Below are 137,040 nucleotides of genomic sequence, written 5' to 3' on the forward strand. Positions count from 1 at the left end.
TGGGAGCAGGCAATGCACCAGGCAGGGCCGGCGCTGGGAGCAGGCACTGCACCCAGGCAGGGCCGGTGCGGGGAGCAGGCACCGCACCCAGGCAGGGCCGGCGCGGGGAGCAGGCAATGCACCCAGGCAGGGCCGGCGCTGGGAGCAGGCGCTGCACCAGGCAGGGCCGGCGCTGGGAGCAGGCACTGCACCCAGGCAGGGCCGGCGCTGGGAGCAGGCGCTGCACCCAGGCAGGGCCGGCGCTGGGAGCAGGCAATGCACCAGCCAGGGCCGGTGCGGGGAGCAGGCGCTGCACCCAGGCAGGGCCGGCGCTGGGAGCAGGCAATGCACCCAGGCAGGGCCGGCGCTGGGAGCAGGCAATGCACCAGCCAGGGCCGGTGCGGGGAGCAGGCGCTGCACCCAGGCAGGGCCGGCGCGGGGAGCAGGCGCTGCACCCAGGCAGGGCCGGCGCTGCCAGGCTGATGCAGACAGGCAGCAGTCCCCAGGCAGAGCTCCTGTCCTGCCCAGACGGACAGCTGGAGCCTCTCAGGCTGGGGAGAGGAGATAAGCAGGGCTCCCCAGGCTGAGGGGAAGCCCAGCCTGCCGTCTTGTTCCTCCTGTGGAGCCACTGCCGCCGTGCAGTGGGAGCAGTGCCCCTGCAGGCAGAGCAGCACAGCTCTCTGGCTGGGAGCTCACTCAGTCCAAGCAGTCCACAACCCAGCTGGGGGCTGCAGGGTCCCTGGGCTGGAAGGCCTGGGGGGGTGGATGTGGGGAGCTGAGTCCTCCTCTTCCTCCTCCTCCTCATCATCATCCCTTCACCTGCCATGGAATCAGAGAGCTGTCAGGGCTGGAAGGGAGCTCAAGGCTCAGCCAGCTCCAAGCCCCTGCCATGGGCAGGGACACCTCACACTGCAGCAGGTTGCTCACAGCCACCTCCAGCCTGCTGCAAACACCTCCAGGAATGAGGCTTCCACTGGCAACCTGTGCCAGGCTCTCACCACCCTCATGGGGAACAACTTCTTCCTCACATCCAATCTCAATTTCTAGTTTTGCTCCATCCCCCCCAGTCCTACCCCTCCCTGACACCCTCAGATGTCCCTCCCCAGCTTTCTTGGAGCCTCCTGCAGATCCTGGAAGGTCACAAGAAGGTCTCTTCGGAGCCTTCTCCTCTCCAGCCTGAGCAGCCCCAACTCCCTCAGTCTGTCCTCATGGCACAAGGATCAGCTGTGCCCAAGCCAGGCAGGGGGGAGCTCTCCAGAGCTCCCTTCCTTCAGCTTGCCCACAGCCACATCCATGCCTTAATAACCTCCAGGGGTGAGGCTTCCACCACCTCCCTGGGCAAGCTGCTTGTCCAAGCTCAGCCTGCAGCTGGCTGTGTGACCTTGGGCAAAGTCACTTCTGCCCTTGCCTCACTTCACAGCGTGCTGGAGGCTGGAAGGGGCCTCTGGAGATCACCCAGAGACTCTCTGCAGTGAGCTGGGGAGACACTGGCACAGGTTGCCCAGGGAGGCTGTGGATGTGCCCTCCCTGGAGGTGCTCAGGACCAGGCTGGATGAGGCCTTGAGCAAGCTGGGCTGGTGGGAGGTGTCCCTGCCCATGGCAGGGGGCTGGAACTGGCTGAGCTTTAAGGTCCCTTCCAAGCCAACCCATTCTGTGGGGAGAGGGCATCCTGCCCTTCTGCTCTGGTGAGACCTCCCCTGCAGTGCTGTGCCCAGCTCTGGGGCCCTCAGCACAAGAGACATGGACCTGCTGGAGCAGGAGGTCACCAGGCTGATCAGAGGGCTGGAGAACAGGCTGGGGGAGCTGGGGCTGTCAGCCTGGAGAAGAGAAGGCTCCAGGGAGACCTTAGAGCAGCATTTCAGTATCTGAAGGGGAGTTAGAGGCAGGCTGGGGAGGCTCTGTTCAGAAGGGCCCTCTGGGGACAGGCCAAGGAGCAGTGGGTTGAAACTGGAGCAGATTGAGGCTGGGCTTCAGGAGGGAGCTCTGCACAGTGAGGGTGGTGAAGGCTCCTTGAGCAGCCTGGGCTGGGGGGTTGGGAGAGGCTGAACTTTGATGTCCCTTCCCAGCCAACCCCTTCTGTGATCCCAGCTCACCCCTCCCCTGCTAGAGACCCCTCAGCAGGTTCCCCTCCCTGTGCTGGGAAGGGGCAGGCTGTGTTGCCTCTGTACAAGGGCCAGCACAGAGCTACCCTCCTGAGTGCCCTGAGGTCTCTGTGTGCTTCCTAGGCACAGCTGGAGCCATGTCGAAGCAGAAACCTCTCCACCAGGAGCACTGCTGAGCAGAGCCCCCCAGGGCAGGCAGGCTCCATCCTCTGCTGGCCAGCAGCCCTGCAGCTCCCTGCCAGCCAGCCAGGGCTTGGCCTGGGCAGCTGCTTGCTCCCAGCTCCTGCAGGAAGCTCTGCTGCTGATTCAGGAGGTGATGCTCTGCCCTCTGAGTCACTGCCAGGCAGGCTAGGAGTGGGGGGAGAGGATGATGCTGCTGGAGATGCTCTCAGCCAGGCCAGCTCAGCTCCAAACCTGATGGCTGAGGTCATTAATTGTCTTCTGGGGCTTAGGACACTTCTCACCTGAAACTGATAAGAGGAATTGCTGAGTGGCTCCTGGGCTCCAGCCAAAGGTGGATCCCTTGCAGAGGGAGAAGGGAGGGATGGGAATGTGCAGGCAGGGCAGGCAGAGGGCTGCCTCAGGACTGCTTCCTCTTGGGCATCCCCTGCAAAAGAGTCTTGATTCCTCCCTGGAGTTCCTCAGCTGGGGGAAGGAGAGGGGATTGGAAGCTCAGGAAGCCTCTCATGAGGTGGTTGGACCTCCTCAGAGGGCACTGCCTGAATGGCAGCAGGGCAGCAGCAAACAGGACTGCAGGGCTGGACACCTCTTGGTGCCCTGCACCTGCCTGGCAGTCAGCAGCAGGAGCCCCTGGGCTGCCTCTGCCTCTCCAGCCCCAAGGTCCTGGGGCAGCTGGCAGCTCTGTGGCCATGCTCACAGAGGACAGCAGCCCCCCAGCTCCTCTTCAGCTCCCTGCAATCACATTTGCTTATCCCAGCAGGGCTGGGGCTCAGCCTCCTCTGGGAGAGGCCTTCAGTCTGTTCAGAGGAGCAGAGGCTGTCAGGGGGTGGAAGGGACCTCTGGAGATCATCAAACCCAACCCCCCCTGCCAGAGCAGGAGCACAGAGCCCAGCACAGGTCAGACAGGAGCACAGCCAGAGAGGGCTGGAAAGGCTGCAGAGAAGGAGCTCCCTCCACAGCCTCTCTGGGCAGCCTGCTCCAGGGCTCTGAAGAACAGAACCACAGAACCAATAAGGCTGGAAAAGACCTCAGAGATCATCCAGTCCAGCACCTCCTGACTGCCTGAACCCTGGCTCCAAGGGCCCCATCCAAGCCTCCTGTTCCTCTGGTGGCTTCTCCTGTCCTCCTTGCTGAGGAGGCTTCTCCTGTCCTCCTTGCTGAGGAGGAGGCTGAACTCCAGGGGCTCAGCACCCTGCCTGGAGCAGCCAGCTGGGTGTTGGACCTGCCCTCCACCAGCTGTGCTCACACACCAGCAGAGAAAGAGCTGCCCTCAGCTCTGCCAGGGTCAGGTGAGGACAGGCACTGAGCAGAGCACTCCAGCTGCCTCATTTAGCCCACAGCCTGCCCTCCTCTCCTCCACAGCCTGGCAGGGAGCCTTCACACCACACTCACTGCCAGCCAAGGGAGGGAGGCAGCTGCCTCCACCCCAGGGACTCCACTGACAAACCTCACCAAGGCTCTTGCCCCTTCCCTCAGCCCCAGGCTGGGACACTCCACACCAGCAGGAGGTGTCCCAGACACCTCCATCCCATTGACAAACCTCACCAAGGCTCTTGCCCCTTCCCTCAGCCCCAGATTGGGACACTCCACACCAGCAGGAGGTGTCCCAGGCACCTCCATCCCATTGACAAACCTCACCAAGGCTCTTGCCCCTTCCCTCAGCCCCAGGCTGGGACACTCCACACCAGCAGGAGGTGTCCCAGGCAACTCCATGCCACTGATAAACCTCACCAAGGCTCTTGCCCCTTCCCTCAGCCCCAGGCTGGGACACTCCACACCAGCAGGAGGTGTCCCAGACACCTCCCTCCCATTGACAAACCTCACCAAGGCTCTTGCCCCTTCCCTCAGCTCCAGGCTGGGACACTCCACACCAGCAGGAGGTGTCCCAGGCACCTCCATCCCATTGACAAACCTCACCAAGGCTCTTGCCCCTTCCCTCAGCCCCAGGCTGGGACACTCCACACCAGGCAGAAGCTGACCCAAAGGGCTGCAGTGAGCTCCCTGCCCCCTCAGGACAGCCCAGTGTGTGCCTGGCTGCCACAGACACCTGGCAGAGCTCTGGCAGGGGCTGCTGCTGCTGCTGCCTCTGACCTGCCCCGAGGTCTCCTCCCCAGCCCCTCTGGGGGCTGAGGGCAGCTGCTGGCCACGGAGGAGCCTCCCTGGGAGGTTGAAGTCTGCCCAGCTGCACAGGAACAGGGAGGTTGGAGCCTGAGTGAGTGCTCAGCAGGAGCTCTGAACCCCAGGCCCCCTCGGCCCCTGTAATTAAGCTCTATTTTTAGGCGTCCCTTCCTTGCTCTATTTGCAGCCTGCAGCCTCCGCAGGGCAGAGCGGAGAAGGTGCTGGGAGCCCAGCCCCTGGGCTTGGGCAGGCAGGCAAAGGAGGCTTCTAAACTGGGCTCACAGGCGGAGGAGCCGCTGGGGAAGGCTGGCAAGCAGCCCCGGCCCGCTGCTGGCCACAGCTCTCCCTGCCTGAGGCTGCCTCAGCGCCGGGGCGCAGAGAGCAGGGCGAGGGGGAGCCGGGCTGGGGGGAAGGGCTCCGGGAGGCAGGGAGGGGGCTGGGCTGCAAGGGACCACAAAGAGCATCTCCTCCAGCCCCCTGCCACGGGCAGGGACACCTCCCACCAGCACAGCTGGCTCAGGGCCTCATCCAGACGGGTCCTGAACACCTCCGGGGAGGGCACAGCCACAGCCCCCCCCCCGGGCAGCCTGTGCCAGGCTCTCCCCAGCCTCCCTGGCAAGGATTGCTTCCTCATCTCCAGCCTCCATCTGCCCTCTGCAGCTCAAAGCCATTGTCCTCAGCCTGGCACTCCCAGCCCTTGGCAAAGGTCATTCCCAGCTCTCCTGGAGCTCCTTTCAGGTGCTGGAAGGCTGCTCTGAGCTCTCCCTGGAGCCTTCTCTTCTCCAGGCTCTCCCAGCCTGGCCCCACAGGGGAGGTGCTCCAGGGTGGTGCTGGTGTGGCTGGGGAGCAGCTGGGTCTGTGCTCTGGGGAGCTGCAGCTGGATGTGTGGAGCAGCAGCTGGATGTGTGCAGTGTGGAGCAGCAGCTGGATGTGTGCAGTGTAGAGCAGCAGCTGGATGTGTGCAGTGTGCAGCAGCAGCTGGATGTGTGCAGTGTGCAGCAGCAGCTGGATGTGTAGGGCAGCAGCTGGATGTGTGCAGTGTGCAGCAGCAGCTGGATGTGTGCAGTGTGCAGCAGCAGCTGGATGTGTGCAGTGTGCAGCAGCAGCTGGATGTGTGCAGTGTGGAGCAGCAGCTGGATGTGTAGGGCAGCAGCTGGATGTGTGCAGTGTGGAGCAGCAGCTGGATGTGTGGAGCTGCAGCTGGATGTGTGCAGTGTGCAGCAGCAGCTGGATGTGTGGAGCAGCAGCTGGATGTGTGGGGCAGCAGCTGGATGTGTGCAGTGTGGAGCAGCAGCTGGATGTGTAGGGCAGCAGCTGGATGTGTGCAGTGTGGAGCAGCAGCTGGATGTGTAGGGCAGCAGCTGGATGTGTGCAGTGTGGAGCAGCAGCTGGATGTGTGCAGTGTGCAGCAGCAGCTGGATGTGTGCAGTGTGCAGCAGCAGCTGGATGTGTAGGGCAGCAGCTGGATGTGTGCAGTGTGGAGCAGCAGCTGGATGTGTGGGGCAGCAGCTGGATGTGTGCAGTGTGCAGCAGCAGCTGGATGTGTGCAGTGTGCAGCAGCAGCTGGATGTGTGGAGCAGCAGCTGGATGTGTGCAGTGTGGAGCAGCAGCTGGATGTGTGGAGCAGCAGCTGGATGTGTGCAGTGTGCAGCAGCAGCTGGATGTGTAGGGCAGCAGCTGGATGTGTAGGGCAGCAGCTGGATGTGTGCAGTGTGCAGCAGCAGCTGGATGTGTGCAGTGTGCAGCAGCAGCTGGATGTGTGCAGTGTGCAGCAGCAGCTGGATGTGTGCAGTGTGCAGCAGCAGCTGGATGTGTGCAGTGTGCAGCAGCATCTTTCCTAACCTGAGGAGCCCAGAGCTGGACACAGGACTCCAGGTGTGGCCTCAGCAGTGCTGAGCACAGGGCAGGATGAGCTCCCTGCTCCTGCTGGCCACACTGTGCCTGCTGCAGGCCAGGATGCCCTTGGCCTTCTTGGCCCCCTGGGCACACTGCTGGCTCCTGTTCAGCTGCTGTCCACCAGCACCCCCAGGTCCCTCTCTGCCTGGCTGCTCTCAGCCACTCTGCCCCCAGCCTGCAGCCCTGCCTGGGGTGGCTGTGGCCAGAGTGCAGGTCCTGGCACTTGGCTGTGCTCATCTCCTGCCCCTGGGCTCTGATGCCAGGGCTGAGTTAGTCAGGAGGAGCTGGGTGCCAGGTCGGACTTGATGATCTCTGAGGTCTTTTCCAACCTCACTGATTCTCTGAGTCCCTGCTCCCCAACCCTGCTCCCATCTCTCTCAGCCTGCTGCTGGCTTCTGGAGCTGAGGGCTGGACCCCCGGGGGGTGGCAGCTCCCCCCCTGGCAGCTGGTTTCAGTTAGTGCTGAAGACACATGAAAGGCAGGCAGGGTCTATATTTAGCTGGGTGTCTGTGAGGGGAAAGCCTTTTATCCTCCTGGCTGGTCAGCCCTCAAGCCCCGGGCAGGGCGGGGTGGAGGCTGCAAATAGCTCCCAGGGCCAGGCAGCCGCTCTCAGACCACATCTCCGCCCGGGAGGGTCCTCCGGAGCCAGCCCAGCGCTGCGGCAGAGCCTCTCTGCTCGCCAGGCAGAGCCGGAGCTGGCGGCGGCGGCAGGCAGGGGCAGGGACCGCAGCCAGCCTGGGCCCTGCCCGCCCAGCGTGGGGCTCAAGCTGCCCTCCGAGCCCACGGCTCCTGCTGCCTGCGAGGGAAGCTGCAGCTGGGAGCTTTGCAGCTCGATTGGGGTTTGGGTTTCCCCACCAGGGCTCAGCGCTGGGCCCTGTGCTCTTGAGCAGCTTCGTTGGTGAGCTGGGTGAGGGCACTGAGTCCATCAGCAGGGGATGTGCAGAGGACAGCAAGCTGGGGGCAGGAGTTGAGCTGCTGGAGGGGAGAGAGGCTCTGCAGAGGGACCTGGGCAGGCTGGAGATGGGCAGAGCCCAGGGGCAGGAGATTGAACACAGCCAAGTGCCAGGGGCTGCACATTGGCCACAGCAACCCCAGGCAGTGCTGCAGGCTGGGGGCAGAGTGGCTGAGAGCAGCCAGGCAGAGAGGGACCTGGGGGTGCTGGTCGATGGTAGGCTGAACATGAGCCTGCAGTGTGCCCAGGCAGCCAGGAGGGCCAAGGGCATCCTGGCCTGCAGCAGGAAGAGTGTGGCCAGCAGGAGCAGGGAGCTCATCCTGCCCTGTGCTCAGCACTGCTGAGGCCACACTTGGAGTCCTGTGTCCAGTTCTGGGCTCCTCAGGTCAGGAAAGAGGTTGAGCTGCTGGAAGGTGTCCAGAGAAGGGCAAGAAAGCTGGGGAGGGGTCTGGGGCACAGCCCTGGGAGGAGAGGCTGAGGGAGCTGGGGTTGCTTAGCCTGCAGAAGAGGAGGCTCAGGGGAGACCTTCTTGCTCTCTGCAACTCCCTGCAGGGAGGTTGTAGCCAGGTGGGGGTTGGTCTCTTCTGCCAGGCAAGCAGCACCAGAACAAGAGGACACAGTCTCAAGCTGTGCCAGGGGAGGTTTAGGCTGGAGGTGAAGAGGAAGTTCTACACACAGAGAGAGATTGGCCATGGGAATGTCCTGCCCAGGGAGGTGGTGGAGTCCCCATCCCTGGAGGTGTTCAGGAGGAGACTTGCTGGGGTGCTGGGTGCCATGGGTTAGTTGATTAGGTGGTGTTGGATGATAGGTTGGACACAATGATCTTGAAGCTCTCTTCCAACCTGGTCTTCTCTTCTCTTCTCTTCTCTTCTCTTCTCTTCTCTTCTCTTCTCTTCTCTTCTCTTCTCTTCTCTTCTCTTCTCTTCTCTTCTCTTCTCTTCTCTTCTCTTCTCTTCTCTTCTCTTCTCTTCTCTTCTCTTCTCTTCTCTTCTCTTCTCTTCTCTTCTCTTCTCTTCTCTTCTCTTCTCTTCTCTTCTCTTCTCTTCTCTTCTCTTCTCTTCTCTTCTCGCTCCAGCAGCTCCCGGGGGGGGGGAAGGAGAGGGGAGATTCAGTGCTCTGCTGGGGGCACAAGCAGCTACCCCACTGTGAGGCAGAGATGCCCATTGCAGCTGGCAGCAGCTGAGATGCTCCTCAGGGCTGTGAGCTTTGTGCCACCTCGGTGCTCAGAGTGGGGCTGGCATCCAAAAGGACTCAGGAGGGCCCTGGGCAGTTTAGGGGAGCAGTTGCCCAGGGAGCTGGCTGGGGCTCCAGCCATGGAGGTGCTGGAGGTGAGGCTGGGCAGGGCTCTGGGCAGCCTGATCCTGTGGAGGATGTCCCTGCTGAGTGCAGGGGGTTGGACTGCAGGAGCTTTGGAGCTCCCCTCCAGCTCAAAGCATTCTGTGATCCTCTGCTGGGACCACAGCTGGAGCTCTGGGGCCAGCTCTGGAGCCTCTGTGCCAGGAAGGATCTGGAGGGGCTGGAAGGTGTCCAGAGCAGGGCCAGGAGGAGGAGCAGAGGGCTGGAGCTGCTCTGCTGTGAGCACAGACTGAGGGAGTTGGGGTTGTGCAGGCTGGAGAGGAGAAGGCTCCCAGGAGACCTCATTGTGGCCCTCCAGGATCTGCAGGGGGCTGCAGGAAAGCTGGGGAGGGATTTCTGAGGCTGTCAGGGAGGGATAGGACTGGGGGGGGATGGATCCAAGCTAGAGGAGGGAAGATTGAGATTGGCTGTGAGGAAGAAGTTGCTCCCCAGGAGGGTGGTGAGAGCCTGGCACAGGCTGCCCAGGGAGGTGGTGGAAGCCTCCTGCCTGGAGGTTTCCTCTGCCAGGGCCCTGCTGCCACTGCTGGGCCATGGCTGCAAGGAGCTCCCAGGGCTGCTGCCTGATCCACCAGAGGCAAAGCCAGGCAAGGAGAGCCTGGCTGTCAGGGGCAGGAGGAGTCCCTTGGCTGGGAGCCCCTCTGGCTCAGGCCAGGAGCCCTCTGAGTGGCTTTGCTTCAGGTTTGCTTTGGCTTTGCTCTGGGGGAGGGGGCAGGGGGCAGCTGGCCTCTGCTCCTGCTTTTCACAGCCTTTGGGAGAGCAGGAGTGCAGCTGAGCATGGCACTGCCCTTGGCTTTCCCAAGCACCCTGCACCACTGCTGCTCCTTCAGCTGCCCCAGGTGCAGCTGGGACCCCCCAGCCCAGCCCCTCCTGGGCACTGCAGCAGGGGCAGAGGAACCCTCTGAGGCTCTGAGGACGCTGCTGGCTGAGCCAGCAGAGGGGCAAAGGAGAGCTCTGGGGCAGCAGGACCCCACTGGGACTTCCACTGCTGACTCCCAAGAGCTTCCCTCCCCTGGGAGTCTCCCTGGGGAAGGGCTCTGTGTGTGCAGAGGCAGAGCCAGAGCCAGCTTGGGACTGGGACCAGGCTGAGCTCAAAGCATTTCCTTTGCTCTCTTTCCAAGAATGAACTCTCTCTTCCCCCCCCCCCCCCCCAGCTGATCTGAAACAGGGAAGGTTGAGCCTTGGGTTCTTGGAGGGGGGATTGTTGGTGTTCTTTTTCCCTCCCCTCCTCCTCCTCCTCTGCCTCTGGAAGCTCTCCCAGGAAAACACTGGAAAAGGAAACCTTTTCTCCTCTTCTTGGGTTGGTTTTTGCTTCCCAGTGAGAAAGTTTCTTCTCTTCTGGGAAAGAGGAGCAAGGGTCAGGCAAGAACTGCTCCCAGCCTGGCTGTGTGAGGAGCAGAGAGAGCCAGGAGAGGCTCAGCCTCCCTCCCCATGCTGTGTGAGGAGCAGAGAGAGCCAGGAGAGGCTCAGCCTCCCCCCCCCATGCTGTGTGAGGAGCAGAGAGAGCCAGGAGAGGCTCAGCCTCCCTCCCCATGCTGTGTGAGGAGCAGAGAGAGCCAGGAGAGGCTCAGCCTCCCCCTCCCCCATGCTGTGTGAGGAGCAGAGAGAGCCAGGAGAGGCTCAGCCTCCCCCCCCCCCATGCTGTGTGAGGAGCAGAGAGAGCCAGGAGAGGCTCAGCCTCCCCCCCCCCCCCATGCTGTGTGAGGAGCAGAGAGAGCCAGGAGAGGCTCAGCCTCCCTCCCCATGCTGTGTGAGGAGCAGAGAGCCAGGAGAGGCTCAGCCTCCCCCCCCCCCATGCTGTGTGAGGAGCAAAGAGCCAGGAGAGGCTCAGCCTCCCCCCCCATGCTGTGTGAGGAGCAGAGAGAGCCAGGAGAGGCTCAGCCTCCCCCCCCCCATGCTGTGTGAGGAGCAGAGAGAGCCAGGAGAGGCTCAGCCTCCCTCCCCATGCTGTGTGAGGAGCAGAGAGAGCCAGGAGAGGCTCAGCCTCCCCCCCCCATGCTGTGTGAGGAGCAGAGAGAGCCAGGAGAGGCTCAGCCTCCCTCCCCATGCTGTGTGAGGAGCAGAGAGAGCCAGGAGAGGCTCAGCCTCCCCCTCCCCCATGCTGTGTGAGGAGCAGAGAGAGCCAGGAGAGGCTCAGCCTCCCCCCCCCCCATGCTGTGTGAGGAGCAGAGAGAGCCAGGAGAGGCTCAGCCTCCCCCCCCCCCCCCATGCTGTGTGAGGAGCAGAGAGAGCCAGGAGAGGCTCAGCCTCCCTCCCCATGCTGTGTGAGGAGCAGAGAGCCAGGAGAGGCTCAGCCTCCCCCCCCCCATGCTGTGTGAGGAGCAAAGAGCCAGGAGAGGCTCAGCCTCCCCCCCCATGCTGTGTGAGGAGCAGAGAGAGCCAGGAGAGGCTCAGCCTCCCTCCCCATGCTGTGTGAGGAGCAGAGAGAGCCAGGAGAGGCTCAGCCTCCCCCTCCCCATGCTGTGTGAGGAACAGAGAGAGCCAGGAGAGGCTCAGCCTCCCCCTCCCCATGCTGTGTGAGGAGCAGAGAGAGCCAGGAGAGGCTCAGCCTCCCTCCCCATGCTGTGTGAGGAGCAGAGAGAGCCAGGAGAGGCTCAGCCTCCCCCTCCCCATGCTGTGTGAGGAGCAGAGAGAGCCAGGAGAGGCTCAGCCTCCCCCTCCCCATGCTGTGTGAGGAGCAGAGAGAGCCAGGAGAGGCTCAGCCTCCCTCCCCATGCTGTGTGAGGAGCAGAGAGAGCCAGGAGAGGCTCAGCCTCCCCCCCCCCCCATGCTGTGTGAGGAGCAAAGAGAGCCAGGAGAGGCTCAGCCTCCCCCCCCATGCTGTGTGGGGGGTTGGACTGGGTGGCCTTTAAAGCTCCCTTCCAACCCAACCCAATCTCTGATTCTGCAGCTCTGGGACACCTCTCAAGCCCAGCACCTGGTTTGCATCCTGCAAGCTGCAGAGGAAGGCAACAAGGAGTTAATCACCAAGGAGCACTCAGGATTGCTTTCCCACCCTGCCTGAGGAGCAACCTAGCAGGAGCTGCCCCTGCCCATGGCAGAGGGCTTGGAACTGGATGATGCTGAGGGTCCCTTCCAAGCCAAAGCAATCCATGAGCTGCCTGCCAGGGCACTTCCCCTACTGCTTTAACCCCAAACTCTTCCTCTCAGCCTGCACCTGGTGAAGGAACCACTCCAGGGGAGGCTGTTTGGGGCTCTGAGCAGCCTGCTCTGGTTGGGGCTGTCCCTGCTGGGTGCAGAGGGGTTTGGGGCTGCACTCTTCCTCTCAGCCTCCACCTGGTGAAGGGATCTGCCCTACTTCTGCACTGCCAGAGCCACCTGGAAGCCATTCCCAGCCCCAGGAGCAAGGGATCCTGGGCTGCTGGAGGTGGCAGGTGGAAGCTGCCTGCAGGTTTGCTCTTCCTGGCAGCTCTGGGATGTGCCTGCAGTGGCTCCTGCCCTCCTTCCCCAAGCTCCTGCCAGGCTCTCCCCTTTGATGCTGCTCTGCTCTGAGCTACTTCAAACAGCCTGGGAGGGTGGTTCAGCCAGGCTGGGTAATTACAGCCTTCTGCAGCCCCTCCTTGGGCCTGCAGCCCCTTTGAAGTGATTTTTTTCACCACCCCCCACCCCCCAGCCTGGGCTGCAGGAGCCACAGGCACACAGACAACAGATAGCAGAGCTCAGCCTCCCAACCAGCCCTGCCCCAGGGCCCCCATGGCAAGGTGGGAGTGGATGGGGGGCAAGGGGAGGAGGTGAATGAAGGCTTGAAGCAAAACAAACCACCCCCAAACAGCAAGCACCAACCAAGGAAGCCAACCAAGTGTGCCAGGCCAAGGCAGGTGCCAGGGGAAGCAGCAGGAGCCTGAGAAGGAGCAGGGTGCCACAGAGGGAACCAGGACCAAGCCCTCTCCCTCTCTGCCAGCTGGCTCAGGGGCATGGCTCTTGAGCCCTGGCTGGGTCCTGCAGTCACAGAGCCATGGGGGTTGGAAGGGCCCTTTCAGGCCACCCAGCCCAGCTGCCAAGGGCACCCCCAAACCGTGGCCCTCAGCACCACCTCTCTGGTGGCTTTTAAACCCCTTCAGGGGTGGGGACTCCACCACCTCCCTGGGCAGCCTGGGCCAGGCCTTGGCAACCTTCTTAAGGAAGATTTTGTTTCCCTACTGTCCAACCCTGGCACAGCTTGAGGCCACTGCCTCTCATCTCTCACTTGTTCCTTGGGAGAAGACTCTGACCCCCACCTGGCCCCAGCCTCCTTTCAGGCAGCTGCCTGTAGCTCCTCTTCAGACCCTGCAATGCTGCTCAGCCCTGCTGTGGCCCTGGGCAGCCTGCTCTAGCCCTTCTCAGCAGTCTCACAGAACCCCAGACTCCACCAGGCTGGAAAAGACCTCAGAGATCATCAAGTGCAAGCTCTGACCTCATCCCAAACACCTCCTGACAGCTAAACCATGGCTCTGAGTGCCACATCCAATCCATCCCTCCCAAGCCCTTCTGTAGTCCCTTCCAGGGCCTGGCAAGGTGCTGGAAGCTCTCCCTGGAGCTTCCTCCAGGCTGAGCAGCCCCAGATCTCTCAGCCTGTCTTTGCAGAGCAGCTGCTCCAGCCCTCTGACTGCTTCTGTGGCCTCCTCTGGCCAGGCTGCAGGCTGCTTGGCACAGCTCCCTGCTGCCCCAGGAGGAGCTGAGCCCTGTGTCCTCATGCTGCTCCCCAGCATCCAACCTAGAGCTCCCCTGCTCTACTTTCCAACCATAGCTGGGGCTTGGGGTGGGAGCTGGGTGCCCAAAGGCTCTTTGGGGCTTGGGAGCTGGGTGCCCAAAGGCTCTTTGGGACTTGGGAGCTGGGTGCCCAAAGGCTCTTTGGGGCTTGGGATGGGAGCTGGGTGCCCAAAGGCTCTTTGGGGCTTGGGATGGGAGCTGGGTGCCCAAAGGCTCTTTGGGGCTTGGGAGCTGGGTGCCCAAAGGCTCTTTGGGGCTTGGGAGCTGGGTGCCCAAAGGCTCTTTGGGGCTTGGGAGCTGGGTGCCCAAAGGCTCTTTGGGACTTGGGAGCTGGGTGCCCAAAGGCTCTTTGGGACTTGGGAGCTGGGTGCCCAAAGGCTCTTTGGGACTTGGGAGCTGGGTGCCCAAAGGCTCTTTGGGGCTTGGGGTGGGAGCTGGGTGCCCAAAGGCTCTTTGGGGCTTGGGAGCTGGGTGCCCAAAGGCTCTTTGGGACTTGGGAGCTGGGTGCCCAAAGGCTCTTTGGGGCTTGGGGTGGGAGCTGGGTGCCCAAAGGCTCTTTGGGGCTTGGGAGCTGGGTGCCCAAAGGCTCTCTGGGGCTTGGGAGCTGGGTGCCCAAAGGCTCTTTGGGGCTTGGGGTGGGAGCTGGGTGCCCAAAGGCTCTTTGGGGCTTGGGGTGGGAGCTGGGTGCCCAAAGGCTCTTTGGGGCTTGGGGTGGGAGCTGGGTGTCCAAAGGCTCTTTGGGGCTTGGGAGCTGGGTGCCCAGAGGCTCTTTGGGGCTTGGGATGGGAGCTGGGTGCCCAAAGGCTCTTTGGGGCTTGGGAGCTGGGTGCCCAGAGGCTCTTTGGGCCCTGGGCAGCCTGCTCCAGCTGGAGCTGTCCCTGCTGCCTGCAGGGGGCTTGGCCAAGATGCCCTTGGAGCCTCCCTTCCAGCCCCATGCAGCCTGGGAATCAGCTCTGAGGTCTCCCTGGAGCCTTCTCTCCTCCAGGCTGAGCAGCCCCAACTCTCCCCACGGCAGAGCTTCTCCAGATCCTCTTCATGGCCTCCTCTGCTCCCAGGTCCTCCTCCCTCTTGCCCTGAGGGCTCCGGGGCTGCACACAGCCCCGCGGGGGAGGTCTCCGCAGGGCAGAGCAGGTCCCCTCCAGCTCCTCAGCCGCAGGGGCCGGGGGGGCAGGGTCGGGGATCCATCCTGCGGCGTGTGGGGAACCTTCGGCGCCTGCCGCAGGCTGGAGCGGGGGGCGGCAGGGAGCCCCCGGCGGCCCCGCGGGGGCTCCTCCTCGGCAGGCTTTGGCTCTTTCTCACCCGCCTGTGGGCAACCCACGGGCGGCACGCCGGGGCCCCGGTGGCACCGGGAGAGAGGGTGAGGAGCATGGGCAGCCCACGGGCGGGACGCGGGAGCCCCGGTGGCACCGGGAGGGCCGAGGGGGAGCCGGGAGAGAGGGTGAGGAGCATGGACAGCCCACGGGCGGGACGCCGGAGCCCCGGTGGCACCGGGAGGGCCGAGGGGGAGCCGGGAAAGGGTGAGGCGCATCTGGGAGCCGCTCCTCCTGCAGACCTGCAGGCACCTTGCAGAAACCGCAGGACGGGAACCGAACCAACAGGCGGGGCGGGGCGGGGCGGGGCGGGGCTCCCCACGCCCCCGCGGCCCCCACGGGCAGCGCCGGCAGCCTCGGCGGTGCCAGCGCCGGGCAGGGGCGCTGGGCACCCCGCTGGCCACAGCCACGGCCGAAGGGGCTGGGAGGAGAGGGGCACGGAGGGGTCGGGCTCGGAAGGGAGCCTTTAAAGGTCGTCTAGGCTGGGGGGAGAGTGGCTGAGAGCGGCCAGGAAGAGAGGGACCTGGGGGTGCTGGTGGACAGTAGGCTGAACAGGAGCCTGCAGTGTGCCCAGGGGGCCAAGAAGGCCAAGGGCATCCTGGCCTGCAGCAGGAAGAGTGTGGCCAGCAGGAGCAGGGAGCTCATCCTGCCCTGTGCTCAGCACTGCTCAGGCCACACCTTGAGTCCTGGGTCCAGCTCTGGGCTCCTCAGGTTAGGAAAGAGGTTGAGCTGCTGGAAGGTGTCCAGAGAAGGGCAACAAAGCTGGGGAGGGGTCTGGAGCACAGCCCTGGGAGGAGAGGCTGAGGGAGCTGGGGTTGCTTAGCCTGCAGAAGAGGAGGCTCAGGGGAGACCTTCTTGCTCTCTGCAACTCCCTGAAGGGAGGTTGTAGCCAGGTGGGGGTTGGGCTCTTCTGCCAGGCAAGCAGCACCAGAACAAGAGGACACAGTCTTAAGCTGTGCCAGGGGAGGTTTAGGCTGGAGGTGAGGAAGAAATTCTTCCCAGACAGAGAGATTTGCCCTTGGGATGTGCTGCCCAGGGAGGTGGTGGAGTCCCCATCCCTGGAAGGGTTTAAGAAGAGCCTGGCTGAGGCACTTGGTGCCATGGTTGAGTTGATCAGATGGAGCTGGGTGCCCAAAGGCTCTTTGGGGCTTGGGGTGGGAGCTGGGTGCCCAAAGGCTCTTTGGGGCTTGGGGTGGGAGCTGGGTGCCCAAAGGCTCTTTGCTCAGCATTCTGTGTCCATCCTGTGCCTCTCTGCCCAGGAGCACAGAGGCTCTGCAGGAGGCAGTGATTCAAAGTGGGGTCAGAACAGCAGCATTTTTGTGCCCCCCCCCTTTGCAGGCCTCAGGGGAAGCAGCAGCTCCTTGCTCAAGGTGATGTTGGTGGGGCAGCCCAGGGGGGGCTCCCCTCCTCATCACCCTCTCTAGGTGAGAGCCAAGGAGAAGCTCCAAGGCCCAGGTGACTTGGCTGGAAGTCCCTCCAGCCAGGAGCAGCAGAGGCCAACATCCTGACTCCCAGCTCCCTTCCTCCCTCACCCCCACAGCCACAGCTGGAAATAGAAGTGAGGAGCCCTGGCCAGCAGCCCCTGCTCCAGCCCCCAGCCCCTCCTCCACTGCCTGTGGAGCATGTTCAGTGCCTGGCCCAGGCGCTTGGTGCCCTGCCAGCCACCTTAAGCTGCCTTTCTGCTCACTTCCTTAGCTCTGCCCACTCCCAGAGCAGGCTTGGTTTTCACCCTTTAATCCATTGATCCCTGGCCTTGGCAGAGCTGGGAGGGGAGGCAGGAGCTGTGCTGGGTCAGGAGCAGGAGCAGATGTTGCCGGGGAGGCCATCTGAGCCGGGCAGCGCTCTGCCTGCTGACCGAGGGGCACAGAAGGGGCAGATTGGTGGCTCCTGGAAGGCTGCAATTTTGTCCTCCCCTTGCCACAGTCCCCTGCAGTTAATAAGCAGGCTGCCTGCTCCAGGAGGCTGCTGTGGCTGGGGGATGTCAGCCCAGGGAGGCTGGAGCTTTCTAGGATTCAGAGGAAGGCGTCTGGGGGGAGCAGGGATTGGCCAGCAGCTGAGCCAAGCGTGACCCAAAGAAGAGCTTCATGGAGGCAGAGCTCTCAGGAGCCACTGCTGGGGATGCTCTGTGCTCAGCCTGGGCTTGGTTCACCTCTGAAGCCCTCTTTGAAGTGCTGCACCGTGGCAGGCTGGCTGGGGCTCGGCAAGCTCGTGTCTCTGCTTCATCCCAGGCCTTGAGGGGAGGCCTGCAGAGCTCGGTGGGAGGCTGCTTTGGGGTTTTGGAGCCCAAGAAAGCCATAGCAAAGGTCCTCAGCTCCACTGAAAGGGAAGCCAAAGCATCCCCTGACCTTGCTGGGTCTCAGGATCCTTGTCCTGTTATTTGGCTCTTTCTTGTGTTGCCAACTCTCACATCTGATGGTGGTTTGGCATTCCCTCCTGGAGCCAGGTTCTGGAGTGGTGGGGAATGGCTTGGGAAGCTCAAGCTTTCATTGCAGGCTGAGCAGTCTCTTACTAACCCTCATTACCTGGAAGCAAAAAGAAGCCAACCAAACCCAACCCCACGAACCCAACAGGCTGAAAAACCACACAGCAAAGAGAGGGAATCAAAGCAGTCATCATCATGATGAATCCATGGCTTGGGAGCACGGCTCCTGGTGTCCTGACTGCACTGGGCACTCCTGCTTCTGGCTCTGGCCTTGGTTGCAGCCTCTTACTCTGATCAGGAGGGTCTCTGGAGCAGGAGAGTCTGGAGCAGGAGAGTCTGGAGCAGGAGAGTCTGGAGCAGGATAGGATAGGATAGGATAGGATAGGATAGGATAGGATAGGATAGGATAGGATAGGATAGGATAGGATAGGATGGGATGGGATGGGATGGGATAGAATTGAATAGAATTTAATTGAATTGAATTAACCAGGTTGGAAAAGATCTCAGAGAGCATCAAGTCCAACCTCTCACCCAGCACCATCTGATCAACTCAACCATGGCACCAAGGCTCTTCCAGGCTCTTCCTAAACACCTCCAGGGATGGGGACTCCACCACCTCCCTGGGCAGCACATCCCCAGGGCCAATCTCTCTTGCTGGGAAGAATTTCTTCCTCACCTCCAGCCTAAACCTCCCCTGGCACAGCTTGAGACTGTGTCCTCTTGTTCTGCTGCTGGGTGCCTGGCAGAAGAGCCCAACCCCCACCTGGCTATAACCTCCCTGCAGGGAGTTGCAGAGAGCAAGAAGGTCTCCCCTGAGCCTCCTCTTCTGCAGGCTAAGCAACCCCAGCTCCCTCAGCCTCTCCTCCCAGGGCTGTGCTCCAGACCCCTCCCCAGCTCTGTTGCCCTTCTCTGGACACCTTCCAGCAGCTCAACCTCTTTCCTAATAGGATAGGATAGGATAGGATAGGATAGGATAGGATAGGATGGGATGGGATGGGATGGGATGGGATGGGATGGGATGGGATGGGATAGGAGAAGAGAAGAGAAGAGAAGAGAAGAGAAGAGAAGAGAAGAGAAGAGAAGAGAGGAGAGGAGAGGAGAGGAGAGGAGAGAGGAGAGAGGAGAGAGGAGAGAGGAGAGAGGAGAGAGGAGAGAGGAGAGAGGAGAGAGGAGAGAGGAGAGAGGAGAGAGGAGAGAGGAGAGAGGAGAGAGGAGAGAGGAGAGAGGAGAGAGGAGAGAAGAGAGAAGAGAGAAGAGAGAAGAGAGAAGAGAGAAGAGAGAAGAGAGAAGAGAGAAGAGAGAAGAGAGAAGAGAGAAGAGAGAAGAGAGAAGAGAGAAGAGAGAAGAGAGGAGAGGAGAGGAGAGGAGAGGAGAGGAGAGGAGAGGAGAGGAGAGGAGAGGAGAGGAGAGGAGAGGAGAGGAGAGGAGAGGAGAGGAGAGGAGAGGAGAGGAGAGGAGAGGAGAGGAGAGGAGAGGAGAGGAGAGGAGAGGAGAGGAGAGGAGAGGAGAGGAGAGGAGAGGAGAGGAGAGGAGAGGAGAATTAAGCAGCTTGGAAAAGACCTCTGAGACCTCTGTGTGCAGGAAGGGGGTGGCTGAGAGCTGCCACCTGGGTGAGCTCAGCCTAGGGCAAGTGGTTTGAGTTGTGCTTTTCTTGTGGGCATTCCCCCTCTCTAATCCACAAATAGCAATCCCCAAACTTCTGGAAGTCAACAGCAATCTCTGATGATGATGATGATGATGATGATGATGATGATGATGAAGAATCACTCCTATTTCTTTAGTTTGTTTTTTCTCTTTCTTTCTTCCATCAGAAAGTGAAGGAAACTTCCATGGGAAATTCCAGAGCCCTGGCTTTGTGGTTTTCCAATGGTGTGAGAAGAAAGCAACCATCCCTCTGGAGCAAGCTGTGACCTGTCCCCTTGCCTCTCTTGACTGCCACTCAAGGACCTTTCTTGCTCCAAGGGAGTTGCATCCTCAGCTCTCTGGGTCGAGGTTCTCACTCTGATCTCCCAGTGCCACATCCCTGCAGGGAGAGTTTGCTGTGGCTGCTGCAGCTCCCAGGCCAGGCTGGAGCTGATGGATTTGAGGTGGTTTCTCTGTGCCATGGAGTCCTGGGTCTCAGGGTTTGGGCTCAGACACCTTTTGATTTGCTTTGCTGGCCCCAGGCTCTCCAAGCTGGGCCTCCAGAGGGAGCTGCGTGAGGGACTTGGACTGCTTGGACTCTGGGCAGCTCAGCCCAAAAACTAGGGACAAAAGGAACCTGATGGACACAATCCCAGCCTGCCAGCATGGGAAGGGACCTCTGGAGCTCAGCCAGTCCAGGCCCCCTGCCCCAGCAAGGCTCCCCCAGCAGCTTGTCCAGCAGCACAATGGCCAGGGGGGGTTGGAAGCTCTGCACCAGGAGGCTCCACAACCTCTCTGGGCAGCCTGCTCCAGGGCTCAGCACCCTCACACCAAACAGCTTTCTCCTCCTGCTCAGATGGAACCTCCTGGGTTCCAGTTTGTGCCCCTGGTCCTGTCCCTGGGCACCACTGAGCAGAGTCTGGCCCCAGCCTCTTGCCCCCCCAGCCTTTAGCTCTTGCTGAGCATTGCTCAGCTGCCCTCTGGGGCTGCTCCTCTCCAGGCTCTCAGCCCCAGGGGCTCTCAGCCTTTGCTCCTCACAGAGCTGCTCCAGGCCCCTCAGCACCTCTGTAGCCTCCTCTGGACTCTCTCCAGGGGTTCCCTGGGGAGCCCAGAGCTGGGCCCAGGGCTCCAGCTGTTCCTGCAGCCCCCATAACCATAACTCTCTGGTGGGAGGTGTCCCTGCCCGTGGCAGGGGGGTTGGAACTGGCTGAGCTTTGGGCTCCCTTCCAACCCAACCTATTCTGTGACTCTCTGAGTGTGGGGCAAGCTGCAGCACCAGAGGAGCTGGACTTGAAGGGAGCAACCACACTCCAGCTGGGACACCCCACTCCAGCTGGGACTCCCCACTCCAGCTGGGACACCCCACTCCAGCTGTGACTCCACACTCCAGCTGGGACTCCCCACTCCAGCTGGGACACCCCACTCCAGCTGGGACACCAGACTCCAGCTGGGACTCCCCACTCCAGCTGTGACACCCCACTCCAGCTGGGACTCCCCACTCCAGCTGGGACACCCCACTCCAGCTGTGACTCCACATTCCAGATGTGACACCAGACTCCAGCTGGGACACCAGACTCCAGCTGGGACACCCCACCCCAGCTGGGACACCCCACTCCAGCTGGGACACCCCACCCCAGCTGGGACACCCCACTCCAGCTGGGACACCCCACCCCAGCTGCCTTAGGATCTGAGCATCTCAGCCCAAGCTTAGCCCCATGAGGAGCCTGACTCCCTGGGATCCGAGCAGCCCAGCTCACATCGGAGGTGCTGGCAGCGTCAGGGCTTCAAAGCTGTGCTCGGAGACTCCAAAGGCATTTGCCTGGGAGGCATCAGACCCTCTCCAGGAAGCAAAAAGGAGTGATGTTTGCTCAATGAGGGAAGAGAGGGCGAAGCCAAAGAGCCAGGAATCCCTGTGGAGAGGTAATTGGAGACTCTTCCCAGGTGGAGGGACTCCTCCGGAGCAGCTGCTGCTGCTGCTGCTGCTGCTGCAGCTCTGACAGGTCTGAAGCTGTAAATCCTGCAGCTGAATTCGAGTCAGGGAGGGAGGACTGGCACCTCCTGAACACGTTCCACTGCTGAAGGGGTTATTCAGATCTCTGCCACCCACGATGTGTGATGTGAAAGGCATCACCCGGGTTCCTGTGGAAGCATTCAAAGCACTCTGGGGGCTGGCTCCCCTCGGCTTGCCAATTGCTCTTGAGCCGAGTTGCATTTGCAGGTAGGTGCAGGCTCAGAGGAGAGGGAGAAAGAGAAGGCAGCAAGGGCTTGCAGTGGAAAGCTGTAGCCCCAGGGCCCCTTGGCAAATCAGGGGGTAGGGGGTGAGCCCAGGGGAGGGTGGATTGCACTGCCTGGGCTTTACCTCCCTGACCACAGAGGCTCAGAGGGTTCACACAGCTCAGTCCCCGAGGGCTGCAGTGGCTTTGCCACTGGGTTCTGCACTGCATAGGTCTCATCCAACCTTAGTGATGCTGTGAGAGTGCTGCCCCAGGGGGCTCCTGCCCCTCTGCTGTGGGGAGACCCTGCCTGGGGCACTGCATCCAGCTCTGGAGTCCCCAGCATGAGAAGGAGAACTGTAGGAGAGGGTTCAGAGGAGCCCATCAAGAGGATCAGAGGGCTGGAGCACATCTCTTATGAGGACAGGCTGAGCAAGCTGGGTCTGTTCAGGTTGGAGAAGGCAAGGAAGGCTCCTGGGAGACCTTAGAGCAGCCTTGCAGTGCTTGAAGGGGGCTGCAGGAGAGCTGGGAAGGGACTTTTGCCAAGGGCTGGGAGTGCCAGGCTGAGGGCTGAGGGTTTGAAACCAGAGCAGGGTAGGTTCAGATTGGACATCAGGAGGAAGTTCTTCACTGTGAGGGTGGTGAGACACTGGAACAGGTTGTCCAGGGAAGCTGTGGATGCTTCCTCACTGCAAGGCCAGGCTGGAGGAGGCTTTGAGCAACCTGGGGCTGGTGGGAGGTGTCCAGGCCCATGGCAGGGGGGGGTTGGAACTGGATGATCTTGAAGGTCCCTTCCAGCTCAAGCCATGCTGTGACTGTGTCTGGTGTGGGAAGTCAGGCTCAGCCCCTCCTGTGCAAGGGGATGGGCATGGGGCAGGGAGGGAGTGCTGGGGATGGGGCAGGGAGGAAGGGCTGGGGATGGGGCAGGGAGGAAGTGCTGGGCATGGGGCAGGGAGGAAGTGCTGGGGATGGGGCAGGGAGGAAGTGCTGGGGAAGGGGCAGGGAGGAAGTGCTGGGCATGGGGCAGGGAGGAAGTGCTGGGGATGGGGCAGGGAGGAAGGGCTGGGCATGGGGCAGGGAGGAAGTGCTGGGGATGGGGCAGGGAGGAAGTGCTGGGGATGGGGCAGGGAGGAAGTGCTGGGGATGGGGCAGGGAGGAAGGGCTGGGGATGGGGCAGGGAGGAAGTGCTGGGGATGGGGCAGGGAGGAAGGGCTGGGGATGGGGCAGGGAGGGAGTGATGGGCATGGGGCAGGGAGGGAGGGCTGGGGATGGGGCAGGGAGGGAGTGCTGGGCATGGGGCAGGGAGGGAGTGCTGGGAATGGGGCAGGGAGGGAGTGCTGGGGATGGGGCAGGGAGGGAGTGCTGGGCATGGGGCAGGGAGGGAGTGCTGGGGATGGGGCAGGGAGGAAGTGCTGGGCATGGGGCAGGGAGGGAGTGCTGGGCATGGGGCAGGGAGGAAGTGCTGGGCATGGGGCAGGGAGGAAGTGATGGGCATGGGGCAGGGAGGGAGTGCTGGGGATGGGGCAGGGAGGGAGTGATGGGGATGGGGCAGGGAGGGAGTGATGGGGATGGGGCAGGGAGGGAGTGATGGGCATGGGGCAGGGAGGAAGTGCTGGGGATGGGGCAGGGAGGAAGTGCTGGGGATGGGGCAGGGAGGAAGTGCTGGGGATGGGGCAGGGAGGGAGTGCTGGGGATGGGGCAGGGAGGAAGTGCTGGGGATGGGGCAGGGAGGAAGTGCTGGGGATGGGGCAGGGAGGGAGTGCTGGGGATGGGGCAGGGAGGAAGTGCTGGGGATGGGGCAGGGAGGAAGTGCTGGGCATGGGGCAGGGATGATCCCAAACCTGGGAAGCTTAAAGAGAGAAGCCAGACTGGAGAGGAGATGTGGGAACTGCTGCTCTCTCCTGGTATGCAAACCAAGCACAAAGGCAGCCAATGGATTTGCTCCAGGCTATGCAGGAAGGCTGTGATGGAGCCAGGAGGCACAGTCACATCCCCAGCCCCATTCCATCCATCACTCCTGCCCTTCCCCTCTCAGGTGTGTGGCCTTCCAGCATCCAGACTGCCCTTGTTTATGCCACAAGGTGAGAGACTTGCTCCTGCTGGTGGCTGAGGGCAGGAGCCCACGGCCTGAGGGGACAGTGGCAGGGGAAGAGGTTCCCAGGGGATCTGTGGAGCTGGGGGATGGGAGCAGCAGCGTCCTGGAGCAGCCTGGCTGTGTTCTCAGCACCCTGGAGGGGAGGGGAAGGAGCTGGGCTGTGGAGGGAGCCAAGGCTGCTGCTGCAGGGGAGATCCTTTCTGAAGGTGAGGAAGGAGCAAAAGGAGGATGGATGAGAGGGAAGGGTGGGGATAGGGCCCAGGGCCCGAGGATTCCCAAGCAGCCCTGCCTCAGGTGGGCACAGCTGTGTTTACCTAACCAGATGGGAACGGTGCTGGAGGTTGAAGGAAGGAGGGAAAGGACTCTGTGCTGGAAGTGCTGGCCCAGACTGCAGGATTCCTGCTCTTTCCCCCAGGGCTCCCAGTGCAGCCTTGAACCTTTGGCTTCCCAAACTCCTGTTTGTGCCCTTCCTCTCACCCTCCCCGTGGTGGAAGGCACTTCCCTTGTGCCTCCAAAGGCTGGAGAAGGAGGGCAACTCACCCGGGCACTCTTGCAAGCCTGGGGTGAGCTGGGAAATGGCCTTAAAACAGGGAGAAAAAAGGTCAAAGACTTGGGGGAGAGGACTGTGGAAGCTTCAGCCTCCCAGAGTGCCCATCCTAAAGCCAGTTCCTCCAGCTAAAACCTCCACTGGAGGTGGGGAAAAGAGTGAAATGAGCTGGAAGTCCTTTTGTTTGGGTTCAGTTTGGCTTTGCAAGCTTCCTGCACACAGGAGAAGGTTTCTTTGTGGCAGTTGTAGATTCTGGGGCACCAAAGGAGGTAGAGAGCTGAGGTTCAGCCTGGTCTTGGATACCTGGAAGGCAAGAAAGGCCTTGGTGGTGGTTTAAGTCGTTCAGTCACCCTGTGCAGAGACACAAGAGGGGCAGGGGAGGAAGGAGAGGTGCTCCAGGAGCAAAGCAGTCACCTCCTCCAGGTGGGAGGTTGAAAGGGCCAGGCAGAGGCAGAGCATTGACAGCTGGACAGAGGCCATCATGACTCCAGCAGATCTTAATAGCTTTGGCAATCCTCAGCTGCCCTGCTCATCCTCATGGGATCAGAGAGCTGTCAGGGCTGGAAGGGACCTCAAGGCTCAGCCAGCCCCAAGCCCCCTGCCATGGGCAGGGACACCTCACACCACAGCAGGTTGCTCACAGCCACCTCCAGCCTGGCTGCAAACACCTCCAGGCAGGAGGCTTCCACCACCTCCCTGGGCAGCCTGTGCCAGGCTCTCTCCACCCTCCTGGGGAACAACTTCTTCCTCACATCCAAGCTGAATCTCCCCACTTCTAGTTTTGCTCCCTCCCCCCCAGTCCTATCACTCCCTGACCCCCTCAAAAGTCCCTCCCCAGCTTTCTTGGAGCCCCCTGCAGGTACTGAAAGGCCACAATGAGGTCTCCTCAGAGCCTTCTCCTCTCCAGACTCCCAGGGTCTGCTCTTGTAGCCCCCTTCAGATCCTGGAAGGCCACACTTAGGTCTCCTCAGAGCCTTCTCCTCTCCAGCCTCCTAGGGTCATAGAACTGTTTAGGCTGGGCAGGACCTTTAAGATCACCAAATCCCTCTGGACCCTCCATCCCTGGGGGAGTTCCAAGGCTGTGTAGCTGTGGTGCTGAGTGCTGCCCTGGCAGTGCTGGATGTGGTGACCTCCAGGGGTCTCTTCCAAGCACAACTCAGGGTCCCTGTGCTTGAGCCCTCTCTGGCTGCCACAGTTAGGACTCCCAGCAGGCAGGCCCTGCCAAGAGTCCCCTGGCTCTGCTGTGCTCTGCTGCCTTTGCCATCACTTCCCACCCGTGGCACAGCCCTGGCTCCAGGCTCACCAACCCCCCTCCCCCTTGCAGGGAGCTTCCTCTCTGTGGCCATCTCCTCCTTGGCTTCACAGAGGGCTGCCAGGAGGTGAGCTCACTCACTCCCCGTGCCCATCGTGGCCTCAGCATGGAGCCTGCCCAGAGGGGCTCTTGCCCTGCTCCCATGAGAATCGAGCCCCTGGCGCCCAGGGAATGGCCTGCACCGATTCCCTCTCGCCCTGGCTGCCGTTCAAAGCAGGGCAGGGGAGAAACCTCTCCAGGCTCATTCCCATTCCCTGCAAGCAGCTGGGCCTCCGCTGCTGGAGCCTTCCCTGCCTCAGAAGGAGGCCCAGCTCGGCTCTTTGCGGTATCTCCTCTGCTGCCAGGCTCCGTCTCGCCTTTCATCCCCGGTGCCGTGCCCGCCCCCTCATCCCCTTTGATTCCAGGACCTGAAGAGGAGACTGGTTTAGGGAACGTCTTGTCAAGTCCACCTCTCCCCCCCCGCCCTCCTCCTCCTCCTCCTCCTCCTGCTGCTGCTCCCCAAGGGCCTTCTGCATTGTCTCCCTGTGGTGCAGACGGAGCCCGGAGATCAAAGCCCGAGCGGCTTTTTTTAGCTGGGGGAGGAATGCAGGCTGCTGCCTCCCGCGCTGGGAGCTGTCGCCAGCCCCGGCCAGCGCCGCTCCGCTGCCGGTAACCCGAGACGCGCAGCCCCGCAGGCGGCCGCGGGATTGACAGGTGACAGGGAGCCGCTGCCAGCCGGCGGCTCCCCCTCCAACAAGTCTGACTTTGCACCCAGGGCTGCTCCCGTCGAGGAGCCCGAGGACGGCTGCGGCTCGGCTCGGGGATGCGCCTCGCAACGGGCGGCGCGGAAAGGGCTCACCCGGACGGAGTTAACCCTTCCCAGCGCCGAGCCGCGCCGGATCCCAGCCTGGGGAGGGGGGGAAGGGACCTCCGGAGCTCAGCCAGTCCAAGCCCCCTGCTCCAGCAGGGCTCCCACAGCAGCTTGCCCAGCAGCACAATGGCCAGGGGGGGTTGGAAGCTCTCCACAACCTCTCTGGGCTCAGCCTGCTCCAGGCCTCCAGCAGCCTCACACCAAAGAAGTTTCTCATCAGCATCCTCAGCTGGAATCTTCTGGGTTCCAGTTTGTGCCCCTTGCCCCTGGTGCTGTCCCTGGGCACCACTGAGAAGAGTCTGTCTCCATCCTCCTCACTCTGGCCCTTCAGATCTTTATAAGCATGAATGAGGTCCCCTCAGCATCTTCTCCAGGATAAACAGCCCCAGCTCTCCTCTTTCCTGCTCACAGCAGCTCCAACCCCCTCAGCATCTTACTGTCTCCCCTCTGGCCTCCCTCCAGCAGTTCCTTGCCCTTCTTGAACTGGGCAGCTCAGAACTGGAGCAGCTCTTCCTTTCCTGCTCCAGCTGAGAGTGCTGCCTCTTTCTGCCACCTGTGACCAGGTTCTGTGCTCTCTCCCTTCCCCTTGCCCATCACTCAGCTCCCCCCAGCCCTGTTTCTCCAGAGGGTGACCCTGTGGAGCTGCTCCTGGGTGGGCTGGGGAGGGGCAGGGTCGCTGGGGTGACTCCTGCCTGCAGACCACTGCAGCTGGGCTCTCACCCACGAGAAGCAGGAACTGCCTTCATGGGTTGACAGAATGGGTTGGGTTGGGAGGGACCCCAAAGCTCAGCCATTGCCAACCCCTAGGGACACCTCCCACCAGCCCAGGCTGCTGAAGGCTTCATCCAGCCTGGCCCTGACCATGTGAGAAGAGACCAAGCCCTGCCTCTCGCCCAGAAGGAAGCCAACATCTGTCCCACCTGAGCTGCCTGCAGAGAAATGGTCCCCAGGCTGCCTCTGGCACCCAGTGGAGAGGCTGTGCTGGGATGAGCCACGCTTGGGAGTTGTCCTGTTCCATCTGGGGGGTGCTGGAAAGAGCCTCCAGCAGCTGTGCTCCTGACTTGGTCACCTCCATGAAGAACATCAAGGGGCAGTGAGTCCAGGCTGCAGGATAGCAATCCGGCTCCAGGGAAGGGCAAGCAGCACCAGAACAAGAGGACACAGTCTCAAGCTGTGCCAGGGGAGATTCAGGCTGGAGGTGAGGAAGAAGTTCTTCATAGAAAGAGAGCTTGGCCCTTGGGATGTGCTGCCCAGGGAGGTGGTGGAGTCCCCATCCCTGGAGGTGTTTAGGAAGAGCCTGGATGAGGCCCTTGGTGCCATGGTTGAGTTGATCAGATGGTGCTGGGTGAGAGGTTGGACTTGGTGATCTCTGAGGTCTTTTCCAACCTGGTTAACTCTACTCTACTCTACTCTACTCTACTCTACTCTACTCTACTCTACTCTACTCTATGCTATTCTATTCCCTGGCTCAGGGGAGGTTTCCACCTGTTCCACAGGAAGGATCTGAGCCCCCTGGGCTGGCAAGAGCCTTTGCAGAGACATCCCTGCTGTGGCATCCCAGCACTGCAGATCCATAGAATGGGTTGGCTTGGAAGGGACCCCAAAGCTCAGCCAGTCCCAACCCCCCTGCCGTGGCCAGGGACCTCTCCCCCTAGCCCAGGCTGCTCAAGGCCTCATCCAACCTGGCCTTGAACACCTCCAGGGAAGGGAGCATCCACAACCTCCCCTGGGCAACCTGTGCCAGGCTCTCCCCACCCTCCCTGGCAAGAATTTCTTCCCAATCTCCAGCCTCAATCTGCCCTCCTCAGGCTTCAATCCGTTCCCTCTCAGCCTATCACTCCAAACCCTTGCCAACGACTCCAGCGTTTGCAGCAGCAGCAGGCTCTGAGTCACCTGCTGAGCATCCTCATCACCCCCTTTGACCTCGAGGGGTCCCATCGAGCCCAGCCCCTCTCGCTGCAGGGAGCCTGGGGGCCGCGGCTCGATGCTCCCGGGCAGCCTCAGCCCTTTCCACGCGTGGGATCTCTCCCCAGCCCAGGGGCGTCGTGGGCAGGGCCTGCTGGCAGCCAGGAGGCAGCAGGGGGATGGGATTCCTCAAACCCCGCCGCCTCGGGGGGCTTCGCCGTGCCTCCCTTCCCGGCAGGGCAGGCTGCGAGCTGCCGGCGAGGACCGAGAAAAGACCTTTTGTTTTTCTTGCGCTCGGGGGGATCGCTCGGCGACGAAACGAAGAGGAAGCAGCAGGGGCTGGGTGGGGAGGAGGGGAAGCGCTCTGCCCTCGTCGCGCCCTGCCTGGCAGAGCCCTCAGCCGGGGCAGGAGCGGGGCGGGAGTGAAGCAATCAGGGTGTTTGTCGTGTTGATGCACATCGCTAGGGCGTTCTGCTGGGGCTGCCGGAGCGGAGTCAACCCTTCGGCGGCTCCGGGAGATCGTCTCTCACTCCCACCCCCACCCCCCCCACCCCCGCCCCGGACCCCATTGTTTGCCCGGCCTGGTTTGGCTGAGGAGCTCTTTAGACGGTGGGGGTCTCATTCCGAGCTTAGCATGGGGGGTGGGGGTGGGTTGGGCACCAGCAGCTTGCTTGGGGCAGGGAATCAGCCTCCGAGCTGGAGCAGTTTGCATTCTCCCCGCGGAGGACTCCCCAAGCCCTCCAGGTGCTCCAAGCAGCCTCCCCTGGCACATGCAGAGAGCCACAGAATGGGTTGGGTTGGAAGGGACCTTCAAGCTCAGCCAGTTCCAACCCTCCTGCCGTGGGCAGGGACACCTCCCACCAGCCCCAGGTTGCTCAAGGCCTCATCCAGCCTGGCCCTGAGCACCTCCAGGGAGGGGGCAGCCGCAGCCTCCCCTGGGCAACCTGCTCCAGCAGCTCCTCGCCCTCCCTGGCAAGAATTTCTCCCTAATCTCCGCTCTCAATCTGCCCTCCTCAAGCTTCAAATCCATCCCCCTGATGCCAGATCCTCAGCCTGATTTGCTCAGCAGGGAAACTGAGGCAGGGGAAGAGCACTCCAGGGCCCTATGCTGATGCTGTGGCTGAGCAGGGAATGCAGGGCAAGGTCTCTTGCCTGCTGGGCTTGTGCTTTAGCCACAAATCCATCTCCCTGCCCAAGGCCCTTTCTGTGTTCAAAGTGTTCCACAAACAATTGAGGCCTTTGAACTCCTCCTCATCCTGGTTAGGTTGAAAGTGGAGGCAGGGAAGGAAACACCTTCCTAAACTTAGCCCCCAGCCAGCCAATGCTTTTGGGAGCTGTGTTTGATTAGGCCTGGGGAGCAGTAATTTGGTCTGAGGTTTAGGAGGGGAAAGAAAGGAAGAAAGAACTGAATGAAAATCCTTTCCTCTCTGGTTAGAAAGCTGCTGCCCAGCAGTGGGAGGAGGAAGAGATTCTGCCTTCCCCACAGCAGAGCTTGCTTGCTGCTCCCTGACTTGTTCAGGGAAGGGAAGGGAAGGGAAGGGAAGGGAAGGGAAGGGAAGGGAAGGGAAGGGAAGGGAAGGGAAGGGAAGGGAAGGGAAGGGAAGGGAAGGGAAGGGAAGGGAAGGGAAGGGAAGGGAAGGGAAGGGAAGGGAAGGGAAGGGAAGGGAAGGGAAGGGAAGGGAAGGGAAGGGAAGGGAAGGGAAGGGAAGGGAAGGGAAGGGAAGGGAAGGGAAGGGAAGGGAAGGGAAGGGAAGGGAAGGGAAGGGAAGGGAAGGGAAGGGTTGGAACCCAGGTTGGAAAAGACCTCAGAGATCATCCAGTCCAACCTATCACCCAGCACCATCTGATCAACTCAACCATGGCACCAAGGGCTTCATCTAGGCTCTTCTTAAACCCTTCCAGGGATGGGGACTCCACCACCTCCCTGGGCAGCACATTCCCAGTGGCCAATCTCTCTTACTGGGAAGAATTTCTTCCTCACCTCCAGCCTAAACCTCCCCTGGCACAGCTTGAGACTGTGTCCTCTTGTTCTGGTGCTGCTTGCCTGGCAGAAGAGACCAACCCCCACCTGGCTCCAACCTCCCTGCAGGGAGTTGCAGAGAGCAAGAAGGTCTCCCCTGAGCCTCCTCTTCTGCAGGCTAAGCAACCCCAGCTCCCTCAGCCTCTCCTCCCAGGGCTGTGCACCAGACCCCTCCCCAGCTTTGTTGCCCTTCTTGCTTTGCTGTGAGTGGTTTCTCCCTACCAAACCCAAGGCTGTGACCCAAAGCCTCTGCCCTGTGTTACTTCATCCCTTCTGCTCCTCCTCCCCTACCCTCAGTGGCCTCAAGACCTCTCTGGATGCATTCCTGTGTGTCCTGCCCTGGGTGATGCTGCTCTGGCAGGGGGGGCTTGGGCTGGCTGATCTCAGGAGGTCCCTTCCAAGCCCTGCCACTCTGTCATTCCATCATCATCTGAGCCAAGGGACACCAGGGGAAGCAAGGTGGCTCTGGAGTGATTCCTGATGGCTTCCAAAGCATCCAAAGGTTGCTTGGCTGTGAGTGGTTTCTCCCTACCAAACCCAAGTCTGTGACCCAAAGTCTCTGCCCTGTGTTACTTCATCCCTTCTGCTCCTCCTCCCCTACCCTCAGTGCTCCTCAGGGCCCTACCCTGAACTGCAAAGCCAGGCTTTGAGGCTTGCTGCTTCATCTCCCCAGCAGATGGAAGCTCACCTGACCACAGAGTGATGAATTCCACCCTGGCTGCTGCTTAAGCAGCTGAAGTTCCTCTCCCTTCTCTTTAAATCACAACAACTGGGATGCTCTCAGGATGCCCTCAGGGCCCCTGCAGCTCCATTTATCTTCTCCTCTGTGTTTACCCAGCAGCTGGAACAAGGGGATCTAGCTGCTGATAAGTTTGCTCACACCAGTGATGTTTATAAGCAATGGGAGGTATTAAAGGAGATGTTTAAGGCCAGGCTGGAGGAGCCTTGAGCAACCTGGGGCTGGTGGGGGAGAGGTGTCCCTGCCCATGGCAGGGGGGCTTGGACCTGGCTGACCTTTCAGAACCCTTCCAACCCAACCCATTCTGGGCCTGGGAAGGGGGAAAGGGAGCTGGCAGGAAAATGTTTGGGATGCCTTTTCCTTTGATTCACTTCTGAGCCTCTATCATCTTCAGGTTTGGGGTTAGAAAACCAAACCAGCCCTTAAAAAGAGTCTTAGTGGGAGGGTGGAGAGCGGGTTGCCCAAGGAGGCTGTGGATGTGCCCTCCCTGGAGGATGTGCAAGGCCAGGTTGGATGAGGCCTTGAGCAACCTGGGCTGGGGGGAGGTGTCCCTGGCCTTGGCAGGGGGGGTTGGAACTGGCAGCTGTCTCCTGTGGACCACTGCAGCCTTCCCCACCACAGAGAAGAGTCTTCTCCATCTGCCAGGTCTGGGGTTTAGAATAGAGTAGAGTAGAGTAGAGTAGGGTAGAGTAGGAATGGAATGGAATGGAATGGAATGGAATGGAATGGAATGGAATGGAATGGAATAGAATAGAATAGAATTAACCAGGTTGGAAAAGACCTCAGAGATCATCAAGTCCAACCTCTCACCCAGCACCATCTGATCAACTCAACCATGGCACCAAGGGCCTCATCCAGGCTCTTCCTAAACACCTCCAGGGATGGGGACTCCACCACCTCCCTGGGCAGCACATCCCAAGGGCCAAGCTCTCTTTCTATGAAGAACTTCTTCCTCACCTCTAGCCTGAACCTCCCCTGGAACAGCTTGAGACTGTGTCCTCTTGTGCTGGTGCTGCTTGCCTGGCAGAAGAGCCCAACCCCCACCTGGCTCCAGCCTCCCTGCAGGGAGCTGTAGACAGCAAGAAGGTCTCCCCTGAGCCTCCTCTTCTCCAGGGGGCTTCTGGGGCTCAGTGGAAGAAGTTTCCTTCCCCTTCCCAGTGCTCCTCTTCACCACGAGATGTCTCTGCTCAGCTGCTGCGGGGCAGAGCACAGCCCTTTCGCACGGGGCTGGGTGGAGGAAGCTGCAGCCAGCCCAGGGAAGATCTCGGTTGGCTTAGAGGGAATTAGGGGAGCAAAATCTCCCAAGCTTCCCAAAGATCTCTTGCTTGATCTCCCTGGCGTCCCCTTTCATGTGCCTTGCTAAGCTCCTCGGTGGGCTGCACCCTCCTCCACAGGGCTCTGCATCCCTCTGGCACCGCAGCTGGAGCCTCCCACAGCTTGAAGGCTCCTGCAGAAAGGCTTTTTGAACTCTTCCCCCCCCTCCTCCCTCCCCCCCCCCGGAGGCCCTTGAGCAAGTGGCTTTGCTGGGGGAGTCACACAGCTCTGGCTGCCTTTGCATCTCCCTGCGTGGCTCAGAGACTTCAGGAGGTCCTGCATGGACTGGAAACCATTCCCCAGCAGGGAGCTGAGTGAGAGGTTAACTTGGGGCTCATCCTGCAGGAGCTCGGAGGTCCCAGCTGCTGTTGAACAAAAGGAGTGAGGCACTTAGTGGCCAGGGTCTAGGTGGCTAGGTAGGGTTGGGTGAGCAGTTGGACTTGGTGATCTTGGGGGTCTCTTCTTGGTGACCTTGGAGGCCTCTTCTTGATGATCTTGGAGGTCTCTTCTTGATGGTCTTGGAGGTCTCTTCTTGGTGATCTTGGAGGTCTCCTCTTGGTGACCTTGGAGGCCTCTTCTTGATGATCTTGGAGGTCTCTTCTTGATGGTCTTGGAGGTCTCTTCTTGGTGATCTTGGAGGTCTCCTCTTGGTGACCTTGGAGGCCTCTTCTTGATGATCTTGGAGGTCTCTTCTTGATGGTCTTGGAGGTCTCTTCTTGGTGATCTTGGAGGTCTCCTCTTGGTGATCTTGGAGGTCTCTTTTTGGTGACCTTGGAGGTCTCTTCTTGGTGACCTTGGAGGTCTCTTTTTGGTGATCTTGGAGGTCTCCTCTTGGTGATCTTGGAGGTCTCCTCTTGGTGACCTTGGAGGTCTCTTCTTCGTGACCTTGGAGGTCTCTTTTTGGTGACCTTGGAGGTCTCTTCTTGGTGACCTTGGAGGTCTCTTTTTGGTGATCTTGGAGGTCTCCTCTTGGTGACCTTGGAGGTCTCTTCTTGGTGACCTTGGAGGTCTCTTCCAAGCTGGCTGCTTCTGTGACCCTGTGGCCTGCTGCAGGCTGCTGTGGTGGCAAAGGAGCCTCGAGGCACCCCCCAGCTGCAGCTGCCTGCTGCCAGCAGGCGGAAACCAGGCTGGGAGGCAGATCATGGCCACGAGCTGAGCTTCTCCCCTGGGAAAAGCCAGGAGGGTGGCAGCTCTTGGGCACCTCCTCTGCTTTCAGCAGAGGCACCCAAGTGACCTTGGCCCTAAAGGCAGCACCTGCAGTGCCCCTGCCTGCCAGCCCAGCCAGCTGTGCTCAGAGCCCCGGAGCCGGCCGAGGGAGAGGGACCGGCTGGGTCGGGAGCACCCAGGGCACGATGTCACCAGGCTGTGTCATCCAGCTGGCTCCAGCCACAGCTCCCTGTGTGGGTGGGTGGCAGGAAGAGGAGGCCCACAGCTGACAGGGAGGTGGGGGTTGCAGACCAGCTTGGACTCAGCTAATTGGGGCCCTGGGGAAGAGGAGGAGCATGACGTGGTTTGGCAGAAGGGAGGTGGTCGGCTGGAAGGGAGCTGCAGGAGGGCTGGGGAGAGGGGGAGGGGGGGAGGAACTTGTGACAAAGGCCTGGAGTGAGGGGTGGTGGCTTCAGAGTGGAAGAAGCTGCTCTGAGATTGGGCACTTAGGAGGCAATTCTTCCCCAGGAGGGTGGGGAGGCACTGGAACAGGTTGCCCAGAGAAGCTGTGGAGGCTCCAAGCCTGGCAGTGTTGAAATCCAGGTTGGATGGGACCTTGAGCAATATGTTCCAGCAGGAGCTGTCCTTGCCCATGGCAGGGGGGGAGGGTTGGAATCAGATGATCTTGAAGGTGCCTTCCAACCCAGAGCACCCTGGCATTGTGTGGCAGCCACAGCAGTGGGCCACAGGTTGTAACTTTGTTCCTGCATCCCAAGGGCTTCTGTGGAGCATCCTTCTGCTCATCCCTGAGGGGAGCAGGGAGGTGTGGGGAGCCATGAGCTCTGGCAGAGCACCCACCCCCCCTGCCTCAGTCACTGGTGGACAGAAGATGGTGCTGTGACCCTGTGTGGCTGTCCCAGGGGCGCTCTGATCCTGCCTTGGTGGTAGCAGCAATCCCCTGGCGTGGCCACTGCTCCAGGTCCTGAACTGGTCTGAAGTGATGAAGGTCACTCTGCTGGAGCCCAGCAGCCTCCACTGCCTTCTCTTTTGCTTTCCTTAGCCATCCTGTCAGCAAGAGCCTCAGAAAACCCACAGAATCATAGAGTCAGTCAGGGTTGGAAGGGACCACAAGGATCATCTAGTTCCAACCCCCCCCTGCCATGGGCAGGGACACCTCACACTAGATCAGGCTGGCCAGAGCCAGGCTCCAGCTCTGCCTTCCAGGGCCCAGAGCCACCTCCCTGCTGGGGATAAGGAAACATGGAGAATTACCTGGATTTTGCCAGTCTTTCCCCCCCAGCAGCCAGCAGGACCAAGTCCATCTGCAGGACGTGCCCAGTTGTGAGCTGAACACCAGAGGATTTGGCTGGAGGGCAGCTGAGGCATGGGGATGGGATGTGAGCAGGGCAAGGTCCCTGACACCCAGCTCAGCTCTAGCACAGCATCACTCCTCAGCAGGTGGCAAAACAACTCTGAGAAGCCTCAGAGGCTTGCAGAGGGGCCGGTGACACACTCAGGGACAACACAAGTGGCAGTGGCAAAGCTGAAGCCTGCCCTGAGGGTTGTGCTATAAGCACTGGGCAAGAGTGGCACAGAGTGGTCTGGGTTGGATGGGACCTTCAGGATCATCTCATTCCATCACCCCTCTGCCATGGGCAAGGACACCTCCCACCAGAGCAGGCTGCCCAAGGTCCCACCCAGCCTGGCCCTGAGCACTTCCAGGCTTGGAGCCTCCACAGCTTCTCTGGGCAACCTGTCCCAGTGCCTCCCCACCCTGCTGGGGAAGAATTTCCTCCTATTGCCCAATCTCAATCTCTTCCAGTCTGAAGCCCTGGTCCTGCCACCCCAGGCCTTTGCCACCAGTCCCTCTCCAGCTCCCCTGTAGCCTCCTTCCAACGCTGGAAGGCTGCACAATATCTGTGGCTGGCTCTGTGCCTCAGTTTCCCTATCTAAGAGGCTTTGTGGCCTGCAGAGGTAGAGGAAGGTGAACTGGGTGAGGAACACAGCCCCACAGATGCTGAGGATCATGGCAGCAGAGAGCATGGCTGGTGCCTGCTCCTGCTGTGCCACTTTGCCGCTGCCCAGCTCAGATCTGGCTGGAGATGAAGGCTGCTGGATATTTGTGGCTGGCTCTGTGCCTCTGTTTCCCCACCTGGGAGCCACTGTGGCCTGCAGAGGTAGAGGAAGGTGAACTGGGTGAGGAACACAGCCCCACAGATGCTGAGGATCATGGCAGCAGAGAGCATAGCTGCTGCCTGCTCCTGCTGTGCCACTTTGCCGCTGCCCAGCTCAGACCTGGCTGGAGGTGGTGCCAAGAGAGGTGAGGTGCCAGCTGCTGGGAGGGGGGGAAGGAAGGGGAGCATCTTGGTGGGGGCCTCTTTGGGAAAAGGAGCCTCCCAGCCTCCCAGCCAAGATCAGGAGGATCCAGGCAGGAGCCGCAGCTCCGACCGCGGCCGGGGCGATGTTTTCCTCCCTGCCCGAGCGTGGTAGGGAGAACCTCGATAGGTGGCCCGGCTTGGGTGGAGAGGATGTTGCTGGAGCGAGTGTGAGGTGCTGAGAGCTGCCAGGAGCCGAGCAGAGGAGGCAGCAGCCTAAGCAAATAACTCTTCGGGGAGAGGAGCCAGGGAAAAGTCTCTGATGGCTGCAGATTGGAGCCGCGCGGTGCCGAGAGCCTCATTAGCTGCCGAGCAGCCTAATTGCGGTGTTTGCAGCTGCTCCCTGCTTGCCCTTCCAACAACAAGGGAGCTGACAGGAAAAGCGCTGGGGGGTGCCCACGGCAGTCTGCCGGGCTTGGATCAGCTGCAGAGATCTGGGCTGCTGATAGAGGTGAAGCTGTGCTGATGATTTATGCCCCCTCCACTTCCTTCCTCGTGGGGATGAAGACATCCCGCAAGGAGCCCTCTGCTTCCCAGGACATTCTTGGGTGATCTCATCTGCCTCTGCCTCTGCCTGTGCTGGCACCAGCAAAACCAGGGCTTGTGCTTTGCACAGGATCCCAGGGCTGGGGCTTTGCACAGGATCCCAGGGCTTGTGCTTTGCACAGGATCCCAGGGCTGGGGCTTTGCACAGGATCCCAGGGCTGGGGCTTTGCACAGGATCCCAGGGCTTGTGCTTTGCACAGGATCCCAGGGCTTGGGCTTTGCACAGGATCCCAGGCTGGGGCTTTGCACAGGATCCCAGGGCTGGGGCTTTGCACAGGATCCCAGGGCTGGGGCTTTGCACAGGATCCCAGGGCTGGGGCTTTGCACAGGATCCCAGGGCTGGGGCTTTGCACAGGATCCCAGGGCTGGGGCTTTGCACAGGATCCCAGGGCTGGGGCTTTGCACAGGATCCCAGGGCTGGGGCTTTGCACAGGATCCCAGGGCTTGGGCTAGCTGAGCTCCAGAGGTGCCTTGCGACTCCCAGCCAGCTGTGGTCCATGCCCGTGGGGGAACCGAGGCCCACCCCCCCCAGGAGTTAGTGCTGGGCAGGAAGGCTACCTAGGGGCTAGCAGAGACCTGATCCAGTAGGATCTAAGCCTGAGGAGGGCAGATTTAGACTGGAGGTTAGGAAGAAATTCTTTCCAGTGAACAGGTAGCCCAGGGGAGGCTCTGGCTGCCCCCTCCCTGGAGGTGCTCAAGGCCAGGCTGGATGAGGCCTTGAGCATCCTGGGCTGGTGGGAGGTGTCCCTGCCCATGGCAGGGGGTTGGAACTGGCTGAGCTTTAAGGTCCCTTCCAGCCCAACCCAGTCTAGGATTCTATGAAAGACTCTCTCAGGGACTTCAGCAGGCTTGGGGCAGAGTGCTTGGGCAAGGAGGAGCCTTTTGCTGCTCCCCTCCTCCCTGCCCCACATTGTGGAGCAGAAGACAAAGGAGCTCCTTCTGGCTCCTGGCATCCATGCAGCACAATGAAGTCCTGACAGATTTGGCCACTTGGGGATTTCAGCTCAAGGCAACAGAACAGAGGCTGGAGGTGGAAACCCTCTGTGACCCTGGGCACGTCCCTGAGCCCCTCTGGGCTGCTCCTGGAAGTGGGGGTGCTGGGGGATAAGAATATTGCCTTTGTCTGGGCAGACTGGAGGCCTTGCAGGGCTGGGCTCTCTCGGCAGCATGTCTGTGCAGTGCTCAGCACAGTGGGGCTTGGAGCTGGCTGAAGGCCCCTGGGGCACTCTCCTAATATAAATAACAATGAAGCATGGCTGGAGATAGAGCTGAAGCCAGAGCAGCAGAGTGAAAACAATGCACAGGGCTCACCAGGAGGCACTGGAGCCCCAGAGGAGATGAGAGAGAGTGTGGTGGACCTGAGGAGATGAGAGTGAGATGGTCCTGAGGAGATGAGAGTGAGATGGTCCTGAGGAGATGAGAGTGAGATGGACCTGAGGAGATGAGAGTGAGATGGTCCTGAGAAGATGAGAATGAGTGAGATGGTCCTGAGGAGATGAGAGTGAGATGGTCCTGAGATGAGAGAGAGTGTGGTGGACCTGAGGAGATGAGAGTGAGATGGTCCTGAGGAGATGAGAGTGAGATGGACCTGAGGAGATGAGAGTGAGATGGTCCTGAGGAGATGAGAATGAGTGAGATGGTCCTGAGGAGATGAGAGTGAGATGGTCCTGAGATGAGAGAGTGTGTGGTGGACCTGAGGAGATGAGAGTGAGATGGTCCTGAGAAGATGAGAGTGAAATGGTCCTGAGGAGATGAGAGTGAGATGGTCCTGAGGAGATGAGAGTGGGATGGTCCTGAGGAGATGAGAGTGAGATGGACCTGAGGAGATGAGAGTGAGATGGTCCTGAGGAGATGAGAATGAGTGAGATGGTCCTGAGGAGATGAGAGTGAGATGGTCCTGAGATGAGAGAGTGTGTGGTGGACCTGAGGAGATGAGAGTGAGATGGTCCTGAGGAGATGAGAGTGAGATGGACCTGAGGAGATGAGAGTGAGATGGTCCTGAGGAGATGAGAATGAGTGAGATGGTCCTGAGAAGATGAGAGTGAGATGGTCCTGAGGAGATGAGAGTGAGTGTGATGGACCTGAGAAGATGCCCCAGGGCTGGAGCTGGAAGCCTCATGGCATGGCTGATCACACCAGGGCTGGAGCACCAGGATGGCCCAGGGCTGGAGCTGGAAGCCTCGTGGCATGGCTGACCACCTTCTGCTTGAAACTGGAACAGGTTGCCCAAGGAGGTTGTGGATGCCCCCTCCCTGGAGATGTTCAGGACCAGTTTGGATGAGGCCTTGAGCAACCTGGGCTGGTGGGAGGTGTTAGACCTGGATGATCCTTAAGCTCCCTTCCAGCCGCAGCCATCCTCTGGACCTACGGACGCAGCAGAGGGTTGGTTGCGTCCATTTGGAGGAGGGAAGAAGCGAGGCCAAGACGTCCTTGGGAGGGCAAAGCACACCTGGAAGGCTTTGCTGGGAGTGTCTGAAGGAGGCAGCTGGGTCCAGAACCCCCAAGTGCCCCAACCAAACACCTGACTCACCTCCATCCAGCTTCCCCTGCTAACGGAAACACCCTGGCGAGCCTCCAACCGCCCTGGCTAACCGCTCAGGCCAGGAGGGAGCCAGGCTCTGGGAGGCAGCTGGCAGGGGCTCAGCTTTCCCTCGGCCTTTTGGGGTAGGGTTTTTTCCTGTGCTTTCAAAGGGCTCTCAGGGGTGTGGCGGTGGAAGGGAGGCGAAGCTGCTGCCCTGCGGCCGCCTGCCGGGGCGCTGGGAGCGATGCTGCGGCCGGCCGCAGGCTGCCGGGGAGGCTGCGGCGGTCAGGCTGCCTGCTGGGCTAATGATGTGGGGTGAGCAGGTGGGGCTGGGATGCAGGGGGCTGGGGCACCCCCCCCCCCGGGCCGCTGTGGTTGTGGGGAGGGTGGGGCTGAGCCTGCGGGAGGGAAGGAGGAGGGAGAGCTGAATGCGGCTCGGGAGGCTTGGGGAGGGAGCACTGGCGAGGAGGAGAGGCTGAGGGACTGCTCATGGGCTCAGGGGATTGCCACGGTGTGGGAAAGACCATGGGGAAGTGCTGAGGGGCACCAGCTTGGCTCAGTGAGCTGGAGGAGCCTCCTGCTCTGCTCCTGGAGGAGCAGCCCTGAGCACTGCTGCTCTGAGCTCCTGCCTTTGGCATGGCCTCACCCACACCTGGCTGCCAGAATCTTTGCTGTGAAAGGCTCCACACAAGCTGCAGAACCACACAAGGGTCAGGGCTGGAAGGGGCCTCAAGGCTCAGCCAGTTCCAGGCCCCTGCCATGGGCAGGGACACCTCACACCACAGCAGGTTGCTCACAGCCACCTCCAGCCTGGCTGCAAACACCTCCAGGCAGGAGGCTTCCACCACCTCCCTGGGCAGCCTGTGCCAGGCTCTCACCACTCTCATGAGGAAGAATTTCCTCCTCACATCCAGTCTGAATCTCCCCACTTCCAGTTCTGCTCCATCCCCCCCAGTTCTGTCCCTCCCTGACAGCCTCAGAAGCCCCTCCCCAGCTTTCTTGAAGCTCCCTTCAGATGCTGGGATTGCTTCAGTTGGAAGAGACCTCTGAGGTGTCAGGAAGAAGGTCTTTGGGTGTCTTTGGGTCCTGGTACCCAACCTACCCCCTCAAGCCTGCCTGAAGCCATTCCTGCCCAGCTCCATTCCTGCCTGGACACTTCCTCAAGGCTCCAAGCCTGCCAGGCACAAAGCCACCTGAAACCCCAAGCCAGAGAAGCTGGTCAGCATGGCACCAAGGTGGCACAAACCCACCCACAGCAGCTGGCCTGGGCTCAGCCTCAGGCTGGCATCACCACCTCTCTGCCAGCTGCTGCCCACCTGGCTGCCAGCAGGATGCCCTCTGCCCAGCTCACAACCCCTCTGCCAGCTGCTGCCCACCTGGCTGCCAGCAGGATGCCCTCTGCCCAGCTCAGAAACCCTCTGCTAAATGCTGCCCACCTGGCTGCCAGCAGGATGCCCTCTGCCCAGCTCACAACCCCTCTGCCAGCTGCTGCCCCCCTGGCACCTAGCTGTGTGCCCTCTGCCCAGCTCACAACCTCTCTGCCAGCTGCTGCCCCCCTGGCACCTAGCTGGGTACTCTCTGCCCAGCTCACAACCCCTCTGCATCACTCCTCCTCCTCCTTCCTCCTGCTCCATCCCGGCCCCTCCGGGCCAGGGGACAGTGCGGCTGGGGAGGTGACATCCCGAGGGAGGAGCTCCTCCACCCCGGGTCCCAGCGCTCCCCTTGGCCTCCTCCCTCACACCCTCTCCTCTTTCCCAACCCTCGGAGCCGACTCCTCTCTGCAACCTCTCACAACCAGCCCTGGCCCCACGCTCCCGGCCCCGACCTGTTCTCCCAACCCACACCACTCTGGCACCTTCGGGATTTAGGAGCGGTCTGGCCCGGGGCCTTCCCACTTCACAGGGCACCTCGTGCCCTGGAATGCAGCTGATCTGGCTCCTGCCTCCCAGAGCGCTGGGGCAGGCTCCTCCGCGGAGCCAGCCCGGAGCCCAGGGCTCCTGCTCCCACCGCAGCCCTCCCAGGTAGACCGCATCGGGCTGCCGGCAGAAGGTGCAGGAGGGGAGAGAGGCACCGAGCCCCAAGCGGATGGCTGGGAGGGGAGAGGGGGAGGAGGCGGGAGGGGGACACACGGACCCTGGCCACCACCCCCTCGGTGTTTGCACGGCGGTGAGGCTCAGAGGTGGAGTCTGCTGAGCCTCCTGGCGAGCCCAGGTTCGCAAGTGCTGACAGAGCGCTTCCAGCCTGCGCCGGAGCCCGGGGCCGGCTGGCTCTGCGCTAAACCCTGCCGTGCCAGGCTGCTCCTGAGCTCCTGCAGGGCTCTGTGAGGCTGCTGGAGCCCCGGAGCAGGCTGCCCAGAGAGGCTGTGGAGTCTCCTTCTCTGGAGACAATTCCAAACCCACCTGGATGTGTTCCTCTGTGACCTGCCCTGGGTGATGCTGCTCTGGCAGGGGGGGTGGGCTTGGGCTGGCTGATCTCTGGAGGCCCCTTCCAAGCCCTACCACTCTGTCATCCTATCACCATCTGAGCCAAGGGACACCAGGGGAAGCAAGGTGGCTCTGGAGTGATTCCTAGTGGCTTCCAAAGCATCCAAAGGTTGCTTGGCTGTGAGTGGTTTCTCCCTACCAAACCCAAGGCTGGGACCCAAAGCCTCTGCCCTGTGTTACTTCATCCCTTCTGCTCCTCCTCCCCTACCCTCAGTGCTCCTCAAGACCTCTCTGGATGCATTCCTGTGTGTCCTGCCCTGGGTGATGCTGCTCTGGCAGGGGGGGGCTTGGGCTGGCTGATCTCTGGAGGCCCCTTCCAAGCCCTACCACGCTGGGATTCTGTGCTGCTGGGGCTGCTCTGTGCCCAAGAGGAGGGCAGCTGCCCTGTGGCCACATCAGTGGTGCCCTCACTGGGCAAGGCTGGCCTGGGAGATGGGAATGGAATGGAACCGAGGGTCAGGTTAGCACTGGGGATTGATTTGCTGCTCCTAGCAAAGGGCCCCAGAGAAATTCCCTGGTGGTGATGCAAGGCCAGGCCATGGAAACTTGCAAGGCTCTTCCTCATCCTGCTGGAATGAAGCAGGTCAGCTCCCCCAGGCCAGGGTGGACACAGGGTGCTGGTGGACACCAGGAGCTTGCCCAGCTTGGAGTGCCTGGGGTCCACGGAGCAAGGTGGCCAGAGGCATGGCTGAGGCTGGCAGGGGACAAGGAGTGGCTGTGACAGAGCTCAGCAAAGGGTTTGGGGGGATATTAAAGCCAGTGGTAGAGGGCTGAGGGCCTCCTGGGGTTCAGGCATCCTCCTCTGAAGAGCCAGGGTGAAGAACATCAGCCTGGCCCCAGCCCTCACAGCCCAGTGCCATGCTGCAGGCAGGGAAAGCAGCCTGTGCCTTCCATCATCATCATCATCCCTTGCTAAGGGGAGCTGGCAGGAGATCCCAGAGCTCCTAAATCCTCCTCCATGGCTGCATCTTCCTGTCTGGGGGAGGGGAGGAGGTAAAAGGGGAGCGAGGGAACACGAAGAGCCCAGCAGGTGCTGCCCCACAAGCGGAGGCTGACACGGGCAGGTCTGTGCTTGGCAGCAGGCACTGGAGCAGGGAGGATGATGCACAGGGGAGGACTGGGGAGGCCAGGACTGAGTGTGAGCTGAAGGGAGAAGCCACCCCCAGGGTCTGGGCAGGGCAGCTGGAGCTGAGCTGAGCGCTGGGAAATGCTGGAGGAGACCCTGGGGGGGGGGGGGGTGGGGGGAGCATTAGCAAAGGGGCTTGCAGTGGGGGCCAGGGGTTGGGATTCCCAGGAGCAGGGATGGGGGAAAGCTGGGAGGCCAGCTTTTAAGATCACTCCTGGGGAAGCAGCAGGTTCAGCTGCAAGAGGGAGCCCTGGGTGCTCTACACCTGCTCCAGCAGGGGGGGGGTGGACTGGAGGGTCTCCAGAGGTCCCTTCCAACCCCTTCCAGGGGGGGATCCTGGGGCTCTGGCTGGGCTTTCCTGCTGCTCAGCCCCGTGTCCTGCTGCCTGTGGCTCTGCCTGTGGCTCTGGTGACACGATGTGTTGGTGGCAGTGACACATCCCAGTGCTATGCTGCTTTCCCAGTCTGGAGGAGGGGGGAACCCAGGGCTGCCTGTTCCCGGAGGCCCACAAGGAGACCACGGTGGGGGGTGAGGGCTGAGGATCCTGTGGGCTACCAAAGGCACTGGTGAGAAGGTGGCAGAGCCCCCAGCAGTGCCTCCAGGAACCAGGCTTGGGTCAGTGTCTCCTTTCAGCCACTCCTCCATGCCAGCAGCAGGAGGAACTGCCAGCCAGCCCCAGATCCTACCTGATAAAGAGCTTCCAATTACTCAGCAGCCCACAAATCCAGCCTCAGCTGAAGCCCCTGAGCAGCAGACAGCCTGGGCTGCCTCTCCTCCCTCCTTGCCTTGGTGGGCAGGCTGGCAGCTGAGGTGCCCACACTCTGGGAGGTGCAGCTGAGTTCCCAGGGTGGCTGTGGGGACTCTGCTGGCCAGAGAAGGGCAACAGAGCTGTGGGGAGGAGCAGCTGAGGAGACTTGGGGGTGTTCAGTGTGAAGAAGAGGAGGCTGAGGGGAGACCTCATTGCTGCAGCCAGGTGGGGGTTGGGCTCTTCTGCCTCCGATGGAGTGATAGGACAAGAGGAAATGGCCTCAGGTTGCAGCAGGGGAGGTTTAGGTTGGCTATCAGGGAAGAACAATGACTCCCCACCCCTGGAGGTGTTGCAGAGCTGTGTGGATGTGGTGCTTCAGCAGCAGGCTTGGTGGAGTTCGAGAAGCACAGAGTGTCAGGGGCTGGAAGGGACCTCCAGAGATCAGCCAGCCCACCCCCCACCCTCCCAGCCAGAGCAGGAGCCCATGGGGCAGGTCACACAGGAACACATCCAGGTGGGTTTGGAAGCTCTCCACAGCCTCTCTGGGCAGCCTGCTCCAGGGCTCCAGCAGCCCTCACACCTCCTCACGTTGAGGTGGAAGCTCCTGGGCTGCAGTTTGTGCCCAGCTGCTCCTCGCCCTCTCCCTGGGCACCACCACAAGGAGCCTGGCACCTTCACCTTGCCCTCCACCCCTCAGGCATCGATCAGATCCCCTCTCAGCCTTCTCCTCTCCAGCCTAAACAGCCCCAGGGCTCTCAGGCTTGAGGTCTTCCAGTCCCTTCATCATCCTCACGGCTCCCACTGGACTCTCTCCAGCAGCTCCCTGCCTCTCTGAACTGAGAATCCCCGAGCCTGCGCTGGACTCTTAAAGGTCTTTTCCACCCCCAAAACCGATTCCCTGGCTTAGCAGAGCTGCTGTTTAGGTCAGAAACTGCTCGAGGGGGCAGCTCTCCTCCCGTGGTGCCACTCCGGGCTGGCATTGCCCTGCTGGGATTCCTTCCGCGCAGGCTGAAAGGGAAAGGTAATGCGAGGGCAATTAATGGCCATTAGCCGCTGAAGGGAGCTGTTATTGCCGTGTGGGGTTAAGTACACACTGGCACTAAATCAGGATGAATCTCCTGTGCATAGAAAGCACCTTGGCAGCCGGCCCAGCCCGAAGGTGCAAAGGGATTCACCCCCGGAATCCGCTTCCCCCAGCCCTTCCTCGCTGCCAGCCGCACGGACCCCGGGCTGAGCGCCGCGCCGGGGAGCCGCGGAGGGCACGGTGGCCTCTCGGCTTCCCTCCCCGGGCCGGAGAGCGGGTTGCTCATGACTCAGATGTCGAAGCAAACCGCAGAGGAGGGCTTGCATCAGACGTGCTGCCGGGGCTCACGTGGCTCCCGGCTCGCCGGAGCCGCTGCGGATCCCGGGGGACCGGGCGGCCGCTGGCCGCGGGGAAGGGATGGGGCGCGCTGGACAAGGGGCCTCAGAAGAAGACTCTCCTGCTCTTGCAGGCCTTCAGGGCTGCCCTTTCTGAGAACTTGCAGCCAGCCTGAGGTCTGCATCTGCAGGGGAGCTCCCCGTCCATCACCCTCCGGGCTTCGCCGGCTCAGAGAGCTCCTTTCCAACCCGAACCGTTCCAGGGCTCGGGGATTCTGCGGCTGCCACGCAGCTGAGCTCCCGAGCGAGGTCAGAAGAGGAGCTCTGGGCTCCTTGGCAAAGCTTGGGGCTGGCTGCTGGTTGAGCTGGGCAGAGGCTGGCCCCGGTGGAGCCTGTGCTGAGCTGAATCATCTCCTGTAGATGGCATCGCAGCATCTCTGCTGGCCCTGCTTCCACCGCCTGGACCGGGACAGCAAACGCGATCCAAGGGCTGGAAGCCCTCTGCTGCGAGGCCAGGCTGAGAGGCTCGGGGTCGCACAGCCTGGAGAAGAGAAGGCTCCAGGGAGACCTCCTGGTGGCCTCTCGGTGCTTCAAAGGGTCAAGAAGAAAGCTGGGGACAGACTTTTGAGTGTGGCCTGTTGGGACAGGACAGGGAGTGATGGTTTGAAACTGAAAGAAGGAGATTCAGACTGGTGAGAAGGGAGAAAAGTTTGCCCCTGAGGGTGGGGAGAGCCTGGCCCAGGCTGCCCAGAGAGCTGCCCCATGGCTGGCACCAGGGCAGGTCAGGCTGTTTGGGGCTCTGAGCAACCTGCTCTGGTTGGGGATGCCCTTGGCCATTTCAGGGCAGGCTGAGCCTGGAGAGGACCCTTCCCTCCCAACCCAGGACCTGGAGAGGACCCTTCCCACCACAACCATCCTGTGACCCTCTGATCCTCATGATTCTCTGTGTGTCCTGCCCCACAACCCCCCCCAGGAGGGCACAGGCTGCAGCTCAACCCAACCACCCCAAGGCTCTCTGGCAGCCTTTGCAGCCCAGCTGAAGCCTGCAGCCTTTGGCCACCCCAGTGGCTGGGTGCCAGTGACTGGGCCACTGGATGTCACTGCTGGTGGGGACCTGGAGTGGACATCCCTGGGGGAGAGAGCCTTACAGTAAGAGCTTGATCCCAGCCCAGCTCAAACCCCTCAGCTGGTTTTGTTGGTGGATCTTTGGATAGGATCTTGGCTTCCTATGGCAGGGTTTGTCTACCTGGGGGGACACTGAGGAAGGCTAATCTGCATTGCCTTTGAAAGGGGATAAATGAAACCACATTAAACATGCCTGTTGAGGATTCAAGCAGCTTTCATGTGGCTTGGGTTCATTTTCTCCCAGAGTGTGTGGAGCTAGAGTCAATTAAACCCAAATCCCAGGCAGGGGTTTAACGGCCTCCGACTGACCAGCTCCCAGCTCCTGCTTTTCATCCAGCTCCATTCCTTTTCCAGAGTGGCTCTGTGCTGACCAGGCTGCTGAGGGAGGGAAAAAACACCACAGGGACACAGCCAGCTTCTGCCTGAATCCCTTTGCCATCTGCAGGGTGTCTGTAGTGATGGAATCAGAGAGCTGTGAGGGCTGGAAGGGAGCTCAAGGCTCAGCCAGCTCCAACCCCCCTGCCATGGGCAGGGACACCTCACACTGCAGCAGGTTGCTCACAGCCACCTCTAGCCTGGCTGCAAACACCTCCAGGGCTGAGGATGAGGCTTCCACCACCTCCCTGGGCAACCTGTGCCAGTGTCTCATGGGGAAGAACTTCTTCCTCACATCCAACCTCAATCTCCCCACTTCTAGTTCTGCTCCATCCCCCCCAGTCCTATCCCTCCCTGACACCCTCAGAAGTCCCTCCCCAGCTTTCTTGGAGCCCCCTTCAGATGCTGGGATTGCTTCAGTTGGAAGAGACCTCTGAGGTGTCAGGAGCAAGGTCTATGGGTGTCAGGAACAAGGTCTTTGGTCATTGGGTGTCAGGAAGAAGATCTATGGGTGTCAGGGACAAGGTCTTTGGTCTGTGGGTGTCAGGCACAAGGTCTTTGGGTGTCAGGCACAAGGTCTTTGGTCTTTGGGTGTCAGGCACAAGGTCTGTGGGTGTCAGGCACAAGGTCTTCACCATCAGGGTGGTGGAAGTGCAGCTGCTTGCCCAGGGAGGTGGCTGGGGCTCCATCCCTGGAGATGCTCAAGGTGAGGCTCTCCAGGGCTCTGAGCTCTTCAGGCCCCCTTAAGGAAGCTGTGCTGTAGGTGCTGCTGGGGCTGGAGAGGGACCTGCAGGAGGTTTGAGGGAGCCAGCTGGGGAGGAAGCAGCAGCCAAGCCTTGTTTCATCCCTCTGGAGCCCTGGGCCAGCTGTGGGGCAGCGAGATGCAAACAAGTGGAGCTTTGCCAGGCTGTTGGTTCGCTGGGATTTGGCTCCTGCCCAGGAGGCAGAAAGTATTTAAGGAAAAGCCATCCCTCTGCTCCTCCTGTGGGCAGAGGAGGGGCAGGAGAAGCCCTTCAGGAACTCAGCTGGCAGCAGATTGCTGGGAGCTTGCTTTGCCCCTTTTGAGGTCGTTGTGTTGGGGTTGGGTTGGGTTTTTTCCCCCTCCCTTTCTTTGTCCCTAAATCCATCCCAGCCTGGGGACACTGCTCAGCACCCCCCAGCTGCCTGCTGCATTCCTTCCATCTGAGGGCTGGCTGAGCTGCTCAGCCCAGGCAGCCAGAGCCTGAGCAGCCTGCTGGTGGCATGTGTGTGGAGGTTGGCTTCCAGTAAACAGAGCTTCCCTGGGGTTTCAACATCCCTGCTCCTGAGGTGCCTCAGAAATCCAGGTCATGGTGTGCTGGACGCAGGCAGGGACCAAAACAGGGCTACAGTGTGGGCAGAGCTCAGCTGGGAAGGCTCCAGGGATCAGTGCTGGGCCCTGTGCTCTTGAACATCTTCATTGGTGATCTGGATGAGGGCACTGAGTCCATCAGCAGGGAATGTGCAGATGACACCAAGCTGGGGGCAGGAGTTGAGCTGTTAGAGGGTAGGAGAGCCCTGCAGAGGGATCTGGACAGGCTGGAGATGGGCAGAGCCCAGGGGCAGGAGATTGAACACAGCCAAGTGCCAGGGGCTGCACATTGGCCACAGCAACCCCAGGCAGTGCTGCAGGCTGGGGGCAGAGTGGCTGAGAGCAGCCAGGCAGAGAGGGACCTGGGGGTGCTGGGTGATAGTAGGCTGAACATGAGCCTGCAGTGTGCCCAGGCAACCAGGAGGGCCAATGGCATCCTGGCCTGCAGCAGGCACAGTGTGGCCAGCAGGAGCAGGGAGCTCATCCTGCCCCTGTACACTGAGCTGGTTAGGCCACACCTTGAGTCCTGTGTCCACCTCTGGGCTCCTCAGCTTAGGAAAGAGGTTGAGGTGCTGGAAGGTGTCCAGAGAAGGGCAACAAAGCTGGGGAGGGGTCTGGGGCACAGCCCTGGGAGGAGAGGCTGAGGGAGCTGGGGTTGCTTAGCCTGCAGAAGAGGAGGCTCAGGGGAGACCTTCTTGCTCTCTGCAACTCCCTGCAGGGAGGTTGGAGTCAGGTGGGGGTTGGTCTCTTCTCCCAGGCAAGCAGCCCCAGAACAGGAGGACACAGTCTCAAGCTGTGCCAGGGGAGGTTTAGGCTGGAGGTGAGGAGAAAGTTCTACACACAGAGTGATTGCCCATTGGGATGTGCTGCCCAGGGAGGTGGTGGAGTCCCCATCCCTGGAGGTGATCAGGAGGAGACTTGCTGGGGTGCTGGGTGCCATGGGTTAGTTGGTTGGATGGTGTTGGATGATAGGTTGGACACAATGATCTTGAAGGTCTCTTCCCACCTGGTCTATTCTATTCTGTTCTGTTCTGTTCTATTCTATTCCAAGAGGAGGTCCTCAGGGCTGCCAGCCCCAAGCCTGCTCTCCTGCTGGGCTCTGCAGCCTCAGGCAAGGCACAGCTCTCAGCTTCCCCCACCTCAGGAGGGAGGATAACATTTAGATGGCCATTAGAAGGACTAATTAACGTTTGGTGAGGTCTTTGGACATTGGAGAGCAGCAGATAACCATTAAGGATGATTAGAGCCCAATTCACCTTGGTGTGGCTTCTCCCTCAGGATGACTTCTGCCTGCTGCAGGAGAGCTGGGGCAAAGGCCAGAGAATGAAAGGTGATTGTTCAGCCAGCCCTGTCCCAAATGCCCCCAGGATGGGCAAAATCAGGCTGGGGAGATCCCTCACCCTTGGCAATAATCCCTTGGTCCCTCTTTGGGTCAGATCTTCAGCACTGATCCCAGCATTTGTTTGGCTGCTGTGTCTGCTGGGCTAGCACTGAGAGCTGAAGCAAGCCCAGGTCCTGCCCTTGGCTCCCAACGACCCCAGCAACACTCCAGGCTTGGGGCAGAGTGGCTGGAAACTGCTTGATGGAAAAGGCCCTGGGGGGTGCTGGGTGACAGCAGCTGGAGGTGAGTCAGGTTGTGCCCAGGTGGCCAAGAAGGCCACCAGCAGCCTGGCCTGGAGCAGCAGTGGTGTGGCCAGCAGGAGCAGGGCAGGGATTGTCCTCCTGTGCCAGGCTCTGCTGAGGCCACAGCTTGAATCCTGGCTTCAGTTTTGAGCTCCTCACTCCAAGAAGGACATTGAGGGGATGGAGCAGGGCCAGGGAAGGGCAACAAAGCTGGGGAAGGGTCTGGGCTGGGGAGGAGCAGCTGAGGGAGCTGGGGGGGTTCAGGATGGAGAAGAGGAGGCTGAGAGGAGACCTCATTGCTCTCTGCAGCTCCCTGCCAGGAGGTTGGAGTGAGGTGGGAGTTGGTCTCCTCCCTGGGTGACAGGAGAAGAGGAAATGTCCTCAAGCTGCCCCAGGGGAGGCTTAGGTTGGCCATGAGGAACAACTTCTCTGCTGCAGGAGTGGTCAGGGACTGGCACAGGCTGCCCAGGGCGGCGGTGGAGCCCCCAGCCCTGGAGGGGTTCCAGAACCCTGTGGCCATGGCACTTGGGGGCCAGGGTCTGGTGGCCATGGTGGGGGTTGGAGTGAAGGTTGGACTGGGTGACCTGGGAGATCTTTGCCCACCTTGATGCTTCTCTGCTTCTGTGATCCCAAGCCCCAGGCGGAGCAGCAGGCAGTGCCCGGAGGAGCAGGGCTGCCATTTGGAGGTTTGAAGTTGAAACTGGAGCCCTCTGAGCTCTGCACAAGCCCCAGAGGTGAACAAGTGGAGCAAAGCAGCCCCTCTGGGGTGCTCCCTGCCTGGCCCATGTGCTGCCTTTCTGTATTTCCCCTCCCTGCCACCTCCTGCCACGCAACAGGGAGGGCAAGATCCTTGTTTGTGTCTCCTCCGCCGCCGCGGCGGCGTTGGGCAAGGACATCCCAGAGGCAAAGTGGCACCCAGGGAGTGTTCTCCAGCCTGGGCTGGCCAGGGACACACCAACCTCCCCAGCAGAAGAACTGGGTGGGCAGGGGAAGGGATGAGCCCCACCCCTGGTGGGCATTCCCGTTGCCAAACCTTGGCTGGGGTTTGAGAGCTCCCTCCGTCCTGCCCAGCGATCCCAGCAGCCGCTGGAGCCAGGCCAGGAGCAGGGCAAGGCTCTGCTGAGTGGTGTGGAGGAGAGGGGGAGGGCTGGCACCTCAGCCCAGCTCCACAGGAGCAGATGTGGCCTCCCCTGGATGTGTCTCTGCTCATGGGATCATGGAACTGTTTGGGCTGGAGAAGCTCTCTGAGAGCATCGAGTCCAACCCAGCACCACTGTGGCCACCAAACCCTGGCCCCAGGTGCCATGGCCACAGGGTTCTTGAACCCCTCCAGGGCTGGAGCCTCCACCACCTCCCTGGGCAGCCTCTGCCAGTCCCTGACCACTCTTGCAGCAGGGAAATTGTTCCTAATGTGTGGTTCTGTGGGTCTGATGGTTGTGATCCCATGGGGCTGTGGCTCTATAGGGCTATTGGTCTAGGGGTCTATGGCTCTATGGTTCCATGGGTCTATGATTCTATGGTTCCATGGTTCCATGGCTCCATGAGTCAATGGTTCTATGGCTCTATGGTTCCATGGCTCTATGATTCCATGGTTCCATGGTTCCAGGAGTCTTTGAGTCTATGGTTCCATGGCTCTGTGGTTCCATGAGTCTATGGTTCCATGGCTCCATGTCCCTGTAGTTCCATAGCTCCATGGCTCTGTGGTTCCATGGGTCAGTGATTCTATGGTTCCAGGAGTCTTTGGCTCTATGGTTCCATGAGTCAATGTTTCCATGAGTCTATGGCTCCATGGCTCTGTGGTTCCATGGCTCCATAGTTCCATGGTTCCGTGGCTCTATGGTTCCATGAGTCAATGGTTCCATGGCTCCATGGTTCCATGGCTCTATGGTTCCATGAGTCAATGGTTCCAAGGCTCCATGGCTCCATGGTTCCATGGCTCCACGGCTCCATGGTTCCACGGCTCCATGGCTGTCTGTGCTGCCCTGTGCCAGGCCCCACATCCTGCAAAGAGGCATTGCCAGGTACCAGAGCTGCCATGGGCAGCTCCTCACACCCCTGCCTCGTCCACTCCATCCTGACAGCTCCAACATCAGCCTGGGTGTCCCTGCTCTGCTCCTGCCCCTTCTTCACCCTTCAGCTCCCAGCTGTTCCCTTCTGATGGGACTCCCAGCCACCTCCATTTCTGGTGGGCTCAATCCTTCCCATCCCGGGGCCACCTCTCCCTGTGTCAATCTTCTTCCTTTGTCCTTTTGTCTCACCTGGAGGACCAACCCTTTGCAGGCAGGAGCAGCATCTCCCTTGACCTCCTCTGCACCACCAGCTGCAGTGCTTAGATAAACAGCTCATGATAATAACTCGACAGCAACAGCACTCAGCCACACTTCACACTTCCTAAGCCCTTTCAGACACACACACAGGCTAATTAATTAATGGCAAATTTGCCAGCAGGGTAATTAAAGGGATGCCTTGGCTGAGCAAGGGAGCAGGCCTGAAAGCAGCACAGGGCTCTTGGAGGGATCACCATGAGTCGTGGTGGGGAAAGGGAAGTGGCAGAGGCTGCTGCTCACTGCTCCTGGAGCCAAGCTCTGTGCAGCAGGAGGGCTGAGGATGGCTCTCAACCACTTGCTTCCCCAAACTGGATCCAGTTCAGGATCCTAACACCCCCCCCCCACCACCTCCCTGGTGTAATTGCATCACTTCTCCTCCCTCCCCTAAGGGAGAGTCAATTAAAATAGTTGGGTTTGAGGTTTATTTGTTTCCCTTCTTCTTCTTTGAAAGGCAACCTGTGGCCTTTGTTTGCTGTGAAACCTGCCAGATTTGGGCCAGCAGGAGCCAGCTCCTTGCAGCCCCTCCTGGAGCAGCACAGCAACCCCCAGAGCTCTGCCTAACACAGGGGACCCCAGCCAGGAGCCCACTGGGGCCACTTTTCTCTCTCCCAGCCCTCTGATCATCCTCATGGCCTCCTCTGGCCCCAGGGTTGTTAGAGGTTGGAGCTCCAAGGTTGGACTCAGTGCTCTGCAGATCTTTTCCAATCATAGACTCAGCAAGGCTGGAAAAGACCTCAGAGCTCAGCAAGCCCAACCTAGCACCCAGCACCTCCTGACTAACTCAGCCATGGCTCCAAGTGCCACCTCCAAGCCCTCTTTGAACCCCTCCAGGGCTGGGGACTCCACTCAGCAGCAGCCCCAAGCCCACCCCTTCCAGCCTCCAGCCCAGCTCCATGCCCTGCTGCCCACCATGAGGGCAGTGGAGCCCTGGCCCAGGCTGCCCAGGGAGGTGGCTGAGGCTCCATCCCTGAAGCTCTTCAAGGTGAGGCTCTGGGCAACCTGATCCAGCTGAGGATGTCCCTGCTGACTGCAGGGGGCTTGGATGAGATGGCTTCAGGAGGTCCCTTCCAAGCCAGACCATTCTGTGACTCTCAAGCACCCACAGCAATCAGAACCTCCCAGGATCACAGAATCACCAAGGCTGGAAAAGACCTCAGAGCTCAGCAAGCCCAACCTAGCACCCAGCACCTCCTGACTGCCTCACCCATGGCTCCAAGTGCCTCATCCAAGCCCCTCTTGAACCCCAGGTGCCCTGCTGCTGTGAAAAGCAGCTTGGGCAGCAGCTGGAGCTCAGTGGTTTGGAGGTTCCTGATCTGAGTCATTTTCCCCCATTTCCCTCCCAGCTCTTTTGGGGGTTTTGTTCACCTGGAAACAGACTCCTGGGGGAGAGGGGGGAAAAAAAAGCAACCAGGGGAAAGTGAGCTGCCCAGGGCCATGCTGAGAGTCAGTGGCAGAGCCAGGAGCATAGCTCTCACTTCCCACTCCTGCCTTTGAACCACAAGATAATCTTCATTAAGAACAACAACAGCAGCAGCAGCAACAACAATCATCATTCACCTCAAGACCAGGGCCAAATCCAGCCCAGGAGCAGCTCCAGTGCACCAACTGCTGCTGTGCCAGGAGGGACACTGCTGCTCCAGCTCTCCCTCCTCCTGCTGGAGGAGGAAGAAGAAGGAGGAGAAGGTTTTTCAGGTTGGAGGTGAGGAAGAAGTTGCTCCCCATGAGGGTGGTGAGGCACACTGGCACAGGTCGCCCCAGGGAGGTGCTGGAGACTGCCAGGTGGGGAAGGAAGGCAGAGAAGCCTTACAGCAGCCTCTCCTCTGCTGTGTGAGGATAGGTGGAGAGAGCTGGGGTTGTGCAGGCTGGAGAGGAGAAGGCTCTGAGGAGATCTCATTGTGGCCTTCCAGGATCTGCAGGGGGCTGCAAGAAAGCTGGGGAAGGACTTTGGAGGCTGTCAGGGAGGGATAGGAGTGGGGGGGATGGAGCAAAACTAGAAGTGGGGAGATTCAGGTTGGCTGTGAGGAAGAAGTTGTTCCCCATGAGGGTGGTGAGAGCCTGGCACAGGCTGCCCAGGGAGGTGGTGGCAGCATCATCCTCATCCCTGGAAGTGTTTGCAGCCAGGCTGGAGGTAGCTGTGAGCAACCTGCTGCAGTGTGAGGTGTCCCTGTCCGTGGCAGGGGGCTTGGAGCTGGCTGAGCCTTGAGCTCCCTTCCAGCCCCGACAATTCCTCTTCTCTCCTCCTCCACCTCGTCCTCCTTCGGAGGGCTGAGCGAGGCCCCTGCCAGGCTGGCCGGGGTGGGGACGGCAGCCAAGGCTCTCCCACGTCAGCCGTCCCTGAGCGCCACATAATGACAGCTTGCGCCGAGCGCGGCGGCGGCCGCGGGGAGCCTCAGCCCCGGCCGCGGGGAGCCTGAGCCCCGCAGCGGCAGGGAGCCTCAGCCCCGGCCCCGGGGAGCCTCAGCCCCGCAGCGGCAGGGAGCCTGAGCCCCGCAGCGGCAGGGAGCCTGAGCCCCGGCCGCGGGGAGCCTCAGCCCCGCAGCGGCAGGGAGCCTGAGCCCCGCAGCGGCAGGGAGCCTGAGCCCCGCAGCGGCAGGGAGCCTGAGCCCCGCAGCGGCAGGGAGCCTGAGCCCCGCAGCGGCAGGGAGCCTCAGCCCCGCAGCGGCAGGGAGCCTCAGCCCCGCAGCGGCAGGGAGCCTGAGCCCCGCAGCGGCAGGGAGCCTGAGCCCCGGCCGCGGGGAGCCTGGGCCCCGCAGCGGCAGGGAGCCTCAGCCCCGCAGCGGCAGGGAGCCTGAGCCCCGGCGGCCCCGGGGAGCCTCAGCCCCGGCGGCCCCGGGGAGCCTGAGCCCCGGCGGCCCCGGGGAGCCTCAGCCCCGGCCCCGGGGAGCCTCAGCCCCGGCCGCGGGGAGCCTCAGCCCCGGCCCCGGGGAGCCTCAGCCCCGGCCGCGGGGAGCCTCAGCCCCGCAGCGGGGTCGCGGCGCTCCCCGGCCCAGCGCCGGGCGGACAGCCTCAAAGAGCAGCCGAGGAGAGCAGGAGGCAGAGGGCAAGAGGCAGCAGCCGGAGCAGCCCCGGGCCGCGGGGGGGACGTGGCAGCAGCCACGCTGCCTGCGGGAGGCTGCCCGGGGCCAGCCCAGGCTGCCTGCCAGCGCTGGCCGCGTTGGGCTGGGGTGGAGGTGCTGCTCCTTCTCCTCCTCCTGCAGGCATCACAGGAGCAGAGAATCGTCAGCGGTGGGGACAACAAAACCCTCTCTAAAATCATCAGCTCCAACCAGCAGCCCAACCCCACCAGACCCTGGCCCCCAAGTGCCGTGGCCACAGGGTTCTGGAACCCCTCCACCACCTCCCTGGGCAGCCTGTGCCAGTCCCTGACCACTCTGGCAGCAGAGAAATCGTTCCTCATGGCCAACCTAAACCTCCCCTGGGGCAACTTGAGGCCTCTTGTTCTATCACCTGATACTAGAGAGCAGAGCCCAACCCCCAGCTGGCTGCAGCCTCCTGGCAGGGAGCTGCAGAGAGCAATGAGGTCTCCTCTCAGCCTCCTCTTCTCCATCCTGGACACCCCCAGCTCCCTCAGCTGCTCCTCCCCAGCCCAGACCCTTCCCCAGCTTTCTTGCCCTTCCCTGGCCCTGCTCCAGCCCCTCCATGTCCTTCTTGGAGTGAGGAGCCCAAACCTGAAGCCAGGATTCAAGCTGTGGCCTCCCCAGTGGCCAGGACAATCCCTGCCCAGCTCCTGCTGGCCACACCACTGCCGCTCCAGGCCAGGCTGCTGGTGGCTTTCTTGGCCACCTGGGCACACAGTGGCTCCCCTTCAGCTGGCTGCCACCCAGTCCCCTCCAGCCCTTTCCTGCCAGGCACTTTTCAAAGCCCTGAGGCCCTTTTGCAGGCAGTGTGGTCCCTGCCTCCCAGGCACCCCAGGGACTGGCTGGTGGCAGGCAGCAGCAGGCTCTGAGAGGCTGATTCACCCTTTTTTTTGGGGGGGGGTGGTGGGAGGGAACACAAAACCCAGCAGCACTGAGGTCATCTGAACCAAAACTGCCTGAGAGACAATGCTGAAGGTACCAGCAGAACCAGGTGCACAGGAAAGGCTCAGCTGGGAGCAGAACTGGTTGTACCAGAGCTGCTGTGACTTCTTGAGCTGCCCTGGCACTGCCTGGCTTGCCACAGCCAGAAGAGCTCTCCCCCTGCCCCCCTTACCCCCATGCTGCTGTGGCACCAGGAGGTCCTTCCAGAGGGGCTGGTGTGCCTGCAGTGCCCTGGGCAGGCTGTGCTTTGGGCTCTCCTCTTCCTGAGCTGCTCCAGAGCCATGGAGATTGAGCTGGCCAGCAGCAAGCCATGGCTGGGGGGGAGGTTTCTGACCCTCCAGGCACTGAGGTCTGGAGCTGCCTCCAGATCAGTGCAGGAGAAACCTGCTGGCAATCCTCCCCACTGGGAGAAGGGTTACACAGTAGAGGGCCACAATCTGGGGGGCCCAGAAGGTGGCCCCAGGTTCTTCTGTGCCCTTCTACCCTGCAAGTCTGTTCTTGGGGCACCCCCCGGCCCCTCTGCCCTACCATCTTCCCCTTGGACCCAACACAGAGCTCCTCTTAAGCAAGCTCCACCGTGGCACCAAGGTGCCCCCTCCCTCAAGCACAGCCTCGGGGGGAAGCCACCAGGGAGCCAGGAGGCTCTGGCCCAGGGGTGGGGGTTGTGCAACTCCCTTGTGAAACAGCTTCCCTGGCTCCTCCCTGCAGCCAGCCACCACCAATCCTGCTCCTCATCCTCCCTGCTGCAGCCACCATGCTTGACTCAGTCCTGGGACACCTCCAGCTTCAGGCTTTGCTGCCTCACCAGGGGCCAGGAGTAGGCAGGGGGGAGGAAAATAAGGTCTCATCAGGAATTTCCCTCTGCAGGGTGGGAATGACCATGGGGAAGTGCTGAGGGGCACCAGCTTGGCTCAGTGGGCTGGAGGAGCCTCCTGCTCTGCTCCTGGAGGAGCAGCCCTGAGCACTGCTGCTCTGAGCTCCTGCCTTTGGCATGGCCTCACCCACACCTGGCTGCCAGAATCCTTGCTGTGAAAGGCTCCACACAAGCTGCAGAACCACACAAGGGTCAGGGCTGGAAGGGGCCTCAAGGCTCAGCCAGTTCCAGGCCCCTGCCATGGGCAGGGACACCTCACACCACAGCAGGTTGCTCACAGCCACCTCCAGCCTGGCTGCAAACACCTCCAGGCAGGAGGCTTCCACCACCTCCCTGGGCAACCTGTGCCAGGCTCTCACCACCCTCCTGGGGAACAACTTCTTCCTCACATCCAAGCTGAATCTCCCCACTTCTAGTTCTGCTCCATCCCCCCCCAGTCCTATCCCTCCCTGACCCCCTCAAAAGTCCCTCCCCAGCTTTCTTGCAGCCCCCTGCAGACCCTGCAAGGCCACAATGAGGTCTCCTGGGAGCCTTCTCCTCTCCAGCCTGCACAACCCCAGCTCCCTCAGTCTGTGCTCACAGCAGAGCAGCTCCAGCCCTCTGCTCATCCTCCTGGCCCTGCTCTGGACACCTTCCAGCCCCTCCAGAGCCTTCCTGGCACAGAGGCTCCAGAGCTGGCCCCAGAGCTGCAGCTGTGGTCTCAGCAGAGTGGAGCAGAAGGGCAGAATCCCCTCCCTGGCCCTGCTGGCCACACTTCTCTTGCTGCAGCCCAGCCTCTGCTTGGCTCTCTGGGCTGCCCAACCTCTCTGTCTGTCCTCAGAGCAGAGGAGAGGCTGCTGCAAGGTTTCTCTGCCCTCCTTCCACACCTGGGAGTCTCCAGCACTGTGCACTCCTGGTAGAGGACCCAGCCTGGGGGCTTGGGGAGGCAGCTGGCAGGAGCAGCACCAGCTTGGTGACAGCAGCCTGTGAGCAAAGCTCTGCAAATCCCTTCCCCTGTGAGCAGAACCTGGCTGGGTCAGAGCTCCTGAGACCCACCCTGGCTCTCTGCTCCTTGTCCTGCTTGTGTTTCAATCCCAAGCTTTCCTTGGCCCTTCTGGATGCCTCATGGAGCAGGAGCAGGAGCAGAGGCAGATGGTGACCACCTCCCTGGGTGAAAAGCAGCCAGGGCTGGCATCTCCCCTGTCCAGCAGCAATCCTCCCAGCCCTGCTGCACTGCCCAGGACCTTCTCCAGCTGCAGAGCTGCCCAAGTGGCACTGCTCTGACCCCTCTGGCTGAAGGCAGCTCAGGACCTTGCAGGATGAGGGGCTGGGGTGACACCAGGGGCACACAGCAGGTGCCTGGCCCACGGCCTGCCAAGCCAGGGGCCCAGCTGGGGAGGGTGGCAAGTCAGGACTCAGAGCCAAGGAACCTCTCCTGGCTTGGGAGGCAGCTGGAGTGGTGCAGCTCTAGGGCCTGGGCTTTGCTCCAGGGAGCCTCTCCATGAGCCTTGGTGTGCTTGGGGCCAGGCCTTTGATCCTGGCCTCAACCTTTCCCAGGGGGTGGGGTTTTGCCTCAGCCCCACTTCCAGCCTGGCTTCACTTGGAGAGCAACTCCCTGGAGCCCTCCCTTTGCACCTCCATGCTCAGCCCCAGCTTCCCTCTGCTCCAGGGAAAGTCTGCCCTGGTGCTCCACCTGCAGCACTGCAGCCAGCCCTGGTGCCAGGGCTCAGCACAGGAAGGACCTGGAACTGCTGGAGCAGGAACAGAGGAGGCTGTGAGGACGAGCAGAGGGATGGAGAACCTCCCCTGTGGGGACAGGCTGAGGGATTGGTCAGCCTGGAGGAGAGAAGGCTCTGGGGAGACCTTCTTGTGGGCTTCCAGTAGCTGAAAGGGGCTCCAGGAGAGCTGGGGAGGGATTTTTTTCCACAGGGGGCTGTGGTGACAGGAGGAGAGGGAATGGATTGAAGCTGGAAGAGGACAGACTGAGGTCTTTCCCAACCTTGTTTGATTCTGTGATGGGAAAAGGTCTGCAGAGCATTGGGTCCAGGCAGGGAGCTCCAACCTCTCACAACACTGGGGCCAGAGGAGGCCATGAGGGTGGTCAGAGGGCTGGGGAACGTCCACTGGGGGGGCAGGCTGAGGGGGATGGGATGGGATGGGATGGGATGGGATGGGATGGGATGGGATGGGATGGGATAGAATAGCTGGGAAGGGACTTTTGCCAAGGGCTTGTGGTGATAGGAGGAGAGGCAATGGATTGCAGCTGGAAGAGGAGAGATTGAGACTGGAGATGAGGAAGAAATTCTTGCCAGTGAGGGTAGGGAGACCCTGGCACAGGTTGCCCAGGGGGGGCTGTGGATGTCCCCTGCCTGGAGGTGTTCAGGGCCAGGCTGGATGAGGCCTTGAGCAGCCTGGGCTGGGGGGAGGTGTCCCTGCCTATGGTAGGAGGGGGTTTGGAACTGGCTGAGCTTTGGGGTCCCTTCCAAGCCAACCCAACCCAGCTGGGGGACAGCCTGGCACAGCACCCTCACCACCTGAAGAGGAGCAGCAGCCACCCCTTTCCCTATCAGCCCAGCCCCTTGGCAGTGTCCAGCAGGGCAGGTTTCCCAGCCAAGGAGGGAGCCAGGGGCGTGTTGGGACAGCCAGAGCAGCTCAGCCTCCTCTCCCTCCTCGGGGGGCCGTGGGGGATGAGCATTAGTCTCGCAGGCTTGCTGCTGAACAATGAGCAAGGGCTCAGAGGAAAAGCTGAGTCACCCCAGGGCATGCTGCTACTGCTTACCAGTGAGGGAGCTGCATGGGGAGCTGGCCTGGCACTGCTTCCCAACACGTGAACTTACATCCTCATGTGACACCACACGCAGAGCCTGCTGCTGAGCCTGCTGCTGCTGCTTGCCTCCTGGATCCCCGGCCTAGACCAAAGGAAAAGGCCCTGAGAACACCTCTCTGGGCTCTGAACATCCTCAGGCAGCTGCTGGAGAAAGTCCAATGCAAGCCACAAGGATGCTGAGCAGCTCTGTGAGGAGCAAAGGCTGAGAGCCCCTGGGGCTGGGAGCCTGGAGAGGAGCAGCCCCAGAGGGGAGCTGAGCAACGCTCAGCAGGAGCTAAAGGCTGGGGGGGGGCAAGAGGCTGGGGCCCAGTGGTGCTCAGCACCAGGACAGAGGGCACAAACTGGCACCCAGGAGGTTCTATGTGAAGAATGAGGAGAAACTTCTTTGGTGTGAGGGTGCTGAGCCCTGGAGCAGGCTGCCCGGAGAGGTTGTGGAGTCTCCTGGTGCGGAGAGCTTCCAACCTCCCCCTGGCCATGGTGCCCCTGGGCAAGCTGCTGAGGATGCCCTGCTGGCACAGGGGGCTTGGACTGGCTGAGCTCCAGAGCTCCTTTCCAACCCCTACCCTGCTGGGGCTGTGTGATGGAAGCCTGGGAGGCCCTGCTCTGCAGCCAGCAGATCCCAGCTGCTGCACTTCCCCATCCCAGGGCCTCGGTTTGAGGCTCTCCCAGGTGTTTGGGGGTGGGGTGGGGGGGAACCCCAAACCCAACCAACCCAGCAGCGAACTTTTGGAGCCCTTACTGCACCCAGCTTCTGAGGCTGAGCCGGACACCTGGAGCTCCCTGCCTGCCGGCCGACCATCGGCATCCTCCCTGCTGGTGGAGCTGAGGTTCCACCACCCCGGGGCTGGCAGCTGCAGCTCCCGTAGCGTGCGGAGGTCCCCGCTGCATCCCGGCGCCGCTGCGCAGCGCAGGGGGGGAAGAGAGGAGTGGGGGGGAAGGGAAGGGAGAGGGAAGAGGGAAGGGAAGCCAACCTTTGTGCAATTACCTGCAGGAACCTTTCTGCCTCTGCACCGAGCGGAGCCGGCAGAACGCAGCCAAGGTTTCTGCAAGCTGGGCGAAGCCGCCGCGCAGCGAAGGCTTTCTCGCAGCGCCGCTCTGCCAGGCGGTGCCTTTCTTGGCTGCCGCCCCGGCAGCACCCGGCCAGAATGTCTGGAGGCTGTTCCAGGGCAGGACTGCTGCCTCCTCTCTTTTCTTATGAAATACACCCACAAAGCAACCTGCCGAGGCTCCAGCCTGCCAAATCAAAGGGATCTCGGTTGTCCCAGGGCTACACACTCAGCAGCATTCCAAGCAAAGCTGCCTCTCTGAAACCCGGGCTTGCAGAAATTAAAGGCACAGGAGGATTTTCCTTTCTCCCCCCTCCCCCCTCCTCCACTCCTTTCTTTGTCCCCACCGACTGCATCTTCTCCTCTCCTCCCTTTTGCTCCCCCCCCCGAAACCTTCCCCCCCTGCAGGACCTCAGCAGAGCAGCAGCAGCTCCTGCAGCCAGCACCGAGATCCTGGCCCCCTGCAGCCCGGGCTTGGCAGCGACCCCCGCCCCGGCGCCGAGGCCCTGGTGGTTATCTTCTCCCCACACACAAGCAGGTGGAGGTTGTCTCTCCTCCCTTTCCAGCCTTGTTGATCACAGAAGGCATCAGGCTGGAAGGGGACCCTCAAAGGTCACAGTGTCACTAAGGTTGGAAGAGACCTCGAGGATCATGGAGTCCAAGCTGCCACCACAGACCTCATGACCAGACCATGGCACCAAGTGCCACATCCAATCCCCTCTTGAACACCTCCAGGGATGGGGACTCCACCACCTCCCTGGGCAGCACATCCCAGTGGCCAACAACTCTCTCTGGGAAGAACTTCCTCCTCACCTCCAGCCTAAACCTCCCCTGGCGCAGCTTGAGACTGTGTCCTCTTGTTCTGGTGCTGCTTGCCCTTCCCTGGAGCCGGATTGCTGTCCTGCAGCCTGGACTCACTGCCCCTTGATGTTCTTCACGGAGGTGACCAAGTCAGGAGCACAGCTGCTGGAGGTTCTTTCCAGCACCCCCCAGATGGAACAGGACAGCTCCCAAGCATGGCTCATCCCAGCACAGCCTCTCCACTGGGTGCCAGAGGCAGCCTGGGGACCATTCCTCTGCAGGCAGCTCAGGTGGGACAGATGTTTGCTTCCTTCTTGGTCTCCTCTCACATGTCCAAGGCCAGGCTGGATGAAGCCTTCAGCAGCCTGGGCTGGTGGGAGTTGTCCCTGCCCATGGCAGGGAGCTTGGCAATGGCTGAGCCTTGGGGTCCCTCCCAAGCCAACCCAACCCAACCCATGGAGGCAGTTTCTGCTTCTCGTGGGTGAGGGCCCAGCTGCAGTGCATCAAGTGTCAGGACAGGAGGAAAAGGCCTCAAAGTTGCACCAGGGGAGGTCCAGGTTGGCTCTTAGGCAAAATTCTTCCCAGGGGAGGGTTCTCAGGCCCTGGAGCAGGCTGCCCAGGGAGGTGGTGGAGTCCCCACCGCTCTAAGTCCCTCAGCACCACATCCAGGTGTGTTCTAAACCCCCCCTCCAGGGATGGTGACTCCACCACCCCCCTGGGCAGCCTGTTCCAAACACCTGAGAACCTTTGCTGGGAAGAAGAGATCCCCTCCCCCCCGCCCTCCCCCCCCTTCCCCCCTCCCCCAGTTTTGCCTTTCTTCCACCTCTGCAACAATGCCACTTTTCAGCCTCTTTTGCCCAAGGCTAAGTGGCAGCTCCTGGCAGGAGGACACAGGAGATCTTTCCTCCTGGATGTGTTTGCTTAATCCCCTGCCTTGTTTGTCTTGCCTGCTCGGATTCTCCTCTGCCTTAACCTGCAGTGCCCCACCAGGAGGTTCGAGGCTTTCCCAGCTCCACACTCCAAGCATTCCCTCCAGTTCTGGGTTTGCTGAGGCCAAGCCCCAGCGCTGCAGGAAGCTAAAGAGCAGCACTGAGGGAAAGGCTTCATCTGGAGAAGCTTTTGCAGGTAAGGAGCAGTGACCAACCCTCCAGTTTCAGGCTGCTTTGCCTTTCCTCCCTGCCTGGTAACTAAGACCCTCCAGGACGTTTTGGGTTCTGTCTTTCTGTCTTCCTTTCTCCCTTCCTTCCTTCCTTCCTTCATTTCTTCTTCCTTCCTTCCTTTCTCTCTGTCTTCCTTCCTTCCTTTCTTCCTTCCTTCCTCTCTGTTTTCCTTCCTTCCTCTCTTCCTTCCTTCCTTCCTCTCTTCCTTCCTGTCTGTTTTCCTGTCTTCCTTTCTTTCTCTCTTCCTTCCTTTCTGTTTTCCTTCCTTCCTCTCTTCCTGTCTTCCTTTCTGTCTGTTTTCCTTCCTTCCTTCCTTTCTTCCTGTCTTCCTTTTTTCCTCTCTTCCTTCCTTTCTGTCCATTTTCCTTCCTTCCTTTCTTCCTGTCTTCCTTTCTTCCTCTCTTCCTTCCTTTCTGTTTTCCTTCCTTCCTTCCCTCCTTCCTGTCTTCCTTTCTGTTTCTTTCTTTCTTTCTCTTTGTCATTCTTTGCCTCTCCTCTCCCCTCCCCTCCCCTCCCCTATTCAAGGTGGAAGAAGCTCATCTGACAGCAAAGGAGACAGCAGAAGGAAGCATCACAGTGAAGGAGCCAGGCCATGGCACCTGTGCAAAAGCTTTCAAAAGAGATGGAAGGTGAAGGGGGGGAGGGATGGAAGGTGCAGGGGGGGAGGGATGGAAGGTGAAGGGGGGGAGGGATGGAAGGTGAAGGGGGGGAGGGATGGAAGGTGCAGGGGGGGAGGGATGGAAGGTGAAGGGGGGGAGGGATGGAAGGTGCAGGGGGGGAGGGATGGAAGGTGCAGGGGGGGGGAAGGGATGGAAGGTGAAGTGGCAAAGAAGAAGCCACCAGAGAAACCTTGCCCCAGAGACTGCGTGGAGCAGGGCTGAAGCCAGGCAGGGCACAGCACCCTTGGCCTTGCAGCAACTTCTGGCCCAGCCCTCAGCCTCAAACTCCATGTGGCTGGGGAAGTTCTTTACCCTGCAGCCCCTGGAGCCCTCGGGCAGGATGATGAAGCAAAGTCAGAAGCTGTGAGGCCCTGCAGGCTGGAGCCAAGCTGCAATCTCTCCATCTTGCATCCAGAAGGCATCCAGCACTGAGGGCAGCTCTGCTCTGGGTCTCATCAGCATGCAGACAAGGAGGCACCATGGCTCCTGCTTAGCTTGGAGAAGCAATCCACAGCCTCCCTCTGGGCAACCTGTGCCAGTGGCTCCCCAGCCTCACTGGCAAGAATCTCCAGTCTCAGTCTCCCCTCTTGCAGCTCAAAGCCACTGCCCTTCATCCTCTCACTGCTGGCCCTCCTCAAAAGTCCCTCCCCAGCTCTCCAGGCACTGAAGGCTGCTCTAAGGTCCCCCTGGAGCCTTCTCTTTGCCAGCCTCAGCAACCCCAACTCCCTCAGCCTGTCCCCATAGGGAGTTTCTCCATGGTTGAGTTGATTAGGTGGTGTTGGATGATGGGTTGGACATGATGATCTTGAAGGTCCATTCCATTCCATCCCATCCCAACTAAAAGGTCTTTTCCAACCTGGTTAATCCTATCCTAGCCTATCCTAGCCTAGCCTAGCCTTTCCTATCTGCCTCCTCTGGACCCTTCTCCATCAGTTCCATGTCCTTCTTGTGTTGTAGGCACCACAGATGGACACAGTGCTCCAGGTGAAGTCTCAGCGGAGCAGAGAAGCAGAGCAGCAGAGCAGAACCACCTCACTGTCCCAGGAGAGCTGGGCTCTAATTCCTGCCCCAAACCAACCAACAGTCCAAGAGAGAAAGCTTTGAGCTGCTTGGAGCAGCCAGGAGCAGAGCAGAGGCTGTCCCAGGAGAGCTGGGCTCTGTCCCAGGAGAGCTGGGCTCTGATTCTTGCCCCATGAGCTCCTTGGAGCAGCCAGGAGCAGAGCTGAGCTCTGTCCCAGGAGAACTGAGCTCTGTTTCAGGAGAGCTGGGCTCTAACTCCTGCCCCATGAGCTCCTTGGAGCAGCCAGGAGCAGAGCAGAGCCTGTCCCAGGAGAGCTGAGCTCTGTCCCAGGAGAGCTGAGCTCTGTCCCAGGAGAGCTGAGCTCTGATTCCTGCCCCATGAGCTCCTTGGAGCAGCCAGGAGCAGAGCTGAGCTCTGTCCCAGGAGAGCTGAGCTCTGTCCCAGGAGAGCTGGGCTCTGTCCCAGGAGAGCTGGACTCTGATTCCTGCCCCATGAGCTGCTTGGAGCAGCCAGGAGCAGAGCTGGGCTCTGTCCCAGGAGAGCTGAGCTCTGATTCCTGCTCAGCTTAGCATCAAAGGATGCTCAGAAACTTTACCTTCCTGGTGAGCTCTCCTCTTCCCAATGAGAGATGACCCAGGTGACCTTTGATTGAATGTCTTGATAGTCCAGAGGGCAGGCAGCACGATAATTAGAGCCATAACCTCTGATCACAGGGGAGAGGTGAAGGCAAGGTAGGGGCAGAACAATGCAGCTTTTCAGTCGCGGGTGTGAGGGCTGAGCTGGTCCCGGCAGGGTTGGGCAGGGGGTTAGGAGAGCAGGGCTTAAAGGGGGGGGTGGGGGGTTGGGGAGGGGGTTAAGTAGCTTATTTTTGTGAATAAAGGGTGCAGGAAGCTGGTTGTTATCTTCCCAGTGCCATTCAGGCTGCAGGTGTGGCTTAATCTCCTGGCTGGGTCCAGATGGATGCTCTGGGTCTCAGCCTTCTCCTGGCCGCTGGCTCTGGGCTGCTGCTGGAGTCACAGAAGCATCACGGTGGGAAGAGACCTCGAAGCTCAGCAAGGCCAACCAGGAGCTAACTCTGCCAGAGCCACTCCCAGGTGTGGAAGGAGGGCAGAGAAACCTTGCAGCAGCCTCTCCTCTGCTCTGAGGACAGACTGAGGGAGTTGGGGTTGTGCAGGCTGGAGAGGAGAAGGCTCTGAGGAGTCCTCATTGTGACCTTCCAGGATCTGCAGGGGGCTGCAAGAAAGCTGGGGAGGGACTTTTGAGGGTGTCAGGGAGGGATAGGGCTGGGGGGGATGGAACAAAACCAGAAGTGGGGAGATTCAGATGGGATGTGAGGAAGAACTTCCCCAGGAGGGTGGTGAGAGCCTGGCACAGGCTGCCCAGGGAGGTGGTGGAAGCCTCCTGCCTGGAGGTGTTTGCAGCCAGGCTGGAGGTGGCTGTGAGCAACCTGCTGTGGTGTGAGGTGTCCCTGCCCATGGCAGGGGGTTGGAGCTGGCTGAGCCTTGAGCTCCCTTCCAACCCTGCCAATTCTATGATCTCCAGAGGTCCTTTCCAACTCCCTGTGGTCCTTCCTTGGGGCTCATTCCCCTCTGTATTCCTTTCACAACATCTCCTCCACCTCAACCAGCTCCAGCTGCTGTGGACCTTTCATGAGTGGAGTCCCTCCTGTGACCAGCCAAGCAGCAGTGTGTTTCCAGTGCCAGGTCAAGGCTGCTACTGCCCATCCCCTGGACCCTCACTCTCTCACCCATTCACATCCAATCTCTTTAGATCCCTCTCTCTATTTTTCCTCTGCTTCCCCCCCCACCCCCTCTCTTTTCTTTTCTCCTCCTCAAGACAAGAAGCATTAAGTGAGAAATGATGAAAAGCCTCCAGTCCTCCAGCTGAAAGCTGCTGCTTCCTCTTGGCTCCTTCTCTTCTTTCCACCAGCCCCCACCCCCTCTCCCTCCTCCTCCTCCTCCTCACCACCTCTTTGCCTTTTGGTCACTGGAGCCCCAGGAAGCATCCCCACAAGTGCAAAATTATTTCCATGCAAGGGCTCTGCTGCTCTTAAAGGCTCTGGGGCTGCTGGTGCACAAGTCCCTGACACAGCTCCCCAACAAATTGGACCAATTTGGAGTGATTAGAGAAGAATTCACATATGGTGCCCAGCCAGCAGGGCCCAGCAATTGCCTCCTGCAGCCCATTAAGAGCCATTTACTGTGATGGCTCCATTTGTCTTTGTTGTTAGTTCTGGCAGGGCCAGTGACAGATCTTTGGCTGCCCACTGGGCCAACCTCTCCCTGACATCATCTCAGGGGGAAGAGGGCAAGGCTGAGACACACAGCGAGGCTGACACCACCTGATGGATGTCCCAAGGAGCCATGCCAGGCAGGGACTTCCCGTGGAATGGGAAGGGGAGTGCCCTGTGGAGGTTGCTTGTTGGGTACCAGTGGAGCTGAGAGCTTGGAGTTGCCCTTTGGAGGTTGTTTGTTGGGTACCAGTGGAGCTGAGAGCTTGGAGTTGCCCTTTGGAGGTTGTTTGTTGGGTACCAGTGGAGCTGAGAGCTTGGAGTTGCCCTTTGGAGGTTGCTTGTTGGGCAGCAGTGGAGCTGAGAGCTTGGAGTTGCCCTTTGGGGGTTGTTTGTTGGGTACCAGTGGAGCTGAGAGCTTGGAGTTGCCCTTTGGAGGTTGTTTGTTGGGCAGCAGTGGAGCTGAGAGCTTGGAGTTGCCCTGTGGAGGTTGTTTGTTGGGGACCAGTGGAGCTGAGAGCTTGGAGTTGCCCTTTGGGGGTTGTTTGTTGGGCAGCAGTGGAGCTGAGAGCTTGGAGTTGCCCTTTGGAGGTTGTCTGTTGGGGACCAGTGGAGCTGAGAGCTTGGAGTTGCCCTTTGGAGGTTGTTTGTTGGGCAGCAGTGGAGCTGAGAGCTTGGAGTTGCCCTTTGGAGGTTGTTTGTTGGGCACCAGTGGAGCTGAGAGCTTGGAGTTGCCCTTTGGGGGTTGTTTGTTGGGCACCAGTGGAGCTGAGAGCTTGGAGTTGCCCTTTGGGGGTTGTTTGTTGGGTACCAGTGGAGCTGAGAGCTTGGAGTTGCCCTTTGGAGGTTGCTTGTTGGGTACCAGTGGAGCTGAGAGCTTGGAGTTGCCCTTTGGGGGGTGTCTGTGGGGCACCAGTAGCAACATGCAACCATGGGGTGCAGGTGAGACCTCCTCTGCTGTGGGCACCATCCCTCTAGTGGTGGGTGGGCAGCTGGGGCCAGGCTGCTCCCCTTGTGCTGTGTGCTCTGCTGCACCTGGAGGCTCAGACAGAGCCAAAGTTGGAGCCCCTGGTCCTTGAGGGCCAGCAGTTGGTCTGCTGGGTGTCCATCACATCAGGCAAGCTTGCTCCAAGCTTTATGGAATCATAGGCTCCTGAAATGGCTCAGCTTGGAAGAGAGCTTAGAGATCACCTACTCCAACCTCCCTTCCATGGGCAGGGACTTCTCCCACCTGGTTAATTCTATCCCAATGCAACTGCTCTTAGCTGCTCAAGGCCTCAGCTTCAGCACCAAGAGAGAAGCAGCAAAGGGCAGGAGCCTCAGAAGGTCTTTTCCTGCACTAGAGGTGAAGGGTAGGACCCATTGACACCTGCAGAGGCAAGGGAGGCCTTCTGCTGCCCCAGTGACTGCTGAAGGAAGGTGAGGAGGCTGTGCTGGGTGAGGCATGCTGCCCCCAGGGTGATGATAACCAGACTGGGGGTGAAGTGCCTGTGGGGGCAGAGGGGGAAAATTCATCCCCTTCCAACTGACACAGCTCAGAACTGCCAACAGATCCAGTGCCAGCTGACATGCCAGTGCCAGCTGACATGCCAGTGCCTTTCACAGGGTTCAAGACCTGGAAGAAGGATGAACCAGGCTGGAGGAACTGGAGCAACCTACTCCAGAGTCTCACCAACCTCCTGCTGAAGAGCTTCTTCCTCAGCTCCACTCTAACCCTGCTCTCCCTCAGCTTCAAACCCTTCCCCCTGGGCCTGGCTGCAGACACCCTCAGGAAAAGTCTCTCTGCAGCCTTCCTGGAGGATGCCTTCAGCTACTGGAAGGCAGCTCTGAGGTCCCCCTGGAGTCTTCTCTTCTCCAGGCTGAACACCCCCAGCTCCCTCAGCCTGTGCTCAGCCCTTGGAGCAGCTCTGTGGCCTCCTCTGGCCTCTCTCCAGCAGCTCTGTGTCCCACTTGTGCTGGGGGACACCAGACCTGGAGGCAGGGTTGGAGGTGAGGTGTGAGCAGAGCAGAGCCAAGGGGCAGGATCCCCTCTGCTGCCCTGCTGCCCACTCTCCCCTGGCTGCAGCCCAGCACACAGCTGCCTGCAGGGCTGCATGGGGACACTGCTGGCTCCTGGGGAGCCAACACACCCCCAAGTCTCCTCCTTCAGAGCTACTCTCATCTTCATGCACAACCTGAACCCAGGCTTTAATGCCTCCTGACCTGGGATGGGAAGGCAACTCCAGGACTTTCAGATGGCAACCAAAACCCCTTCACCCTTCCAATTCATGCCCTGATGAAGCTCACCCTCCCCTCCCCCTGGCACTGCCATGGAGCTGAGGAGAGCTCCCACTTCTTCCTAACCAAGACAAATCTTTTGGCCTCCCACCAGTGCCCAGCTCGTGTTTGAAAGGCCACTTAGGAACTTTGACCTGGTTTTAACCTGGCCCCAAGCCCCAAAGCACTGCTGTGCTCTGCCCCTCCCCAGCAGTCAGCTTGCCCTGGGTGGGATTTGAACACCTTGGTCCCTTTGACAGTGCCAGCCCTGAGCTGCTGTGTGCTGACAGCCCTCATTGTGTCCAGCCCAGGGTAATTAAGAATCTGAGCCAGGGCTTTTCAGCTTCATAGCCTGACAGATCCCCTCTGAAGGGAAGCACTGTCAAGAGCTCTTTGGAAGGCAGACAGGAGGTGCTGAGAGGTTTCCAGCCCAGGCCATAGGGCACCAGGACACCTGGGGCCCCTCCAAGTGGATTTGGAGGCTGCTATTTAGCCATCTCCTCAGCAATTGGGGTGAGTGGAGGAATTGGGGTCAATTATAACCAGCCCTCACCTGCCTTGCCTCCAAAGAGGCAACCAGAGCCAGATGGCAACCTGTAGGGCTGGCCTCCTCCATTCCTCTTCCCACTGGGTGGATGAGCTTGGAGCTTGCAGGGTTACAAACCACTGCTCAAGCTTGGTTTAAACACAGCTCTGGAGGTGGAATGAGAGAAAGAAAAGGAGACATCATTCTGGCCCAACTCATCCTGGCCCCAGTCATCCTGGACCAAACCATCCTGGCCCAGGTCATCCTAGATCCAGCCATTCAGGACCAAATCATTGTGGCCCAAATCATTCTGGACCAGACCATCCTGGCCCCAGTCATCCTCCACTGGTACCCAACAAACAACCTCCAAAGGGCAACTCCAAGCTCTCAGCTCCACTGGTGCCCAACAAGCAACCTCCAAAGGGCAACTCCAAGCTCTCAGCTCCACTGGTGCCCAACAAACAACCTCCAAAGGGCAACTCCAAGCTCTCAGCTCCACTGGTACCCAACAAACAACCTCCAAAGGGCAACTCCAAGCTCTCAGCTCCACTGGTGCCCAACAAGCAATCCCCAAAGGGCAACTCCAAGCTCTCAGCTCCACTGGTACCCAACAAACAACCTCCAAAGGGCAACTCCAAGCTCTCAGCTCCACTGGTGCCCAACAAACAACCTCCAAAGGGCAACTCCAAGCTCTCAGCTCCACTGGTACCCAACAAGCAATCCCCAAAGGGCAACTCCAAGCTCTCAGCTCCACTGGTGCCCAACAAGCAATCCCCAAAGGGCAATTCCAAGCTCTCACACCGGTTTTCCTGTGCTCTCCTTGTGACATCAGCTCCTGCCATGATTCCACAGCAACAGACTGGGGGAGGGGGGAGGGAAATTCGGGCTTGGAATGTTTCCATTTTTCTTGTCATGTCCACAGTGACCTGGAATGGGACATGGGAAGGAGGAGCCTGCAGTCCTTGGGTTGCTTCCCAGCAGATGATTGAGCTGATGGACACCCAGCCAGCCTTGCTTTCCCCTTGACAGTGTCCAGGCCTTGGCAGGCCTGATGGCTCCCAGAGCTGATGGTCTCCATCTGGTACCCCTGAGGCTGCCTGTGGCCACTCCAGAGCTGCCTCCCACTGAGTAGCCCTCCTGATGCCCCTGCCAGCCCAGCCACCTTTGGCACAAGGAGGTCACAGACTCCCTCTTGAGCCTTTCCCCTGGCTGCAGCAAGGGCCACCTGCTGCTGTCCCCATTGCTGGAGCCTGGCTTGGAGCTTGGGCAAGTGCCAGGGGAGCTGCAGAGCTCTCCTTGCAGCCTCTCCTTGCAGCCTCTCCTTGCAGCCTCTCCTTGCAGGCAGCGCCAGAAACGCTTCTCCTAAGAGAAAGAGAAGCCTGATGTCATCCCCAGGCTCTGGGAGCTGAGCACAGCCCTGGAGCTGCCTCTATCTTCATCCAGCTGGGGCTGTCCCTGCTTTCCAAGCCTTCATTATCTGCCTCCTGCCGCGCTAGGATGTTGCTCAGACATCTGAGGAGGTGCAAGCCGGCAATTTCGCTGCTCTCCCAAACCCTCGCCAGCAAAACACCCTCCGGTGCCAAGCCCTCGGCTGCCGGCTCCTCGACCTGTTTCTCCCTAAGTAAGGAGATTTCCAGGGCGAGTCTGCCCTGGCCCTGCAGGAGGCATCTTTGCCCCTGCCAACCGCCGGGGCCGCGGCCAGCAGCGCCGGAGCTGTCGCTCAGGGAGCAGGAATGCAGGCGAGGCTGCCCTGTGGTTAGGAGGACTCCACCCCAGAGACAGAGGTAGGCGCCCAGGTACCAACACTGGAGACTTGGGGCTCATCCAGGGTTGCTGATGACAGGCACTGATCTGTTCCTTAACCCTTTGCCTCCCTGGGGCTGGCTGCCTGCCTGCCTGCCTGCAGCGGGACCCAGCCGGGGCTGGGCGCTGGGGCTGGGTGGGGGTTGGTGTGGGATGGTTTGGAAGGGAGCTTTAAAGGCCACCCAGTCCAACCCCCCTGCACCCAGCAGGGTCAGCCCTTGTGGTCTTCTTCAGCTTGCAGGATGCAAACCAGGTGCTGGGCTTGAGAAGTTCCCCAGAGCTATAGAATCAGAGATTGGGTTGGGTTGGAAGGCAGCTTTAAAGGCCACCCAGTCCAACCCCCCTGCACCCAGCAGGGTCAGCCCCTGTGGTCTTCCTCTGCAGGATGCAAACCAGGTGCTGGGCTTGAGAGGTGTCCCAGAGCTATAGAATCAGAGATTGGGTTGGGTTGGAAGGGAGCTTTAAAGGCCACCCAGTCCAACCCCCCTGCACCCAGCAGGGTCAGCCCTTGTGGTCTTCTTCTTCAGCTTGCAGGATGCAAACCAGGTGCTGGGCTTGAGAGGTGTCCCAGAGCTATAGAATCAGAGACTGGGTTGGGTTGGAAGGGAGCTTTAAAGGCCACCCAGTCCAACCCCCCTGCACCCAGCAGGGTCAGCCCCTGTGGTCTTCTTCAGCTTGCAGGGTGCAAACCAGGTGCTGGGCTTGAGAGGTTCCCCAGAGCTATAGAATCAGAGTCTGGGCTGGGTTGGAAGGGAGCTTTAAAGGCCACCCAGTCCAACCCCCCTGCAGCCAGCAGGGACAGCCCCAACCAGAGCAGGCTGCTCAGAGCCCCAAACAGCCTCCCCTGGAGTGCTTCCAGGCATGGGGCAGCTCTCTGGGCAGCCTGGGCCAGGCTCTCCCCACCCCCAGGGGCAAACCTTTCTCCCTTCTCTCCACTCTCCATCTCCCTCTTGCAGTTTGCATCCATCCCCTCCCCTTGTCCTGGCCCAGCAGGCCCTGCTCTGTCCCCAGCTTTCTTCTTGACCTCTTGAAACGCTGGGAAAAGGCCACCAGGAGGTCTCCCTGGAGCCTTCTCTTCCCAACCCCAACTCTCTCTGCCTGGCCTCACAGCAGAGCACTTCCAGCCCTTGGATCTTTCCTTTTTAGCTCTTGGTGGCCTTTGTTGTTCTGGAGGGGAGGGGGTTTGGGGCATCTTTAATGCAAAGCCAGGGATCAGCTGGGACCAAGCCCTCCCTGCCCTGTTTCCTGGGTCTGGGGGGATGCTTCCTAGCTGCAGGCTCACCTTTAGGACAAGATTTGTCCTGGGAGGCTGGGAAGCTGCAGTGAGCCCAAGCATGGAGCTGCTTTCATTTCCTTTACCACTTGGTGTTCGGTTTTGTCATGCTGAAAGCTCTGCTGAGCTCTCCTTGAGAGGCTTGGAGCTGACCCAGGGATGGCTAAGCAGGGAATCCTTCACCTGAAGAGCATGGGCAAACCCCCCACAGGTACCTTCCTCCTTGATGGAAGCCCTAGAGCAGGAGCTTTGGAAAGGCTGCCCAAGGAAAGGTTTCCCTGGCTCAGTCACCTGAGTCTCAGTTGCTGCTTGCTTGTGATGGCAACAACTCCCTGACCTCCCCAGGACAACCTGGGGGTGGCCAGGGCTGGGCTTGAGCAGCCCCAGGCACTGGAGGTGAATAGAACAGCACTAACCAGGTTGGAAAAGACCTCAGAGATCATCAAGGCCAACCTAGCACCCAGCACCATCTGATCAGCTCAGCCATGGCACCAAGGGCCTCAGCCAGGCTCTTCCTAAACACCTCCAGGGCTGGGGACTCCACCACCCCCCTGGGCAGCACATCCCAAGGGCCAAGCTCTCTGGCTGGGAAGAACTTCTTCCTCCCCTCCAGCCTAACCCTCCCCTGGCACAGCCTGAGACTGTGTCCTCTTGTTCTGGTGCTGCTTGCCTGGCAGAAGAGACCAACCCCCACCTGTGGCCATGGCACTTGGGGGCCAGGGTTTGGTGGCCATGGTGGGGTGGGGTTGAAGGTTGGAGCTTGGAGGCCTGTTGGAGGCTGAAAGATCCCATGGCTTTTGCAGCCTGCAGCAGCAAAGTGACCCAGAGGAGGGAGGTTGATGTTAGGAAGGGCTTTGGAGCTGTGTGTTTTGGGGCTTGCTTCTAAAGGAGAGGGGCTCCAGTGTCACCTAGCCTGGTGCTGTACCCTGAAGTTCCCTCTGCTGGCTCTTTCCATCCTCCTTGAGGCCAGCCAGCAGGCCAAGGGAGGGATCCCTGTGCCTAGCATCCCACCCCCTCCAAGTGGAGAGGTCTGTGGGGAGTCCCTGACCTTGGGCAGACCCTGGGGAAGGGGCTCCTTGCTCCAGCTTGCCATCAAAAAGCTCAAAGCCTCATGCTCACCTTGCTGACCTCTCCTGACCTCCCTTGCCCAAGGGTCAGTGTCTGCCAGCCCCCTGGAGACAAAGGAGGGTTGAAACATCTCCTGGAATGTGAGATGTTGGACTCAGCCAAGTGTGTCCTGGGTCCCCCCCCCCAGTGCAGGCAGGAATGGTCCCCATGGGGCTGCCAGGGCTGGTGGACTCTCAGCTCAGCTGTGGCAGCAGTGCTGCTCCAGCTCTCTCCTTCTGTTGCCTGGCAGGGGGTGGCCTGAGGATGCTCCCCAGATGCTTTGCTCACATCCCAAGGGAAGATCTTGGACATCCTCCTTGACTGATTGATTGATTGATTGATTGATATCAAAAGCAGCTTTCCTGAGCTCAGGGCTGAGGCTTCTTCCTTCCCTGGGGTGCTCATCCAGCCTGGCACCAGGCTGTTTATCTCCAGTGGGGGAGATGGGAATGAGAGAGAGAATCCACTTCACCCCCAGCACCACAGCTCCAGCCCAGGACACTCCAGCAGCCCTTGGGGAGAGCTCCCAGACCTTGGGTGGAAGGAGTTTACTCTCAGGGCATGGATTGGAAGCAGAGCTTTCAAAGCTCACCCAGTCCAACCTCCCTGCAGCCAGCAGGGACACAGAATCAGTCAGGGTTGGAAGGGACCACAAGGATCATCCAGCTCCAACCACGGGCAGGGACACCTCACACTAGCTCAGGCTGGCCAGAGCCTCGTCCAGCCTGGGCTTAAACACCTCCAGGGATGGGGAGGGGGGTGCTCAACCACCTCCCTGCACAACCCATTCCAGGGCTTCCCCCCAGGCAGATCAGGTTGCTCAGAGCCCCCTCGGGGCCTGCCCTTGAGGAGAATGACCTTTTGTCTTCGTCTTCCAGGCTGCCTCTGGTGCAGGCAGAGAGCTGCTGCTGGGTGAAGGAGGAGCTCCTGAGCTGGTGTGGGAGGGAAGGGTTAACTGGGAGGTGAGCCAGGGGAGTCCATTTGTCGCTCTGTGGATGTCTCAGCTGCCCAGGGGAAGCAATCTGGGAGCCCCTGGCTGCGTTTGCAGGGAAGCTTTTGAGCAGAGCTCTCCTCTGGCTGCTGCCCTCCTGCCAGTGGGCACCTCAGGGCTTGCTGTGCCACCCCTCTGGCCACTTCTGGTGCTGCTGCTGGTGGGGATGTGGCAATCCCTGGGCCTCACTGCAGGACCTGCTCCCCCATGGCCAATCTTTCTTGCTGGGAAGAATTTCTTCCTCCAGCCTGAACCTCCCCTGGCACAGCTTGAGACTGTGTCCTCTTGTTCTGGTGCTGCTTGCCTGGGAGAAGAGACCAACCCCCAGCTGGCTACAACCTCCCTGCAGGGAGTTGCAGAGAGCAAGAAGGTCTCCCCTGAGCCTCCTCTTCTGCAGGCTAAGCAACCCCAGCTCCCTCAGCCTCTCCTCCCAGGGCTGTGCTCCAGACCCCTCCCCAGCTTTGTTGCCCTTCTCTGGACACCTTCCAGCAGCTCAAACTCTTTCCTGAGCTGAGGAGCCCAGAGCTGGACACAGGACTCCAGGTGTGGCCTCAGCAGTGCTGAGCACAGGGCAGGATGAGCTCCCTGTTCCTGCTGGCCACACTGTGCCTGCTGCAGGCCAGGATGCCCTTGGCCTTCTTGCCCCCCTGGGCACACTGCAGGCTCCTCTTCAGCTGCTGTCCACCAGCACCCCCAGGTCCCTCTCTGCCTGGCAGCTCTCAGCCACTCTGCCCCCAGCCTGCAGCACTGCCTGGGGGTGGTGTGGCCAAAGTGCAGCCCCTGGCACTTGGACTTGTTGAATGCCACCCTGCCCCTCTGCCCAGCCTGTCCAGGTCCCTCTGCAGAGCCCTTCTGCCCTCTGACAGCTCCACTCCTGCCCCCAGCTTGCTGCCCTCTGCAGAGCTCTCCTCTCGCTGCTGCTGCTGCTGCCCTCCTGCCGGTGGGCACCTCAGGGCTTGCTGTGCCACCACTCTGGCCACTTCTGGTGGTGCTGCTGCTGGTGGGGATGTGGCAATCCCTGAGCCTCGCTGCAGGACCTGCTCCCTGGGCTCGGCCGGCGGAGCCCTCACCTCCCGCCGAGGCCACGGCAGGGAGGCCACGGCGGTGCCACCTCAGGCCGCAACACGCTTCTGCTGACACAGCCTGACGTCAGCTGGGCACCAGGATCTGCTGGGCACGGGGCTGGCTGAAGGCTCTGCCCTGTGCTGGAAGCGTTCTGGCAGCTCAGAGGGCTCTGCCAGAGCTACCAGGGCAGCCAAGCCTCCGGCGGCCGGCAGCGGCTTTCGCGCTCGCCGCTGACGCAAGGCTTTGAGAGCTGCCCGCCGAGGCACCTGGGCTTGAGCCTGGCTCAGCTGGAAGCTCCAGCCAAGGGCTTGAGCCTGGCTCAGCTGGAAGCTCCAGCCAAGGGCTTGGGCCTGGCTCAGCTGGAAGCTCCAGCCAAGGGCTTGGGCCTGGCCTTTGGCTGAAGGCTGGGGCAGGGGCAGCCGAGCCGGCTCGGCTCCGAAGCTCCCGGCGTCGCTCGTGGCTCCGCGGGGCAGGAGGTTCGCTCAGGTCCCCGTGCAGAGAGGTTGCTCTGCTGCCTTTCTGCTGTCACCTGCCTGCTGGAGGTCTGCCCACAGGACCATGGAGTTGGATCAGCTGGGAAAGACCTTTGGGAGCCCCGAGCCCAGCCATCCTCTTCCCTCTGGGCGAGGCTGCTGCTGAACCGTGGCCCTCAGCACCACGTCCCTGCGGCTTTGCAGCGCCTCCAGGGAGGGGGATTCAACCCTTGGACCTCCCTGGGCAGCCTGTGCCAGCCCTTCAGAGCCCTCTCAGTGAAGGAGTTTCTCCTAACATCCAACCTGAACCTGCCCAAGTGCAACCTGAGGCCATTTCCTCCCCCCCTGCCACTTGTTCCTAGGGTGAAGACCCCCAGCCCCCAGCCGGCTCCAGCCTCCTTGCAGGGAGCTTGTGCAGGAGCTGCCACTCGACTCTTGCAAGTGGCACACAGAGGCTGGCTGTAGTGGGACACATCTAGGGGGGACCCCAGGAGTGGAGTGAGGAGGTCTCCCCTGTGCCTCCTCCTCTCCCTTAGGCTGATCCCCCTGGGAGCAGCAGCTGCATGATCCATCTGCTGTTGTGTGCAGCACCAGAGCCAGTTCCTCTGCTGCTGCTCCTGGCTCCCGAGTCCAAAGCTTGCCTCAGAGCACCTTTGCTCTTCACTGAAGGTCATGCTGGAGCCAGCAGAGCCCCAGGGCTCACTGACTTGCATCAAAGAGATGCCCTGAGCCTGGGGTCCCTCTGCCTCTGCTGCCCTTGCTGGAGGTGCCCTCATGCCTGCTCCTCAGGGGTGGGCAGTACCATGGTGCTGAGCAGAGCAACCTGGCCCTGCAGCTCCTTAAGGCTTGGGCCAGGACCTCCTTGGGCACCAGCAGAGCCTTCTGGCTGAAGCAGGAGCAGATTTCCTTTCCCTCAGGTGGTGTCATGACCTGGCAGCCTTTCAAGATGATTTGGTCTCTGTGCTGCTTTTATTGTGTGTGTGATGTTACAGGTGATTACCAACCAATAATTAGGGGTGCTGGATCCTTCCAGAGAGTTTAGCTCAACAAACACCTAGGCAGCTGAGCAGGATGGATGAGCTGAGGCCCCAAGGGCTTGGGATTGCTGGGGGGGGGGGGGTATTATTTCTGGGGGGTTGCCATTGGGCTTCTCCATGGCTGTGGCACTTCAAGCAGCTGTGGCTTCTGCAGGGAGCTTTGCTTCAGAGTAATTGAATCCTTTGGGGGCTGGAAAACCCCTCCAGGGATGGGGACTCCACCACCTCCCTGGGCAGCACATCCCCATGGCCAAGCTCTCTGGCTGGGAAGAATTTCTTCCTCACCTCCAGCCTAAACCTCCCCTGGCACAGCTTGAGACTGTGTCCTCTTGTTCTGGTGCTGCTCGCCTGGCAGAAGAGACCAACCCCCAGCTGGCTCCAACCTCCCTGCAGGGAGTTGCAGAGAGCAAGAAGGTCTCCCCTGAGCCTCCTCTTCTGCAGGCTAAGCAACCCCAGCTCCCTCAGCCTCTCCTCCCAGGGCTGTGCCCCAGACCCCTCCCCAGCTTTCTTGCCCTTCTCTGGACACCTTCCAGCAGCTCAACCTCTTTCCTAAGCTGAGGAGCCCAGAGCTGGACACAGGACTCCAGGTGTGGCCTAACCAGTGCTGAGCAACCCCCTCAGCATCTTCTCTCCTCCAGGATAAACAGCCCCAGCTCTCCTCTTTCCTGCTCACAGCAGCTCCAACCCCCTCAGCATCTTACTGTCTCCTCTCTGGACTCCCTCCAGCAGTTCCTTGCCCTTCTTGAACTGGGCAGCTCAGAACTGGAGCAGCTCTTCCTTTCCTGCTCCAGCTGAGAGTGCTGCCTCTTTCTGCCACCTGTGACCAGGTTCTGTGCTCTCTCCCTTCCCCTTGCCCATCACTCAGCTCCCCCCAGCCCTGTTTCTCCAGAGGGTGACCCTGTGGAGCTGCTCCTGGGTGGGCTGGGGAGGGGCAGGGTCGCTGGGGTGATTCCTGCCTGCAGACCACTGCAGCTGGGCTCTCACCCACGAGAAGCAGGAACTGCCTCCATGGGTTGACAGAATGGGTTGGGTTGGGAGGGACCCCAAAGCTCAGCCATTGCCAGCCCCTAGGGACACCTCCCACCAGCCCAGGCTGCTGAAGGCTTCATCCAGCCTGGCCCTGACCATGTGAGAAGAGACCAAGCCCTGCCTCTCGCCCAGAAGGAAGCCAACATCTGTCCCACCTGAGCTGCCTGCAGAGGAATGGTCCCCAGGCTGCCTCTGGCACCCAGTGGAGAGGCTGTGCTGGGGTGAGCCACGCTTGGGAGTTGTCCTGTTCCATCTGGGGGGTGCTGGAAAGAGCCTCCTGCCATGGGCAGGGACACCTCCCACCAGCCCAGGCTGCTGAGGGCTCCATCCAGCCTGGCCTTAGCTGCTTCTTTGGACTCACCCAACGTGACTCAAAGTCATCTTTACTTCAAAAGCAGCTCCTTGGCTTCCCTTCCCTGACCCAGGCCCTTGAAGGAGGTCCCAAAGCAATGGTGAGCAGCCTGTGGAAACAGCTTCCTGGGGAGCTGGGGGTGTGCTTGGAGCTGGGCACAGAGCTTGGCTGGCAGTAAAGGAAAGCTAACCAAGGGAGGGTGAAGCAGAGAGCAGCAAATTCACAGGCATGCCTGGAGGTGCCTTTAACCCTCCTTTACTGTAGGGCTTGTGGGCTGAGAAGCTTTGGAGTCTCCTTCTTGCCCTGCTTGGTCCCCACTGAAGTCAGAGAGGTGGGGAGGAAGCAGCTGCTGGTCCTCACAGGCACTGCCCCAGAGGGCTTCCTTCCTGGGCTTGCTGTGCAAACTGCAATCAGGTCCAGAGCTGGAGTCTGTGCTCATTCCTGAGCTGACTGCAGTGGGCAAAGGGAAGGAATTCTCCTCTGGTGCCCCCAGAGCCCACCTTGAGCTGCCAGCCTCTGCTGGCATGGCACTGCCTTGCTGTAGCTCCACAGGGCCTGGTTGGCTCTCCTCTGGAATGAGCAGGGATAGCTCCCAGGAGGTGATGGCCCTGCAGCCTGGGAAGAGTGGAGCCAGCCTGGCTGTTGTGAGCCCTGCTGCTTGAGGAGCCCCCAAGGGTGCAGAGCACAGGCAGGAGCCCAACCTGTCCCTGCTGGTGCAGGGGGAGGTTGCACAAGGAGCTGGCAGCGACGTGCAGGTCTCCAGCTTCCCAGCTTCCCTGCAGGCAGGTTTGCTCATGTGTGGTGGAGGGAGCTTGGGCTTGCTTGACACCAACAGCCCCAGGAGCAGAAGGTGACCTGTGGGTGAGGAGCACCACCACAGGCTCACAGAATGCATCAGGTTGGCAGGGGACCCTCAGAGCTCCCTTGGTCTGCCCCCCGTGGGGTTCAGCAGGGACACCTCCAGCTTAGAGCAGGTTGCTCAGAGCCACAGCAGCTTTAGAATAGAATTAACCAGGTTGGAAAAGACCTCAGAGATCATCAAGGCCAACCTAGCACCCAGCCCCATCTGATCAACTCAACCATGGCACCAAGCACCCCATCCAGGCTCTCCCTAAACACCTCCAGGGATGGGGACTCCACCACCTCCCTGGGCAGCACATCCCCAGGGCCAATCTCTCTTGCTGGGAAGAATTTCTTCCTCACCTCCAGCCTGAACCTCCCCTGGCACAGCTTGAGACTGTGTCCTCTTGTTCTGGTGCTGCTTGCTTGGCAGAAGAGCTCAACCTGGCTCCAACCTCCCTTCAGGAAGCTGCAGAGAGCAAGAAGGTCTCCCCTGAGCCTCCTCTTCTGCAGGCTAAGCAACCCCAGCTCCCTCAGCCTCTCCTCCCAGGGCTGTGCTCCAGACCCCTCCCCAGCTTTGTTGCCCTTCTCTGGACACCTTCCAGCAGCTCAACCTCTTTCCTAAGCTGAGGAGCCCAAAGCTGGACACAGGACTCCAGGTGTGGCCTGAGCAGTGCTGAGCACAGGGCAGGATGAGCTCCCTGCTCCTGCTGGCCACCCTTGACCTTGAATGTCTCCAGGGAGGAGGCTTCAGCCACCTCTCTGCTCCAGCATCTCCCTGCTCTCACTGTCAGGAGCCATGGGGATCAGCCTTGCAGGAGACTTGGATCTGAAGACCTTGTCCCTGAGTGTCTCCCCCACCTCCAAGGGCAGGAATGACATCAGAGTGGTGGAGACAAAGACATCAGCCTGGGCTTGGGTCTTTGCTTTAAGCTTGTCCCCTTCCTGGAGGTGCCCAAGGCCAGGCTGGATGAGGCCTTGAGCAGCCTGTCCCAGTGGGAGGTGTCCCTGCCCAGGGCAGGGGGGTTGGGACTGGGATCCTCTCAAAGGTCCCTCCTGACCCCAACCCATTCCCTGCCTCTCAGGTCGGGTGAGAGCTCCACAGCCCCAGCCTCAAACACAGGACACACTGCTGTGGGCTCCCTCTCCCTGCACCCAGCCCATCTGCAACCCAAACCCTTCCCTCCCTGAGCATCCCAGAGCCCTCCTGGGGCAGCAGGCATCTCCAGGTGGCTGTTTCCCCTCTCTCTTTGGTTCTTGTTTCCTTCTTTGTGGAGGCTGGAAGGAGGTCTGGAGCAAGGCAGCTCCCCTGTGGTGGCCTCCTGGGGGGGGGACAGGCTTTAAAGGCAGGCCAAGAGGTGTTGGCTGCCCTTGGAGCCCTTGGATTTCCCTCCTAAGCTCGGGGGGGAGCTCTCTGAACAGCCCTGTTGGGCACAGGAGGGTGGGAAGATCATCACCATGCAAAGGGCTTCTCTTTCAACACCAGCCTTGCAAACCTGCTGCCTTTAGCTCTGTCTCATCACATTTGCCCTGCCTGGTGCCTGGGGTTGGGGGGCAAGGTTGTTGTCCTGCTCCTTGGAATCGAGTCAACAGCTCTGCATCTCAGCCCTGTGGTAAAGGCTGCAGAGGAAGAACCACAGCTTCTGAGGGCTGCTGCAAGGGGTGACCCCCACCCCCCCCAGGAGCCCTTCAGCTTCCCCCTGGTGCTTGTCACATCCCAGCTGAGCTCTCTGGGGAGCACACTTCTGCTGGCAGAGCTGGGTGCTGGCAGAGCTGGGTGATGGCAGAGTTGGGTGCTGGCAGAGCTGGGTGCTGGCAGAGCTGGGTGCTGGCAGAGCTGGGTGCTGGCAGAGCTGGGTGCAGGAAGAGCTGGGTGCTGGAAGAGTTGGGTGCTGGAAGAGCTGGGTGCTGGCAGAGTTAGGTGATGGCAGAGCTGGGTGCTGGCAGAGCTGGGTGCTGGCATTGTTGGGTGCTGGCAGAGCTGGGTGATGGCAGAGCTGGGTGCTGGCAGAGTTGGGTGCTGGCAGAGCTGGGTGATGGCAGAGTTGGGTGATGGCAGAGTTGGGTGCTGGCAGAGCTGGGTGATGGCAGAGCTGGGTGATGGCAGAGATGGGTGATGGCAGAGCTGGGTGATGGCAGAGTTGGGTGCTGGCAGAGCTGGGTGCTGGCAGAGTTGGGTGCTGGCAGAGCTGGGTGATGGCAGAGCTGGGTGCTGGCAGAGTTGGGTGATGGCAGAGCTGGGTGCTGGAAGAGTTGGGTGATGGCAGAGCTGGGTGATGGCAGAGTTGGGTGATGGCAGAGCTGGGTGCTGGCAGAGTTGGGTGCTGGCAGAGCTGGGTGCTGGCAGAGTTGGGTGCTGGCAGAGCTGGGTGATGGCAGAGCTGGGTGCTGGCAGAGCTGGGTGATGGCAGAGTTGGGTGATGGCAGAGCTGGGTGCTGGAAGAGTTGGGTGATGGCAGAGCTGGGTGATGGCAGAGCTGGGTGCTGGAAGAGTTGGGTGATGGCAGAGCTGGGTGATGGCAGAGTTGGGTGATGGCAGAGCTGGGTGCTGGCAGAGCTGGGTGCTGGCAGAGTTGGGTGATGGCAGAGCTGGGTGCTGGAAGAGTTGGGTGATGGCAGAGCTGGGTGATGGCAGAGTTGGGTGATGGCAGAGCTGGGTGCTGGAAGAGTTGGGTGATGGCAGAGCTGGGTGATGGCAGAGCTGGGTGCTGGCAGAGCTGGGTGATGGCAGAGCTGGGTGCTGGAAGAGTTGGGTGATGGCAGAGCTGGGTGCTGGCAGAGCTGGGTGATGGCAGAGCTGGGTGATGGCAGAGCTGGGTGCTGGCAGAGCTGGGTGATGGCAGAGCTGGGTGCTGGAAGAGTTGGGTGATGGCAGAGCTGGGTGCTGGCAGAGCTGGGTGCTGGCAGAGCTGGGTGCTGGCAGAGCTGGGTGATGGCAGAGTTGGGTGATGGCAGAGTTGGGTGATGGCAGAGTTGGGTGATGGCAGAGCTGGGTGCTGGCAGAGTTGGGTGATGGCAGAGTTGGGTGATGGCAGAGCTGGGTGCTGGCAGAGTTGGGTGATGGCAGAGCTGGGTGATGGCAGAGCTGGGTGCTGGCAGAGTTGGGTGATGGCAGAGCTGGGTGATGGCAGAGCTGGGTGCTGGCAGAGCTGGGTGCTGGAAGAGTTGGGTGATGGCAGAGCTGGGTGCTGGCAGAGCTGGGTGATGGCAGAGCTGGGTGCTGGCAGAGTTGGGTGCTGGCAGAGCTGGGTGCTGGCAGAGCTGGGTGGTGCCTGAGCTGCTTTGCTTCCCAGGTGGAAGTGGGTTGGAAGGGACCCTGCCAAGGGCATCTTGTCCAAGCCCCGCCCTGCAGTCAGCAGGGACACCCCCAACCAGAGCAGGGAGCCCAGGGAGCCCAGAATAGGTCTGATCTGAATAGAATAGGTCAGGTCTGATCTTGGATGTCTCCAGGGATGGAGCATCAACCACATCCCTCAGCTGCAGCAGGGGATGAGCATGGGTGGAGCTGGGAAGTGTGACATTTGTCACCCATCTGCTCCCTCCCTCCCTCTCCCTGCCTCTCTTGCCTGTCTCAACGAGCTTAGAATGTGGGGTCCCCTCCTGGGAGCCTGGAGAGGAGCTGGGCTGGATGGGGAATGGGAATGAGTGTGGGGAGATGGAAGGAGCTCTTCCCCATGAGGCTGGTGGGGCACTGGCACAGGTTACCCAGAGAAGCTGTGAAGACTCCAGGGCTGGAGGTGTTCAAAGCCAGGCTGGATGGAGCCTTGAGCCACTTGGCCTAGCAGGAGGTGGCTCATGGCAGGGAGGGGTTGGAGCTAGATGATCTGGAAGGTCCTTTCCAACCCATTCTGTGCCTCTCTGGATTGCTGCCTTCCTCTCTTGACTCAAGCATAGAATGAGTGGGGTTGGGAAAGACCTTCAAGACCACCCAGTTCCAGCCTGGCCTTCAACACCCTCAGGCAGGAGGCTTCCACCACCTCCCTGGGCAACCTGTGCCAGGCTCTCACCACCCTCATGGGGAAGAACTTCTTCCTAAGGTCTAACCTGAATCTCCCCTCCTCTAGCATGGATCCATTCCCCCCCAGTGCCCACCCGGACACCCTAAGAAGCCCCTCCCCAGCTCTCTTGGAGCCCCCTTCCAGCAGGGACACTTCCTGCAGCTGGACAGATGCATTGCTGGGTGTGAGGTGAGGTCCTTTGGCTGCCTTGGTTTCTCAGCTGGGTTTTGCTGGCTGCAAAGGGGAAAGGTTGGGGTGTTTGAGTGCCACTTCTCTGCTGGCACCAAGGCAGCTGGGCTGAAGGTCCTGATCCGGACCCATCCCTGGGCTCCCGCTGAGGATGCGACCCACTTCAGGTCAGGTGCTGTGTGTGGGGATTGCCAAAGCTATTCAGGTTAAGCAGCTCCCTTGGGTCTTGAGGCCATCCCAGCAATGGCCCCAAGGGGAAACAGGGCAGGTCCTGGGAGATCTGTGTCACTGTGTTGGCTTGAAACATTCCTCAGTGCAATCTGGGAGGAGATGCCAGAGGTCTGACCCAGCCACCTGCTGCTGCTGCTGCTGCTCCTCCAGACCTGTTGTGCTCTTCCCCAGCAAAACCATGCAGGAGCCTGGTGGTGTAGAGGCACAGCCATCGAGTTGTCAGGGTTGGAAGGGAGCTCAAGGATCAGCCAGTGAAGGCTCAGCCAGTTCCAAGCCCCCTGCCATGGGCAGGGACACCTCACACCGCAGCAGGTTGCTCACAGCCACCTCCAGCCTGGCTGCAAACACCTCCAGGGCTGAGGATGAGGCTTCCACCACCTCCCTGGGCAGCCTGTGCCAGGCTCTCTCCACCCTCATGGGGAAGAACTTCTTCCTAACATCCAATCTGAGTCTCCCCTCCTCTAGCTTGGATCCATTTCCCCCCAGTCCTATCCCTCCCTGACCCCCCCAAAAGTCCCTCTCCAGCTTTCCTGCAGCCCCCTGCAGAACCTGGAAGGCCACAATGAGGTCTCCTGGGAGCCTTCTCCTCTCCAGCCTGCACAACCCCAGCTCCCTCAGTCTGTGCTCACAGCAGAGCAGCTCCAGCCCTCTGCTCCTCCTCCTGGCCCTGCTCTGGACACAATAGGAGGGGAGGTGGGGGGGGAAGGCAAACCAAAACTGTGATGGTGCTTCCCTCAGAACATTCATCTGGGGTCCTGTGAAGCCTGAATCAGCTCCCAAGGAATCTGATTTCATCCTTGATGCAGCTTCTGAAGGCACAGGCAGGAGGCAGCATGAAAGCAGACCCCCTCTGAGGAGCCTTGCTGCCTTGCAGGGCATCCCCCCCACCACTCCCCAGGGAGCTGCTGCGGGGCTGCAGCCCTAAGTGACACCAAAGGTGGTTCTAAATCTCTGTGGTTGTGCTTCTGGCTGGGCTGCTGAGAGCTTGGCAGCTTCTGGTGCCCTTGCTGAGAGCTCCTCTTGGCCTTGGCATGGTGGGAATCAGAGAGGCATGGAATGGGTTGGCTTGGAAGGGACCTTAGAGAGCCTCCACTTCCAACCCCCAGGACACCTCCCCCCAGCACAGGTTGCTCCAAGCCTCATCCAGCCTGGCCTTGAGCACCTCCAGGGAGGGGACATCCACAACCCCCCCCTGGGCCAGCTGTGCCATTTGGGTGAGACTGTTCTTGCTCTTCCTCAAGGCCTTTGGTTGGCCTGATGCTCTTTGGTGCCTGCTCTTGACACCTTGCTTGCAGCCAAGAGGCTTTGGCAGCCCGGTGCAGGTGGCTGCTTTCCATTTCACACTGGGCTTGCTTTGGGTTTAAACCCCCACCCCCCAGCCCAAGCTTTGCCCTTAAACAGCTCCAAACCCTGAAGCTGGAGGTCTTGCTGCTGCTGGATGATGTCTCCTTGCTGCCCCTGCTCTACCTCCTCCCCATCTTTGCCACCATTCTGGGGCCAACACCGAAACAGAGCCCAAGGTGAGCAGTAAGAGTTTGCCATTTGTGGGCTTGAAGCAGAAACTTCAACCCCAAACCCTTCAAGGATTCTTTCCCCTCTCCCCCTCCTCTTTCAACCACAGCTTTGACACCAAAGACCCCAGCCAGCCTTGCTCAGCCCCACTGAACACACAGAGCTGCTCCTTCAGCAGGATGAGTGCAGGATGAGTCCTGTGGTTCTCCTCTCCTCCCACATGGACCTGCAAGAGCTTGTGCTGCTCCCTGTCTCCACACAGGGTCTCCCTAGCCTTGGACAAGGCAACCACTGGAGAGAGGAATCCACCTCCATGCTTTGGGCCTTGGCTCTGCCACTGGGCAGGCAGCAGATGTTTTGCTCTCAGCTCTGGGAGGAAGGGGACCATTAAGTGCTTAAGAAACCACAGGAACCCGATGGTTTTCCAGGGCCATGGGCTTGCACTGAGAGCCTTCTCCAGCCTTGCAACAGCCTCACACAAACCAGTTGCAGGGTGGCAGTGTGGGAGATGCAGTGGAGGGCTGCTGCCTGTGCTGAGGGATCAGGGAACTGCCACAGGGTTGGAAGGGAGCTCAAGGCTCAGCCAGCTCCAACCCCCCTGCCATGGGCAGGGACACCTCACACCGCAGCAGGTTGCTCACAGCCACCTCCAGCCTGGCTGCAAACACCTCCAGGGATGAGGATGAGGCTTCCACCACCTCCCTGGGCAACCTGTGCCAGGCTCTCACCACCCTCATGGGCAAGAACTTCTTCCTACCATCCAGCCTGGGCAAGAACTTCTTCCTAACATCCAGTCTGAATCTCCCCACTTCTAGTTTTGCTCCATCCCCACCAGTCCTATCCCTCCCTGACCCCCTCAAAAGTCCCTCCCCAGCTTTCTTGGAGCCCCCTTCAGGTACTGGAAGGCCACAATTAGGTCTCCTCAGAGCCTTCTCTTCTCCAGTTCAGTTTCACCTCCAAGGAGAAGCTCTCCAGGGCTCAGTTTCCCCTTTAGGAGCCTGCAGACCTGGCTCTGGAAGGTGACCCTCAGCTTCTTCCAAAGCTCTTGGGATGAAAACAGCTCTCTGGAAGCCTTGGTGGCCTTAAGGACCTCAGCTGGGGCTGAGCTACCTCAGCTAACTCCAGTCCTTGGAGGGGATGTGGCAAGGGGGATGGAGAGGTCTAGTCCTGGGAGGGGATGTGGCAAGGGGGATGGAGAGGTCCAGTCCTGGGAGGTGATGTGGCAAGGAGGATGGAGAGGTCCAGTCCTGGGAGGGGATGGGACAAGGGGGATGGAGAGGTCCAGTCCTGGGAGGGGATGGGACAAGGGGGATGGAGAGGTCCAGTCCTGGTAGGGGATGTGGCAAGGGGGATGGAGAGGTCCAGTCCTGGGAGGGGATGTGGCAAGGGGGATGGAGAGGTCCAGTCCTGGTAGGGGATGTGGCAAGGGGGATGGAGAGGTCCAGTCCTGGGAGGGGATGGGACAAGGGGGATGGGAAGGGAGGCTGAGGACAGCAGTGGTGGGAGTGTGTGAAGGAGGGGCAGGCTCCAAGGAATTCCTTCCCTGGGAGGAACAGAGGAGACCAAAGGAACTCTTCGAAGGGCTCAGCACCATGTGTACCTCTCTGGGAGCAGGACACATGTGCTTCTCATTTCTCTTGCCTGCTGTGTGCCAAGAGGATCTGTTTCCCATTGACTCCTGACCCTTCAGAAGAAAAGGGGGAAAACAAAAGCAAAATAGTTGGCCAAGGGTAGTGCTGGTCGGTGGCAAAAAGCCTCCCAGCCTCAGCCAGGACCTTGGTGCAACCTAGGGAGGGGAGGAAAAAGCCAACCACCAGCCAGGGCTACAGTAGAGAACCAGAGGGTCAACCAGGTTGGATGAGACCTCCAAGATCACCCAGTCCAACCAAAGGCCTCAGCCAGGCTCTGCCTAAACACCTCCAGGGATGGGGACTCCACCACCTCCCTGGGCAGCACATCCCAAGGGCAAATCTCTCTTGCTGGGAAGAATTTCTTCCTCACCTCCTGCCTGAATCTCCCCTGGCACAGCTTGAGACTGTGTCCTCTTGTTCTGGTGCTGCTTGCCTGGGAGAAGAGACCAACCCCCACCTGGCTCTAACCTCCCTGCAGGGAGTTGCAGAGAGCAAGAAGGTCTCCCCTGAGCCTCCTCTTCTGCAGGCTAAGCAACCCCAGCTCCCTCAGCCTCTCCTCCCAGGGCTGTGCCCCAGACCCCTCCCCAGCTTTCTTGCCCTTCTCTGGACACCTTCCAGCACCTCAACATCTTCCTTAAACTGAGGAGCCCAGAACTGGACACAGGACTCCAGGTGTGGCCTGAGCAGTGCTGAGCACAGGGCAGGATGAGCTCCCTGCTCCTGCTGGCCACTCTTGACCTTGAATGTCTCCAGGGAGGAGGCTTCAGCCACCTCTCTGTTCCAGCATCTCCCTGCTCTCACTGTCAGGAGCCATGGGGATCAGCCTTGCAGGAGACTTGGATCTGAAGACCTTGTCCCTGAGTGTCTCCCCCACCTCCAAGGGCATGAATGATGTCAGAGTGGTGGAGACAAAGACATCAGCCTGGGCTTGGGTCTTTGCTTTAAGCTTGTCCACACTCTTCCTGCTGCAGGCCAGGATGCCCTTGGCCTGCTTGGCCACCTGGGCACACTGCTGGCTGCTGTTCAGCTGCTGTCACCCAGTCCCCCCAGGTCCCTTTCTTCCTGGCTGCTCTCAGCCCCTCTGTCCCCAGCCTGCAGCACTGCCTGGGGTTGCTGTGGCCAAAGTGTAGAAGGCTGCACTTAGCCTGGTTAAATCTCATCCCATTGGCCCCTGCCCACCTGCCCAGCCTGTCCAGGTCCCTCTGCAGAGCTCTCCTACCCCCTAACAGCTCAACTCCTGCCCCCAGCTTGCTGTCAGCTGCAAATCTACTGCTGATGGACTCCATCCCCTCCTCCAGATCATCAATAAAGCTATTGATCAGGCTGGACCCCAGCACTGATCCCTGGGGGACACCACTGGTGCCTGGCTGCCAGCTGGCAGTGGCTCCATCCATCCACCACCACCTCTCTGGGCTCTGCCCTCCAGCCAGTTCTTGACCCATTTCAGCTGTCCTGGTTTGGGCCACTGGTTGGACTGGAACTCATTGCATTCCCAGCTGATCACTGAGCTGGAGCAGAGCCACCTACAAGAGGCTAAACCCCAGAAATCCTCTCTGAAGGTGGATAAATTCCCTTGAGGGCAGCAGCAAGGACAGCAGAAGAGCTTGGGGAGGAGGATCCTTAGGTGGGGGAGCAGTGGATTTGCTGCCCAGAGGATGCTCCTGGAGGGAAACAAAGGTCTGGGAGAGCACAAACAAGATGCAGAAGAGAAAATGGTTTGGTTCAGGGAGGCAGAGGAGATTTGTTGGTTGGAAAAGCTCTCCAGGATCATCAACCATTGGCCTGACACCACCATGGCCATCCAACCACCTCCCCAGGTGCCATGGGCAGTGACCTCTACTCCTGAAGCCTGAGATGAAGCAATTCTTTCCAGTGAGGGTGGGGAGAGCCCTGGGTCCTTCAGCAAGAGCAGAGAAGGCTCCAGGGGGGAAACCTTAGAGCTGCCCTCCAGGACCTGAAGAGGGCTTAGAAGAAAGCTGGGGAAGGACTTTTGAGAGTGGTTTGGAGTGAGAGGACAAAGGGCAATGGCTTGGAGCTGGGAAAGGGCAGATTGAGACTGGAGAGCAGGAGGAAGTTCTTGGCAGGGAGGGTTGGGAGGCTCTAGAACAGGTTGCCCAGGGAGGCTGGGGCTGCCTCCTCCCTGGAGGTGTTCGAGGCCAGGCTGGATGAGGCTTTGAGCAACCTGGGCTGGTGGGAGGTGTCCCTGCCCATGGCAGGGGAGTTGGAGCTGGCTGATCATTAAGGCTGCTTCCAACCCAACCCATTCTGTGATTCCTTGACCCATGAAGCAGTGTTCAAGTGGAAGAGGAGAGTGAGGAAGTGTTTTGAAAGGGGGGGGGGGGAAAGCCCCAAACCTTTTCTGACCTCCACTTGGGGCATTTCTCAGCAGCCCTCTGCATGCCTTTTGGTCTCCCATGAAAGTCTCTAGTGGAGACCTTCTCCACTCCTTTTCAGCAGCTTCCCCCACACAGAGGAGCTCCACACCCATCCCTGGCTTGATCTCCTTCCTCTTCTCCTTAAGTTCCCTAATCTCCTCTGAGCATCTCCTCTTTTGAAGCTTTGGCATGCCTTGCAACAGGAGAGATCCTCTCTCAGCTTTCATTCTCAGCCTCTTCATCCCTTGTCCTGTCCTGCTCTGGTCCTTCCTGGTCCTTCTCTGTACTTATCCTGGTCTGAGCTACCTCAGCAGCCTCTTCCCAGGACACCTCATGGTGCCACCAGCAAATTGTCTCTTACACCTCCCAGTGCCATCACTGATGGCAGCAGAGAGGTTGTGGAGGCTCCAAGCCTGGCAGTGTTCAAAGCCAGCCTGGATGGAGCCTTTAGCAGTCTGCTCTAGTGGGAGGTGTCCCTGCCCATGGCAGGGCATTGGAACTGGATGGTCTTGAAGGTCCTTCCCAACCCAAACCATTGTGTGGTTGGGACTGGATGGTCTTGAAGGTCCTTCCCAACCCAAACCATTGCATGGTTGGAATTAGATGACCTTGAAGGTCCTTCCCAACCCAAACCATTGTGTGGTTGGGACTGGATGGTCTTGAAGGTCCTTCCCAACCCAAACCATTGTGTGGTTGGGACTGGATGGTCTTGAAGGTCCTTTCCAACCCAAACCATTGCATGGTTGGAATTAGATGACCTTGAAGGTCCTTCCCAACCCAAACCATTGTGTGGTTGGGACTGGATGGTCTTGAAGGTTCTTTCCAACCCAAACCATTGTGTGGTTGGAATTAGATGATCTTGAAAGTCCCTTCCAACCAAAACCATTGCATGGCTTGGGTTTAGATGATCTTGAAGGTCCTTTCCAACCCAAACCACTGCATGGTTGGAATTAGATGGTCTTGAAGGTTCTTTCCAACCCAAACCATTGCATGGTTGGAATTAGATGGTCTTGAAGGTTCTTTCCAACCCAAACTATTGCATGGCTTGGGTTTAGATGATCTTGAAGGTCCTTTCCAACCCAAACCACTGCATGATTGGAACTGGATGGCCTTGAAGGTCCCTTCCAACCCAACCCATTCTATGGCTTGCTCTCAGGGTCTCCTCCTGCAGAGCTCCCTGGCAACCCCTCTTTGAGCTGAGGCTCCCCCCTTCATCACTGGCTCACTTTCATCTCTTCCATCCCCATCTCAGAGCCATGTGACAGCTACTGCTGTGCTCCCCACAGCCCAGGTGAGCTTCTCCCTGTGTCCTTGAGCTGCAGTTGGTGGCTTTGCCAGGAGCTTTCTGGTCAGCCCAGCTCCATCTTCCCCTGTTGCATCTTCTCCCCATTCCCAGTTCCTGTACTGCTCTGGGTTATTCTTCCCATGCAGGCTGCTGCTGGCCTCCAGCAGTGGATTTCCTTCCTTCTGAAATGAGAGTTGCAAACCAGGGGACTGAAAGGCCCTCCTCAGCCTTCTCCCAGTGTTCCTTTGGGCTGTCACAGCCAGAAGCTCAAAGAGCTTCAGCTAAAGCCCCACTCCTGAAGCAGGGAAGGCAGGGATGGGATTTGGTTCCCTGCTGCACCCTTGCACAGCCATGAGAAGCTCAGTGGCTTGTGGTGCTTCACTTGCTACACAGAAACAGGAGCAGGAGGACCCCAGAAGCCCAGTGTGGGACCTCTGGGGAACATCCAGTCCAACCCTTCCTGCTCCTGCAGGGCACCCACAGCAGCTTGCCCAGCAGCACAATGCCCAGGTGGGGTTGGAAGCTCTCCAGAGAAGGAGACTCCACAACCTCTCTGGGCAGCCTGCTCCAGGGCTCTGCACCCTCACACCAAAGAAGTTTCTCCTTCTGTTCAGATGGAACCTCCTGGGTCCCAGGTTGTGCCCACTGCCCCTGGTCCTGTCCCTGGGCACCGCTGAGACAGGAGAGAAGCCATCAGCTGGCACCCTGAGGATGCTCCTTGGAGGTTCCCCATCAGTCCCAGGTGTGTTCTGCCCCCTTTGCAACCTGTGCCTCCAATCACTTCAGCCATGAAGCCTCTTTAGTTCTTTTGGTGAAGGCCTCCATGCCCCCTTCCCCCTCTTACTTGTCCCTCCCCCTTCCATGAATCTCTCTCATTCCCTCCCCTATCCCCTCCAGCAAGGACCCTTCCCACCAGCACCACACCGAGGTGGGGACCACGAGGTGCTTTGTGCTGCTGTTGTTGTTGTTGTTGCCAGGCTCCTGCCTGCTGACAGGTGACTCAATGCCTCAAGGCTTGTAAGGAAGCCAAAGGAGCCAGCACCTGATGAAAGAGGCCAGCAGAGAGAGGAGCAAGGGGGAGAGAGAAGGGGAGAAACCTCGCGGGATGTGCTGGAAGTGACTCACCCCACAGGCAGTGCCACCAGGCCAGCCTGTAATTAGAGCTCACCCCTGCTTGGTGGCTCCACTGCCAATCATTCCCCCTCCCCCCTCCTGGCATTTTCACAGCCTTTATCTGGCAGCCTAGAAAGGAATTCTCCTTATTATCCCCTTCCCCCCCCTCTTCCAGATCAACTCTGAAGGCAGAGGAGAAGCAGGAGGAGGCCAGACAGTGTCTGCATGGCCATGGAGCAGCTTGCAAGGGGTTGCTGGCTTGGTGGGGACCAGCTTTTCCAGAGATGGGAGCTGGTTTTTCAAGGTGGGACCAGGTTCTCCCAAGGGCTTGGGTCCTGGCAGCTCCTCCCATGTGGAGGTTTGCAAAAGGCTCCTGGGGAGCTGCTCCTTGGACACCTCAGTGGGAGCCAAGCTCTCTGAAACCTTCTTGGCAGAGCTGTGGAACCCTTTTGGCTGGAAAAGGACCTCCAAGGTCAGGCAGTCCAAACCAGCCACCCAACCCCACCATGGCCCCAGGGGTGCCCTGGCCACAGGCTCCTTGCAGCACCTCCAGGGATGGGGACTCCACCACCTCCCTGGGCAGCCTGGGCCAGTGCCTGACCCCTCCTGCAGGGAAGAGCCTTTGGGGCCCCATGCAGGATGCAATGATGGCAAAGTGCCTGGCCATGGAGTCCATGCAATGGCTTCACAAGCTGGTGGTGAGTCCCCTGCCCCACCACAACCACTTCTTTAGTGTTGTCCAGGCTCTGCACACCCTCCTTCTGCAGGGGGCTTTGCAGCTGCACCAAGGACACTGCTCTGAATGAAGCTGATGAGAGAGATGAAGTTTCACTTCAGTAATAACCCCAGTGGATGGATTGGATGTGGCTCTTGGGCAGTGGTGGCTTGGCAGGCAGCTTGGAAAACCTCTGTGGGGGTGGTAGAATCAGGGAATCACAGAATGGTTGGAAGAGACCTTTCCAAGGCCACCTAGCCCACCCCTGCCACAGTCAGCAGGGACACAGAGTCATGGCTGGGTTGGAAGGGAGCTCTAGAGCTCAGCCAGTCCAACCCTGCTGCAGTCAGCAGGGACACAGAATCATGGCTGGGTTGGAAGGGAGCTCTAGAGCTCAGCCAGTCCAACCCTGCCACAGTCAGCAGGGACACAGAATCATGGCTGGGTTGAAAAGGAGCTCTAGAGCTCAGCCAGTCCAACCCTGCTGCAGTCAGCAGGGACACAGAGTCATGGCTGGGTTGGAAGGGAGCTCTAGAGCTCAGCCAGTCCAACCCTGCCACAGTCAGCAGGGACACAGAGTCATGGCTGGGTTGGAAGGGAGCTCTAGAGCTCAGCCAGTCCAACCCTGCTGCAGTCAGCAGGGACACAGAGTCATGGCTGGGTTGGAAGGGAGCTCTAGAGCTCAACCAGTCCAACCCTGCTGCAGTCAGCAGGGACACAGAGTCATGGCTGGGTTGGAAGGGAGCTCTAGAGCTCAGCCAGTCCAACCCTGCTGCAGTCAGCAGGGACACAGAGTCATGGCTGGGTTGGAAGGGAGCTCTAGAGCTCAGCCAGTCCAGAACTGCTGCAGTCAGCAGGGACACAGAGTCATGGCTGGGTTGGAAGGGAGCTCTAGAGCTCAGCCAGTCCAGAACTGCTGCAGTCAGCAGGGACTCAGAGTCATGGCTGGGTTGGAAGGGGTTGGAAGGGAGCTCTAGAGCTCAGCCAGTCCAACCCTGCTGCAGTCAGCAGGATCATGCCCAGGTAGATCAGGTTGCTCAGAGCCTCATCAAGCCTGACCTGGAATGCCTCCAGAGAGGGAGCATCTGTGACTGGAGCAGCTTGCTCAGAGCCACAACCAACCTGACCTGGACTGGTTCCAGCCCTGGGGCATCTCCCACCTCTCTGGGCAGCCTCTTCTGGGGTTATGCCTGAGTTGGGGGCAGATTCTTTCCTGCACAGGGAGCTCAGCACCAAGCGGAGGTCTCCTGAGCTTTCCAAATCTCTTGGGCTTCCATCAGTGCAATGAAAGCTTCCTGGGTCCCTGTCCTGGGCTACAGAAAGGGCTGTGGTGGAGCATGGAAGCAAGTCCCTGTCTCTGTCCCAGCAGCCTGCTGGAAGGGCCAGACTCTTCCCAGTGGTGCCCAGCAACAGGACAAGGGACAGTGGGGCACAAACTGCAACCCGGGAGGCTTCAACTGAACTTCAGGGAGAAACATCTTTGCTGTGAGGCTGCTGGAGGCCTGGGGCAGGCTGAGCCCAGAGGGGTTGTGGAGTCTCCTTGTGTGGAGAGCTCCCAAGCCCTCGTGGCCATTGTGCTGCTGGGCAAGCTGCCGTGGGTGCCCCTGCTGGGGCAGGGGGGGGTTGGAGTGGACGATCCCCGGAGGTCCCTTCCAAGCCCTGCCGCGCTGGGCTGGCACTCTGCTCTGCCCCAAGCAGAGCTGGGCCAGGTGCCCTCTTGCCCAGGCTGAGCAAAAAACCTTTCTCACCAAGCCTTTCCCTTGGGAGGGAGGCTGTTCTGAGCCCCTCTGTGGGGTGTGTGAGCTGCACAGCGGACGCCACCCCGGCGGCCCCTGGGCGTGGGGAGCCTGCTGCGGGCGCGCGAGGCTCACCCACGCCGAGCGCCCTCTTCCAGCGGCCTTGCCCAAGCCTCCCTCCTGACTGCCTTGCCCAGGAATGCTGCCCATGGCCCTCATCACCTGCTGGGGATTGCATCAGGCCCCATAAACTTGTTCCAGGCAGGATGAAGCGGCCTGGTGACAGCAGGCTGCCGTGCGAGCTGGCCCCGCTGCGGGGAGGGCTGCGCAGCGCTGGGGGATGCCCGGGGAGCAGCAGCGAGGGGCAAGGGCTGCAAGCTGAGGCAGAAGTTGTTCCATGGAAATAGGAAGGGGGAAAACAAAAATGGGTCCCTGTCAGGGTGACAGAGCCCTGGAGCAGGCTGCCCAGGGTGGGTGGTGGAGCTTCCTCCTCTGAGGGATGTTCTAAACCCACCTGGATGTGTCCCTGTCAGGGTGACAGAGCCCTGGAGCAGGCTGCCCAGGGTGGGTGGTGGAGCTTCTTCCTCTGGAGGTGTTCTAAACCCACCTGGATGTGTCCCTGGGTGCCCTGCCCTAGCTGGATGAGTGTGATGGTTTAACCCACCCACATCCCACAAAGCTCCCTTCCAGCCCCTACCATTCTGTGATGCTCTGTCAGTCCCCACAAGGGTTTAGGCCCTTGTCTAGCTCCTCCTGCAAGGGCTTGGAGGAAGCTTTCTCCAGTCTCCAAGGTGCCTACAAGTAGTTCTCCAGCTCCCCAGCCAGGAGGCTGAGATGGATCTGCTGAGCTAGCAGCAGCTCACATGCCTTAGGCTTTCCTGCCTTTCCACCTTCCTCTTGCTCCTCCAGAAGCCCCTTGGTGTTGCTGCTCAGCATCCCTGGGCTGTGCTCTCACCTGGCCCTTTCATCTATCTCAGTGATGCTTGTCCTGGGCTGAAGGTGTCTCTCCCAGGGCAAGGTCCCATCAGCCACAGAGGAGCTGCTGCTGCTGCTGCTTCCCACTTACACCTCCTGTGTGAAGCAGCATTGCCTGGAGATCTGTGTGATACCCAGCCTGGCTTCTCCTCCCTCCTTTCACACATCTGCCTGTCTCCCCCAGGCTGCTCAGCTGCCTTTGTAGTCGGCTGCGGGAGCTCGGCAGTGCCGGGCTTTGGGCTCTCCTGCAGCCCGGCGCCTGCATTAGGCTGGGGGCATTAGCAGAGCCCCGTTCCAGTTCCCTCTGTGGGCTCTAGACAGAGCCCCAGGTGCTCCCCGGGCAGGCATCTTTCCTCTGAACATCTGAAGCTGGGTGAAGCCACCACCACCCTTGACGTTTCTCACATACATTAAAGGCTAAGTGGCTGATAAGGAACCTGCCAGATTCTAGCCTAAATTTAGGGCAGCCCAGTTCAGACAAACCTGTCCTGGTGGCAACGTTGTCCTTCAAGCCCCTGCTGCTTCTCCACCCCCCTCCTGGCTACTTGGGCTGTGCCTCTCTTCAGACAGAGCAAGGCCATTCCCTTTCATCTCCCTTTGAAAGCCAAGGGCCTCTGGCACCTCCCTTGTGAGGTTCCCTTCGGTGCCCTACAGCCACTGCCAGCACTTGGGGGCAGCCTGATCTGAGGCTGTCCCTGCTCACTGCGTGGGGATTGGACCTTTCAGAGGTCCCTTCCAACCAAAAGCCTTCCCTGATTCTAAGAGCTCTCACCCAGCCCCTGGCTCCTTCATTAAGAGCAAGAAAGATCAAGAGCGGAGAAGGCTCCAGGGAGACCTTAGAGAAGCCTCCCAGGACCTGAAGAGGGCTCAGGAGAAAGCTGGGGAGGGCTCAGGGGAGACCTTCTTGCTCTCTGCAACTCCCTGAGGGGAGGTTGGAGCCAGCTGGGGGTTGGGCTCTTCTCCCAGGCAAGCAGCACCAGAACAAGAGGACACAATCTCAAGCTGTGCCAGGGGAGGTTTAGGCTGGAGGTGAGGAAGAAGTTCTTCATAGAAAGAGAGCTTGGCCACTGGGATGTGCTGCCCAGGGAGGTGGTGGAGTCCCCATCCCTGGAGGGGTTTAGGAAGAGCCTGGATGAGGCCCTTGGTGCCATGGTTGAGTTGATCAGATGGTGTTGGGTGAGAGGTTGGATTGATGATCTCTGAGGTCTTTTCCAACCTGGTCTATTCTATTCTATTCTATTCTATTCCATTCCATTCCATTCCATTCCATTCCATTCCATTCCATTCCATTCCATATAAAAGGTCTTTTCCAACCTGGTTAATTCTCTTCTCTTCTCTTCTCTTCTCTTCTCTTCTCTTCTCTTCTCTTCTCTTCTCTTCTCTTCTCTTCTCTTCCCTTCCCTTCCCTTCCCTTCCCTTCCCTTCCCTTCCCTTCCCTTCCCTTCCCTTCCCTTCCCTTCCCTTCCCTTCCCTTCCCCTCCCTTCCCCTCCCTATCCTATCCTATCCTATCCTATCCTATCCTATCCTATCCTATCCTATCCTATCCTATCCTATCCTATCCTATCCTATCCTATCCTATCCTATCCTAACTTCTCTCTGCCCCAATTCTGGATTCTCAGTCTCCTCCTGACCTAAACCTTCAGCCTGGGCAACTCCTCTCCAGGTGGAGAGCCTCCACCAACCAACAGGATTCAACCAACCCCAGGCCTTGCCTTTGCTGCAGGTGGGAAGGAAACAAAACCCCAACAGGAACCAAGTGCTGAGAGGCTGGAAAGCAAACATTCTTTTGCCAGAGCTCTCTGACCTTGGAGGAGAAACCTTTCCAGCCAAGAAAGTGCTCGAGGTGGGCATGAAACTGGCTGCATCCTTGGGCAGACCCTGCTGGAGGGGAAATGCCCTTCAGGAGCTGAGTTGCTGCTCTGGGGGCTGGGAGGTGGGCATGAAACTGGCTGCATCCTTGGGCAGACCCTGCTGGAAGGGAAATGTTCTGCCAGCCCTTCAGGAGCTGAGTTTCTTGCTCTGGGGGCTGGGAGGTGGGCATGAAGCTGGCTCCATCCTTGGGCAGACCCTGCTGGAGGGGAAATGCCCTTCAGGAGCTGAGTTGTTGCTCTGGGGGCTGGGAGGTGGGCATGAAACTGGCTGCATCCTTGGGCAGACCCTGCTGGAGGGGAAATGCCCTTCAGGAGCTGAGTTGCTGCTCTGGGGGCTGGGAGGTGGGCATGAAACTGGCTGCATCCTTGGGCAGACCCTGCTGGAGGGGAAATGCCCTTCAGGAGCTGAGTTGCTGCTCTGGGGGCTGGGAGGTGGGCATGAAGCTGGCTCCATCCTTGGGCAGACCCTGCTGGAAGGGAAATGCTCTGCCAGCCCTTCAGGAGCTGAGTTTCTTGCTCTGGGGGCTGGGAGGTGGGCATGAAACTGGCTGCATCCTTGGGCAGACTCTGCTGGAAGGGAAATGCCCTTCAGGAGCTGAGTTGCTGCTCTGGGGGCTGGGAGGGGGACATGAAGCTGGCTCCATCCTTGGGCAGACCCTGCTGGAAGGGAAATGCCCTTCAGGAGCTGAGTTTCTTGCTCTGGGGGCTGGGAGGGGGACATGAAACTGGCTGCATCCTTGGGCAGACCCTGCTGGAAGGGAAATGCTCTGCCAGCCCTTCAGGAGCTGAGTTTCTTGCTCTGGGGGCTGGGAGGTGGGCACGAAGCTGGCTCCATCCTTGGGCAGACCCTGATGGAAGGGAAATGCCCTTCAGGAGCTGAGTTGCTGCTCTGGGGGCTGGGAGGTGGGCATGAAACTGGCTCCATCCTTGGGCAGACCCTGCTGGAAGGGAAATGCTCTGCCAGCCCTTCAGGAGCTGAGTTTCTTGCTCTGGGGGCTGGGAGGTGGGCATGAAGCTGGCTCCATCCTTGGGCAGACCCTGCTGGAAGGGAAATGCCCTTCAGGAGCTGAGTTGCTGCTCTGGGGGCTGGGAGGTGGGCATGAAGCTGGCTGCATCCTTGGGCAGACCCTGCTGGAAGGGAAATGCCCTTCAGGAGCGGAGTTGCTGCTCTGGGGGCTGGGAGGTGGGCATGAAGCTGGCTCCATCCTTGGGCAGACCCTGCTGGAGGGGAAATGCCCTTCAGGAGCTGAGTTGCTGCTCTGGGGGCTGGGAGGGGGAGATTTGGGCTTGGCTCTTTGTTGAGCTTTGGGCTTGAGGAGCCATCACCAGCAGCTTGGTTGGGTTTCTTTGGTGCTGGTTGGTTGGTTTCTCCCTTTCATGTTCTCTTTTTGGGGGTTGTTTTTGCCCTTGGATTTGGTTTTTTGGGGTGGTGGTTGCTTGGGTTTCCCCTTTAATATTTTTTGGGGGGGGAGTTGGTTTTTCCCTTGCTTATTTTCTTGTATCACAGAATCAGCCAGGGGTGGAAGGGACCACGAGGATCAGCCAGGTCCAACCCCCCTGCCATGGGCAGGGACACCCCACACTGGATCAGCCTGGCCAGAGCCTCAGCCAGCCTGGGCTATAATAGTTTTTGGGTGGTTTTTATTACCTTAATTTTTTTGGGGGGTGGTTTTTTTTCTCCCTTTAATTTTTTTTTTTTGGTGTTTTTTTCCCTCCCTTTAATATTTTTGGGGTTTTTTTTCCCCTTAATTTATTTTTTGGTGATTTTTTTTTCCCTTTAATTTTTTTGGGGTGTTTTTCTTTCCCCTTTAATATTTTTAGGGGTTTATTTCCCTTTAATTTTTTTTTTGTGTTTTTTTTTCCCCTTTAAATTTTTTTTCTCCCTTTTATATTTTTGGGGTTCTTTTTCCTCTTAATTTATTTTTTTGTTTTTTTTTTCCCTTAATTATTTTTTGTTTTTTTTTTTCCCCTTTAAATTTTTTTTTGGTGTGTTTTTCTTTCCCCTTTAATATTTTTTTGAGGTTTTTTTTCCCTTTAATTTTTTTGGGTTTTTTTTTCTCCCTTTAATATTTTTTTCCCTTAATTTTTTTTTGTGTTTTTTTCCCCTTTTTTTTTTTTTTGTATTTTTTTCTCCCTTTAATATTTTTTTGGTGTTTTTTTCCCTTAATTTCTTTTGGTGTTTTTTTTCCCCTTTAATTTTTTATTGTGTTTTTCTTTCCCCTTTAACATGTTTTGGAGGTTTTTTTTCCCTTTAATATTTTTTGGTGTTTTTCTCTCCCCTTTAATTTTTTTGATGTTTTTTTCTCCCTTTAATATTTTTTTTTCCTTAATTTATTTTTTGGTTTTTTTCCCCTTAATTTTTTTTGGTGTTTTTTTTTCCCTTTAATTTTTTTGGTGTTTTTTTCCCCCTTTCATATTTTTTTGGTTTTTTTTTCCCCTTAATTTATTTTTTGGGTATTTTTTTCCCCTTAATTTTTTTGTGTGTTTTTTTCCCCCTTTAATTTTTTTTGGGGGGTGTTTTTCCCCTTAATTTATTTTTCGGGTGGTTTGTTCCCCTTAATTTTTTGGGGGGTGTTTTTTTTTCCCCTTTAATTTTTTTGGGGGGTTTGTTTTTTCCCTTTTAATATTTTTTTTTGGCATTGTTTTTTCCCATTAATATTTTTTCTTTGGTGGCTCTTGATTGATTTTTTCCCTTTTAATATTTTTTGGGGGTTGTTTTTCCCCTTTAATATTTTTTTCTGTGCTGGTTCTTGATTGATTTTTCCCCTTTAATATTTTTTTTTGGGGGGGGAAAGTTGTTTTTTCTCTTTAATATTATTTTTGGTGGGGGTTGGTTGCTTTTCCCCTTTAATATATTTCTTTGGAGGTGGTTTTTCCCTTTAAGATATTTTGGGGGGGTTGTTTTTTCCCCCTTTAATCTTTTTTTGGGGGGTTGATTTTTCCCTTTAATATTTTTCTGGGGTTGTTTTTTCCCCCTTTAATCTTTTTTTTTGGGGGGGTTATTTTTCCCTTTAATTTTTTTGGGGTGCTTTTTTCCCCTTTATTTTTTGGTGTGGTTTTTTTTTTTTCCCTTTATTTTTTGGGTTGTTTTTTTCCCCCTTTAGGTTTTTTTTGGGGTGTTTTTTCCCCCTTTATTTTTTGGGGGTTGTCTTTTTCCCCTTCAATATTTTTTGGGGGTTGTTTTTTCCCCTTTAATATTTTTTTGGGGGTTGATTTTTCCCTTTAATATATTTTCTAGGTTGTTTTTTCCCCTTTAATTTATTTTGGGGTTGATTTTTTTCCCCTTCAATATTTTTTGGGGGTTGTTTTTCCCCTTTAATATTTTTTTGGGGTTGATTTTTCCCTTTAATATATTTTTCAGGTTGTTTTTTTCCCCCTTCAGTATTTTTTCTGGGTTGATATTTCCCTTTAATATATTTCTCAGGTTGTTTTTTTCCCCTTCAATATTTTTTCTGGGTTGATTTTTCCCTTTAATATATTTTTCAGGTTGTTTTTTCCCCCTTCAATATTTTTTCTGGGTTGATTTTTCCCTTTAATATATTTTTCAGGTTGGTTTTTCCCCCTTTAATTTATTTTTGGGGTTGATTTTTCCCTTTAATATATTTTTCAGGTTGTTTTTGTCCCCTTCAATATTATTTTAGGCTGATTTTCCCCTTCAATATTCCTTGGGGGTTGATTTTCCCCTTCAATATATATTTTTTTAGGTTGTTTTTTCCCCTTCAATATTTTTTTTGGGGGTGGTGGTTTGGTTTTCCCCTTCAATACTTCTTGGAGGGGGGGAGGGGATGGTGGTTGTTGTTTCCTTTCCTTTCCCCCAAGAGTCTGAAGTTTCAAAATCCTGAAACTCTTCCCAAAATGAAAGAGCTGAGGGTTGCTCAACTCTTTCTCTCTCTCTGTGTCTTTCTCTCTCTGTTCCTACCTCCACCCTCCTCCCTGATGAGTTATCCCGAGGGTGTGACCTGCTGGGATCAGAGCTGATTCCCAGGTGCTGCAGGAGGGCCACTTCCAGCAGCTTCTCCCTAAGTAGGGCTCAGTCTCCTGCTGTCAGCTGGGAAACCTGGCCCTGCCCAGGGGAACATCCCAGTCCCTTGGCTCAGCTTCTGAAGGAGCCCTTCCCTGCCGAGCCAGCTACTCAGGCTGCTCCTGACCCCCACGGTCCTTATCTCCATGGCCTTCACACAACCAGGGAACGCTTTTGGGTTGGACCTCTGGAGCTCAGCCAGTCCAGCCACCCCCCCTGCTCCAGCAGGGGCACCCACAGCAGCTTGCCCAGGAGCACAGAGGCCAGGAGAGGGGTTTGGAAGCTCTCCAGCTCCCCAACCTCTCTGGGCAGCCTGCTCCAAGGCTCTGCAGCCTCACACCAAAGAAGTTTCTCCTTCAAGTTCGAGTGAAGCCTCCTGGGTTCCAGTTTGTGCCTTGTCCTGTCACTGGCCACCTCCTGCAGGTCAGAGCAGCCCAACAGATCCTCTCCCACCCCTTTGCTCTGCACCTGGCTGGACTCAGGGTGGGGTAGAGATGTCCCAGCCAGTTGCCCCTGGGCAAGGGGGACGTGGAAGCCTTCCAGCAGAAGTGTGAGATGTGGAAGGGCAAACACTGATGACTGCCAGGTGACAACAACAACAACAACCACCCTGTGAGTGCTCCAGGCTTGGGGCAGAGTGGCTGCAAAGTGCCCAGTGGAAAAGGACCTGGGGGTGCTTCTTGGCAGCAGCTGAAGATGAGTCAGGATGTGACCCAGTAGCCAAGAAGGCCATCAGCATCCTGGCCTGGATCAGCAGTGGTGTGGCCAGCAGGAGCAGGGCAGGGATTGTCCCCCCTGGACTCAGCGCTGCTGAGGCTGCAGCTCCAATCCTGGGTTCAGTTTTGGGTCCCTCACTCCAAGAAGGACATTGAGAGGCTGGAGCAGGGCCAGGGAAGGACAACAGAGCTGGGGAAGGGTCTGGGGGAGGAGCAGCTGAGGGAGCTGGGGGGGTTCAGGATGGAGAAGAGGAGGCTGAGAGGAGACCTCATTGCTCTCTGCAGCTCCTGAAAGGAGGCTGGAGCCAGCTGGGGCTTGGTCTCTCCTCCCTAATCTCAGGTGATAGAAGGAGAGGAAATGTCCTCAAGCTGCCCCAGGGGAGGTTTAGGTTGGAGATGAGGAACAATTTCTCTGCTGCCAGAGTGGTCAGGGACTGGCACAGGCTGCCCAGGGAGGTGGTGGAGTCCCCACCCCTGGAGGGGTTCCAGAACCCTGTGGCCATGGCACTTGGGGGCCAGGGTTTGGTGGCCATGGTGGGGTGGGGTTGATGGTTGGACTGGATTGGGGTTGATGGTTGGACTGGAAGAGCTTAGAGAGCTTTCCAAACCCAAACCATTCCATGGTTTTAAGACCAGCAGCACCCTGGCTTGGCTCAGCAGTAGTGTGCCCAGCACTGAGCAGAGCCCAGCCCCATCCTGCTGCCCTTTTAGCTCTTGCTGAGCATCCATCAGATCCCCTCTGGGGCTGCCCTCCTCCAGGCTCAGCAGCTCCAGGGCTCTCCTAAGCGACTTCAGGCTCCCCTATTTCTTCCAAGGCAGCTAAGAGCTGGATCAAGCCATTAGTGTCTCAGCCCTCAAGCATGAGGCCTTTCTCTGCCTTCCTAGGAAAGGTTGAGGTTATTAGCAAAGAGGTGAAAATGAGATAATAGCTGATGGCTCAAGGGTGCCAACCAGCCTGGGCTGGAGGATCAGCCTTCCTCCCAGCACATCATCATGCCCTGGTGACTTCTCCCTGCTGCCTTACTGCTCTTTATGGGCTGCTGGGGGATGATTACAGAAAATGCAGCAATTAAAGAAGAGCTCTGGCTGGGGAGGTTTCACCTGGGAAAGAGTCAAATGAGCCCAGGCAGAGGGAGGTGTTCCCCAGGGCTGAAGCCTGATTTAATTTCACTTTCTTTTCCTGGTCACTAATGTCCAGGAGGAAGGTGAGGAGGAGCACCCAGGAAAGCCTGGGAGTGGGGGAAGAGAGCCAAGAGGCTGAAGGCCACCTGGGGTGTTGCAGGGATGCTTGGCAGTCCCCTTCTGCAGGCTGTGAGATGAGGAGGAGACCTCCACCTTCTGGGGAGATGATTTGCCCAGAGCTGTGCAGCAGGCTGGGAGGAATCCATGGTGAGACCTTAGCTGGAGCATGTTACCTCCTCTGCCCTGCTGCCTCTTCCCTTGGCCAGCCAGCTGCTGGGCTTCCAAAGTGCCTCTTGGGGCCACCTCTGCCTGTTCCCTTGGCCAGCCAGCTGCTGGGCTTCCAAAGTGCCTCTTGGGGCCACCTGTGCCTGTTCCCTTGGCCAGCCAGCTGCTGGGCTTCCAAAGTGCCTCTTGGGGCCACCTGTGCCTGTTCCCTTCACCAGCCAGCTGCTGGGCTTCCAAAGTGCCTCTTGGGGCCACCTGTGCCTGTTCCCTTCACCAGCCAGCTGCTTGGCTTCCAAAGTGCCTCTTGGGGCCACCTCTGCCTGTTCCCTTGGCCAGCCAGCTGCTGGGCTTCCAAAGTGCCTCTTGGGGCCACCTCTGCCTGTTCCCTTCACCAGCCAGCTGCTGGGCTTCCAAAGTGCCTCTTGGGGCCACCTGTGCCTGTTCCCTTGGCCAGCCAGCTGCTGGGCTTCCAAAGTGCCTCTTGGGGCCACCTCTGCCTGTTCCCTTCACCAGCCAGCTGCTGGGCTTCCAAAGTGCCTCTTGGGGCCACCTCTGCCTGTTCCCTTCACCAGCCAGCTGCTGGGCTTCCAAAGTGCCTCTTGGGGCCACCTCTGCCTGTTCCCTTCACCAGCCAGCTGCTGGGCTTCCAAAGTGCCTCTTGGGGCCACCTCTGCCTGTTCCCTTCACCAGCCAGCTGCTGGGCTTCCAAAGTGCCTCTTGGGGCCACCTCTGCCTGTTCCCTTCACCAGCCAGCTGCTGGGCTTCCAAAGTGCCTCTTGGGGCCACCTCTGCCTGTTCCCTTCACCAGCCAGCTGCTGGGCTTCCAAAGTGCTTCCTGGGGCCACCTGTGCCTGTTCCCTTGGCCAGCCAGCTGCTTGGCTTCCAAAGTGCCTCTTGGGGCCACCTCTGCCTGTTCCCTTCACCAGCCAGCTGCTGGGGCTCAGAAGTGCCTCTTGGGGCCACCTGTGCCTGTTCCCTTCACCAGCCAGCTGCTGGGGCTCAGAAGTGCCTCTTGGGGCCACCTGTGCCTGTTCCCTTCACCAACCAGCTGCTGGGGTTCAGAAGTGCTTCTTGGGGCCACCTGTGCCTGTTCCCTTCACCAGCCAGCTGCTGGGGCTCAGAAGTGCTTCTTGGGGCCACCTCTGCCTGTTCCCTTCACCAGCCAGCTGCTTGGCTTCCAAAGTGCCTCTTGGGGCCACCTGTGCCTGTTCCCTTCACCAGCCAGCTGCTGGGGTTCAGAAGTGCTTCTTGGGGCCACCTGTGCCTGTTCCCTTCACCAGCCAGCTGCTGGGGTTCAGAAGTGCTTCTTGGGGCCACCTCTGCCTGTTCCCTTCACCAGCCAGCTGCTGGGGCTCAGAAGTGCTTCCTGGGGCCACCTCTCCACGGTGCTCCGACGGCAGCATCCCCTCGGTGGACGCCGAGGGATGCTCCCTGCTCTTTCCCTCCCCTTGCGTTTTGCAGGCACTGCTCCACTCCAGCCCAAGCCTTTCCAGCCGAGGCCGAGGCCAGGGCTTGAACAGCTTCCAAGCAGCAGGAACCTACAATTAGCCAAGCATCCCGGGGATGCCACCGGGGCAGGATTCCCTTTGATGCCGCGGCGTCTCCCGGGAACCTGGCTCCTCACGCAGGAGGCAGGCACCTGGGCCGTGCAGGACAGGCCACTGCCTGGCCCTTCCAGGAGCGTGCTGCTGGGCAGAGCAAACAGGAAGCCAAGGGATGGACCACTGGGAGCCACCCCACCTTTGCCCAGGGGTGTTGGGGCAGGTGACGAATCACTTGGAGCTGGTCCCTCTCCTGCCCCAGCCGTGACGCATTGTTTTGAACGAGGCATTCCAGGAGGCTTGATAGTCCTCCTGGCTTGGGGGCCAGCCTCCTGGCTTGAGGCTTCTGGGGGGAGCTTAAATCCACCACAAGCACTGCCCTCCCTCCCTCCTGGCAGCCCTGCAGGATTTGGGGACCTCTGAGGCTTGAGGGCTGGAGGGTGGCTAAAGGGAGGGGGGTGGTCGGCAGAGCTTGCAAGGGAGAGAGGGAGAGAGGAACCATTCCAAAAGGTGAATCATGGCAAGCTGGGCTCTGCACCCACCCTCCTTGGAGGCCACCTCCAGCTCTCCACAGCCCATAGAGGGAGCTGATGGTGCTTGGCATCACCCAGCATGAAATGTGGCCCCAGAGCTTACATAAGATGCTGAAACACCTCCTGTGTGGCTTGGGCTGCGTGGAGCCACCCATCAGACCTTTGGGCTCTCCTTGCCCTGGCAGCTCTTGCAGCACCTCCTGATGCTGGTGCAGAGGGTTAGGTAAGGTGACTGAAGGTGTTAAAGAGCTGCCATTCAACAGCTGGTGAGACTGTCCCTCTCTGGGCTTTCCTTCTCTGTTTGGGTTTCACAGAGTCGTGGAAGGGCTCAGGTTGGAAGGGACCTCAGAGAGCATCTGCTCCAACCTGCCCACCATGGGCAGGGACAGCTCTCAGCTAGGCTCAGCTGCTCAAGGCTTCATCCAACCTGGCCTTGAACACCTCCAGGCAGGAGGCAGCCACAAGCTGCCTGGGCAGCCTGTTCCAGAGCCTCACCAGCCTCAGACTGAAGAACTTCTTCCTCAGCTCCACTCTAACCCTGCTCTCCCTCAGCTTCAAACCATTCCCCCTTGGCCTGGCTCTAGCCACCCTCAGGGCAAGTCCCTCTGCAGCCTTCCTGCAGGATCCCTTCAGCTATTGGAAGGCAGCTCTGAGGTCTCCCTGGAGCCTTCTCCTCCCCAGGCTGCACAGCCCCAGCTCCCTCAGGCTGTGCTCACAGCAGAGCTGCTCCAGCCCTTGGATCATCCTTGTGGCCTCCTCTGGACTCCCTCCAGCAGCTCTGTGTCCTCCTTCTGCTGGGGACACCAGAACTGGAGGCAGGATTGGAGGTGAGGTCCCAGCAGAGCAGAGTCAAGGGGCAGAATCCCCTCTTTTGGTTTCCTGGGTCTGACCAAGAGATGAAATCTTGATGGAATCTCTTGGAGGGCTTGGGTCTAAGGTGAGGAGACACTCTAGAGCCCAGGAGTGGACAGAGTGGTGCTTGGAATGCCATCCCTGCTGGAGCATGGTGAGATGCCCTCAGCCATGCACAGCTGCTGGAAGCACTCAGGCTGGGACACACTGGAGCAATGCCAGGAGCTCTCTCAGCACACTGCCCCTTGGGTCAGCATGCAGGGGATGGAGCTGGGGCCAGCAGAGCTAGGAGCAGAGGCTGAAGCCATAAGAGCAAGCAGCAGAGGCTGAGCTGGGGCCAGCAGAGCTAGGGGCAGAGGCTGAAGCCATAAGAACAAGCAGCAGAGGCTGAGCTGGGGCCAGCAGAGCTAGCAGCAGAGGCTGAAGCCATAAGAGCAAGGAGCAGAGGCTGAGCTGGGGCCAGCAGAGCTAGGGGCAGAGGCTGAAGCCATAAGAACAAGCAGCAGAGGCTGAGCTGGGGCCAGCAGAGCTAGGGGCAGAGGCTGAGCTGGGGCCAGCAGAGCTAGGGGCAGAGGCTGAAGCCGTAAGAACAAGCAGCAGAGGCTGAGCTGGGGCCAGCAGAGCTAGGAGCAGAGGCTGAGCTGGGGCCAGCAGAGCTAGCAGCAGAGGCTGAAGCCATAAGAACAAGCAGCAGAGGCTGATCTGGGGCCAGCAGAGCTAGGAGCAGAGGCTGAAGCCGTAAGAACAAGCAGCAGAGGCTGAGCTGGGGCCAGCAGAGCTAGGGGCAGAGGCTGAGCTGGGGGCACCAGAGCTAGCAGCAGAGGCTGAAGCCGTAAGAACAAGCAGCAGAGGCTGAGCTGGGGCCAGCAGAGCTAGCAGCAGAGGCTGAAGCCAGCCAGGCAGAGCTCTTGGGGGCTCTACAGCACAGGCAGGGACCAAGGGTCTCCCCCAGCCTCCTTGGGGGATTGCTGCCCCGGAGCTGCTTCGCTGTTCTCAGCGCCTGGCGAGGAGGGAAGGGGCAGACATCAAACAGCTGGAAGGGAGCATCCAGAAGTTCAGCTGAAGCATGCAGCCCTTCAGTGCTTGTGATGGGAAGCTGGAGGGCTTTCAAGCAGCTCTCATCCCACCTCCTGGCACTTCTGTTTCTGGTTAGGGCCAGACACAACCACAAGCAGCAGCTTTCTCACGGTGTTTCTGCACATTTCCTCTCAGGCCTGGAAGGAGGTTTGCAGTGGAGAGGACATCTCCCCTTTGGAGAGCCACCAAGGCTCTGCTGTGGAAGGAGGCAGAGGCTCAGAGTGTTGCTGAGGGCTGAGGGAGATTGCTTGCTTGAGCAGCCAACTGTAGGAAGCTGTGGCCTCCCTCCAAAGGAGAAGACCACCAGGATGATCCAAGGGCTGGAGCTGCTCTGCTGCGAGGACAGGCTGAGGGAGCTGGGGTTGTGCAGGCTGGAGAGGAGAAGGCTCCCAGGAGACCTCATTGTGGCCTTCCAGGATCTGCAGGGGGCTCCAAGAAAGCTGGGGAGGGACTTTTGAGGCTGTCAGGGAGGGATAGGACTGGGGGGGATGGAGCAGAACTAGAAGTGGGGAGATTGAGATTGGATGTGAGGAAGAAGTTGTTCCCCAGGAGGGTGGTGAGAGCCTGGCACAGGCTGCCCAGGGAGGTGGTGGAAGCCTCATCCTCAGCCCTGGAGGTGTTTGCAGCCAGGCTGGAGGTGGCTGTGAGCAACCTGCTGCAGTGTGAGGTGTCCCTGCCCGTGGCAGGGGGCTGGAGCTGGCTGAGCCTTGAGGTCCCTTCCAGCCCTGACAGCTCTGTGAGTTGATTCCATCCTCTGGGGAAATGAGTCATGGTCCTGCAGTGCCTCAGTGTGAAGGGAGCAACCCTGGGGGGGGGGGCTTCAGGTGACTCAGAGCCTCCAAGCAAAGCTTTGAAGCCCTGACATTGGCACCACATCCATGATGTCAGGTGGGGTGCTCAGATCCCAAGGAGTCAGGCTCCTCATGGGGCTGAGCTTGGGCTGAGATGCTCAGGTTCTAAGGCAGCTGGAGTGTGGTGTCACAGCTGGAGTGGGGTGTCCCAGATGGATGTGGTGTCACATCTGGAGTGTGGTGGTGTCCCAGCTGGAGTGGGCTGTTGTCACATCTGGAGTGGGCTGTTGTCACATCTGGAGTGTGGTGTCCCAGCTGCAGTGTGGTGGTGTCCCAGCTGCAGTGTGGTGGTGTCCCAGCTGGAGTGGGCTGTTGTCACATCTGGAGTGGGCTGTTGTCACATCTGGAGTGGGCTGTTGTCACATCTGGAGTGTGGTGTCCCAGCTGCAGTGTGGTTGCTCCCTTCAAGTCCAGCTCCTCTGGTGCTGCAGCTTGCCCCACACTCAGAGTCACACAATGGGTTGGGTTGGAAGGGAGCCCAAAGCTCAGCCAGTTCCAACCCCCCCTGCCATGGGCAGGGACCCCTCCCACCAGCCCAGGGTTGCCCAAGGCCTCCTCCAGCCTGGCCCTCAACACCTCCAGGGAGGGAGAACCCACAGCCTCCCTGGACAGCCTGCTCCAGGCTCTCCCCAGCCTCCCTGGCAAGAGTTTCTTCCTCATCTCCAGTCTCAACCTGCCCTGAAGAAGCCTTCTGCAGTGCACTCTGCAGCCCCCAGAGGTGGACCAAAGCTGCTGGGGAGGACATGTCCTGCACTGAGCTGCCACCACAGGCTGGGGCTTCCAGCAAGGTTGGCTCAAGCTCTGCCTTGACCTGGGGCTGTTGGGTTGTGTGAAGCAGAGCTGCTTGGCAAACTCCCCCTGTGTGTGGGGGGGGTTGTGGGGAAGAGGAGAGCAGGGAGACCTTGCTCTTTGGGGAGGGAGGAGGACATCTGCACAGGGGGCTGGTGGAGCTCTTGGTGCCACAGAGCACGTGGGGCTAGGGCCCAGGACCAGCTGAAGTTGGGCTGAGCCTTCCTGGGGTTGCTGCTGCTGGGTTTGCAATCAAACCAAACCACAATGAAAGCAGCCAGCAGCAGGGGGGCAAAGCCTTGGGCTCACCCCTTGGCTCCAAGGATGCCTTTGGAGGATCCTCCTCTGCCCTTGGCCCCGCTGGGGAGCATGGGAAAGCAGCTTGGGGCTGGGAAAAGCCAAGCTGAGGACCCCACCAAGCCTTGCTGCCACCAGGAGAGGTGAGCTCTGTCCATGCAGGCATCCAGCCACAGCCTTCTTCATCCCACCAAGTGCACTCTGCACCTCTGGGTTGCCTTTGGGGCTGCTGAAGGAGCCAAGAGCCAGCTTTTGGGGGGTGCATTTAGAGGGGGGGGAGGGTGTTGAGCTGTCCTCCCAATCAACCATTTCTCCTGGAAGCCTACAGAGATCCCAGCAGAGGAGTTCAGCCCCCACCTGGAGCGAGCTGGGGCACAGGGAAGGCTGAGAAACCACAGAGCCAGGCTGGGAACAGTTTACTTTCCCTCTTCTATCTTTGCTAAGCCTTAATCATGAAGGAGTTGCTGCAATTCCTTCCAGGAGGTCAAGCCAAGGGGAAGCCCCAGGCCAGGTCACCCTTCCCCTGTGCTTGGGTCTCATCCTCTGCCTGCCCTCTGCTAAACCCAGAGGCAGGGAGTGGGCTCAGCAGCGGCAGTGGAGCTGGAGGCTTGGCTGGCAGCGTGGGGAGGGGGCCAGTGGGGAGGGGGATTTCTGCCCTGCCCCTTCCAGCAGGCCAGGCCAGGGAGGGTGGGAGGATGCCCAGGCTTGTGTTGCCTCACAGAAGGTTTCCACATCTGCCCTTTCTGCCTGCAGGAGCTGTGTTTGGAAGAGTCAGGGCCCTGAGTTTGGCTCCAGCTGGGAGCTCAGCTTCTGGGGCTCCGCTGCTGGCAGCCTGGGCAAACCCTGCCTGAGGTGGCCCTGCTCTGGGGGGGAGGGGGGCAGGGGGGGCAAGGTGACCCTCCTGCATCTCTCCTGGCCACCTCCATCCCCTTCTGCCTTTCCCACTCCTGCCTGCTCCGCGGGCTGAGGCGATGGAAGGTGCTCCCCTTGCCTGCTGCAGCCCCCAGCCCCAGGGGGCTGGAAGCTGCCCTGCTGCAGCACAGGCAGCAGAGGCCCAAGCACTCTCCCCTGTGGGCTGACACCCCTCAAGCACAGCCCTGAGGGCCAAGGGGAGGGCAGCTGAGCCAGGGCCCCCCAGGGGGGAGCAGCCCAGCAGCTGCTGGGGGAGCAGATCCCACCTCCCAAGCTGGGCTTTGCCTGGCTGCCTCCCCTGGGCAAGGGGAAGCTTCCTGGACCAACCCTCTCTTCTCAGCCACCTTTGCTCCTGCCCTAATGGCATTCAACTACATTTCTGTAGCCTCCCCCTGTTGGTTTTTCCCCCTCCCCCTCTTCATTTAGTACTCTCCTGCACCTTAGGCATTGCTCTGAGTCCGCTGGGGTGAGCTGAGCAGACAAGGTGACCATCTGCCCGCTCCTCCTCCTCCTCTTCCTCCTCCTTCTCCTCTCCTCTCCAGAGCTGCACTGCTTTGGTTTCCTCAATCCCCAAGCTGCACATCAAAGGCCACCACTGCTTAGCTGCTGGCTTCCCTGGCAAGCTTCAGGGATTAATCATGGCCCAGGCTGTGTGGAAAGCGTGGCCCTGTCCCACTTGTTTGGCCCAGGCTGGGCTGCTCTGCTGCTTATCTGGCAGCAGGGTGAGCCTGCCTGGTGGATGTGGTGGAGGTGCCACATCCATTGGTTGGCTCTTTGGGTGGCCAGCCCCAAACTGAGCCGGGCTGGAGGGGCTGAAAGCCTGCAGCTACCACCCCAGAGTCATCCAAGTAGGTTTTAGGGCTGGAGGAGACCATTAGGGGGTGATGGAATCAGAGGATGGCTTCAGTTGGAAGGGACCTTGAAGGTCATCCAGTTGTAAACCACCCCCCACCCCCTGCCATGAGCAGGGACACCTCCCACTAGGTCAGGTGGCTCCAAAGCCTCACCCAAGCTGCCCTTGAACCCCTCCAGGGATGAAGCAGCCACAGCTTCCCTGGGCAACCTGTTCCAGTGTCCCAGGAAAGAACTTCTTCCTCCTGCCCAGCCTGAATCTGCCCTGCTCTGCTCCAGCCACCAGTGTCATGAAGGCCTTTGGTCCCTCCAAGCTGCTGTTGACACTCAGAAGCCCTTAGCCACAAAGCCACTGTCCTCCCAGCAGTGATTTCTGCCCCTGGAGATCTTCAGCCTGCTGGGGGGACCCCAAAAAAAAAGGGAACAAAAATGAGTGGAAGCCTCCTGGGGAGGCTACAGAAACCATGAGCCATTGGGGGGGTGTGGGGAGGTGATCAATGTCTGTCTGCAGCCACCCCCCACCCCACCCCCCCCAGGAGAGGAGCTGTCAGCTCCAGAGCCTTGCTGGCCACCACCAGGGAGGTTGGGAGCAGCAGCTGGGGAAGAGCAAAGGCTCTGCAGAGCTGGCTGGCACCACTGGGGAGCTGCCTGAGTGCTGGTGACAGCTCTGAGCTGCCAGGGAGGCACAAGGGCTGTGCTTGTGCCCTCAGAGAAGCACAGCTGGCAGCCAGGACTGCAGCTGGATGGCAGCAAGGATTGGGCCACTGACTTCAGCTGCTGCCTGACACCCCCCCACCCCCAGGAGGCAGCCAGGGTGGGGGTCTGGTGTGCTTGGGTTGCAGCAGCTTCCCTCAGGCCCCAGTGGCCTCTGCCACAGCCACCTGTGGCAGCAGCAGCGCTGCAGGGTGGAGGAAGCTCAGCTCCCAGAGCTGAAGGTTGGAAGAGCTCTCCAAGATCAGCAGGCACAGCCCTGAGGAGCTGGCAAAAGGCTGGGAGGGGAAGGGAAGGCAGCAGAGCAGGGCTGGGATTGCAGCTGCAGCCCCCCTGGCCCCATCCAGCAGCCTGCACCCAGCACCCAGCACCCAGCCCTGCTGCTGCTGCTGTAGTGGGGGCAGCTCCAGGGGCAGCCTGCAGCAGGGAGAGGAGCAGGGGTGAGGCTGGGCAGAGGGGGTGATGCCCACTGGCTGAGCATGGAGGAGCCCCTGGCAGCTGGGGGAGCTGCCATGGGGGTGAGGCTGGGCAGAGGGGGTGATGCCCACTGGCTGAGCATGGAGGAGCCCCTGGCAGCTGGGGGAGCTGCCATGGGGGTGAGGCTGGGCAGAGGGGGTGATGCTCACTGGCTGAGCATGGAGGAGCCCCTGGCAGCTGGGGGAGCTGCCATGGGGGTGAGGCTGGGCAGAGGGGGTGATGCCCACTGGCTGAGGATGGAGGAGCCCCTGGCAGCTGGGGGAGCTGCCATGGGGGTGAGGCTGGGCAGAGGGGGTGATGCCCACTGGCTGAACATGGAGGGGCCCCTGGCAGCTGGGGGAGCTGCCATGGGGGTGAGGCTGAGCAGAGGGGGTGATGCCCACTGGCTGAGCATGGAGGAGCCCCTGGCAGCTGGGGGAGCTGCCATGGGGGTGAGGCTGGGCAGAGGGGGTGATGCTCACTGGCTGAGCATGGAGGAGCCCCTGGCAGCTGGGGGAGCTGCCATGGGGGTGAGGCTGGGCAGAGGGGGTGATGCTCACTGGCTGAGCATGGAGGAGCCCCTGGCAGCTGGGGGAGCTGCCATGGGGGTGAGGCTGGGCAGAGGGGGTGATGCTCACTGGCTGAGCATGGAGGAGCCCCTGGCAGCTGGGGCAGCTGCCTGCAGCAGTCAGCAGGGCCAGGGCAGGGTTGGTCATTCCCAGCGTGCCTGGCATGGTGTGGAGCCACAGCAACTGCCTTGCAAAGCCCTGAGGAATGTGTGACACACTCCTGGAGCCCCAGGACTTGGCTTGTGCTGGGGCACAGGAGGCCTCCAGCCCTCTCCTGGGGAGGTGGCTTTGGAGCAGCAGCGTCCAAGCCCCGGGAGGATGCTGGGGACCTGCGAGGGAGCTCCCGCAGGGTGCTGGGCAGGGAGGACCTTCAAGGTCAAGCTTGAGGAGGCTCTGAGCAGCCTGCTCCAGTGGCAGATGCAGTCTGGGCTGGGTGGCATTCAGAGGCCCCTTCCATGCTCCTGTGTCATTCTGGACGGGGAGTGACCCTCGGGCAAGGAGCCTGGGCCCTGGCCGGGCTGGCAGCGGCGCTCTGCAGTCGCCCTTCTCCCTCCTGCCTTGCATCTCACACATGCACAGGGCCTGTGCCTGCATTCCTCCCCACCTAGTCACCTTGTTTGGCTGCTGGCTGATCCATCTTGGTTTCTCTCCTGCTCTGGAGCTCACACCCACAGGAAGGCAGCCACCTCCCCTCCCCTGCCACCTCCTGCTCCCCGCGGAACCCGCTGGGGGAGGCAGCACCCCAGGCCTGCCCTGGCTCTGGCAGGGGTGGCAGCTGCAGGGTGTCCACCCAGGATCCTTATCTTGCCAAGGAAAAGAGGAAGTGCAGAGGATTTCAGCTGGGGCTTGGCTGGGATGCAAGATCTTGGAGTCCCAGAGAGGCTTGGGCTGGAAGGGACCTTCAGAGCTCCCCTAGCTCAGGTCTCCAGGGATGGAGCTTCCACCATCCTCCCTGGACAACCTGTTCCAGAGTTCCTCCACCCTTCAGAGTGAAGAGCTTCCTCCTAATGTCCAATGTAAACCTGCCCTGCTCTAATTCCAACTCATTGCCCCTTGGGCCTTGGCAGAAGTCCCTCCCCAGCTCTCCTGGAGCTCCCTTCAGCTGCTGGAAGGCTGCTCCGAGGTCTCCCTGGAGCCTTCCCTTCTCCAGGCTGAACAACTCTCCCAAGCCTGTCCCCACAGCAGAACTCCTCCAGGCCTCTGAGCATCTTTGTGACCTCCTCCTGGACTCTCTCCACCAGGTCCATGCCCTTCTTGTGCCCCCAGAGCTGGGCAGAGTGCTGCAGGTGAGGTCTCCCCAGAGCAGAGCATGGGGGAGATGGACCTCTCACGGCCATGTGAAGGTGGGGGGAAGCTCATTGCCACAAGACACCCTCAGCACTCACAAAGCTCCCTGAGAGGCATGGAGGCAGCAAGAGTTTGAGGTTGTAGAGGGGCTGGGTGCAGACAGAATCCTCCTGCTTGAGCCTGAGTGGCAGTGCAGAAGGCAAAAGGGACAGGCAGGAGCCCCTTCCAGGCCAGGTGATGCCCAAACCACTTCCCTTGGGGTTCCCAGAGGTGGAAGCAGAGGGATCTGAAGGCAACCTGGAGCAGCCCTTCTCCTCTGTGAGATTTCTGAGTGGTGGTGGTGGGTCTGCCCTCCTGGATGGAGCAAGCCCAGCATCACCACTCAGGAATCTCACAAGGAGCAGACCTCCTCCAGGCTGACCTCAGACTCTGGCTGCTGCTCTAGGGTGGCACAGGGCTGGCAGTGGCTGTGGCAAAGCTCAGCTGCCTCTGAGGGTGGCAGAGGTTGTGCTCAGGATGCCCACCCCTGGTCACCTGGGAGGGGGTGGGGGTCAGCTTGGCCAACACACCTGAGAGGGCAGGGACTGCTCCCAGGCTGTGCAGCCAGCAGGGTGAGGCTGGCAGGAGCTGCCCTTTTGCCTCCCAGAGAGAGGCTTTGGAGCTGGGGCTTCCCTCTCTGGGCTCCCAGCAAGCTCTGCTTGTCCCCCCTCGTGCTGCTGGGAGGCAGCAGCCTGCACCTCTGCTCCTGCCTGCAAAACAGGGGGAGGGAGAGGAGAGGATGGGATGGGATGGGATGGGATGGGATGGGATGGGATAGAGTAGGGTAGGATAGGATAGGATAGGATAGGATAGGATAGGATAGGATAGGATAGGAATAGGGATGGGATGGGATAGGATAGGATAGGATAGGGATAGGGATAGAATAGAATGGGATGGAATGGAATGGAATGGAATGGAATGGAATAGAATAGAATAGAATAGAATAGAATAGAATAGAATAGAATAGAATAGAATAGAATAGAATAGAATAGAATAGAATAGAATAGAATAGAATTAACCAGGCTGGAAAAGACCTCAGAGATCATCAAGTCCAACCTCTCACCCAGCACCATCTGATCAACTCAACCCTGGCACCAAGGGCCTCATCCAGGCTCTTCCTAAACCCCTCCAGGGATGGGGACTCCACCACCTCCCTGGGCAGCACATCCCCAGGGCCAGTCTCTCTGTCTGGGAAGAATTTCTTCCTCACCTCCAGCCTAAACCTCCCCTGGCACAGCTTGAGACTGTGTCCTCTTGTTCTGGTGCTGCTTGCCTGGGAGATGAGCCCAACCCCCAGCTGGCTCCAACCTCCCTGCAGGGAGTTGCAGAGAGCAAGAAGGTCTCCCCTGAGCCTCCTCTTCTGCAGGCTAAGCAACCCCAGCTCCCTCAGCCTCTCCTCCCAGGGCTGTGCCCCAGACCCCTCCCCAGCTTTGTTGCCCTTCTCTGGACACCTTCCAGCAGCTCAACCTCTTTCCTAACCTGAGAGGCCCAGAACTGGACTCAAGATGTGGCCTCAGCAGTGCTGTGCTCTGCCTCTGGCCTCCAAGCAGAGCTGAGAAGCTTGGGAGAACTTTCCTGTCCCACCTTAGGTGAGGAATCCTCTGTCCCTGCTCCCCCTGGCCAGGGCTGAGGTGTTCAAAGCACTCCAAGGTTTGGCACTGCAGGACAGGCTCCAGTGCTCATGGAGGTGCTGGGGGGGAGGGGAAGATGCTTGAGGGGACTTAGAATCACAGAATCAATAAGGTTGGAAGAGACCTCAAAGATCATCAAGGCCAACCTGGCACCCAAGCCTACTACACCATGTCACCAAGTGCCACATCCAGCCCCCAGCCCAATCCCTCTGCTGGCCCCAGAGGTCTCTGGCCAGCCTGATGATCCTGTGAGCTGCTGGGGCCATTCTGGATGGAGCTCAGCCACAGCTTGGAGGATCTCTCACCTCTGGATTTGCCTCACACCTCCTCAGCCCCATCTGCCCTTTGATCTTTAAGCCCTGCCAAGAGAGATGCCTTGGCAGGAATCTTGCCCATCAGGTACCATGCAGAAGGCAGCTGCAATGTCACAGCTGTGACCAAGCCCTGACAGCTCCAGCAGCTGAGGTGTTGCCAGGTGGAAGCCAGGCCTCCACCTTCTCCCCTCAGGCTGGAGGCTCCTTCCCGGGCTGTGCAGGAGCTCAGGGGCTGCCTGCTCCTCTGCCTGGGGGATTCAGAGGGCTTGGCCACTTCCAAGCCCTGTCACAGGCTGGAGGAGCTGCCACTGATGCCCTCAGCTCTGGCTCTGGCTGGGCAGACACTGAGCTGGGGGTCTCCCCAGTGCTCAGCAGGAGCTGAAGGGCAAAGGTGAAGAGGATGGAACCAGCCCCTGCTCGGTGGTACCCCAGGGGCAGTGGGCACAAACTGGCACCCAGGAGGTTCCACCTGACCAGGAGGAGAAACTTCTTTGGTGTGAGGCTGCAGAGCCCTGGAGCAGGCTGCCCAGAGAGGTTGTGGGGTCTCCTGGTGTGGAGAGCTTCCAACCCCCCCTGGCCACTGTGCTCCTGGGCAAGCTGCTGTGGGAGCCCTGCTGGAGCAGCAGGGTTGGACTGGCTGAGCTCCAGAGGTCCTTCCAACCCCCCCTGGCCACTGTGCTCCTGGGCAAGCTGCTGGGGGAGCCCTGCTGGAGCAGCAGGGTTGGACTGGCTGAGCTCCAGAGGTCCTTCCAACCCCCCCGACCATGCTGGGAGTCTGTGACTCGCTGCCAAGTCCCAGCTAGGGCTAGAAGCTGCTGAGGAAGAGGATGGGATGGTGCTGTCTGAGCAGGGAGGCTGAAGCTCGCCCATCACATCCTCAGATGAAGCCAGCCCCTGCTCCTCCCTGCGCCCCCGGGCGCGGGTACCACCGGGGTGCCACCAGGTCCCGCTCAGGCGCCCGAGGCTGCTTCATCCCCTCCCCCCATCCTCTTCCCCAGTTCGCTCCTTTGCCTCCGATCCGGGCGGGGAAGCCACTAGATGGCAACGTTACCTGCAGCCTGCCTGCCTCAGCCGGGGCTGGAGGGGGCTGGGGGGGCGCCAGGACCCCCCCTCCCGGGCTCCATGGACGACTCGGGTGGAGGGGAGGTCAGCTCCCAGCTGTGCCTCAGTGGAGGCTGGCAATAGAATCACACAACTGTCACAGGGTTGGAGGGGACCCCAAGGCTCAGCCAGCTCCAAGCCCCCTGCCGCGGGCAGGGACACCTCACACCGCAGCAGGTTGCTCACAGCCACCTCCAGCCTGGCTGCAAACACCTCCAGGGATGAGGATGAGGCTTCCACCAACCTCCCTGGGCAGCCTGTGCCAGGCTCTCACCACCCTCCTGGGGAAGAACTTCCTCCCCACATCCCATCTGAGGCTGCCCCTTCCCACTTTTGGCTCATTCCCCAGCCCAAGGTCAGGAAGCCTCCTTCAAACCACTTCACCCCCAGCTCTCTGCTTCCACCTTCAGCAGCAGCCAGGCTGCAGCTGCCTCCCTGGCACCAGGCAGAGGGGATGACAGCACCCAGGGACACACAGCCTCCTCTCACAGAATCATCAAGGCTGGAAAAGACCTCCAAGGGCACTCAGGTGCAGCAGTCAAGCCAGCCACCACCATGGCCACTAAACCATGGCCCCCAAAGTGCCCTGGCCACAGGTTTCTTCAACACAACCGCCCAGGGATGGGGACTCCACCACCTCCCTGTGCCAGGGCCTGGCCAGGCATGCATGGACCTGCTGCCCTGTGCACAGCTCAGCAGCCCTGGAGACTCTTTCACCTGCAGGACTCCTCAGGCCACCCCCAAACTGTCTCCTGCAAGCCTGGCTGGGCTTGACCTGGAGGAACCCTTTGGTGACCACCAGAGCCCCTGCAGTGCTGAGCTGGAGTGCAGGCTGGGGCTGGCAGCACAGATTCTGCTGCTGGGGAAGGCTTTCAGGCATGGCCAGCTCCAGCTGCCCTTGGAGCAGGCAGAGCAGGGGCACACAGCCATGAGCAGCCTGCTGAGAGGCATCTCCTGGCCTCCCTGCTCCCTTGGGGGGTTGCTGCTGCTGCTGCTGCTCCTCACCTGTCAGCAGCAGGAAGGGCTTCAGCCCTCCTCAGGTGGGCATGGAGGTGTGATCCAGGGTGAACCTGGCCTTGATCCCTTGGGAAAGGCTTCCCAGAGCCCAGCAGGACTTTGGGCTCACCTCTGCTGGCTCCTGGCCTGCTGCCCAGCAGCTTCCCAGGATCACAGCTCACAGAATGGGTTGGGTTGGGAGGGAACTCAAAGCTCAGCCAGTGCCAACCCCCTGCCATGGGCAGGGACACCTCCCCCCAGCCCAGGCTGCTCAAAGCCTCATCCAGCCTGGCCTTCAACACCTCCAGGGAGGGCACAGCCACAGCCTCCCTGGGCAGCCTGTGCCAGGCTCTCCCCACCCTCACTCTGAACAGTTTCTTCCTCCTCTCCAGTCTCAGCCTCCCCTCTCCCAGCTCAAAGCCATTGTCCTCATCCTGGCACTCCCAGCCCTTGCCAAAGGTCCCTCCCCTGCTCTCCTGGAGCCCTTTCAGGTACTGGAAGGCTGCTCTGAGGTCTCCCTGGAGCCTCCACTTCTCCAGGCTTCTCCTTCCTGCAAGCAGAGGAGTTCCTGACCTCCAACCTTCCCCCATGTGCTGATCCTGCCTTGCTTCCTCTGAAATGAGGAAGAGGATGGAGGAGCAGGGTGCCCCAGTTCTCCAAGGCAGCCAGCTGGCCTGGATGGGAATGCCAATTAATGACCCACCCCATGGAGGCCTCTGTGCCTGAGGAAATGAAGCCACAGCGTGGTGTGGAAGAGGAGTCCTGGGTGGAAAAGGGCTGTGCTGGGCACCCAGGGCAAGGCTCATGGCAGCCCTGACTCAGGGCTCAGCTTCCTGGAGCAGGGACACTGCAGGACAGAGGAGCTTGGCCCTGGCTGAGCTTTGAGTGGTGAGGAAGAGGAGTCCTGGGTGGAACAGGGCTGTGCTGGGCACCCAGGGCAAGGCTCATGGCAGCCCTGACTCAGAGCTCAGCCTCCTGGAGCAGGGATGCTGCAGGACAGAGGAGCTTGGCCCTGAGTGAGCTTGGAGTGGTGAGGAAGAGGAGTCCTGGGTGGAACAGGGCTGTGCTGGGCACCCAGGCTCATGGCAGCCCTGACTCAGGGCTCAGCCTCCTGGAGCAGGGATGCTGCAGGACAGAGGAGCTTGGCCCTGGCTGAGCTTTGAGTTCCCTTCCAACCCAACCCATTCTGTGCTCCTGCCCTGTTCCCTCCCCTCCAGGCTGGAGAGCCTGCAGGGGATGGACCCAGGGGGACCAAGGTGGGGGAGGGAGGCAGAAGCTTCGCCCTGCCCAGAGCTCTGCCCTCACTCCCGAGGTCCTCCAGCCCCTGTGTGATGCCTCCAGGTGTTCAGGGTCGGTTTTCCTCCCTTCTTTTGCTTTTGTTCTCCTTTTGTGGGGTCTTGTTTTAAGGGCTTTTGTCCCTCCTCAGTCCCCACCTGCTGCCCTTTGAGCTCTCTCCAAAGTGCAAGCCTGGCAAGCAGCCTTTGTCACAGGATCCCCTGCATTCTTCCAGCTGCACCTCCTCTGCTCTGGAGCCAGAGCTTCTGAGGCAGCCCCCGAGGGTGGCAGCCCAGGAGCTGAGCTGCTCCCAGGAGAGAGATGGCAGCAGCCCAGCCCAGCAAAGGAGGGCTCTGGGGCAAGGGGAGCCACTGGAGAGGGAGAATCATAACAATGGGCTGGGCCAGAAGGGATCTCCAAAGGTCACCCAGCCCAACCCCCCTGCACTCAGCAGGGACAGCCCCAACTACAGCAGGTTGCCCAGAGCCCTGGCCAGCCTCACCTGGAATATCTCCAGGGCAGGAGCCTCAACCACCTCCCTGGGCAGCCTGCTGCAGTGTTCCAACACCCTCAGAGTAAAGAACTTGCTCCTAACAAAGCTCAGACTAAGGAACTTGCTCCTAACATCCAATCTCAGTCTGCTCTGCCCTAGTTTGATGCTCAGAGTAAAGAACTTGCTCCTAACAAAGCTCAGAGTAAAGAACTTGCTCCTAGCATCCAATCTCAGTCTGCTCTGCCCTAGTTTGATGCTCAGAGTAAAGAACTTGCTCCTAACAAAGCTCAGAGTAAAGAACTTGCTCCTAGCATCCAATCTCAGTCTGCTCTGCCCTAGTTTGAAGCTCAGACTAAGGAACTTGCTCCTAACATCCAATCTCAGTCTGCTCTGCCCTAGTTTGAAGCTCAGACTAAGGAACTTGCTCCTAACATCCAATCTCAGTCTGCTCTGCCCTAGTTTGAAGCTCAGACTAAGGAACTTGCTCCTAACATCCAATCTCAGTCTGCTCTGCCCTAGTTTGATGCTCAGACTAAGGAACTTGCTCCTAACAAAGCTCAGACTAAGGAACTTGCTCCTAACATCCAATCTCAGTCTGCTCTGCCCTAGTTTGAAGCCATTGCCTCTTGTCCTGTCCCTGCAGGCCTCTGCAAACAGTCTCTCTCCATCCTCCCTGCAGCCCCTTTCAGGCACTGGCAGGCTGCTGTTAGGTCTCCCCAGAGCCTCCTCTTCTCCAGGCTGAGCACCCCCAGCTCCCTCTCACCCTGTCCTTGTAGCAGAGCTGCTCCATCAGTGCAGCAAAGGTGGGATCTGGGGGCACGGGCAAGGAGTGGGGACCAGGAGGTCTCAAGCCCCAGGCAGCGCCGAGAGCAGTTGCAGCCTGCCCCTGATGTCCTCTGCACCACCCAGGCAGGGGCTGCAGGTCTTTCCAGCCTCCACACCTCCCCGTGTGACTGACAGAGCTGGCCAGCTCCCAGGGATGTCGCTGCAGGACCCCAAACGCCCCCCCAGGGGCAGCCGAGAGGAACAGGAGAGCCCAGAGCCTCCTTCCTCGTCGCCTTCCTCCTCCTCCTCCTCCTCTTCGCTGCCTGCCAGCTGGCCAAGGGGTGGCCCCGGGTGGCCCCATCTCCAGTCGGGCCGGCCAGGAACGGCCACTCCCTATTACTCATGGGGATGATGCGGGGGGGATGCAGGGCTGGAAAGTTGGAGTCAGCGGAAAGTGGGCACCGGCTGCGCTGCGGCTGCCCAGCGCCGCAGCTGGGGCTGAGCTCAGCCCCCGGCACCGGGCCACGGGGGGCAGGCAGCTGCCGAGGGGGCAGGGGGCCGGGATGTGCATCTCCATCCTGCAGAGCAAGAGCAAGGGCAGCAGTGGTGTGGGCAGCAAGAGCAAGGGCAGCAGTGGTGTGGGCAGCAGGAGCAGGGCAGGGGTTGTGTCCTCACCCTGTGCTCAGCACCTCGAACCCTGGGGTCAGTCTCGGGGCCATCAGAGCAAGAAGGACATTGAGGGGGCACGGGGGGCAGGCAGCTGGCAAGGGGACAGGGGGCTGGGATGTGCATCTCCATCCTGAAGAGCAAGGGCAGCAGTGGTGTGGGCAGCAGGAGCAGGGCAGGGGTTGTCCCCCCACCAGACTCAGCACTTCGAATCCTGGGGTCAGTTTTGGGGCCCTCAGAGCAAGAAGGACATTGAGGGGGCACGGGGGGCAGGCAGCTGGCAAGGGGGCAGGGGGCTGGGATGTGCATCTCCATCCTGAAGAGCAAGGGCAGCAGTGTGTGGGCAGCAGGAGCAGGGCAGGGGTTGTGTCCCCACCCTGTGCTCAGCACCTCCAACCCTGGGGTCAGTCTCGGGGCCCTCAGTGCAAGAAGGACATTGAGGGGGCACGGGGGGCATCTGCAGCTTGGGTATCCATGGAGGACAGAAGACCCTTGGGTTGGAAGGGACCTCTGAAGCTCCATCCAGTCCAACCCTCCTGCAGTCAGCAAGGGCCATCTGCAGCTTGGGTATCCATGGAGGACAGGAGACCCTCAGAGCTCAGCTTCCCAGAATGGGTTGGGTTGGAAGGGACCTCTGAAGCTCCATCCAGTCCAACCCTCCTGCAGTCAGCAAGGGCCATCTGCAGCTTGGGTATCCATGGAGGACAGAAGAGCCTTGGGTTGGAAGGGACCTTTGAGGCTCACCCAGTCCAACCCCCCTGCAGTCAGCAAGGGCCATCTGCAGCTGGAGCAGGCTGCTCAGAGCCCCATCCAAGCTCACCTTGAGAATCACAGCATCAACAAGGCTGGAAAAGACCTCAGAGAGCATCAAGTCCAACCTCTCACCCAGCACCTCCTGACTAACTAAACCATGGCTCCAAGTGCCCCATGTCCAATGAATCAACATCTTCCTGCTACCCCCCACCCCCCATCCCACCCCAACCCTCCCTTACCCCAACCCAACCCTCCTTTAACCCAACCCAAACCTCCCCTACCCCAACCCAACCCTCCCCTACCCCAACCCACCCCCCTTCCCCCCTCCTCCAGCCACTTTTACTGCTCAGGGCTCACCTCCAGGCTCGCTGGCAGCTGACCTCCACCCCCACAGGCACCTTTTGGAGCTAGGAAGTGGCTGGAATGGGACCCCCCCCACCCCCTGCCCTGGAAAGCCCAACCACCAGCAGGTGGAATTTCCCAAACCAAGGAGGAGACAATAAAGCTGAGGCTGGCAAAGCTGGGCTGGGCTGGGGGAGCACTCAGAAAGGGGGAGCAGAGCCCTGGGTGCCTCCCAAGCCCTCCAGGAGCAGGAGGAGGTGAGAGGCAACCTCTGGGGCACCCTGGTGATGCCTTCCCAGCTTTGTGCTGAGTGGGATTGGGTTACTTGGGCTGGGGCTGGGAAAGCTCTTGGGCAGGTCACAGGTGGATTAAGGCATTCCAGTCCCCATTCAGTGCCCAGTGAACCACAACTAATGTGGGAGGTGTGAAGAGGTGGGAGCAGGGGAGCTGGGAGGTGTTGAAGGGGGGAAGGCACCTGTGAGGAGGAGGAGGAGGAGGAGGTGAGCTGGGCTTCTGGGATCTGCTGGGTGGTGAGGATTTGGTGTGATCAGACCTGGCCACAACCTGCTCCTTGGTGGTGGTGGTTTTGTTTCCTTAGCCTTTGAATGGGGGCAGGCAGGAAGGGCCTGGGGGGAAGGTGGCAGGGTGGCAGGGGGGAGGGGGGGAGGCCTGTGTCACCTCCACCAGAATGGGCATGCTCCCGGGGGGGGGGAGGAAAAATAATCCCCCAGGGCAGGAGGGTGGATGAGCTGGGTCAGAGCCAGGCTACAGGGGAGGGATGGGAGGGAGAGAATGGGATGGAGATGGGATGGAGATGGGACAGGGTGGGGTGGGGTGGGAGGGGTGGGGTGGGATGGGATGGAGTGGGATGGGATGGGAATGGGATAGGAGGATGGGATGGGATGGGATGGGATGGGATGGGATGGGATGGGATGGGATGGAGTGGGATGGAGTGGGATGGGATGGGAATGGGATAGGAGGATGGGATGGGATGGGATGGGATGGGATGGGATGGGATGGGATGGGATGGGATGGGATGGGATGGAGTGGGATGGGATGGGAATGGGATAGGAGGATGGGATGGGATGGGATGGGATGGGATGGGATGGGATGGAGTGGGATGGAGTGGGATGGGATGGGATGGGATGGGATGGGATGGGATGGGATGGGATGGGATGGGATGGGATGGGATGGGGTGGGATGGGGTGGGAATGGGATAGGAGGATGGGATGGGATGGGATGGGATGGGATGGGATGGAGTGGGATGGAGTGGGATGGGATGGGATGGGATGGGATGGGGTGGGATGGGGTGGGAATGGGATAGGAGGATGGGATGGGATGGGATGGGATGGGATGGGATGGGATGGGAATGGGATAGGAGGATGGGATGGGATGGGATGGGATGGGATGGGATGGGGTGGGATGGGATGGGATGGGATGGGATGGGATGGGATGGGATGGGATGGGATGGGATGGGGTAGGATGGGGTAGGATGGGATGGAATGGGGTGGGATGGGATGGGATGGGGTGGGATGGGATGGGATGGGATGGGATGGGGTGGGATGGGGTGGGATGGGATGGGATGGGATGGGATGGGATGGGATGGGATGGGATGGGGTAGGATGGGGTAGGATGGGATGGAATGGGGTGGGATGGGATGGGATGGGATGGGATGGGATGGGATGGGATGGGATGGGATGGGATGGGATGGGAGCAGTAGAATGGGATGGGATGGGGATGGGATGGGATGGGATGGGACAGGACAAGATGCAGCAGTCCCTCCACACCACAACCTGACCTTGGGAGAGCTGTCCTGGTGTCACACCGACCCTGCATGTGTCACACCCCCCGGGAAGGTCCCTCTGGCTCCTCCTGGCCATGCCTGGGGAGACTTCTGTCCCCAAGAGCCGCTGGGGAGGCAGTGTTCCTGCTCACCCTGCTCCCCAGGAGACTCCTTGGCGCCTCTTAATTGGCTTTTAATTACACAGCCACCATCAGCAGACCTTCCTTCCCCTCTCTCCCTCTGGGGTTCAGCTTCCCGGGAGATGAAAATCCCCAGCGCGTGCTGAGGGCTTTGTCAGCTCTGCTGATGAGGCCCTGCCAGCCTGCTGGGCAGGCAGGATGGGGACACCTGGGGTGACACCACCCCAACTGGCTTGGCAGGGCTTGGCCCAGCTCATCAAGGGTGGCCCTGGGCCCTGGGGTGGGTGCTTGTGCCTCCAGCTCTGTAGGAAAGGACATGGAGGGGAGGGGGTGGCTCTGGCCATGGGCAGGAGGCTCTCATGAGCCAGACTCAGAATGGGTTGAGATGGAAGGGAGCTCAAAGCTCAGCCAGTGCCAACCCCCTGCCGTGGGCAGGGACACCTCCCACCAGCCCAGCTTGCTCCAGGCCTCATCCAGCCTGGCCCTGAGCACCTCCAGGGAGGGGACATCCATCCACAACCTCCCTGGGCAACCCCTTCCATGGATGTGCCTCCCCTGGCTGGATGAGGAGGGCTCAGCTCCTGTGAGGAGGGCACCAGGATGGGGACTGTCCCTCTGCTTGCTCCATGCAAGCAGGGTGATGCTGCCAGGTGCCTGCTAGCACTGAGCACTACCCAACCAGCACCATGCACCTCTGAGCTCCAGATGTCACACTGCCAGCTGTGCCAGCACCCCCCCCCCGTCAGAGCCACCCTAACTGCTGCCCAGGGTGAGGTCAGGATGTTTGCCAGAGCTGCCCAGCCTGCCCTGGCAGCCTTCTGCAGAGATGGGCACCACCTGGCACAGCCCAACCCTTCCTTTGCAGAGGGCACTGAGCTGAGCAGGGCTCTGTGAGCAGGCACCACGGAGCTCAGCCTGCTTTGAAGCAGAGCAGAGGGTTGGCTCCTGCCTGTTTCTCCTCCTAGCCAAGCTCCTGGCTGCCTTATTCAGGCACAAAACTCCCCCTGGGAACTGGGCTTCAGCCAAGGTTGGGAATCTGGGCCCAGAGGCCACATGGGTCCCCACAGAGGGCAAAGCAAAACCAAGCCCCAAAAACAAGCAAACCAGAAAGAGCAGCACCAGAGGAGCAATTTCCTCACCACTAATTTTCTCTCTGTTAATTAACAAGCAAGTGGGGGCACTCTTAGAGTGCTCTTGGTGTCACTCCAAACCCACAGCTCCCAGCTGGGGACAACGAGGGACAATGGAGCACTGAGCCTCTCCAGGTCCCCTGGCAGCCCTGGCATCATGGCAGGGTGGAGGAGACCCTGCTTGGGAAGCTGATGTGGGCACCAGGGATGGGGGAGACCCTGCCTGGGAAGCTGATGTGGGCACCAGGGATGGGTAAGACCCTGCCTGGGAAGCCAGTGTGGGCACCAGGGATGGGGGAGACCCTGCCTGGGAAGCCAGTGTGGGCACCAGGGCTGGGGGAGACCCTGCCTGGGAAGGCAATGTGGGCACCAGGGATGGGGGAGACCCTGCCTGGGAAGCTAATGTGGGCACCAGGGATGGGGGAGACCCTGCCTGGGAAGGCAATGTGGGCACCAGGGATGGGGGAGACCCTGCCTGGGAAGCTGATGTGGGCACCAGGGATGGGGGAGACCCTGCCTGGGAAGGCAATGTGGGCACCAGGGATGGTTGAGACCCTGCCTGGGAAGCCAGTGTGGGCACCAGGGATGGTTGAGACCCTGCCTGGGAAGCTGATGTGGGCACCAGGGATGGGGGAGACCCTGCCTGGGAAGGCAATGTGGGCACCAGGGCTGGGTGAGACCCTGCCTGGGAAGGCAATGTGGGCACCAGGGATGGTTGAGACCCTGCCTGGGAAGGCAATGTGGGCACCAGGGCTGGGTGAGACCCTGCCTGGGAAGGCAATGTGGGCACCAGGGATGGGGGAGACCCTGCCTGGGAAGGCAATGTGGGCACCAGGGATGGGGGAGACCCTGCCTGGGAAGGCAATGTGGGCACCAGGGCTGGGTGAGACCCTGCCTGGGAAGGCAATGTGGGCACCAGGGATGGGGGAGACCCTGCCTGGGAAGCCAGTGTGGGCACCAGGGATGGGTAAGACCCTGCCTGGGAAGCCAGTGTGGGCACCAGGGCTGGGTGAGACCCTGCCTGGGAAGCCAGTGTGGGCACTGGGGCCATGCTCTGGCAGTGCCCAGCTGTTAGCTCTCCTGTGAGGAAATCAGAAGCTCAGAAGAGGACTTTTCTATTCCAAGGCTTGACCTGAGCCTGCTCCTTCTGGATCTCATCAGTGGAGGAGAAAGGAGCCAGACCTGGGGCTGCTCCCAGAGCTCTTCCCATCACCACTGCTGGCATCTGGGAGGATGTGGTGGGTGCAAGCCAGGGAGCTTCTCCCCGCTCCCCTCACGCTGTGCCGGGGCCAGGGCTTGAAGCTGGGCATCTTTGCTCCCCCAGAGGACACACACAGAGCCAGCAGCGCCCGGCAGCAGCCAAGCCACAGCAGCGAGTCACAGGGCTGGGGCAGAAAACACCCAGGAACGCCGAGGCTGGGCCAGATGGCTCTGTCCTTGTGCTCCCTGCCCGCTCCAGAGCGCCTGAAACCAGCCCTCGCGTTCGCTCACTTGGTTATTCACTTCTTCACTCGGTTATTTACTTCGAGATTCACTTAGTTATTCACTGCTGGATTGATTGATTGATTGGTTGAGTCATTTATTTACTCATTTACTTATTTATTCACTTATTGATTCACTTATTGATTTCCTTCTTTATTCACTTCTTTATTCACTTATTCACTTCTTTATCCTCTTCTTCTTTATTTCCTTCTTTATTCTCTTATTTGCTTCTTTTTTCACTTCTTTCTTTACTTCTTTAGTCACTTCTTCATTTATTTATTCACTTATCTATTTACTTCTTTAGTCACTTCTTTAGTCACTTCTTTATTCACTTATTCACTTCTTTAGTCACTTCTTTATTTACTTCTTTATTCAATTCTTTACTTCTTTAGTCACTTCTTTATTTACTTCTTCACTTCTTTAGTCACTTCTTTAGTCACTTCTTCATTTATTTATTCACTTACCTATTTACTCCTTTATTCACTTATTTACTTCTTTAGTCACTTCTTTACTTCTTTAGTCACTTCTTTACTTCTTTTTTCACTTCTTTATTCACTTATTCACTTCTTTAGTCACTTCTTTATTTACTTCTTTATTCACTTCTTTACTTCTTTATTCACTTATTTACTTCTTTATTCACTTCTTTCTTTACTTCTTTACTTCTTTATTCACTTCTTTATTCACTTCTTCATTTATTTATTCACTTACCTATTTACTTCTTTATTCACTTCTTTCTTTACTTCTTTACTTCTTTATTCCCTTCTTTACTTCTTTATTCACTTCTTCATTCCCTCATTCACTTCTTTAGTCACTTCTTTACTCACTTCTTTATTTACTTCTTTAGTCACTTCTTTATTCACTTCTTCATTTATTTATTCACTTATCTATTTACTTCTTTATTCAGTTATTTACTTCTCTATTCACTTCTTTACTTCTTTATTCACTTCTGTATTTACTTCTTTATTCACTTCTTTATTTACTTCTTTACTTCTTTATTCACTTCTTTATTCCCTCATTTACTTCTTTATTCACTTCTTTATTCACTTCATTTATTCACTTATCTATTTACTTCTTTATTCACTTCTTTATTTATCCACTTCTTTACCTCTTTATTCACTTCTTTATTCACTTATTCACTTCTTTATCCACTTTACTTCTTCATTCACTTCTTTACTTCTTTATTCACTTCTTCACATCTTTATTCACTTATCTATTTAATTCTTTATTCACTTCTTCACTTCCTTATCCACTTCTTTATTCCCTTCTTTACTTCTTTATTCACTTCTATATTCCCTCATTCACTTCTTTATTCCCTTCTTTATTTACTTCTCTATTTCCTTCTTTATTCACTTCTTTACTTATTCATTCACTTATTTATCCACTTATCCACTTATTTATTCACTTATTTGCTTGTTCACTCATTCACTCACTCATTCACTCACTCATTCACTCATTCATTCACTCATTCATTCACTCACTCATTCACTCACTCATTCACTCACTCATTCACTCACTCATTGCCCTTCCAACACCTTCACCACCAACAAAAAAGGAGAGGGAAAACCTTTTGGGGGTCCCTGCTCTTGGGTTTTGTGTGTGTGAGACAGCACTGAGGCACCTTGGTGGAAGGCTTTGGATGTCACCAGCTGTGGGAAATGTCAGCAGGAGAGAGATGATTCCCTCCTCCCCCTCCAAACCCTTCCTCTCTCCAAGCTCTTCTCTCTTCTGCTCCAGCTGCTCCTGGACTTTCTCCACAGCAGGAGAGGGTTAGATTGGACATTAGGAAGAAGCTCTTCACCCTGGGGGGGAGAGGAGGAGGAGGAGGGGGGAGACACTGCAACAGGTTGCCCAGGGAGGTGGAAACTTCAGATGTGGAGAGAGATTCTCCTCCCTCTCCACTCTACCCTGGCAGGCAGAGTGCATACAGATGTGGATGTGGAGTCCTGGGTCCCGGTCTGGGCTCCCCCAGTTCAAGAGAGACAGGGCTCATTCCCACTTCCAGGGCTCATATTCCCACTTCCAGGGCTTGTACTCAGTTCCAGGGCTCATTCCCAGTTCCAGGGCTTGTACCCAGCTTCAGGGCTTGTACCCAGTTCCAGGGCTCATTCCCAGTTCCAGGGCTTGTACCCAGCTTCAGGGCTTGTACCCAGTTTCAGGACTCATTCCCAGTTCCAGGGCTTGTACCCACTTCCAGGACTCATTCCCAGTTTCAGGACTCATTCCCAATTCCAGGACTCATTCCCAGTTTCAGTGCTCATTCATTCCTGGTTCCAGGGCTCCTTCCCAATTCCAGGACTACTTCCCAATTCCAGGACTCCTTCCCAATTCCAGGAGTCATTCATTCTCAGTTCCAGGGCTCATTCCCATTTCCAGGGCTCATTCATTCCCAGTTCCAGGACTCATTCCCAATTCCAGGGCTCATTGCAGTTCCAGGGCTCTTTCCCAGCTTCAGTGCTCATTCATTCCCAGTTCCAGGGCTCTTTCCCAGTATCAGTGCTCATTCATTCCCAGTTCCAGGGCTCATTGCAGTTCCAGGGCTCTTTCCCAGCTTCAGTGCTCATTCATTCCCAGTTCCAGGGCTCATTCCCAATATCAGTGCTCATTCATTCCCAGTTCCAGGAGTCATTGCAGTTCCAGGACTCTTTCCCAGCTTCAGTGCTTATTCATTCCCAGTTCCAGGACTCATTCCCAATATCAGTGCTCATTCATTCCCAGTTCCAGGACTCATTCCCAATATCAGGGCTCATTCATTCCCAGTTCCAGGGCTCATTCCCAGCTTCAGTGCTCATTCATTCCCAGTTCCAGGACTCATTGCAGTTCCAGGACTCTTTCCCAGCTTCAGTGCTCATTCATTCCCAGTTCCAGGACTCATAGCAGTTCCAGGACTCTTTCCCAGCTTCAGTGCTCATTCATTCCCAGTTCCAGGACTCATTCCCAATATCAGTGCTCATTCATTCCCAGTTCCAGGGCTCATTCATTCCCAGTTCCAGGACTCATTCCCAATATCAGTGCTCATTCATTCCCAGTTCCAGGGCTCATTCATTCCCAGTTCCAGGGCTCATTCCCAATATCAGTGCTCATTCATTCCCAGTTCCAGGACTCATTCCCAATATCAGTGCTCATTCATTCCCAGTTCCAGGGCTCATTCATTCCCAGTTCCAGGGCTCCTTCCCAGTATCAGTGCTCATTCATTCCCAGTTCCAGGGCTCATTCATTCCCAGTTCCAGGACTCATTCCCAATATCAGTGCTCATTCATTCCCAGTTCCAGGGCTCATTCATTCCCAGTTCCAGGGCTCATTCCCAATATCAGTGCTCATTCATTCCCAGTTGCAGGAGCCTCCAGCTCTCTGCATGGAAGGTGATGGGCAGCAAATGAGGGTGGAAAAGCCTCTTTAAGCGGCGCTCTTGTCAAATTAGCGGGACAAGGCACCGCGGCCGCGGCTAATGAATGGAACAATTGATTCAAGCTGTCAGATCTCTGCCCGGCAGCTTCACACCTTCCCCAAAGGCTTCCAGATGGGGCATAATTACCCCCTCAGCAGCACCCCCTCCCCACCCCACCCCCGAACTGGCTTCACACACCGAGGCCCAAGGGGAGGAACAGTGACAGAGGGAATTTAGAGAGCAGAAAATTGCTCCCACAATTAATTCCAGGCACTTAAAAACAACCTCAGCAAAGAACAAGAGGGATGGGGAGAGACCTTCTGGCCAGGAGGAGCTGGAGACACTTTGAGCCCCTCTGCATTTATGGGGTAGCTGATTTTTACTTCCCTCCAAAGATGCCACCAAGGGCTTCTGCTGCCTCCTTCACCTGCCCCCAGAAGAGCCAAGGGGTGACAGTGGCACTGAGGGCCCCCTCAGCAGCTCTGCTGATGGCACCAAGGGGAGGAACAGTGACAGAGGGAATTTAGAGAGCTCCCACAATTAATTCCAGGCACTTGAAGACTCAGCAAAGAAGAGGAGGGATGGGGAGAGACCTTCTGGCCAGGAGGAGCTGGAGGCACTTCAGCCTCCCTGCATTTATGGGGTAGCAAAGGCAGTGCTGGGTTTGCTTCCTCCCAAAGATGCCACCAAGGGCTTCTGCTGCCTCCTTCACCTGTCCCCAGAAGAGCCAAGGGGTGACAGTGGTACTGAGGGCACCCTCAGCAGCTCTGCTGATGACACCAAGCTGTGTGGTACAGCAGACAGGCTGGAGGGAAGGGATCCATCCAGAGGGACCTGGGCAGGCTGCAGAGCTGGGCACAAGCCAACCTCAGGAGGCTCAACCAGACCAAGGGCAAGGTCCTGCAGCTGGGGCAGGCACTGATACAGGCTGGGCAGGGACTGGCTTGAGAGCAGCCCTGAAGAAAAGGCTTTGGGGGTGCTGGGGGAGGAGAAGCTCAACAGGAGCCAGCAGGGAGCACTTGCAGCCCAGAGAGCCAAGCAGAGGCTGGGCTGCAGCAAGAGAAGTGTGGCCAGCAGGGCCAGGGAGGGGATTCTGCCCCTCTGCTCCACTCTGCTGAGACCACAGCTGGAGCTCTGGGGCCAGTTCTGGAGCCTCTGTGCCAGGAAGGATCTGGAGGGGCTGGAAGGTGTCCAGAGCAGGGCCACAAGGATGAGCAGAGGGCTGGAGCTGCTCTGCTGTGAGCACAGACTGAGGGAGCTGGGGTTGTGCAGGCTGGAGAGGAGAAGGCTCCCAGGAGACCTCATTGTGGCCTTCCAGGATCTGAAGGGGGCTACAAGAAAGCTGGGGAGGGACTTTGGAGGGTGTCAGGGAGGGATAGGACTGAGGGGGATGGAGCAAACCTAGAAGTGGGGAGATTCAGCTTGGATGTGAGGAAGAAGTTGTTCCCCAGGAGGGTGGTGAGAGCCTGGCACAGGCTGCCCAGGGAGGTGGTGGAAGCCTCCTGCCTGGAGGTGTTTGCAGCCAGGCTGGAGGTGGCTGTGAGCAACCTGCTGCAGTGTGAGGTGTCCCTGCCTTGAGGTCCCTTCTAACCCCTAACCATTCTCTGACTCCATGCAGGGATGGAAACCAGGAGGGGTTTATGCCCCTTTGCTGGCTCACTGCTGGTTTACAGCAGGCTCCTTTTACTCCCTGTGAAAACCAAACCCAGAGCAGAGCTACAGCCTGGGAAACGTTTGAAGGCCCAAAGCTTTGTTGTTGAAGGAGGATGAAGTGGGGGAGCAGAGGGAGAACAATTCCTTCTTCTAAGAGATCTCAGCATCTGGATGACTTCACCTCAAGGGGGATGGAGCAGGGCACAAATCCTGCCCCAGGTGGTGGCTCTGCCCACGGCCATGCTGCTGGGGAGCTGCTGGTTGACACCACCCAGCCAGTGCCTTTGATGGTGCCAGGGTGATCTGCACCCCACTGCAGAGCCTCAGGGTGCTAGAAAGCAGAACCCCTTCCCTCCAAGCCCAGGCTAGGAGCTGGGCTTCCACCAGCCCAACCCTGCCCAGGCTGTGAGCTTTGGAAGAGCCATTTCTGAGCATCTTTGTGCAGAAAAACCATTTCCAGCCCCTCCTGGAGATGCTGAAGCTCTGCAAAGGTGAAGGAGGGGCAAATGACCAATATGGACTTCCTCATCCCTTTGCCCCTCTGAAAACCCCCTGTGGAAGCTGGGTCCTGTGACATCCACATCGCTGTCACCTCCTGGCTCCATGTGTCCCCTGAGCCATCCCTGTGCCTTCAGGTCACCTCCCCTTCAGCAGCTCCCATCTGATTCACCACCCAGGGAAACAAACAGGTCCTGGGTGCTCCAGGGGTGTCTGCCAGCAGCCAGGGGGCAAATCCTGCTCCCTAGTCGTGTTGGTGCTTCCCTTTGGGGCAGGACCAGGCCCTGGCACAGGAGGGTGTTGTGGAGCACAACCCTTCCCCTTGCACTCTCACCTGCTCCAGCCTCTTCCCAGAGGATGCTCCACCCAAAGGTCCCTTCCACCCCAGCTCTCCTTTGACTCCAAGCAGCCCCTGCTGGAGTCACAGAATCATTTGGGTTGGAGAAGCCCTTTAAGATCCTCCACCCCAACCACTCTCTAGCTCTGCCAAGGCTGGTGCCAAACCGTGGCCCTCAGCACCACATCTCTGTGGCTTTGACAGACCTCCAGGGCTGGGGATTCCACCACCTCCCTAGGGAGTCTGTTCCAGTGTTTGAGAACCCTTCCAGGGAAGAAGTTTCTCCTGATGGCCAACCTAAACCTCCCCTGGGGCAACTTCAGGCCTGTTCCTCTCATCCTATCCCTGGCTCCTTGGGAGAAGGGCCTGACCCCCACCACACTCCAGCCTCCTTGCAGGGAGTTGTAGAGAGCCAGAAGGTCTCCCCTCAGCCTCCTCTTCTCCAGGCTGTACAACCCCAGCTCCCTCAGCTGCTCCTCCCCAGCCCTGCTCTCCAGACCCTTCCCCAGCTTCGTTGCCTTTCTCTGGGTCTGCTCCAGCATCTCAACATCCTCCTTGGAGTGAGATCCTCCCATTCCCCACCCCAGGAGGGGTTTTGCTGCAACCAATGGGCCAAGGAAAGAAAAAAAAGCCCAGGGGAGAAGCCTGGAGAGAAGCCCAAGGAGAAAGCCAGGGAGAAGATTTGGGGAGAAGCCCCAGGAAAAGCCAGGGGGAAAGCCCTGGGAGAAGATACAGGAGAAGGCTGAGGAGAAGCCAGGGGAGCAGCCCACGTGGAAGGCAAGGAAGCAGCCCAGGTGGAAGGCAGGGGAGCAACCCAGTTAGAAGCCAGGGGAGAAGCCCAGGTGGGTGCCAGGGGAGAAGCCCAGGTAGAAGCCAGGAGAGAAGCCCAGGTGGAAGCCAGGAGAGCAGCCCAGGTGGAAGCCAGGGGAGAAGCCCAGTTAGAAGCCAGGAGAGAAGCCCAGGTGGGTGCCAGGGGAGAAGCCCAGGTAGAAGCCAGGAGAGCAGCCCAGGTGGAAGCCAGGGGAGAAGCCCAGGTAGAAGCCAGGAGAGCAGCCCAGGTAGAAGCCAGGAGAGCAGCCCAGGTAGAAGCCAGGGGAGAAGCCCAGGTAGAAGCCAGGGGAGCAGCCCAGGTGGATGCCAGGGGAGAAGCCCAGGTGGAAGCCAGGAGAGCAGCCCAGGTGGATGCCAGGGGAGAAGCCCAGGTGGAAGCCAGGAGAGCAGCCCAGGTGGATGCCAGGGGAGAAGCCCAGGTGGAAGCCAGGAGAGCAGCCCAGGTGGATGCTAGGGGAACAGCCTGGATGGAAGGAAGGGGAACAGCCTGGGTGGAAGGAAGGAAGGGGAACAGCCTGGGTGGATGCTAGGGGAACAGCCTGGATGGAAGGAAGGAAGGAGAACAGCCCGGGTGGAAGGCAGGAAAGAAACCCATTCGGAAGGCAGGAGGACAGCCCGGGTGGAAGGCAGCCTTGCAGCCCGCCCCAGCCCGGCTCCAGCCCGGCTCAGCCCGGCTCGGCCCGGCTCCCCGGGGACGGTCGGCAGGCCGTCGGGAGCGCGGTTGCTGGTTGGTGTGGCAGCGGTGGCGTGTGGGAGGGCAGACGCCAGGCTGTCTGCTCCCACTCTGTTGGGCTTGTTATTAACTTCTCCTTGGGCTGCCATTAACCCAGAATGCCTGCACTTGGCTTCAGGCTTCCCCTCTGCGCCGCTCTATCTCCAGCTCCTAATTACAGCTTGTTGGGATCTCCCTTTATCTCGGAGGATCTTGTAGGTTTGTTACCTGGCACATGCCTTCCTCTCCCCCCCCCACACCCTTCCCTGCACCCCCCTCCTCCCCCTCCCCACACACACACCCTTCCCTGCACCCCTTTCATCCTTCCTGCTTTCATCAGCCTCCCTGAACCCAGCCAGCAGCTAAAACCCGGAGCCTCCACTGCTGCTTCACTGCATCCCCGAGGTCTCACCACCACCACGGGGAAGTTGTGGATGTCTCCTCCCTGGAAGTGCTTAAGACCAGGCTGGATGAGCAGCCTGGGCTGGTGGGAGGTGTCCCTGCCCATGGCAGGAGGGGTTTGGAACCGGAGGATCTCGAAGGTCCCTTCCAACCCAACCCATTCTGTGGTGCTGATGGTGACACTGATAGGGCAAGGGGCAATGGGTTGAAACTGGAACAGGGGAGATCAAGATTGGGCATCAAGTGCTTTACTCTGAGGCTGGGCAGACACTGGAATGCATTGCCCAGAGAAGCTGTGGACACCTCCACCCCTGGAAGAGTTTGAAACCACCCTGCATGAGGCTCTGAGCATCCTGGGGCTGGTGGGAGGTGTCCCTGCCCATGGCAGGAGGGGTTGGAACCAGAGGATCTCGAAGGTCTCTTCCAACCCAAACCATTCTGTGGTGCTGATGGTGACACTGATAGGGCAAGGGGCAATGGGTTGAAGCTGGAGCAGGGGAGAGACATCAAGAAGCTCTTTACTCTGAGGCTGGGCAGACACTGGAATGCATTGCCCAGAGAAGCTGTGGACACCTCCACCCCTGGAAGTGTTTGAGACCACCCTGCATGAGGCTCTGAGCAGCCTGGGGCTGGTGGGAGGTGTCCCTGCCCATGGGAGGTGTCCCTGCCCATGGCAGGAGGGGTTGGAACCAGAGGATCTCGAAGGTCTCTTCCAACCCAAACCATTCTGTGGTGCTGATGGTGACACTGATAGGGCAAGGGGTTGAAACTGGAGCAGGGGAGGTCAAGGAGGGACATGAGGAAGAAGTTCTTTACTCTGAGGCTGGGGAGACACTGGAATGCATTGCCCAGAGAAGCTGTGGACACCTCCACCCCTGGAAGTGTTTGAGACCACCCTGCATGAGGCTCTGAGCAGCCTGGGGCTGGGGGGAGGTGTCCCAGCCCGTGGCAGGGGGAGGGTCGGAAGCGGAGGACCTCGAAGGTCCCTTCCAACCCAACCCAACCCATTCTGCACTTCTATGACTCCCAGGAAGGCAGCAGCGTGGCTCCCACATGTCCCAACCAGCAGCAGCCAGCGTGTTCCCTGCCACCACATGGGCCTCAGCATGTGTCAGCACCTTCCAGCCCTGAGCCCAGGCCCCGGAGTTGGCTCCGAGCGCGGCCGTGATTTATTTGTTGGCTGCGATGAGCTCTGACGTATTTGTTTTGGCAGCAGGTTGCTCCCCAGAGCCCCAGATCCTGCCCAGGCTCCTTGCTCTCTGCCCTCCCCAGCACAAAGAAGGAGGGCTGGGACCTTGACCCCTCCGTGCAGGTGCCTGGGTGCCACCAAGCCCTGCCCCCTGAGGCGCTGGAGCCGCCGGGCAGCAGCCCCCTCCCCGCTGAGTGCCGGGCAGGGGTTGGGAGGTTGTTGTTTTTTAACCCCCCTCCCAGCCAGAAGGTTTGGTGCCAGCTTCTGACTCCATCCCCCAAGGGAAATGTGGAGCAGGATGTGCTGGTCCTGTGCCCTTCCTGGTGGGCATGGAGATGAGGTGGCCTCTTGGCACAGGGACGCTGAGGTTGACACCTGCAGGCCCCCGACCCCAGAATCCTCCTGTGTGAGGCTGCTGTGAAGTCAGGGAGGAGGAGGAGGAGGAGGAAGAGGAGGAGGAGAAGAGCTGCCTCTCAGCTGATGTCATCTGATGGGTCCCATCTGATGGGACCTGCTTGGAGATTGCCCAAGCTGAGGGGATCCACTTGCTCCCCAGCCCCAGGACGTGGTGGGATCCCACCCTGGCATCACCAACAGCACAGAGCTGCAGCACCTTGTCCCGGGGGGGTTTGACCCCGAGGGTCCTTCTCCTCCTGCCAGATGTCAAATATTGCCCCCCCCCCCAGACACCCATGGGGACACCATTCTGCTGCCCCCAGCACCCAGCACAGGGACCTTGGCTCCTCTGCTGCACAGGGGACATCTGGGCAGGGGGATGGGGGATCTAAATGCTGGATCTTTCTGATGCCCACTTGTAGCAGAGGGGTGGGAGAGCACAGGAGGTTTGGGAAGGGGGGAAGGGAAGGGGGTACAGGTCCCCTGAGCACTCAGCTCCCACCCCTGGCACCCTCCTTGCCACCATGGGCAGCCTCTATGGAGCTCTGGCCCACGCTTCACCCTCGCTGCATCCCTGGGGCTGTCCCAGGCAGGGCTGGGGAACATCTGGATCTCTCCTCCTGCCTCTCTTGCCCTTGCTGCTTCCCCCCACCACCCTGGGTGGGGTTGGGAGGTTTTCCATGGTGACCCTTGGAGTTTGGTGGCCCAGGCAGAGGACAGCTTCTCCCACCCAGCTTTAGGGCTCCCTGGAGCCTATGTCATCCCTGAGGACAATCCCAAGGATGCTTTCCTGGGCTGGGAGGGAGGGGAGGTGGGGAGAGCTCAGGGCCTGCAGCCAGCTCTGAGGGGCTGGCCCCTGGGTCCAGCCGTGCTGGAAACGACCCTCTTGGTGTCATGAGGGGAGGCTGGGGTGGGGAAGGAGGGGAGATGCCATCAGCTCGGGGAGGGGAGGGGTAGAGGTGGTCAGGTGGCTGTGCTGGGAGCCTGGGGCAGGCCATGGGCCCAGTGTGTCCTGGGGTTAGCCAGGAGCTGAGCTATTTATATCAGAGCTCCTGGCCCCTGCCCGTGGTGACTCAGAGCCGTGGCCAGGGCCAGATGGAAACATGTTTTGAAGATGCCCTAATGGGAGGGTGGGGACAAGGGACCCTCCCTGCCAGCATCCCCAGCTGCCTGTCCCCCTGCTCCCCCCCGAGCTGCTCCTCCCAGGCAAACCCCACGGGGGTGACACCTGGGACCTCGTGGCCAGGGCTTGGGTTGGCACAAGCCTCCCTGTCCCACTGCCTCACCCCAGGGACCCCAAACCCATCCCCAGACCCCACCCAGGGCTTGAGGGAGAGCTGGGGATGGCAGGAGCTGCAAAAGCAGGGCTCCAGCCAGCTGTCCCCAGAGGTGGTGGCAGTGTCCCCAGAGAGGGTGATAACATCCCCAAAGGGGGTGATGATGTCCCCAGAGGTAGTGGCAGTGTCCCCAAAGGGGGTGGCAGTGTCCCCAACGGGGGTGGCAGTGTCCCCAAGCCCCACGGGGGTTTTTCTTCCCCCTGGCTTTGCCCTGGCTGGCAGCCGGGGTGGAGGCTGCAGGACAGTTGGGGGCCCCGCACCCCCCGCCGGGGTCAGGGCTCCCCGGGGCCGTGGGAGGGAGCAGCCGGGCAGGTCGGTGCCTGCCGCCGGGAGCGGGGCCCCGCGGGGCCCGGCTGCTGCTGACGCCAGGGGAAGGGGCCCCTGTCTGCCAGGGCGGGGTGACCGCGGGGCTCCCACCCCCCTCGCGGCACCCTGGGTGTCCTCCACCAGCACCCACGAGCGCGGGGACCGACCGGGATGCGCTGGGCCCTGCGCGGCCCTCCCTCTGCCTGCTCTCCCTCCCTCCCGTGCCCGTCCTTCTCCCGTGCCCGTCCTCCTCCCGTGCCCGTCCTTCTCCCGTGCCCGTCCTCCTCCCGTGCCCGTCCTCCTCCCGTGCCCGTCCTCCTCCCGTGCCCGTCCTTCTCCCGTGCCCGTCCTCCTCCCGTGCCCGTCCTTCTCCCGTGCCCGTCCTCCTCCCGTGCCGGCTGCCTGCCCTCGGCCCCACGCCGGTGAGCCGAGTGCCCACGGCCTCGGCCCTTCCTTGCCCAGGCTCTGTGCCCTGCCTGTGCCCCTCGATGGCACACATCCCGACGGGGC

Source organism: Dryobates pubescens, chromosome 36, assembly GCF_014839835.1.
Source record: "Dryobates pubescens isolate bDryPub1 chromosome 36, bDryPub1.pri, whole genome shotgun sequence".
Taxonomy (NCBI): Eukaryota; Metazoa; Chordata; class Aves; order Piciformes; family Picidae; genus Dryobates; species Dryobates pubescens.